The sequence below is a fragment of the Rosa chinensis genome, chromosome 5 (assembly GCF_002994745.2).
Source record: "Rosa chinensis cultivar Old Blush chromosome 5, RchiOBHm-V2, whole genome shotgun sequence".
Lineage (NCBI taxonomy): Eukaryota > Viridiplantae > Streptophyta > Magnoliopsida > Rosales > Rosaceae > Rosa > Rosa chinensis.
In genome coordinates this window covers 9,268,191-9,384,185 of record NC_037092.1, presented here as the reverse complement: position 1 = coordinate 9,384,185, position 115,995 = coordinate 9,268,191, and the positions used below count along the sequence as shown (strand labels likewise).

The 115,995-nt window shown below is 37.8% G+C and overlaps 9 protein-coding genes, 1 long non-coding RNA gene, 1 other non-coding gene and 1 pseudogene across 13 annotated transcripts; 11 read left to right on the top strand and 1 right to left on the bottom strand.

The window, feature by feature from the left end:
• Nucleotides 1-29,300: 29,300 nt before the first annotated feature.
• On the top strand, nucleotides 29,301-31,612 carry LOC112165632 (60S ribosomal protein L18a-like protein). The gene is made up of 4 exons (XM_024302216.2): nucleotides 29,301-29,650; nucleotides 29,735-29,810; nucleotides 30,302-30,416; nucleotides 31,239-31,612. The coding sequence occupies exons 1-4, from the start codon at nucleotides 29,410-29,412 to the stop codon at nucleotides 31,296-31,298; spliced, it is 492 nt and encodes a 163-aa protein (XP_024157984.1). The 5' UTR covers nucleotides 29,301-29,409; the 3' UTR covers nucleotides 31,299-31,612.
• A 995-nt stretch (nucleotides 31,613-32,607) lies between these two features.
• On the top strand, nucleotides 32,608-34,208 carry LOC112165630 (60S ribosomal protein L18a). Its single transcript, XM_024302215.2, has 4 exons — nucleotides 32,608-32,766; nucleotides 32,871-32,986; nucleotides 33,079-33,142; nucleotides 33,654-34,208. The coding sequence occupies exons 1-4, from the start codon at nucleotides 32,752-32,754 to the stop codon at nucleotides 33,993-33,995; spliced, it is 537 nt and encodes a 178-aa protein (XP_024157983.1). The 5' UTR covers nucleotides 32,608-32,751; the 3' UTR covers nucleotides 33,996-34,208.
• Nucleotides 34,209-35,694: 1,486 nt separating this feature from the next.
• LOC112203082 lies at nucleotides 35,695-36,285 on the bottom strand (annotated as a pseudogene).
• A 2,306-nt stretch (nucleotides 36,286-38,591) lies between these two features.
• Nucleotides 38,592-40,886, top strand: LOC112166726 (cytochrome b561 domain-containing protein At4g18260). Of its 3 annotated transcripts, none has more exons than XM_024303618.2 (5): nucleotides 38,592-39,005; nucleotides 39,092-39,256; nucleotides 39,819-39,967; nucleotides 40,142-40,524; nucleotides 40,629-40,886. In XM_024303618.2, exons 1-4 carry the CDS (start codon nucleotides 38,853-38,855, stop codon nucleotides 40,494-40,496), a joined length of 822 nt encoding a protein of 273 aa, XP_024159386.1. In that variant the 5' UTR covers nucleotides 38,592-38,852; the 3' UTR covers nucleotides 40,497-40,524; nucleotides 40,629-40,886. The 3 variants fall into 3 exon arrangements, with proteins under 3 accessions (XP_024159386.1, XP_040363004.1, XP_040363005.1); XM_040507071.1 differs by having other exon boundaries at nucleotides 38,595-38,803; nucleotides 38,929-39,005; nucleotides 40,142-40,886; XM_040507070.1 differs by having other exon boundaries at nucleotides 38,594-39,005; nucleotides 40,142-40,886.
• Nucleotides 40,887-41,422: 536 nt separating this feature from the next.
• On the top strand, nucleotides 41,423-44,048 carry LOC112166438 (urease accessory protein G). Its single transcript, XM_024303285.2, has 6 exons — nucleotides 41,423-41,747; nucleotides 42,218-42,278; nucleotides 42,541-42,742; nucleotides 43,084-43,205; nucleotides 43,341-43,445; nucleotides 43,762-44,048. Exons 1-6 carry the CDS (start codon nucleotides 41,485-41,487, stop codon nucleotides 43,843-43,845), a joined length of 837 nt encoding a protein of 278 aa, XP_024159053.1. The 5' UTR covers nucleotides 41,423-41,484; the 3' UTR covers nucleotides 43,846-44,048.
• Nucleotides 44,049-47,406: 3,358 nt separating this feature from the next.
• LOC112203081 lies at nucleotides 47,407-49,758 on the top strand. The gene is made up of 5 exons (XM_024344103.1): nucleotides 47,407-47,839; nucleotides 47,921-48,472; nucleotides 48,698-48,928; nucleotides 49,031-49,364; nucleotides 49,452-49,758. Exons 1-5 carry the CDS (start codon nucleotides 47,407-47,409, stop codon nucleotides 49,756-49,758), a joined length of 1,857 nt encoding a protein of 618 aa, XP_024199871.1.
• A 10,894-nt stretch (nucleotides 49,759-60,652) lies between these two features.
• On the top strand, nucleotides 60,653-61,981 carry LOC112166439 (urease accessory protein G; the record flags this gene model as incomplete). Its single annotated transcript, XM_024303286.2, has 4 exons — nucleotides 60,653-60,863; nucleotides 61,205-61,326; nucleotides 61,462-61,566; nucleotides 61,883-61,981. Coding segments are annotated over 4 exons (522 nt in total), but the record flags the coding sequence as incomplete, so codon positions are not given.
• Nucleotides 61,982-69,630: 7,649 nt separating this feature from the next.
• LOC112203080 lies at nucleotides 69,631-70,662 on the top strand. Its single transcript, XM_024344102.1, has one exon. It carries the CDS (start codon nucleotides 69,631-69,633, stop codon nucleotides 70,660-70,662), a length of 1,032 nt encoding a protein of 343 aa, XP_024199870.1.
• Nucleotides 70,663-83,226: 12,564 nt separating this feature from the next.
• On the top strand, nucleotides 83,227-83,872 carry LOC112166440. Its single transcript, XR_005800226.1, has 2 exons — nucleotides 83,227-83,269; nucleotides 83,490-83,872. It is a non-coding gene; the product is annotated as an uncharacterized LOC112166440 (long non-coding RNA).
• A 6,702-nt stretch (nucleotides 83,873-90,574) lies between these two features.
• Nucleotides 90,575-91,693, top strand: LOC112203079. The gene is made up of 2 exons (XM_024344100.1): nucleotides 90,575-91,286; nucleotides 91,680-91,693. The coding sequence occupies exons 1-2, from the start codon at nucleotides 90,575-90,577 to the stop codon at nucleotides 91,691-91,693; spliced, it is 726 nt and encodes a 241-aa protein (XP_024199868.1).
• A 7,410-nt stretch (nucleotides 91,694-99,103) lies between these two features.
• LOC112203078 lies at nucleotides 99,104-99,941 on the top strand. Its single transcript, XR_005810909.1, has 3 exons — nucleotides 99,104-99,304; nucleotides 99,647-99,768; nucleotides 99,904-99,941. It is a non-coding gene; the product is annotated as an uncharacterized LOC112203078 (transcript).
• A 6,399-nt stretch (nucleotides 99,942-106,340) lies between these two features.
• On the top strand, nucleotides 106,341-107,372 carry LOC112203077. The gene has a single exon (XM_024344098.1). The coding sequence runs from the start codon at nucleotides 106,341-106,343 to the stop codon at nucleotides 107,370-107,372; it is 1,032 nt and encodes a 343-aa protein (XP_024199866.1).
• Nucleotides 107,373-115,995: the final 8,623 nt, after the last annotated feature.

The window sequence follows — 115,995 nt, the reverse complement described above, 5'->3', positions numbered from 1 at the left end:
TTATATACCAAAGAAGGATGTAGACTAAATTTTAAGGCAAATATACCCCAGAGTTCTCACACGATATGGTCATTTAACAATCTATTTGCATAAACTGAGGGGAAGATGATTTCTCTCGGCAACCCAGCTCGCTTCACCGAAATCCAAAGAAAAAAGATAGAGCAAAAATAGAAGAAGCTCTGCGTCATGACAAATAGAGAAAAGGCCGATATGCGTCGTCAAAGACAAATCAGATTTTCCACAGTTGGTTTCTTAAAATTATATTATGCTATTCTGAATTAAGCAGCATCATCAATCAATCAATAACAAGTAAAACGGATAAGATTCACATGAGCTGGTACACTCCACATCAGGATCAAACAAGCTAAGATACTTCTACTTGTACCCAGAAGAACTTAATGTCTACATTATATTAATTGAGAACAATAGTCTTTATCATGTATAAAACAGCTATAGACTTTCTGGAAAAGAAAAACCAGAAACTCCTTTCTATAAAGAGCAGTGCTCTTTACTAAAAATATATCAAAGAAACAGCTTAAGCAACTTCAGGAAGGAAATAGAAAATGACTACATATTAGATAATCTCCTCCATACTCTAGTAATTGCATTAAATGTATATCAACTTGCACATAACACAATGAACATCCTGACATGACATGTTTGGTTCGGTGCTGTTTCCTGTTTGTTCGAGCTTTTGTTTCCAAGTTGGTAACTGGAAAATAGTTATTGGTCAATTTTTTATCCTAGACTACTGTTCTATAACTACAAGTAGCAATGCCCTCAAACTGCAGCTGGTGCATGAAACATTTGCAAACTATCCCAGTTATTGAGCAAACACATGACTTAGTGATCAAATAAATTGTCAAAACAAGTAATCAAAATCTCTTTCTCTCAATTCTCTAAGAGACATCTACTCGAAAAGACCGAAAATTAATCAAAATCTGAAGCAAATTTTTAAAAGGATCTCAAATCAAGAGCGAGGAGGAGGATATCAGATACCTTGACTTCTTCCCTCTTCCTATTTCTTCTTCTTTTCTTCTCTATCTTTCTTAACATCCATATCCTCTTCTTTCTCCTCTCTTTCCCGACCCCTTCTTATTTTTTTCTTTTCTTTCTTCTGCTCCGCCACCAAAAGCTGCAACAAGTACATAAAATTTCAAGCTTGCAGATCAAATCAAGCTATTTTTAGAGAAAAGTAAATCAAACCGAATTATCAAGCAATCTTTTAACAAAAAGGTAAATCAGATCGAATCTGAGAGAGGGACAGATTGAGACTGACAGAGTGATGTCGCGAGAACGAGACGAGGTCGTCGTGCCGCTGCCGTCGACCGTCGCAGAGACTGGGTTGAAGGTTTTGAGGAGGTTTGGGTTTTCAGAAGTTAGTTGAGACAATCAGACTTGAGAGAATGAAGACGAAGTCATTGGACTGTACCTCCGTCTTCCACCTAGCCTCCGTCTTCGCCTAGGCAAAGTGAGCTGAACAGTTAATCGAAAAAACCCTAAATTCCCAATACAACAAAAACCCTAAATCTATAAACACTTAATCGAATGGCTAACCAGCAGTATAGTGAACGAATAGAAGAGATTGATGTTGGATTTGGCGCTGGATTTTTCAGTTCAGTGGTTTTGGTTTGAGAGATGTGCTGTGAAGAAGAGAGAAGTTTGAAAGAGGGGCGTTTTCAGTGTTTGAGAAATCCATCGGGCCAGATTTGATTAAGTTGTTTGATCTAATTTCATTTATGTGTTACCAAAAACCCAAACAGTCATTTCCAAAAAAAAAAAAAAACAAACTTTCAAAACTAAGCAACTCTCCATTACACACACGACAGAAAACTGTTGTCTAAAACAAAACATTGTTCTCAAAATCAATTTACCATGGTATATCACTATATTCAGACAACAGAATTTTTTCATTCTGTCGTTAAAGTTATTCAGACAACAGAAAGCAACCATTCTGTCGTCTGAGCCCTGTTGTCTAATGGGTTTATTGACATAGTGATCCAGACCTTCAGTAAGAATTTTAGCAAGGTGTTGAAGTGATTACACTTGAAGAGACCTAGTCTTTTATGCCACAGAGATGGAGCTATCTTGGAACCAAAGAAAAAACTGTAGGTGAAGCTGTATAAGGATTGAAAAGATGTTTGGAAGTGAATCGGAAAATGGCATGGGATGAAGGTGATTATCACTGAGACCTAGGAACAGCACCCTTCCAGTCACCTTGTCCTGCACCATTGCCAATATTGACTTGGTCAGCATCAGAATAAGTAGTCACATTGTTGAGCTGAAAAATATCTGATGTCAAGTGTGAAGAGGCTCCAGAATCAGTGATCCAGACTTCATGTGTGGGAGTAGCAGGAGTGTGTTGGATAGAAGCTGTCATGGCTGTCTGTTGACCTTGAAGGCTAGCAAATGACTGTCTCTGTGGTTGCAATCAGCTGCAGAATGACCAGTGAGACCACATAGTTGGCACTCAAGAACAAAAGAAGAAGAGCCAGAGCCTTGGACCTTTCCAAGATGCCAACAAGTTTGAGCAGAATGTCCTGCCTTGTCACAGATCTAACAGATGATTCTAGGCCTAAAACCACCATTGTACCCATTGTAGCCACCATTATAGCCATTATTAAAAGCAGCAAATCCATTATATCCACTTTGACATCCAGTTCCAACAGGTGTAGGCAAAAGACCTTTAGACTCAGAGGACTCAGATAAAAATTGATTCTTGGCAACCATAGCATTCATAGAACCCAAAGAAAGTGATTGTAACTTTGACTCACATTCAATTTCAGATTCAGCAGCAAGAAGCAAGGATCTAAGCTCAGACATAGAAATCGGAGCATGCTTGGCCTTAATCATCATTCTCACAATACTAAACTCAGATGGTAACCCCTTAAGTATGAGTATCATAATATCTTCATCTGCAATCTTAACACCTATAGCTGAAAGCTGATCCCTAGCATTCTTGACCCTAAGTAGATACTTGTCAACACTATCTGAACCTTTCTCAATAGATTGCAAATTGGATTTCAATTGGAGCACATTAGATCTAGACACAGTTGCATATCTATCTTTCAGAGTAGTCCATACCTCCAAGGCCGAGTTGCAGCCAGCAACATGAGAAAGGGCTTCAGGGGATAGAGTGGCAGTAATCAAAGAGATGAGATTGCAATCTTGTTCAAGCCATTCTTCAAAATCCTCAGGCGCATTTTGTGTGAGATGACCTGTTAGCGTGAGTCATGGCTTGATGTTAGGAATAGAATATATTGTAATGATTGCGTAGTTAGTACTTACCTGTTGTATTCTTGTAATCTTCTTTATATACTTCCACTGTGAGATGAATGAAATATCAGAAAATTCATTCTCTATATCTCGTCTTATTTGACTTGGTATCAGAGCAAAGATCCGAAAAGGACTTTGTCTCTTTCTTTCAGTTTTTTCTCAATCCGAGGAAAACAATTGGGTTAAAAGCCAGTTTTTTGGTCAGGCTCTGAAAACGATGTCGTTCAGATGTCCTCTTCCTCTTGTTCGCTCGGCTTCGTCTTCAGCCAAAGACAGATCGGTCCATCCCAGTTCGGTCCGTCTCAGATCGTCGGCGCTCGTCTCCCAGATCTTCAGTCCAGACCGGCCACGTCTCGTGTCCAAGACTGCCTTCGTCTGCCTCTGACACCAGATCGATATCTCTTCGTCTGCCTCCATTTGCCTTGGATCGCCGAATCTCTTCTGCCTTCGTTTGCCTCAGATCGTCGAATCTTTTCAGTCGACGTCCACAATTGTGACCTCGACTCAGTCCGGCGTCGCCCCACTTCCGGTCGTCCCTCTCCCTCAGTCAGACTAGCTAAACTCGATCAACTCGGTCAACTAGGTAACCAGGTCAACTCGGTAACTCGGTCAACCTAACAGGTCTAAAAAAATAAAAGAATATCGTTGCAATTGTTGGAATTTCCTCTTTTTTCCACTGCATACTCTGTGATTTTTGCTACTGTATTGTTGTGATGGGTGGTGATAAAAGTGAAGGTCAGGGTTCTAAGGCCAATGAGGTTCAGAAAGTTGAGGTCTCTGTTAAGAGCTCAAAAGGTGGTTCTTTTGGAGGTACCAAACTCACTGGTACCAATTTCCGAACATGGAAGAAGATTATGTCCGTTTATCTTCGTGGGATACACAAGATGGGACATGTGACAGGAACAATCAAGGTTCCTAGTGAAGATGACATGGAGGCCTATGCTAAGTGGGAAGATGATGATGGGTTTGTAATGTCTATTTTATTTAGATCCATGACTGATGATGTGCTACAGATGGTAGAGGAATGTGAAATTGTTGAGGCAATATGGAAGACGTTGGGAGATCTCTATACAAATGAGTCTGATTTTATACAGGTTCATGAACTGATGTGCAAAGCGGCAGGAATGCAACAGAATGGGCAACCAGTGTCAGTGTTTTTTACCAAGCTGAAGAATGTATCGGCTGAGATTGATCAGAAGCGTCCTTGCAAGATCAAGAATCAGGAGGATATTACATGGTACCAGAAAGAGAAGGAACTTGAGCGGGTTCATGCATTCTTGAGATGACTTGATGCTAAGCATAATAGTGCCAAGGGAGAGTTACTCAGAATGCCAGACCCTCCTAGCTTGACCATAACTTTTATATATATTCGTAAGGATGAATCCCAGCAGGAAAGTCTCAAACAGGTACAAGTTGAAGTTTCTAGCCTAGCCATTCAAGCACCAGCACCTTTACTCCAGCAGCAGCATTCAGTTCCACTTCATCAACAAGGACCTCCACCAGGTTTTGCCCACCGCCCTCGTCCTCAGTGTTCTTATTGTAATGATATTGGGCATGTTCAAGAGACTTGTTGGAAACTGCACCCGCATCTTAAACCTAAAAAACAAGGTTATCGTTCTAAGGCTAAAGCAGCTGCTGTTCAATTGGTTCAAGAACCGGATTTCTATAGAATGGCTGGACAGGATCATCATACAGCAGGTGGGGCTACTCCTACAGCCTCTATAGCTGGTCGTGGTAAGATTGGTATGGCTTTAAAAGTTTCTAACTTTGTTGGTTCTGATACATGGATTATTGATTCTGGTGCCTCTGACCATATGACTTATGATAAATCATATTTTACTGAATTGTCTTCCCCACCAGTGTCCTATGTCACCAATCCCAATGGTGAGGCTTTTCCTGTGTTAGGGTCAGGGTCAGTGTGTATTACTCTCACTTTAGAACTTCATAATGTGTTATATGTGCCTGACTTGTCTCATCACTTGATATATGTTCCACAGTTGAATACTGAGTCTAAATGCTCCGTAACCTTTTATCCTATGTATGTGATTTTTCAGGATCTTCTCACCAGGGAGTTAATTGGTCGGGGGTATCTGAGGGGCAGGTTGTTCCATCTGGATCAGACATACGCAGGGGAGAAACCAACAGCACAGTCCCGCGTCGCTTTGACTTCGAATTCTGATAAGCTAAGTGAAATTTGGTTGTGGCATCGCCGTTTAGGGCATCCATCCTTTAATCTTATGAGAAAAACCATGCCTACTCTGTTTATTGGTGTGGATGAGTCTGCTTTACATTGTGAAACATGTGTCTTGGCCAAAAGCCATCGTGCTACTTATTCTCCTAGTATTTCAAATAAAAGTGTTATTCCTTTTGAGTTGATTCATTCTTATGTTTGGGGACCTTCTAGAGAACCCACTGTGTCCAGTATGAGATATTTTGTGTTGTTTATTGATGATTGTACGAGGTTGTCATGGGTTGCTCTGCTTCAAACCAAAGATGAAGTCTTTCCAGCTTTTCAGACTTTTCATACTCTTGTTCAAACACAATACCATAGCACCATTAAAGTCCTTCGTTCTGACAATGGGGGAGAATATGTTAATCCTGTTTTCCAAGAGTTTTTCAAAACCCATGGGATTGTTCACCAAACCACATGTCCATACACACAAGAGCAAAATGGAGTGTCTGAAAGAAAAAACTGTCATTTACTTGATATGGCTCGTGCCCTTCTCTTTAGTGCTCATATGCCTAAGTATCTTTGGGGCGATGCTATTCATGCTTCCTCCCATCTTATCAATCGTCTTCCATCTAGTGTCCTTTAGGGAAAAATTCCCTTCGAGGTTTTTGCATCTCATGTTTCCTTACCTTCATTTCATAATCTTCCAGCTCGTGTCTTTGGTTGTGTTGTTTTTGTCCATATTCCTAAAAACCAGCGGTCTAAGTTGAATGCCCGAGCACTTAAGTGTGTGTTTGTGGGCTACGACGGTTATCAGAAAGGGTACAAGTGCTATCATCCACCAACCAGAAAGTACTATGTCACTATGGATGTTACTTTCTTTGAGGATATGAGTTATTTTTCCTCCTCCGATACAGCTCTTCAGGGGGAGAATTCATATTTTGAAGAGCTGTCTCATGGAGAGGGGGAGGAATCAGAAAGTAGAGAAGAAGTTGCACAGGCAGGAGGTATTTTGACGGATCCAGTTGAGAGCATTGGCTCATCACCTCCAGAAGCAGAAGCTTCAGACATCCAGACACCAGTTTCAATCATTATCATTGAACGTGAGTCTTCAACTGCCCCTCTTGCCATCACTTCTACCCCAAACCCACAACTTCCTGGTACTGAACATCACTCATTTGAGGTATGTTTCCCCACTGGTATTGGCAATAGTGAGTCCAATGTTGAGCAATATGTGTTACCAAATAGGACCACTCGAGGTCAATCAGCCAAAAGATATGAACCTACTCTTACTGCCAAATCAAAATACCCAGTAGCCAATTATATGTCCACTAGGAGGTTGTCTAAGTCATATGAATCATTTGTGAATCAAATATCTGTTGTATCAGTACCTAACAGAGTGCAGGATGCATTGGGGGATCCAAAGTGGAGGAAGGCAATGGAGGAAGAGATGGAGGCGTTGCAGAAGTACAATACTTGGCAACTTGTGTCTCCACCACAAGGCAAGAAGGTTGTAGGTTGTCGTTGGGTGTTTACTGTGAAACATAATGCAGATGGATCAGTGAATCAGTACAAAGCACGCCTTGTAGTAAAGAGGTTCACTCAGACATATGGTATAGACTATGATGAAACATTCGCTCATGTTGCCAAGATGAACACTATTCGGGTTCTGCTCTCATTTGCTCTGCTAGTTTAAACTGGCCACTCTGACAGTTTGATGTCAAGAATGCATTTCTTTATGGAGAGTTAGCCGAGGAAGTGTACATGAGCCTTCCACATGGGTATGTAGTTGCTTCTCCTGGTGATTTTGTATGCAAATTGAGAAAGTCTCTGTATGGTCTCAAACAGTCGCCTCGTGCTTGGTTTGGGAGATTTTCACAGTTCATGTGAAAGGTTGGTTACAAACAGAGCAACTCAGATCATACCTTGTTTCTCAAGCATCAACAAGGGAAGGTAACAGCTCTAATTATTTATGTGGATGATATGGTAATCACCGGCAGTGATACTGTTGAGATGGATAGACTACAGAGACAGCTAGCCTCTGAGTTCGAGATGAAAGACTTGGGTGAACTTAAGTACTTCTTAGGAATTGAGGTAGCCACGGGGAGAGAAGGGATCTACCTGTGCCAGAGGAAGTACGTTCTTGACTTGCTAACAGAGACAAGTTTGTTGGATTGCAGACCTACTGATACTCCTATTGAGCAAAATCATTGTTTAGCTGAGTATCCAGATTAGGTACCTACTGATCGAACTCGCTATCAGAGGTTAGTTGGGCGCTTGATTGATTTGGCTCATACTAGAGCAGATGTTGCATATGCAGTGAGTGTGGTGAGTCAGTTCATGCATAACCAGAGTGAAAGTCATATGGATGCTGTTATGAGAATTTTAAAGTACCTGAAGTCAGCTCCAGGAAGGGGAGTACTGTTTTCTAAACACAACAATGTCCTTGAGGTTTGTGGCTTTACAGATGCAGATTGGGCTGGAAATATTACCGACAGGAGGTCAGTATCAGGTTACTTTACTTTTGTGGGAGGTAATTTGGTTACATGGAAGAGTAAGAAACATAAAGTTGTGGCACGATCTAGTGCTGAGGCCGAATATAGAGGTATGGCTCACGGAGTGTGTGAATTGTTGTGGCTAAGAAATCTGTTACGTGATCTGGGTTTCACACTCAAAAGTACTATGCAGTTGTATTGTGACAACAAGGCAGCCATTGATATATCACAGAACCCAGTACAACATGATCGTACTAAGCATGTGGAGGTTGATCGTCACTTTATAAAGGAGAAGCTAGATGCCAAAATTATTAGCTTTCCTTTTGTTCCGACTGAAGAGCAACTTGCAGATATACTTACCAAAGGAGTTTCCAGAAAGGCGTTTTATGACTCATTAAGCAAGTTGGGCATGGTTGATGTGTATGCGCCAACTTGAGGGGGAGTGTTAGCGTGAGTCATGGCTTGACGTTAGGAATAGAATATATTGTAATTATTGCGTAGTTAGTACTTACCTGTTGTATTCTTGTAATCTTCTTTATATATCTCCACTGTGAGATGAATGAAATATCAGAAAATTCATTCTCTATATCTCGTCTTATTTGACTTGACCATCATCAGAAATGGAGAACTGAGATGGGCAAGAGTGAGAGCCATCCACAAACTTGAGGAGACCATGGCCACGAAGCAGAGAATTCATCTGAAAGTGCCATGTAGGGTAGTTGTTGTCATCGACCTTCACATATATTATACTAGACAGAGTAGCAAGAAGAGAAATCGTTGTAGCCACCATTGTTGCAGAAAGAAAGCTTGAATCTTGAAGATGAAATTGGAGGGATCGAAGAAGACAAGACTGAGAGATCGAAAAAGAAGATTTGAAGAATCAGAAAAGAAATTCCATTGCTCTTGAATTTTGAGGAAGAACACTTGAATCTTGAAGAAACCGGAGAGATCGAAGAAGAAAGGATTGGAGTAATTGCAGAGATGCTAGAAGAGAAATTCCATGGCTCTTGATACCATGCTGAAAACTAGGGCTTGAAAGAAACGAGAAGGAAGAAGAAGAAGTAGCAGAGGAAGAGAGATGAAGACGATGCTATTATTTCTTTTTGATTAGGCCTGAGATAATGCTCAGTTAATTACATCCATACATTTATATAGAAGGGACTGTAGCTAATTGTAACTAATTGAACTAATTTCCTGTTAGGGCAATGATATAGGGCCTCAATGAGGCCTAAGATTTGTGGCCTTAATCCTAGGTATCAAACCATGTCACCTATACACCTCACTAATTTGTCAAATTATGTCATGTCATTTTTGAATAAAAAGACTATCTTATCATTTCAAAATCTAATGGATCTAAATTATTTTAGCTTTCTTCTAGAAAAGATACATTATTTTATTTTTTTTCTTTTTATTATATATATATAATTCGTCTAAAAAAATTTATATTTATATATTTTTGTGCATATATATATATATATATATTTATCTATAATTCGTCAATATATATATATATATGTTGTTGAATATATAACGGCTCTAAATTATTTTGACTTTCTTCTAAAAAAAAATATTATTTGGTTTTTTTTCCTTTCTTTCTTTTTCATTATTTTGGATTTTTTTTTCATTATACATATTAAAAAAAAGTATGGGTGTATATATATATATATATATATATATATATATATATATATATATATACAGATCCTATCCAGAGCGGAGCTCCGCTTTGAAATTAACTTGTGAAGTTCGAGTTTTTGGTCACTTTTCGGTCGCATATCCACATCTCGACCGTTCAGTTTTTAGGCACTAGTGTATAGATCATCTCTGCAAATTTTCAACCAAATTGATGATCGTTAAGGTATCTAACTCGCTTATACCAATGGACGGACTGAATCTGTCAACCTGAACCGTACTAGTTTTAAGGCAGTTAACAATGCCTTAACGATCATCATTTTGGCTGAAAATTTGCAGAGACGATCTATACACTAGTACGTAAAAACTGAACGGTCGAGATGTGGATATGCTACCGAAAAATGACCAAAAACTCGAACTTCACACGTTAATTTTCAAAGCGGAGCTCCGCTCTGGATAGGATCTGTATATATATATATATATATATATATATATATATATATAAAATTCGTCCAAAAATTTATATATTTTGGATGGAGAATTAATGTGGTGTGTATATATATATATTAATATCGTAATTATAATCCATGAAATCTGGTAAATTGAAGTAATATTTAAAGCTTTTAATAAATAAATTTAATAAAATTAATGGAATATTAGTTACCTTACATTAACAACTTAATTTGAAAAGTCAAAAATTAAATTGGATTCATAGAAATGGAAAGAAAATGTATTTAAATCGTATCCAGAGCGGAGCTCCGCTTTGAAAATTAACGTGTGAAGTTCGAGTTTTTGGTCATTTTTCGGTAGCATATCCACATCTCGACCGTTCAGTTTTTACGTACTAGTGTATAGATCGTCTCTGCAAATTTTCAGCCAAAATGATGATCGTTAAGGCATTGTTAACTGCCTTAAAACTAGTACGGTTCAGGTTGACAGATTCAGTCCGTCCATTGGTATAAGCGAGTTAGATACCTTAACGATCATCAATTTGGTTGAAAATTTGCAGAGACGATCTATACACTAGTACCTAAAAACTGAACGGTCGAGATGTGGATATGCGACCGAAAAGTGACCCAAAACTCGAACTTCACACGTTAATTTCAAAGCGGAACTCCGCTCTGGATCGGATCTGTATATATATATATATATATATATATATATATATATATAAAATTCGTCCAAAAAATTTATATATTTTGGATGGAGAATTAATGTGGTGTGTATATATATATATTAATATCGTAATTATAATCCATGAAATCTGGTAAATTGAAGTAATATTTAAAGCTTTTAATAAATAAATTTAATAAAATTAATGGAATATTAGTTACCTTACATTAACAACTTAATTTGAAAAGTCAAAAATTAAATTGGATTCATAGAAATGGAAAGAAAATGTATTTAAATCGTAATTTTAACTCATAAAATCTGGTGATTGAAAACCTAGATATCTAAATTGATTGGGAAGTTGATATCTGAAAAGAAATTGCTTAATATGGAATACAATATATTGCACATGAGGAAATTAATTTTTGAAAGTATACTTATTTTGTTGATCCCAAATTTTTCAATAGACAATAATGATTTTTAAATGTGAATGATAGCTTCTATTTTAGTGTAAATATGTCAGTAGAAAAAAGTTCCCAGTGAACTCTACTTGTTCATTATTAGCTACTTAGTACTTTTTTGTTCGTATAAGATATGTTAGTACTTAGCTGACTTTCAATTTCAACATGAATGATATATGGCTTCAATTTTAGTGTGAATATGTTATCAGGGAAAGATTCCCCGTTGAACTTTACTATTGGTTACTTAGTACTTACTTGTTCGTGCAAGACACACTAGCTTATTTTAAGTTTTAATGGATGATGACTTCTATTTTAGTGTGAATATGCCATTCGGGAAAGGTCTCCAATAAACTTTACTGGCTCATTGTTAGCTACTTAGTACTTATTATTCGTGTAAGACATGCTAGCTAACTTTAGATTTCAGTATGGATGATGACTTCTATTTTAGTGTAATTATGTCATTAGGAAAAGGTCCCCAATGAACTTTACTAGCTCATTATTGGCTACTTAGTACTTATTTATTACTGTAAGACAATGTGGATGATGATTTCTATTTTAGTGTAATTATGCCATTAGAAAAAGATCCTCAGTAAACTTGACCAGCTCATCATTGGCTTCTTAATACTTACTTGTTTGTGCAAGACATGTTATCTCTTTCAGTTTCAGTAGATGATGGCTTCTATTTAAGTGTGAATATGCAATTAGGTAAAAGTCTCTAGTGAACTCTACTAGTTCATCATTGGTTACTTAATACTTACTTGTTCGTGCAAGACATGTTAGTTCTTTCAGTTTTAGTAGATGATGGCTTCTATTTAAGTGTGAATATGCCATTAGGTAAAGGTCTCCAGTGAACTCTACTGGCTCGTCATTGGATACTTAGTACTTATTTGTTACTGTAAGACATTTTAGCTGACTTTAAATTTCAATGTGGATGATGATTTTTATTTCAGTGTAAATATGCCATTAGGGAAAAATCCCCAATAAACTTTACTGGCTCATTATTAGCTACTTATCACTTATTTGTTAGTGTAAGACATGTTAGCTGACTTTAATGTTAATGTGGACGATGACTTCTATTTTACACCTTCCTTAATTGCACTTTTTCTTTGATTATTGCTGTGTTATACACCTATTGTTCATTGAGTTTCTACATAGTATTAATAACATTATGATTGTTTTTTCATGTAAAAATAAACGAACAGTTGTATTAATGAAGTCTCACTTGACCTTTGAGGAACACTTCCTAATGTTGAGTTTGGATACAACAATATTAAATTATCGAGAAATTTTGAAATGATGGAATCTAGAATTTTATCAATTCAATTTATTAATGATATTTTCTTACGTCTTCAATTACCAGATTTCATAGGTTTTAATTACGATTTCAATACATTTTCTTTCCATTTTTGTGGATCCAATTTAATTTTTGACTTTTCTAATTAACTTGTTAGTGTAAGGTAAACTAATCTTCCATTAATTTTATTAAATTCTTTTATTAAAAGAGTTGAATATTACTTCAATTTACCAAATTTGATGGGTTATAATTAAGATATTAATATATTTTCTTTCCATTTGTGTGGAATCAATTTTAAATTTGACTTTTTTTTTAATCAATTTTTTTTTAAAAAAATTTGTGGGTTAGAATTATGACATTAATATATATATATATTTATACCATATTAATTCTACATCGAATATACATATATAAATTTCTGTACGAATTATATATATACATATATAATATAATTATATATATACATATACATATATAATATAATTATACACACACACACACACAAACACATATTTGTATATAATTTTTTTTTGACGAATTATAAATATATATATATATATATATTCACAAACATATACATATATATATTTATATATATAACGAAAAAAAAAGAAAAAGAAAAAAAACCAAAATAATATATTTTATTTTTAGATGAAAACCAAAATAATTTTGAGCCATTAGATTTTGGAAGGATAAGTTAATCTTTTTACTCAAGAATTACATGACATGATTTGACAAATAGGTGATGTGTGTAGGTGACATGACATGACACATAGAATTGAGGCCACAAATCATTTTCCTTTCCGGTTAAGCTCAGCTAACTTCTCTAACATACTGAACAATCTCAACACTACACGTGGACTCATCTGAGATAGCCTTGACTTGATCATTGACCTTGACTTCAACGATTAGATCTAGGCTTCCATAAATGAATATATAATCTCATCCAGGAATTACTGGAACCAACACAGTAACCCTAGCTAGACCATATATGCATGGGTCAAACTTAGATTTTCTCCCCCTTTGAAATTTCCATGCCTATAGAATCGCATGGACAATCGAACCATTTCTGTTTATTTTGGTATGTGTGTGTGGCAAGTGTTCGAAGCTTTCACAAGCTTGGTTGGTAGTACTCGATCACTGCTCGGACTCGGAAGCTGTTGTGGTTTTCGTTCCTAGATTCTTCATAGTTTGCAGCAACGAGATGATCTCATTGGTTTGGTAGTTGCATATAGACAGTGGTCCTCTGTTGATTGATCGAGGGTTAATTACTTAATTAGCTTGTCAGGATTTCCAGCAATATATACATGGTGGTTTAAGTAAATTGCCGCACTTTATTCTTACAGGCAGCAGCTTTTAGCTTTTCTACCGGCTAGCTGGAACCCTATTTAGACACAAATTTTGAGGGTCCAATATATATATATATATTCAAGCTCTTAAAATTCTCGACCCTTCAAAAATGTGTTTATAAACAACTTTTAACATTTTTGTGTGAATTCATCAATGTCATCCTTACGACCTTGCTAATTAGCACCAAGCCGGCCAAGTCAGTTTAGTCCATCCATATTATTTGTAAAGTAATTATATATACACATCTGACATCTCATTTTTCTTAACAGATACAACTTTCATCTACACACGCTCTGGATGATGTGTGGTATTTTTTTAATTTTTTTTTGAAGAAAATAAAAAAAAATGTTATTTCAGAGAGATCATAATGAGAAAGAAAAATGAATTGTGGGATTTTTTTTTTTTTAGATAGAAAAGAAATGTAATGGAATAAAATAGTTATTGCATAGAGAAGATATATAGTTAGAGAAAAAATGGGTCGTGAGATTTTTTTAATATATTTTTCTTAATAAAAATATATTTTGTAATTGTCATAATCGTCTTTATAATTTAATTACCTTTCGAATTTCTTAAACTTCTAGAGTCTTTTCTGTCAAATTTATAATTTTGGCTAAACTTCGATCTCTTAATACTAATATAGACATCTAAGCCTCTCCCCTTATTTGGAAAAATTATATCCCCAAAACACCCTTTCCAGTGAATGAAAAAGAAACATATCCTGGATCGTAGATCTAGGTTGACGGATAAGGGAGTTGGCAAACCACTGGAAATCTGGACCAAGGGGGGTGCGGCAGCGAATTTGGTTATGCAGGGAGGTTCCAAGGCCATATGTAGAAACCCAATTATGTGATTACTTTTAGGACAACAGCTGATCGATAGGAAGCTCATCATTCTTTGTTTCTGCATTATGCGCATTAGGTTATCTGAATGCATTAAGTCAAAGAATGACTCGTGGATACACCCCACTACCATTCATTTCTCACATTAAAGGATTCCTCCTTTGCAAAATGATGAGGAGAAAATAGACAGTATTATTGATAGGAGGAAAGTGGCCATGGACTACCACGTGGCGTTGCCATGTGGTGGTCCAAATCAATAATATCACTCGAATTTGTTGGAGACTATGCAAGGGGGTAAAAACAAATTAAATTTGCTGGATACTCTCAGTGCCTTGTTTGTCCTAGAGAGGAGGCGAATCTTTATCAAATGGATGCATCCTCCTAGTGGCAGGATGAATCAAAGTGTCGTCGGTTGTCCTCGTCAACAACATAGTGGGAAAGCAGGTTTTAATGTTTTATGGCTTTATATGAGCTTTGTCTTTTCGGTATGTCACTATTGTGAAGCAAATAGAGTTACTCAGATATCTAGTATGTCAATCCTTGCTAGTTGGTGCATGCTTGAATACATAGAATTAGTGGGAGCTTTTGTTATTATTCAAGATGTTCTCTCATTAATAATTGGTTGGGGTTTAGGCTTTACGTTCCCTCATTTGTATTTGGCAGTTTCATTAATGAAGGCTTGAGGACAGCTGCACTAGTTTTTATTTCAAAAAAAAAAGAAAAAAGGATAATACAAAAGTATATAATAGCTATACAGGCATGGCTCATGAATAGGAATGAGCAAACAGGGGTGGGGGGCGGGGTACCCGCGGGTTTTCCCCGCATTTGTCAAGCGGGGGCGGGGTGGGGTTCCCCATCACAGGTGCGGGGGCGGGGATGGGGGGACTTATTTCCCCCGCGGGGGTGCGGGGGCGGGGGCGGGGTTCCCCATTACCCATGCGGGTTCCCCACTTTACCCTTTTTTTTTTTTTTAATTAAAAACTATTATTTTTCAATCTCAAAAAACAGAAAACCTAGACCTCCGTCTCATTCTTTCCCACCTTCAACGAGAAGAGCCGCCTCATTCTTGCCTATACCTCCGTCTCATTCTTCTGGGTTTTCCATTCTTTCTGGGCTTAAGGGTTCTTCTTCACTTGAACTGGTTTAGAGTATCTTCTTCACTTGAAAGCATGGATGTTTTGGATTCTGAGAAATCGAGGAGTAAAGAAGTTAATCTGGGCTTAAGGGTTTAGAGCTCTGTTCGTGTTTTGACTGAAGAGGGATCTAAGTGAGAGGTCAAAGGTAGCTATTTCGATTCTGAGGTATGCTCTCTGTTTTGGGTTTCTGATTACTGGAACTTGGGTGTATGATTCTTATCTCTGTTATTGTTTATTTATGATTGCAATATGGATAAGTCGATATTCTTTTTATATGTGCAGATGAATTTCAAATTTTTCAAGATTTCGTTTAGGTGTCAAATTTGACAAGTAAATGCATAATAGTATTGGCAATTACATATGATTCAACCGGTTGAGGTAGGAAGAGCAACTAGGTCCAGGTTTTTCAACCAATTATTGATCTTAGTGACAGAACACCAAAAGCTTCCAAAAATATGATAGAAGTTAAATGACTCTGATGCATGGTCGTATGAGCTACTATACATTAGAATCATGACTGCTCATAATTTGTACTATAGCTCTTTATGTAGTTTAGTTTGTATTGCACAGTATAATCTCTATTTTGTAAGCTCTATATCTACTGATTTTTCAGTGAGCGGCTCAGAATTTGGTCTGGATGTTGAAGACTATCTTGTTGGTGAGTATTGTAAGAAACCTGTTGAGTTAACATTTTCATTTAAGCTGATTGTATTAATGCTTTGTTTTATTTTTCAATAATGCTTTGTCATTTTGTATGATTGACAGGTGTATAAATATGGAACTGACATACACAGAGGCTAGTGGAGCAGAACCAATTGAAATCTCAAATGAAAATGAGATAGAGTCAACGCTTCAAGGTGATGCAGATAGTAAGAAAAGGAGACAGATTTCAGCTATTTGGAATCATTTTACAAAACAAGCAGATGGAAAGTGTATTTGCAAGTATTGTAGTAAAGTCATAGCTAGTAGGGCAGAATAGGGACACATGGTTTACATGGACATCATAAAGCATGCCCCGAGTTGAAAAATAAAAGAAAAAAGGGTCATGGGTCTGCATCTGTCAAGATTGGAGGGTATGATTTCGATGAATTTGAGTCAAGAAAATTGCTTGCACACATGATTATAAAACATGAGTATCCTTTGCGCATGGTTGAGCATGATGGATTCAGGGAGTTTTGTTACTCTTTACAACCATTGTTTAGAGTTATTTCTCGATTCACGATCAAGAGAGATATCATAAAGATCTATGAGTATGAGAAAGAGAGGACAATGCAATTGTTGAGTACGAATAGTAGTAGAATTGCAATCACAACAGACATGTGGACTTCAAACAACCAAAAGAGGGGTTTCATGACCGTGACCTCACATTTCATAGATGATGCTTGGGTCTTGAATAGTCGGCTTGTGAGGTTAGTTATATTAATCGTACCCTTTTTTTTTAAAACTTCAACTTGTTTTAATTTGTCTTACATGGCCAACCATACCTACTCAAATGTATTTGTTTCTTTAATAGGTTTATATATGTGTCGTGTCCGCATACAGCTGAAGTACTTGCTAATGCTTTGATGGATTGCTTGACTGAGTGGGGGATTGATGCTAAGCTGTCCGCTTTAACAGTGGATAATTGTTCTACAAATGATGCAATGCTGGATGATCTTTTAGGAAGAATTTCCTTTAGTTCACAGTTGGTAGATGGAGAGCTATTTCACATGAGGTGTTGTGCCCATATATTGAATCTAATTGTGAGAGATGGTCTGGAGGTGATTAGTGGCTCTATTGAGAGGATTCGAGGGTGTGTGGCCTATTGGACGGCAACTCCAAAAAGAGAAGAGAAGTTTTTAGACATGGTGAAAACAATGAATTTCAAGAGCATAACTAAGTTGATTTTGGATTGCCGAACCAGATGGAATTCAACTTATCTTATGCTACACACAACATTGAAGTATAAGGATGTCTTCCCCCGATTGAAGCGTGAGTACAAGGCTATACCAAGTGAAGAAGATTGGGCACTGACAAAGGTAATTGCTGATAAGTTGAATTTGTTTTATAAGGTTACCTTGTTGTTTTCTGGGACTAAATATCCAACTGCAAATCTCTATTTCCCGAATGTGTGCCATATCAAAATTGGGATCAATGATTGGTTGAAGTCCGAACACATTCAAGTGAGGTTGATGGTGGAGAAAATGTCATTGAAGTTTGACAAGTATTGGAATTCCATTCATGGCATGATGGCTATTGCAACCATATTAGATCCAAGGTACAAGATGGAGTTGATTGAGTACTTCTTTCCTCTGATTTATCAAGAGCGGCACTCATCGGAAGTTGAGAGAATCACAGAGTTGACAAATAACCTGACAAAGCATTATCAGTTAAGCCTACAAGCCGGCCAAGTATCATCTCAGTCTTCTGCTTCTCCATCTTCATTACCTTTTGATTTGGATGACGACTCTTTGGCATCTTTCGATTTATATGTTTCTAGTAAGAAAAAGAAGGATAGCCTAAAGTCTGAATTAGAGGATTACTTGGGAGAGAAGCTGATACCAAGAACTAGAACTTCCCCTGAGTTTGATATTTTGGAATGGTGGAAGGTTAATGGAATATGGTATCCCACCTTGCAAGCCATGGCGAGAGACATCTTGGCTATACTGGTATCCACTGTTGCTTCAGAGTCAACATTCAGCACTAGTGGGAGAGTTGTGAGCTCCCATCGGAGCTGTCTACATGCAAACACCTTGGAGGCTCTTATGTGCGCCCGAGACTGGATGTGGAATGAAATGAAAGGTATACAATAATAATAATTTTATTATATATATGCATACTCATACTCTTTTTACACAAATTATTTTTTTCTTTTATCAGCTGCAGGAATTACTTCAAAGGGCGATAGCACATTTGATGATGATTTTGACTTAGCTGAGACCATGAAGGATAACATCACTCTTTATGATTGACATAGGAAGAAGAGGGAATTATTGATGAATGTAGGATTTTGGGGATTAGAATGATTAATGTACGATTATTGAGTAGAATTTCAATGGATCACCAATTTTTGTATTCAGTCGAATTATTAATTGTCTATTAATATGATTAAGTAGTTTTTTATAACATTTATTCAGTCGGATTTTGAAGTACTCATTCGACGAAAGAAGGATGCAAATAAAAAGAATAAATTTTTTTATTTTTTGTCAAAAAAGGAAAGAAAAAATCTGAAAAGATAGAAAATAGAATTTTAAAATAGGAAGAAGAAGAAGAAGAAGAAGGAAAAAAAAAAAAAAACCTCATATAGAGAAATTGACCAATGCGGGGGGTGGGGGCGGGGAACCCGTTACCTGGGGGGGCGGGGGCGGGGTATCCCCATTTGAAAATATCCCCAGATGGGGGCGGGGGGCGCGGGGGAAACTTGAGGCGGGGGCGGGGGAATCCCCCGTTTGCTCAATCTTACTCATGAATCGTTCATGCAGTCCTCATGATCTATATTATCATGTCCCAGAAAGTTTGTTGGCTTGTGTGGATTATATACATTTCGGGCATGTGGATCATATTGCATCGACAGTTTTGGCAATACACTTGATACGCCCATAAAATAAAGTTACATAGCTCCACTTCACGCTACTCATGCTTGGCGTAAGTCGCAAGCAAGGAAACAACACCACCAAATATGCAGTCTTCTAGATAACGAGAATGATATAATCTTATAAAAGTTACATAATGCATTTGTATGGAATTTTTATTATTATTTTACAACGGTATGTGCCACTGTGTTATCAGTTTTCTATTTAATCGTTAATATTTGTATACACCAGAATTATCATGTATTTATGATTCTTGATTAATTTGACAACGTCACCTTCACTCTAGGATGAAAAAAAAAAACATTAATTTCTCCACTGCCTGACTTATCTCTACTACTATAAAGGGAAGCCAAAATTTGGTATCAAAGGCTTCACCAAATTTTGATTTGCCATAAATGCCATTTACAATATAAAAAAAGGGTTTTTGTCTATTTACCCCACTTATAGAGATTTTTTTCCCACTAACCCCATTAAGTTTTTTTAATTCCTTCTTACCCAATACACTCTAAGGAAGTCTTCTCTAATACCCCATTAAGAGTTTTTTTTTTTTTTTTTTAATTTTTTCTAATACCATTTTACCCCTCACCCTTTGTTTACTTAGAGAGAGAGAGAGAGAGAGAGAGAGAGAGAGAGAGAATGGAAGAAAGAGAAACCATAGGAGACTTCGTCGGAGCCGGTCACCGGTCGCCGGATTCCGGTCACCGGCCGCCGCCCACCGGAATTTGCTGAAAATCTCACTGGAAAGTTTTTTGCCCCCAATAGACATCTATTCCCCCTAGTAATAGAGGTCTTTTGCCCCAATAGTCTATTGCCCCCTAATAGAGGGCTATCAGCCATGTATTGCCCCCCAATAGGACTTTCAGTTTCCAGAATGGGAACTAATCTTCCTAAATTTAGACAAATAAAACTTTTATTACAGAAAAAAATAAGGAGATTACATCAATTCAAAACGTCTATTGCCTCCCAATAGAACTTTCGATAGCCAGAATGAGAACTAATCTTCCTAAAATTTGATAAATAAAACTTTGATTAAGCAAAAAAAACTAAAAGATTACATCAATTCAAAACGTGTATTGCCCCCAAATAGACGTGTATTGCCCCCCAATAACCCTTTATTGCCTCTCAATAGAACATTTATTTTTTTCTTTTTTCTTTTCTTATAGGCTTTCTGCCCCATTTTACCCAAAAAATTACAGATAATCATACTCGCAAAGAAACAAAAGATAAAGAGGTAAAAAAACATCCTCCCCACTCATATATTAGCCATGATTAAAATACATAAAATAGCAAGATTAGATTATAGATTGATGAACTGTACCAGGAAACAAAAAGTAGTGGGGAAGAGGAAAAAAACAGAGAAATTATTAAAGAGGACTGTGCAAGTCATTGAGATGATAACTGTGCATGTCAACAGGACGAAAAGCATCAATTAGAAGTTAGCTAGCTCATTATTGCACATACTTTGGTGTTTTGATTTGTTTGGCTGATTAAGCTAGGCAACCCACTACTCCGTAGTAGTCTCCGCCTCCTCACCCGGCGCCTCGTTCAAGTCGAGAACTCCATTATTGTCATCTAGTTCAGCAACCAAGTGCTCACGATGATCATCAGAAGTCGCACTCTTTACATGATTGTCAGCATCATCATCATCATCATCGGCGACGGGAACCACCGGTGGAGTAGACTCCAGCGCCACTCTCCACCACAATCAGTTGTGGTCCCTGAACCAGTTTTCGGCTAAATCGTGTCGGAGAAGATCCATCTCCTCCGTCAAACCTCCCATCAACGAGCCTTCATCTTCTGAGATCAGATCGCCAGTGCTTCGGAGCTCCTTCTGATTCCTCGTCGTGCCAGACTCGAGAAAGATGACCTGAAGCGCTGTCGCTAGCTCACCGGAGCCTCCGTCGTGGAGCTAGCCGGGGTCGGAGACGTCGAGTTCGGAATCCGGCGGGGGGAAAGGGGGAGAGAGAGAGAGAGAGAGAGAGAGAGAGAGAGAGAGAGAGAGAGAGAGAGAGAGAGAGAGAGAGAGAGAGAGAGAGAGAGAGAGAGAGAGAGAGAGAGAGAGAGAGAGAGAGAGAGAAGAGAAGAGAGTTGTGCATCGTGACTGGAGAGAGAGGAGAGAAAATCGCATGGCAATATTGTAGTTTAGTAATTAGGCTGAGGGAATATTTGTCATTTCTCTATAAATTGTGTTAGTGGGAATAAAAATCTCTTGCTGGGGTAAGTGGGATAATTTTCCCTCATTTTGGTGTTTTGGGTTAAGGACCCTAAAAAAAACTCATAACAAATTAATTTAAGGGTTATTATGGTAATCTACAAAAACACAAAAAATATAAAATTAAGGAAGTGGGTGAGAAGAAAACTTTTACGTTCTCGTTCTTTCAACAAGAACACATGCAGTAGTTTTGATATTTTTATAAGAAATATAGTATTGTTTAAGGATATCTCTATTTGTGTTTAATCCAAACTCTAGGTTACTTGACCTAGTGGTAATAGGGTTCAATTAGAAGAATCTAGACATTCTCTTTCCTTGTATGATTCTATCTCTATGCATTGTAATCCTCTATATAAAGAGACCCCTATTATCAATGAGAATACACAGCGATTATTTCTCAATTTCTGATTCCCTAAAACACGTTATCAGCACGAGCCCTAACCCTGAAACCCTAAATTCGTAACCTTCAAATATCAGAAACCACCGCCGCCTACCTTGAAGCTCTCAATCCCAGGAACTCAGAACCGGCGGCACCATCCCCAAAATCGGCCGGAATAAACCTGAACCGGCCACCTGAAGTGTTCAAACCGGCCTCCTAAGAAAAATCCAAAGATCTCCTGTGCGGTTCGCCATCTTCCGGTCCACCCTTCACAGCCACCTTTTGACAATAGCTGCACCTCGTCCCCAGAATCCGGAATCTGAAAAATCACCACCGGAACCGGCCAAAATTCAACCGAACCGGCCACCGGCGTCAACCATATCTGAACCGGCAGAAAGAAAAAAAAAAAAAAGGAAAACTGTGCAGCCCAAGTTCAACTTCTGAAGCCCACAGCCGAGCCCAAGAGCAGTAGGCCCCAGCGGAGCCCAAGTGAATCAGCCGAGCCGCCAAGCCTCAGAATCCCCTGCCACGTCAGCATACACGCAGGCGTCCAGTCAGCCTGCCATGTCATCATCCGGACTGCCACATCAGCACCAGCAGCCACGTCAGCACCCCGGTCAACCGTCAGTCAGCGCCGGTCAACACTTTTTCGGCCATTTTCCTGCGACTTTTTCGGGCCACTTTTCCGGCGACATTTTTCCGGCCAACTTTTCCGGTCAAGATTTCTGGCAACTTTTCAAGGTAAACTTTTCTAAAAGTTCCCGTTTTTGAAGTTTTTTCAATTTCTTCTTCTTTTCTCGGGGACTTCCATCATCCCTTCTCCTACTCCCCTTTCTTCTTTATAGGGGAGACCAAAAGACGAACTGTGGGGGTTCGTACTCACTCCAAGCTTGGAGCTTGTAGAGTCCTCCAAACTTAGAGTTTGTTGAGAAGAAAACGATCGACCACATACATCGTTGTTTCGATCTAATCCAAAACCCCTCTTGGAATCGGATTTTCTTGGAAGCGACTACGCTAAAAAAATCCCTAATTTCTTGGAAGCGACTACGCTAAGAAATTTAATAGTTTTTCGTGGTAGCCTTTTCGCTCCGAAACTAACCCTAATCTTGTGTTGTTTTTCAGGATGAGTAACCTGAACAAGTTGAACTTTATTCCGCTGGAGACAACTGGCGCAGGATACCATAGATGGGTCCGAGATGTGCGCCAACATCTTAAGGCTGATGGACTTCTGGGAGCCATCCAAGAGCCTGGTCAGAACGTGCTCTCCATTGAGCAAGCTACTGCTTTCGAAGCAAAACAAGCTAAAGCCATAATTCTCATGACAAGGCATATGAATGACGCGCTCCAAAATGAATACCTCAATGAGGAAGACCCAAGAAAGCTATGGGTAGAACTTGAGCAGCGATTTGGCAACGTTTGTGACTCCCTGCTTCCTGATTTAGAAGTGCGATGGCATAGCCTCTGCTTTTGTGATTTCAAGTCTGTGCTTGATTATAACTCGGACGCCCTTCGTATCAAGTCTCTGATGGAGTTTTGTGGCCAAGCCATAACTGATACGATGTTGATCGAGAAGACTCTCTCTACCTTCCCCGTCTCTGCATTGATGATTTCAAAGAATTATCGGATTGATGTAAATGCAGGACGTATCACAAGGTTTCATGAGCTCATTGGCGCCATTAACGTAGCTGAAAAGCACGACAATATTCTTGTGAAGAACTATAATGCTAGACCCGTGGGAACTTAGTCTATTCCGGAGTCTAACTATAGTCGCACCCCCAAGGGAGGCCGCAAGGAGCGAAACCCTAAGAGTAGGGACAATTCTGGACATTCTGGTCCATATGTTTGCCCTAAAGAGGAAGGAAATCGCCAACAGAGGCATGCACGGAACCGTAGAGGTCAACGTGTGAAGAGAGAGAGAGAGGAGGAGCTTCCGACCATGGTGGTAACGCACCAAGAGCATTGGTCGTCCAAATCGCGCCCCAATGGCGCCTCGATCAAGGGAGCCTGACCATAATGATGTTTGTTTTCGATGTGGATGAACTGAACATTGAGCCAAAGCATGTACAGCACCCCAGAATGTTGCAAACGCATACAAGACGTATCGTGAAGCAAGGGAAGCAAATTACATGGAACAAGAAGATCAAGATGGCGATCTCGATCTAAGGGTGGAAGACTATAAGGATCAAGACCCAGAAACTGGCGATTTTAATTAAGTCTTTTTATTTTTCAAGAGATGTAGGCGATTGCCATGTTTATTGGATTAGATTTTCTTTGATCAAAGAAACAATGATGTACTCCATTGACTTATGAATAAAATTTCGAGTTCTTTTCATTATGACTCAATTTTGATTCTGAGCATATTACTTTGTGACTACGATGGGTGGGCCATCAATATTAATTCAAGGACATGGAATAGCCCAAGTTTCACTTGCCAAATGACACATTAATTACTGTCACAGAAACTCTCTACGCTCTTAGGGCAAATTACCCTATGAATAGCCAATGAATTCCATGCGAAAACGCATGTAGAGAATGAAGATGAGTTCCTTTGCAAATACCTCTAACAATTGCGAACAAAGGCGCATCTTAGAGAAGTTTATGTGTCTCTCTAGTAGACTCTATGTCACTATTCGAGCTATTAAATCCAATAAAGTTATGAGAGAAGATCTCTTGGATTTAGACACATATTGGCTTTGTCACGACAGGATAGGTCATCCTGGTCATGATATGATGACCTATCCATCCTTTTGAGCAAAACGAAGCAAGAATCTGATGACGCCATAAAAGGCGCCAACCATGAGCATAACGCCATGGTTGTTCCCCCTTATGGCCATGATGCCATACATGCTAATTTCCATGGCTCCAATGCCATGATGGGAGATGTAGTCACACATTTTGCTTCTAATAGCGCTACAGACGCTCAGGCCCAACCAAAATCCTCATTGGTCGCTTCTAAGGCCTCTCGCTCATTTTGCAAAGCCAGTTCATTCGGGAAATTAGGACTGAGACCGTCCTACGCAAAGGATATGAAAATACTCATTCTGTTCTTACATCAAATCCATGGGGATTCTATGGACTGATTCAACCAACTTGCGGACGTTTAAATATCTCATGATGTTGGTTGACACGCAAACACGTTGGTCACGTGTCGTGCCATTGTCCACTTGTAATGCTGCTTATGCTACACTCCTAGCACATATCACATGACAACGGGCTCACTCCCCAAATCATCATATTCAGTCAATTGGATTTGACTATGCTGGAGAGTTTACATCGAAGACTTTCGATGGTTATTGCATTGGGATTGATGTTGGACATCATATTCCCATGTACACACCCAATTGGTCTCGCGGAAACGACTACGATGATAGTCTGGACATTGGTAATGCGCACCACTCTCCTTATATCCGCTTGAGGTGATGCAATATCGCATGCAGCTATGCTAATTCGTCTACGACCTACCGCCACTCAATGTAGCCCTGCGTTCCAGCTAGTGACTGGGTACAACTATTTTGTACTTACGCACATTTGAGTAAGCCATTTATGTGCCCATTGCGCCGCCACAGCGCACTATGATAGGTCCTTATAGACGAATGGGCAACTCAGTTGGATATGAGACTCCAACAATCGTCCGCCACTTAATGCCCTTGCACGGCGATCTCCTTACCGCTAGATTTGCGGATGTCACTTTGATGAAACAGTCTTCCCGTCGTTTGGGGGAGACAAGAACACAGATGTTCAACAAGAACGACAGGAATTGTCGTGGTCTGTCCCCACTATGTCTCATCTTGATCCCTATTAAAGTGATGAGATCACACAAATATGCTGCAAACATGCCTGCAAGGAAGGACGTCCCTACGAGAAGACGTAGCGCCACCCTACACGGAGGTAGGCATAGCGCCAATGCCAAAGAGAGTGGCACTCTGGCGTTATAGGCCATGGCCCCAGCTAGGATGCGTGGGAGGCCCGTGAGTTTGAAGGATACTTTGGCACATTTCAATCCTTTGATCATCAAGACTCAAAATCCATTTTATGAGAATTTTCCGGGTTATGGTTATCGTTGGGGGACGCCTCAACTTCAGAACCTATTCCTGAGAATATAGAGCTCTATGAAACTTACACTAGTGTACATGAGACGTGGGATAGAAACTCCATCATAATTGGTGATGTAGTTGCGTATTTCGTTGCGCATGAGTTTGTTGAGTCAGATGATATCAAACACGCTCTGTTGATGAATGAATGCCAACGTAGAGAGATTTGGCCTAAATGGAAAGATGCGATCCAGTTTAAGATGGATTCTCTAACGAAGAGGAAGGTTTTCGAGCTAGAGATGCTAACACCTCCTGACATAAAACCTATTGACTAATGGGTCTTCGTTAGAAAGCGTGATGAGAAAAAGAGATGGTAATCTCGCCTTATGGTGCAAGGCTTCTCACAAAACGCCCTGAAATCGACTACGATGAGACATATTCTCTCGTAATGGATGTCATTGCACTCCACTACCTTGTCAGTTTGGTAGTTTCTGAATAACTGAACATGCAGCTTACAAATGTGGTCACTACGTATCTCTATGGGGATCTAGATACGGAATATACATGAAGGTTCATGGTGAACTTCATTTACCCAAGTCAAGAGGCTCTAGACCATGGAGCGCGTTTACAATAAGATTGAAACGCTCACTAAAGTGACTACTTGATTGGGAAGGGATATGCCCACGCGTTTCTATAACAAGTTTCGGATTCTATCGCAGTTCATGTTGGACATGATCTTCATTAGAAGCCCTTAAAGAGTTAAGGGAAACCGCTGAACACTTGAAATCCGAGTTTGAGATGAAGGATTTTGGGAGAACACGATTATGTCTCGGTTTAGAACTTGAGCCTCGTGTCGATAGATGCTTAGGCATTTTGACAAGGTCAAGCCTTCAAGCACCCCCATGATCGTCCATAGTCTTGATCCTGAAAAGGATCCTCTTCGTCGAAAGGATGATGACGAAGATGTGCTAGAGGCAGAAGTGCTTTACTTAGTACAATAAGCGCATTATTGTACTTATCCCAATGCACAAGACCGGACATCTCATATGTTGTAAACTTGTTAGCTAGATATAGCTCTGCGCCAAAGCGACGCCATTGGATTGGTGTAAAAGATATCTTTCGATATTTGAGATGTATGATTGATATGGGCTTGTTCAATCCCTACAAAGAGATGATGGATTCGGATCCATCACACACCAGGTACGCTGCCAACGATGGCCTGCGTCCACTATCCCCATCCCAAAACGACATGTGTTTTGGAAGGTTTTGCTGATGTTGGGTATCTCTCTGATCCACACAAAGGTCATTCCCAACCCGGTCAAGTGTTCACCATGGGAAAAGACCGTGACATCTTAGAGGTCTACAGAATAGACCCTAGTCGCTATATCTTCGAACAATGCAGAGATCATTGCTCTTCACGAAGTGGTTCGTGAATGTATATGGATTGGATCCATAATTACGCATGTTCGAACAATTGTGGTTTGAAGTCTACTACAGATGAGCTCACGAGCATTTAGGATAATGCTACTTGTTTTGAACAAATGAGGCAAGGCTACATCAAAAGCGATAACACCAAGCATAATCAGCAACAACTGACTCTCCTCGAGATCAAAGTGAACTAGGTTCAATCTAAGGACAATGAGGCAGACTTGTTTACTAAGTCATTGCCCAAATCCACGTTCGAGAAACATGTGGCAAGAATTGGCTTGCGGAAATTATCTAAACTCCCATGATCGTAGTCATTAGGGGGAGATGTCTACATGTTCACCTAGAAATGTGAAGGGTGTGTTGTGTTCTTTTTCCCATTCGACCGATGTTATTTTTGTCCCATTGAGTTTTTGTTACTCGGCAAGGTTTTTAACGAGGCAACGAGAGAAGCACCGCTTGGACAACACAAGGGGGAGTGTTTAAGGATATCTCTATTTGTGTTTAATCCAAACTCTAGGTTACTTGACCTAGTGGTAATAGGGTTCAATTAGAAGAATCTAGAGATTCTCTTTCCTTGTATGATTCTATCTCTATGCATTGTAATCCTCTATATAAAGAGGCTCCTATTATCAATGAGAATACACAGCGATTATCTCTCAATTTCTGATTCCCTAAAACAAGTATCTTTTTAACTATAATTCAAAATTTATGGGGACTTTTGCTCTGCTTGAATTTGGCCTAACCGCCAATATGTTTGAGCTTCACTTGGGGATTGCAGGCTTCATGGGTCATCGGTTCCGGCATCATCCCCTACTGGGGTCATGGGTTAGACTCGGCCTCCTCCTCTTCTCCGTCCTCTTCTTGAAGGGGGGTTTGGTTCTGTTGACAAAAGAAAGAGCAGTGTGGCTGACTCTTTGAGGCGATCTTTCAAGTTGCTCCAGTGGAGCGGATGCTGGCTGGGAACTAGGTGACAGGCCAGGAGCTGACTGGCGTGGGTATGATGGGTTGAACGCTGAAGCTGTGCGCGACTTCAAGCTGGGTGCGGCGGTGACATAGGCTTTGGATTTCACAACGACGGTTGTTGGGCGTGCCGATTTGAGCGCTGCCAGCCAAGCTACGACTCTGCTGATGGAGGATTCTGGCAGCAACTGTTTTCCGGCGTGGATGGTCTTAGGGCTGCAAGTGTCGAGTAGGCTTGGTGGGACTACATCTAGGGTTTAGAGTTTGGGTCTCCTGCCTTTGGGCTTTGGACTCTGGCTTTGGGCCTATGTTGTAGTTATGGTTTTTTCTCTTTTTACTTGGCTTGCAGCTAGTTAGGCTGGTAGGCCGACACTTTTTATTTTTTATCTCTTCATTGAGCCAGAGGAAGCCCTCTTTGTGTAGGGTGTTTCTCTGGGTCTCTGAATAATATTGAGGAAGACTCTTGGCTGCTTTCGAAGGCTTCTCTAGTAATGTCAGGTTCCTGTGGTACTTGGAGCCTTATTTCTAAGGTTACATTACGTTTGACTAGTCTAGGGCTCTGTTTTAGGTTTGTCATTCATGGCTCAATATTGTCGTTGCCCGACTGTTTGGGTGATTCATTTTGTAATTTCCTTACCTTACATCTAATGGATTGACACCTCATTTGATAAAAAAGAAAAAAAATAATAATAACACGTGCATCGTACATGACTACAGGGTTATTATGGTAATTTGTAAAAACACAAAAAATATAAAAATTATGAAGTTAGTGAGAATAACTTTAATGTTTTATCTTCATTTCAATAATAACACGTGCATCGTAAGGATATGAGAATAAGAGGGAAAAAAAGTAAAAGTTGGGCTAAGATATATGGGCGGCCCAAAATAGACGAACCAAACGCGAAACGCGGTTACTTAGTTGCTAATCCAAGCCAGCTCAGCTATCCAAGAATTGAAATCACCGCCATAGATGATGATTCAAGACTGAACAAAACAACCTTCGCCGTCCCAACGCATCAATTCCGATCCAAGCAAAAAAAAATAAATAATAATAAAAAAAAAAAATGAGCGACGACGCGAATTCCAAGGCCCGAGGGCTTGCCGCCGACCACCAGAGCCAGCAGTACTACGGCACCTTCCAAGGCGTCGCTAACTACCCCCCTCCGCAGCCACCGTCCGAGCCGGTAGTCGGTTTCCCTACGCCGGTCCCTCCTCTCGGCGCCTCCGGCCGGCCTCCTCTACCTCCCCAGCGCCACCATCATCACCACCACCACCATCACCACCAGGGATACCAAACCGTCACCGGTAAAGATCTCAATCGATGATCCGTGGCTTGTTTGTTTTCCAATTTCAATTTCGAGCTTAAGATTTTGATTTGGTTTTGTTCAGGTTATGCTGTTGTTGAGGGAAGACCTGTGAGGGAACGAAGGCTTCCGTGCTGTGGTCTTGGAAGCGGCTGGTTATTGTGAGTTGATTCACTTTCACTCTTATTTCTCAGTTTTTAACTTTTTATTGTTTGTTTGTGCCATTCTGTGTTTTAGAGCACTGAAATTTGTGTATAAATAAACCCTAAAGAATGAAGATTGATGGTTTTGGGGATCAAACTAAGCGAAAATGTTTTCTGGTATGAATTGTGTTGTTTGTGCAAATCGTAGTGATCACTTTCGAGCTGAAAGAGTTTAATCGAATGGATAACTCTGTGCTTACAGAGTTACAGGAGCAGAGTTATTTGTTCAAACAAGTTCGTTGCAATTTAAAGAGTTGTGCTAGTTTTTAAATCAGATAGTATGATATCTTCGGACCAAGAAAAAAGAAGGGAACATGATATCTAATATGAAAGACATCGTAGATTATTCATTATGAACTTCGATTGTATATTTGACTTTGAATGCATATTTCAATTAGCATATTCTGGCTGGCTGTAACTGACAGAATACAATTTCACTGTCTCTGAAGGTTTATAATGGGGTTCTTTCTTGGTGGCATCCCCTGGTATATTGGAACTTTTATTTTACTTTGTGTGAGGGTGGACTACAGAGAAAAACCTGGATATGTTGCATGCACATTAGCTGTAAGTTTTCCTTCATTTCATTTTTCGTGCTAAGTAATGTTTTCTAATCAAATATATCCCTGTATCTTTATAACTGTGATTATTTTGTAATGATGGATTTCCAGAAGCAGTTTTCTTTTCTCTTTTCATTTCCTCATAAGTACAGTTCCATGTTCATGAATTGGCAAATAGCTTCGATCTTCACGTTTTTGCCACCAAGGTTACAGAGTGGCTGTATGCGTATCTAGTTTATGTTGATGTTCTATTCAAACTCAGGATAAGCTTAATGATATAAGGGAATTTTGCATATATTATAGAAACTGGCATTTTGGATTAGAGCATAGCGTTGATTGTGAATGTTTGGAAAGTTTGTGTTCCAGTCAAGTTTGTTGTAGCGTGCAATTTGCCTGAACTTCTGATAGTCCTTTAAAATTTGTGTGCTTGCAATATATATTGCAGCTGTATCTGTTCTGCCTGTTTGAAGCTACATACCATTTTAGGGATTTGTTTAATTAGTTCATGGCACCATATTCATATAATAGGACTGTTTAAACCTATCACGCAATGTGCACATCTTGCTACTTATGAGCCTTGTTAGTCGTAAGGGTAATTCTAGGTGCATGTCTGAGGTTTCCTGTTCTCCTCATGTCTGTTTATGAAAGTAGAAAATGCGGTTGGAGGCTTGCAGCCCGTTTTTCTTTAGCTTATCCTGTATTCATCCCTTATCCAGTACTTAATGTTTTCGTTTGTGAAAGTTGAGTGTATTCGTCTTTCTTGGTTTCTCAAAAGTTAGGTTTTTATACACTACATGCCCTAACATGGAACTATATACTTCATTTTCAGTCAATTCTTGCGGTGCTAGCTATCACTCTTGGCCTTACAAAGCGAACTCACAACTGGTGAGGATGATATGGACAACAAGCTTGATTCTCTGTTTGTACCTAGAATAGAAGCAGTTGGATGGCTATTGTTAAATTATACATATTGGATTTTCTGTTGCAAATTCTTGACAGAGTATTGGGTGTTTTGTATCTATAAATATGGTTTTCTGTTTCTCCAAACTTGAAAGCAACATTCACAGTATACTAACTTGGATAGGAAAATTAATACAAAAGGAAGGGAAGGAAGGAATGTGTATATATGCAACAATGCGGTGTTTCGCAAATTACTTGTGAATAATCCGGACCAGATTTGAAATATGTTTCCACCTATTAAAACAGGGATTGATCTGATCATAGTATCATACAAGACTTCTAGTTGTTTAGATGGTGCATTGTTCCTTTGGATCAGTTTATTATTCTGAAGAATTTATGCTGCATATTGCAGGTAAGCTAGCCACTTTATTGTAGTTCACAACTTCCATTCATTTTATCTACAGTCTCATCATTCTTGTTTGATATATTTCTAGTGTTTGCTTTACTTTAGGTACATTTAGTGGCTAATATGTTTTCCAAGCTTTCTTTCCTTTTCTCCATCAGATTTTCGAAGCCTTTTGAGCAACGAAAAAATAGTGTTTTCAGACATTCTCTTTTAAGTATTTCGGTTTGGCAGTCGTATGTCTTTACAGAAAAGAACTTGAGCTTCTGGTGTTACGATAGTTTGTTTTATTGGGTATCCGCGACTACTAATTAAAAGAAGCCGAGTCTTTTCTGTTTTTTTTTTTTGGTTACAAAAAGAAGCCGAGTCTTTGCTCCATTGATAATCACTCCCAAGTCCTACCTACATCTAAGTGTAGAATTTAATTTGGGGGATCAAACGTGCTCTGTTTTGACCTATAAATTAATATCACTTCAGAATCCGCCTCAATGAACTCCACTGGGAATTTTTTGTTTCGCCTTTGGAGTTTGTCATGTGTATGTTTTGCTTTGATTTGTTTTCCAGAGCATGATTTGGTTTCCCTCTTCAGTATTTCCCAACTAATCCACGTTGAGGGAAGCAAGAAATTGATGTTACACAAGTAAAATAACATAAACTACATCAAATTGAATGATGGTAAGAAAATAACATAAACTAACTTCATCAAATGGAATCATGAAATCATAAAGGCATGTTAAAACAAATAACATCTCTAAATGGTCGCCGGACTTAGCTGAACGATGCGGTGGGGATAACAACATTAACCCAAAAAAAATAAAAATAAAAGACCAATTTTTCCAATCTGCCCAATGGACCCGTACTTTCACAAGCCCAGTATCTAAAAAGCCCAAAGTTCACCCCGTTCAATTACATAGGGTTTCCACCTCATATATAAACAAGACCAAAAACCCTAGGTCGCGCTTCTTAAATCAGAGAGCGAAAGCTAGAGAGAGAGAGAGAGGCGTCAGAGATCGTAGCCGTCTTCTCTAAATTGGCAGACATGGTCGCTCTCAAGGTAAGCCTCCACAACTCACTCTCCGATCCCTCTCGTTCTGTAATCGCCGATGAAGCTAAAACCCCTTCTGAGCTGCAACTAACGGCGTCGTTTTTGTGCTGCAGTTTCACCAGTACCAGGTGGTGGGTAGGGCTCTCCCCAAGGATGCCGAGGACACCCCCAAGATCTACCGCATGAAGCTTTGGCACACCAATGAGGTTCGCGCCAAGTCCAAGTTCTGGTAAAGCTCTTGATCTTGGCCTCTTGGCGATTATTGATCCCAAAATGTAATTTATTTTATTGTATTTTAATTTGATGATTTGTGTGGATTAGGTATTTCCTGAAGAAGCTGAAGAAGGTCAAGAAGAGCAATGGCCAAATGCTTGCCATCAATGAGGTTATTTCCTTTTCCATTTTGTTGTTCGAATTCTCATTAGGCTCTGTTTACGCAGTTTTAGGTTTTAGCATCTCCTGTTTTGTTTGTTCACATTTTTTTTTTTTGGTGTGAATCAAATCAAATTATGTTTATTCGCTCTGTTGTTGTAAAATTCAGTTCGGTTCATTAGGTGTGAAATGGAATTTATGGCACTCCATTTCCTTGTTTTTGTTTAGTGCTGTTAGCTCATTTTGCATTTTGCCCATGTTGGTTATATACATGTTTCATTTAAACCATAAAGAATCAGGTTCTCTTTGTATATGAATCTACATTGAACTTAGGTGCTCGTTATTCTTCCCAGAGTTTATGCGGAATTGCACTATTTTGTAATTGTTGGTTGTTTTTTAAAATGACTTGTGATGATCTCTTTTGTATTGCATTGTAGTTGTTGAAATGAGTTCTTTAGGTATAATTTTGAGGATTCTTTCTTTTCCTCCCCTGGTCTTGAGTATTTGATTGGAATTGGGTGCAGATTTTTGAGAAGAAACCTACTGTTGTTGAGAACTATGGTATTTGGTTGAGGTATCAAAGCAGGACAGGGTATCACAACATGTACAAGGAGTACCGTGACACCACTCTGAATGGGGCTGTGGATCAGATGTACACTGAGATGGCTTCTCGCCACAGGGTCAGGTTTCCTTGCATCCAAATCATCAAGACGGCCACTATCCCAGCTAAGCTTTGCAAGAGGGAAAGTACCAAGCAATTCCACAATTCCAAGATCAAGTTTCCATTGATTTCCAGGAAGGTCAGGCCACCAACCAGGAAGTTGAAGACCACATACAAGGCATCAAGGCCCAACTTGTTTGTCTAACTTGGTCATGACTCATTTGATGAACAAGAAAGAGGGATTAGGGTTGGATTTGTTTCTGAATCTTTCTGGTAGAGAATTGAACTCTGAGTTACTTTCTTTTGGTCACTTTATTTTATTAGACTATGTTAGAACTACAGATGGTCAGAGTGCCTCCCTATTTTGTTCCATTTCAAAATTTTCTATTAAATATGCTTGTTTCTTTGCTCGGCTGAATTGTCTGCCCCGACATGTTTGATTTATTTTTTGTTGCTTACTAATTATGTCTTGCTGAGTGATACACTGCTTGGAGGGTGAACTTAATACCAGGCGGTTGCATTTTGGACTGCCAAAGCCAGCAGTCAGTGATGATGAAACGTCATCTTACTTTCTCAGTTGAAACATATTTCAATTGAAGTTAGGAGTTTGTTGTTTTTATACTTAGCGTAATGGGTTTAGTTTAGTTTTTGCTCTCAATGAGAGGAGTCTGTATGGTAGGGGTTGTGATAAGATTTGCATTTCCTTTTCAACTTTTAACAAAATACTGCAATGGTGTCCTTGATGTATGAAACTAGAAAATTGGGATAGGAAACTCTACTATTTTGGCATTGGTCTTCCTCATTGTTGAAATCTTTAGTCTCCAAAGTTGGCATTGATGCTTTTTCTTAATCGTCGCTTGGTCTTATCAGTATAATGCCATCCATGGATTCTGCGGTCTGTTTGTGAAAATTTGCAGTTGTGTATGCTGACGGATAAAAACATTAAGCCAAATGGGACGCATACATGACAATATCAAAAGGATGACACGCTCATAAATTTCTGTAACGCAAGGTTGGATTTGTGACATTTAAGTCAAATGGGACACATACATGACTATATCAAAAGGATGACACGCTCATAAATTTCTGTAAATCCAACCTTGCATTGTGACATCTTAAGCCAAATGGGACACATACATGACTATATCAAAAGGATGACACACTCATAAATTTCTGCAATGCAAGGTTGGATTTGTGACATCTTAAGCCAAATGGGACACATACATGACTATATCAAAAAAATGATACCAGATCGGTAAAAAAAATGGCCTGCCGACCAAAATAGCCATCATTCGTCTTCTTTTTATGAGGATGAAAAAGTCATAGTAATGATCAAATACTGATCACTTGATTGCTATAAGGTTAAGCTTTCAAGCCCCAATTGATTGCAGAATGAATTGTAATGTTTCGTTCCAATCTGAGCATTCTAATTGGCAAGTAGGCAAAAAAGGGTCTCTGATTGCTATCCACATTTTGAAATTGGGTTAAATGATATGTTGCTGTTAGTAACTTGCTGAGCATGGAGTCTAGATTTTCCGAACAAACAATATATTATTCATGTAAATGATTTCCTCATGGATCCAACCCGCGATTTGTGGTCATCGTCTTGATCGAATCCTACATATGTGTATGAGAAGACACTTTCCTCCCTTGATTTCAGATAACATTTCATAAGTGCGACGCTCAATTTCGTATCAATCGATTAAAATTTGCAGTGCTGCCATCAATCCAATGTGAAACAGAGATTGATTTGACAGGTCAAATCCACATTTTTAGATTGCTTAGTCTGAATAAGGCAAATGTCATTAACTCCACGAAAAGATAATGCAAAATTAGAGCAACAAACTAAATAGTAAAGTACGCAGCAGCTACCATGCAGACTAGTTTACAGTGTTTACTACTACCTAAAAATACCCCAACGATGCTCCAAGTTCACGATAAGCATAGACATTGATAGTAGCGCGGTTGACCTGGTTTTCGTTGAGATATCTATTACCCCAGTCGTCAAAAACCGCACTCTTGGGTTTATCAACCTAACCCGTCTTACCAGCATAACAAAGATCTTCAGCCATTTTAGCAGACCCCCAGAAAGCAACATAGGGCTACTCGTCGTCAAACTTTGCAGCCATAGTCCTCAAATTAGCACTGTTCTTGCAACCGAAACCGTACTCTTTCTCCAGCCTCTCCATGCTTCTCGCAATGTCAAATACCACAAATGTGTAATCCGGTAGTTGAAGAAAGTTGCAGAGTGACGTTGGTGCTGAATCTAAGTGAGGAAGCTGAACAATAAGGCAATGATCCCCATCACAGAGTGTCAAAATAGGTATTTTGCTTCTTGTTACACCTTCTGAATCTCGGCTTAAACTCCACTCTATGTCCAGGCCCATAACATAGTTCTTATTTGACAAAAACTTCTCTATGGAATCATCAACGTCTTTGTTTCTCTTTGCGACGGTTGCAGATATCCTCCGGGACCCAATAACTATAATAGACATAATTGAGGAAGAAGATGCCCCTTTCGAAAAAACAGAAAAATTGAGGAAGAAGTATATTTCTTTTCAACCTTTAAGTAAGGTGATGAAAATGTTCTTCTCATTAATATATACAAGTTACGGGCTAGTTACGGAGAGATTTTGAGAAATTATTCCGACGCGAACTGGTTTCAAAATGTAGAAAATTTAAAGGACTCTGGGAATTCTTCTGGGAAATCATAGGCTATTTAATTTGCTAGCAGTTGAACTTGAACATTGGAAAAAGGGTATGCAAACCATAAATGCATAATTTGACTGATTAATTAACCAGGTTTTCGATCTGTAGTAGTCAAGTCTATCTAAAGCCGACTGAAAAAAAAAGAAAAAAAAAGAAGGTCTATCTAAAGCCGTAACACATGCTCCGAAGTTTTGTTGGAGGAATTATTACTAAATTATGGGAGAATCATGCTTAATTAGCTATAACTAGTTAGAAAAAAGTACGTGAACATGCATGCTGCACCATGTCTTAGATTTTGGGGTCAAATTGTTTCGTAGTTGATAGTATGTAGTAATCATCCATTTGTTCGTTTAACGTGGAGTGAAAAAGATGATCAACAATTAATTGGAACAAATCCAAACCCACCAGAGGGTGCCTCCAGTCTCTGAAGATGAGATTGATATTTGTTTTAAAGTCGCTGCTAGTTACTAGTTGTAGATCATCTTGTTATATATTCAGGGTGAAATTGGATTGCCATCTGTGGTCTGTAGTCCTTTGCAGTTGTGTTGTTACTTTTAAGAGTTGTGTTTGTGTGATCATCAAATTAACTAAATTTGAATAGGCTCCAAGCATGATAAATTTCATTTCTTGATCATGCACAGAAAATCTTTTGTTTGTTTGAATACAGTCATTATCACGCTGCAGTGAATTAAATTTAAGCGAAATGCAACGCATACATGTTATCTACGACTCAATTGAAAAGAGGATACCAGATCTGAAAAAGATGATCTGCACTGCCCAGTGCCCATCCAACCAAACCCGTCATCATGATTCTTTTCCTTTTATAATGATAAAAAGGTAATAGTAAAGATTAAATACTTTGCAATGTGTCTGTAATTGGACTTTATGTGATAGGAGTATATTGTTGCATGTTTGTCGTTATGACCTCTTAGGATTCTTGATCGAGTCCATGGATGTATATGAGAAGACACTGGATTTCAGATAATAGTATTCATCATGTGATATCAAGATAACTACATTAGTTTCTGACCAGAACTTTTGGGTGGGTCGAAGAAGCTCACACTTTGAATTTGGTTTGCTCAACAAGCTGTCCTTAAGGCAACTCGTCAAACATGATTACTTTTTCACATTTTTTCACTCATCGAACACTATAAAATTGTGTCTACTTAAAAAAAAATTAAAAAAAATAACACTTTAAAATTGTGAAACATTCTAACAAACATTTTGCTACGCGCTTTCAAAAATCGCCTTTAATCATGTCTAGATTAATTTTTTTTTTTGATAGGTCTCTGGATTAAATTACGAGGGAAGATTCGAATACAGTAAGCTGTTTGATTTCCTCACCCCCAAAAGCTGCATTGTGCTTGTCTGCTTATACACATTGACAACCACATGTCCTTATACTGCTCATCATATTTTGAACTTATTACTCAAAAAAACCCGTGAAGTAAAGATCAAATTGTAACAACACCTAGATAGAGGCCCAGAATAATCTTGAATCTGGGTGCAGCTACAAGATTGAAGGCCTTTATCCTTTGTTAGTTTCATCATTTCTTTCTGAGACTAATTTTAAGTAAAACCATGATTAGCCAACTCATCATTCTTCACCGTTTCTGGCGCAGGCAGTTATAGAACAGAACACGGCACAGTTAACCCAACATTACAAACAAAAGTAAGAAGGCAACAGAACTAAAACAGATAAACCCCATTATTTATGATCGAGTTAGCTAGATTGTCATATATAAATCATTAATAACATATGCTTAGCTGTTTTCTTTTTTATGTAGAACTCAGAAGCAGAATTTTTTTCATTACTTGGAGAGAGTTTTTCCCTTCTGCGAAATCCGTCCACTCCATTAAAACTTTGTTCCCAAAAAATCCTTACCCTTTTGTGTCAACCCCACTTTCACTATGATTTGATAAAAGAAAATTGAAACGAAAACTAGCTACCTAACATTCATTCATTCCCTCCAAGACTACCTTTATAATTCTGCCTTCTCCTTTTATATAATCTATATCTTCTCTCTCACACCAACTACCGTCCCTAAAGCCACAAATCTAAAGCTATTACAGAATATACGGTAATTAACAATTAATCACTTGTTTTAATTGGTATTCATTCACTAATCTTACCACATTGTCTCTCCTATAAAGCAAATGCAGTCTTGAAAGTTATACATGCATGTAACCTTTTTCTCTTTTCATATTAGCTCCACAACCATCCAAGTTAGAACCATATCTTAAAAAGTGCTTTGTTAAAGATCATAATGAAAAGCTGAAAGTGTAGGGAGAATAGCAACTCAGGTCCTTGATCTTATTTCTTGGCTTTGCTTCACTCTGATATTGATCAAGAATGCAAATCACTTATCTCAAACAAGCATTTTTAACTATTTCTGCATATTATCTTCTTCTTCTTCTTCTGCCATTAGTTGTTTGCTCCTCTTATGAAGATCATCAAATCAACCCCAGCAGCAGTCACAAAAGCATTAAAGACAACTTTCACAAGGTACCTCTTTTTTCTGTATAAACTTTTCTTTTTCCCTGGTAAATGCTTGACTTCTTCTCCTTGATGGGTTGTTTTGTATTTTGTAGTTGAGTCCTCAGATGACATTTAATGTTACAGTTCATGGAATCCTCTTATGGTTTTCAATGGGGTTCTTAATGCCTGCTGGAATACTTGTTATCAGAATGTCTGTTAGAGAAGAACAAGGGACAACAAGGGCCAAAGTTCTCTTCTATTTCCATGTAATTTTCCAGGCAAGATTTCTGCAACTCATCTAAGAACACTTATTAATGAGAACGATTATCCATTAATTAACAATGGATCAATGCTAATTTTGAGTTGAAAGATATGCTTTCAAGTTTAATCTTTGTTTTCAATCATGATCACTGGTTAATCACCCACTTCAGCTTTAATGATGTCGTCCACAATTCTTTTCTTTGTTTACAGAATGATCTGACCCATCTGATTATTTAAAAGCTCTAACATAACTTTACCATATCATGCATTATTTCTTGAACATCAAGATCAGAAGCAAATTTTGTTTTTCTTGTTATTTATAGTATCCTCTAACTTAGAAAAATCCTTTACTAATCATATTTTACATATCAATACTTCTCTTAGGTTAAGTTTACAAATCCAGCACTAGCTTTCTATCATTTCGTTTTATGTAAAACTATAAAGCAGATTATGATCACTATATATCTGGCACACGATGCCTTCATAATTTCTATGCATGTTGTCACTACATAATTTAGCCATGTTGGTCCGTCACTTATTATATGTCATGCTTCTGATAATTTTTTCAGTCTATAACAGATACTGTCGGCGCTTCTTGCCACAGCTGGAGCTGTGATGTCCATCAAAAACTTTGAGAACTCATTCAATAACAACCACCAAAGATTAGGCCTAGCACTTTATGTTGTCATCTGGGTTCAAGCCTTGATTGGTTTGTTCAGGCCTCACAGGTGATAATTATTCATTCAAATGGGTTCTCTGCTTGTTTTACTTGCTTTAATATTAGCAGTGTATTATAAATTAATGGTTTACAATCACCCGCTTTTTGCTCGGTACTCTCTTGAATTTATAATACGTGACTAAGAGTAGAATTCACATCCAACAATTTATGTCTTCATCTTCAGGGGAAAGAAGGAAAGAAGTGTGTGGTACCTAGTGCATTGGATGCTTGGAACAGTGATATCATTAGCGGGGATTATTAACATATACACGGGCTTAAATGCATACCACAAGAGAACAAAGAGAAGCTCAGCGCTTTGGACTATCCTTTTCACAGCAGAGTTGTCTGTCATTGCTGTTTACTATCTATTCCAAGATAAAAGAGATTACATACAAAAGCAAGGAGCGGTTTCAGGCAATGATCTTAGTGAAGCAGTCAGGCAGTTGGATCAAGAACTTGCTCAAAGGCAGAACCAAAAGGAGTTGTTGCCTCCGCAACCATGTGGCAAACAAAATGCACTCAAGAACTTGTTTGACTAGAATGGGATTCTTTTTTGACTTTTTTAGAGTCTGTCTGCCCATCTTTCTCTCTTTTCTTTTCTTTTGATTTTTGACTTCTGAGTGCTCATTTGCTTTGTTTTTTTGTGCATGCTCTCTATTATGCAACTGTAGCTGGTTTTTGACGTACAGTGATGGAGCGCATGCATAAAAAATGGAATATGGACTTGCCTTTAGTTTGGATAGTTAGTTACGCTTGTATGGGAAATGGGCCTCAGTGTACTTATGGAATTGGATTAGTAACGTACTTACATATAGGATTATAGGTGATTCATATAGTAGTGTTGTGTGAGAATATCATATGCTTTGTACACAGATTTACAGTACTCTATTATACTAATATGAACAGTTTGTACACCGTTTTGGGCAATATATCAGTTCTCTTATTTTACCAAGCATACTTGTAAGTAGCAACTAGAGTTGGCTGGTTAAATTCGGTACCAAGTATCTCTTTAATCAATTGGGCTGTGTCAATTTCCTTGCCAACCTCTTTTTAATTAGGGTAGTGATCAAGTTAAAATACAAATTATATATGACGTGCAAATTAACAAACCGTCAAATCTTTAAAAGTGTAGAAAAAGATACATGATCTAATTTTTAACTAACTTTTCTATCGATAAAGTAATTTTTATGTAAAATTACTCATCATTCTAGTTGCATAGTACACAATCCCAACTTTTATACGCATCAATCATCCCTCAGACTAGCCATTCCAATGATGCAGTATCACACTATGAAAAGTGATCGTAGTTCTGTGAGGTGGCACACCACTAATGACCTAATTAATCAAAGGTTCTAGCAACACATTGCTCTAATCCCCAAAGTCTAACCTAACCCTTTATAAACTAACCAAGGGCGTTTTGGTAAATTAAACAACTGCATACTCTAATAATGTAGCAGCTTTATCTAAACTACCAGATGCACCTCCTCTTCGCTTGACCCAAGTTCAACTTCAGCAGAGTGTAGTCAAATGGCAGATCACCATCATCATGACCATGATCATCATCACCATCATGATCATGATCATGATCACAGCCATGGGGATTCAGCAGCAACAAAGTCATGGACAGGAGCAGATGGGAAGGTGTACCATAGCCATGATGGGCTGGCACCACACTCACATGAACCCATCTACTCTCCTGGTTACTTCAGCAGAAGAGCTCCACCACTCCTCTCCAGGGATTTCAAGGAAAGGGCTTTCACTATTGGCATTGGAGGACCGGTTGGTACTGGGTAAGTGGGCTTATTGTATTTCTGCCTTTAATCTATTTGTGATCTAATTTTTGCATTACTGGTATGACAATTATCCATTGAATTGTATCATTAGCTCAAGTGGAATAAGAAATATGGATGATTTTGCCACTTTAGGGTTATTCAAGCATGGATATTCTATCACTTTTAGGTTTTTACTATTTAACTGTGGAATTTCAGTTTAGTGGGTAGCTCAGATTTGGGCTTTGTTATGGAGGAGTGTGTGGGTTGAGCTTTTGTACCCAGGTTATCCTGTATATTGAGTCGCTTGGATAGTGTGGCAATCACAAGTTGTTAAAAAGCTGTTCTTAGTTTATTAGCATAAGCTTTTAATATCTTGGTTTGGGTCATTTTAAGTGAATTAGTCTAAAACTTGAAAATTTTGATGATAAGTAGATAGCACCAATCAAACTATAATGATAGTTGATGGAATCCTGCTTCATGTTATACAGGAAAACTGCTTTGATGTTGGCTCTGTGTAAACTTTTGCGCGACAAGTACAGTCTTGCTGCAGTAAGTCACTATGGTGTTTGAAGAATTCCAAAGATTCAAGTTTATATGTTTACATGTTCTAAATACTTCAAAATCCGTCACTTTTTGTAAAATCATATTGTGACCTTTTGCGTAGAATTTGTTAATATCTGCACTGCCTAGCAGTGTTTCTAGTTGATTGAGATTGAGGCAGCCACAGAGAAATACCCAAGTCATAGCTTGATGTGGCGATGTGGGATATAAAGATTGCACTGATGAAGAAGAACAAGTGTGATTATTGCAGGTGACAAATGATATATTCACCAAAGAGGATGGTGAGTTCTTGGTGAAGCATGGAGCACTTCCTGAAGAGAGAATACGTGCTGTGGAAACTGGGGGATGCCCTCATGCTGCAATTCGCGAAGACATCAGCATTAATCTAGGCCCTCTTGAGGAGCTTTCTAACTTGTACAAGGCAGACATACTTCTTTGTGAATCAGGCGGAGGTACTTCCAGAGGCAATTAGATGAGGAACCCTAGATATGAACTGACTTGAATACTTAGGTTGAATTGTTGCAAATGACTAATGGTGATGCATGATGATAGTAGTACTAGAATTTCATTATTGAACTTGAAACTGAAAGGCTTTATGTAGTTTATCTTTAAAGAGATTAATATGTGAGAAAACCTTCACACAACAACTTGGGATGGAACTACTTACTGTGAAGTTGCAAAAATTGGGATATTTTGTATGTGAATGACCAACCAATTGTTGGATCAAGCTTTTTCATAGTCATATTTTATTGTTTGATTGAAACAATTCCCAATTTGATTTGTTTGGGTGCAGATAATTTAGCTGCGAACTTCAGCAGGGAGCTGGCTGACTATATTATTTACATCATAGATGTATCTGGTGGTGATAAAATTCCACGAAAAGGTGGCCCTGGAATCACTCAAGCTGACCTTCTGGTATGTGGTTTTCTGATATTCACTGCTGCTGCCTTTGTTGTGGATGCTATATCCTATACTGTTAGTTGTTTGATTGTGACTTGATAACCTTTGATGAGGAATTCATATGTGTGACTCGGCAACATTTGATTGTAGGTGATAAACAAGACTGACCTTGCACAAGCAGTTGGAGCTGACTTGGCAGTGATGGAGCGTGACGCACTTCGAATGCGAGATGGAGGGCCATTTGTCTTTGCTCAGGTTGGTTGATTGAATGGTTAAATTAGTTAGCTAGCATTTTTGCATTGTAGAAGTATATTGAAAGGTCTATACTATTATGATTATAATATGTGTTAGTTATATCTAGCTGTATTTTCCCATGATATCACTTATTCTTGGCAGAAAAGAGACACTACAACCCTGTCTCCATTCGCAAATCTGTCATGTTACCGTGACAAATTTCAAATTTTTATCTGTATAGGTCTTATTTGATGTCTATGGCTTTCGGAATTGCTTCAAATGTTAAATTTCAGTTTCCATGATTCATATCCTTGTGAACCTATATGTCTTTGCTCAGGTGAAGCACGGGCAAGGAGTTGAGGAAATCGTGAACCACATAATACAGGCTTGGGAACTAGCAACAGGAAATAAGCGCCACTGAGCCACCGACGCTTTTTCACTGAATTTGGTTTCTGCATCTTTTTTCCAAATCTCTGTCTACCTCTTAGAATAAATGTGTAAATGTTTAACACTACTCCGCCCCTGCGGGAGTGGAGCGGCGAATGACGGGGAACGCATTGTTGCTATGCTATTACTGTTTAGTGTCACAATTTTTATATCTAATTGAGTTGTCATTCATTTTTTTCTCTATGCTTATAAAGATGAATCATCAAATCCAAAAAATTGTTTTGAACTTGTTCTGAGATGAAGAAGATAAAGCGAAAGAAGTCTTTGGTTTCTGAAAAGGGTCTATCCCCTCCACGCACAAAAATATTGAGGATTTGAAAATTCATAAATATATCAACAAAATTTTTACGATGACGCAAATTGTAATGAAATTTTAGGTAAACTCAATTGAGATTGGCAAAAATGAAATTGAAAGCTATAAATTTTTAGGGATCGGAATTTATAATTGAGTTCACCCATCATCTTTCCTTTTTAATAATTTAAAATTTATCTTTTTGTATGGATTTCAAATATAGAAGGAAGTGAGGAGTGCGCATTTCATAACAGCTCTCGGTTGACAATAATCTTTTATAAAAGAAAAATGCATTATTTTTACTGATGTGTCATCAACAGAAATCTCCCATAAAATTAAAATAAAGTGGCAAGACAAAGACTATATATGAATGCATTTCTTTAATCGATCATTATGAATATATATTAAAGAATTTGAAGCTACCTCTTAGGGTTAGCTTTCTAGGTTTGCTCAAAAGATAAAAAAACCATTTCTAGGCCATCCGGAAGGTTCGTAGCAAAAACATTCCTTTTGAACCCACCCGGTAGAGGTGCATTCAGCTTCGGGGTACCCTTTCTTTTTGCACTCTGCTTTACAATATTTATTTGCTTCACCACTTAATAACCAATATTGGCACTTTGGCCCTATTTCCTTGCACATATAAGCTTGACCATTAAATCTTTGGTATGTCTTACCATCTTCATTTACAGGTGGAAAAATAATTCCCCAAGGCTCTGATGTTGAGAAGATTGGGAAGAGTGTTAGAAACATGAAACAAAATACCTTTGAATCCATGGCTAGCTACTACACTAATGCATATATTTTTGTGATATGTATTATCAACAACAATCCATTATTTATACCTATTTTGCAATTGTGAGTGTGAACGTACAAACGTAATTTAACATTCGCAAGTTGACGATAACTCCTTTAGTGATATAAATATTATCCTACCTAATTGAATACCAAAACCAAAACTTCAATGCAAGTTACTGAAAATGACTGATTTGACAAAACCGTTAGACTGTGAACTTGTAGAGGATCTTACATCACCTGATGAGGAAATAATGTTTCACATTGCTATTTGTACCAAATAAACATCTTAATATACGGAGCAATAAATAATTGCTTCTTATTTTCAATAATAACTCATATTTTAATAATTTCATAAAAAAGAAGAAAAAAAAATCCAGCAAGTACTAGAGACCTTTGAGTTCGTGCGCCTACGGAGGGGAGTCCGGGGATTAGTATGCATTTACTGATATATCTTCCAAAATTCTTGTCTAAATACTGATTGAATGAGTGTGTTACTAACTTGTTTACATACCACCTCACCCCCAATCAAAAACCAAAAAAATTCACCAACTACTCTTATATAACACTTACAATCCATTTAAATCCATATATAAGTCCAAAAACCATAACTTGTTTTGATTGTAATCTGGAAGACAAATTTTGTTAATTGCGGTCTAGTGACTAAGCATCCACATCAGCTTACTTTCCTATATTAGCATGATGGGTCAACTTCTAATTTTTCACATACCAAATTTACCCATAACAATATTACTCAAAACAATCAGTAATTTATGCATCAATAAATTGAGAGTTAATGTTATTTTTCAATCAATTTGGTATTCATAAAAACCATATCAGTTATAATATGTCATCAGCACAACAAAACCCTTAATTGATGCATCGTCATTAAAAAAATTATAACTTATATAAAATGATCATACCTTACCATCATTTTTTTACACCCTATATCTTGTCTCTTTTCTTCTCCTTTATTCTGATCACTTTCTTCTTATTTCTACACCTGTATTATAGAATTGTCAAGTTGTTCAACTTCATTATCCAATCAAATAGATATTCTAGATGGGTATTCATACGAAGGTTTTGATCCATCTAAAGAGGTAAGAGTTTTTCTTTTGGAACCTCCAAATTTACTCACTTGACCTCTATGCTTTTTACACCTCTTATCAATTTTTCAAATACTAAATTTACTCACTAAACCTCACTAAACTTCCTCAAATAACCTCACTCATATAATTTGCAAACAAATTATTATCTTTAAAATAAAAAATTTAGTCATTTAAATGATTTAATCACTCTATAAATCTTAACTAAATATACATTTCTTAATCAAACTTGAGTTTCAAAAATTAATGTCTATTCAATAAAAAAATGCCTCGAACTATTTTGTATTTTTTTTTCTATTTTAGCTGTGCAAAAAAAAAGAAAAAGAAATCATTTGTTTTTATTCTCAAAAAAAAAAAATTGTTTTTTAATGTTTTTTTTTGCTGTATTTTTTGTACCACATTTTTTTTGTCTGAATATTTTTTTTTATACCACATGATTAATTATTTGGGGAAATGATCATTTACCCAATTTTGGCGACATTTAAACCCACTTAACCAAACACTCTAAGAGATTGCCCACTTAATCAACAGTTTTCATTTTTAAACCCCAATTACCCAACCTTTTCAACACGTGCCTGTTTTATTCAATTTTCTTGACGCTTTTGCCCCTCTATAACTGAAACGCTTTCAAATCGTAACAGAAACGTGATTTAGGGAGCAAAGCTCTCCGATTTTAGAGAGAGAGGATCGGCTGGATTTGTAGAGAGAGAAGCTCCCTGTTTTTTTAGAGTGGAGCTCTATCATTTTAGAGAGAGAGAGGAGCTGTGGGATTTCTATAGACAGGAGAGAGAAGCTCCCTAGTTCCGGTTTGTGAAGCTTTCCGGCGATTTCGGTGTGTGAAGCTCTTGCGATTTGTATTTAGAGTTGGTGGTAGAAGATTTACGATTCATAGAGAGAGAAAATCTGCTGCGATTGTCACATGGATCGAGATCGAGATGCTCTTTGTGTTCCTCCACTGCGGTTTGCTTTTGTTTCTTTGGCTCTATCTAATCTGTTTGGCTTTTAGCTTGATTTAATCTGTTTGATTTTAGGAATTTTTTTGTACGAATTGTTGCTTACTGATGCTTTATTTGAATGCATTGCTATTTATTACATCTTCCAAATTGTTTTTTCTGTTTTGACTATATTATTGGGGACCAGTAGTGTGTGTATTGTTGGGCAGTAATGTTTTTATGTGTTATTAAGTCGCTGTAATTGTTGTCTAGTTATCCTTTTCATTATTTTAAAAGTAATTTGGTACTGCTTCTATTTCGTTTTGGTAGTTTTGATTAAATCATTGGGGGGCAGTAATATGTGTTTTAGGTTTAATAATAGATTCGTTCCCCTGTGTTTTCTTCTCAAGTCTATGGCTGATCCTCTGGTTGCTAGGTGCCTTTACTCTGGCAAAGGTTATATGATTCCTTTGAATCAATGCATGAGCTACTCTGAGTTGTATGAAGACATTTTCCGTACATTCCAGTTTTTCCCAAGTGATATTATTGAGCTTCAGTATTCAGTTCCAGGTTGTGAAGTTTGTTTTCTTCGTAACGATCGTGATTTCCAGATGCTGTTTTGCTCTGCTAGAATACATCGGTTAGAGTGTATCGATATTTTAGTTTTAAAGATTGGGGAAGGTTGTAGGACAACTTGTTCGATGGATAGTGGTTCGGAAGTTATTGATGAAGATGATTATTTGGGTGAGGCATTCAGGACTGAAGTTCACAAGACGTATTTGTCTGATGAGTGGAGTTCTTATATTCATCATGTCGGGGATAAGTTTCATGGTGCTGTTGAGCTCCGTGAGAAGCTCAGAAAGTAAGCAATTGCAGTTGGCTTCGAGTTTGTATTCCTGAGAAATGATTTGGACCGTATTCATGCAGTCTGTGCAAATGTTGGAACCGAAGGTTGTGATTGGCATCTTCGTGCTTTTTCATCATCTGCCAATGGTTGCCTTTATATAATAGAGTTGAATAATATTCACACTTGCAAGGGTGTAGTTAGGACTCAAAAGCACAAGCTTTTGGGATCCAAGGTTGTCAAGACTTGCATTGCTGCTGATGTTAGCTATAATCTTTCATTGAAGCCAAGGGAGATTATGAGCAAGTTCAAATCAACATATGGGTTTGATATTTCCTACAAGGTTGCCTTGAAAGCAAAGCATCGGGCCAAGGAAGCGATTTATGGTTCTGATGCTGACACGTTCAGCAAGTTATCTTGGTATAAGAAAGCTGTTTTGCAGAGTAACCCCAGCTCTTCTTTTGTGTTGGAAGTTGAACCATCAACAAATCGTTTTCAGAGGCTATTCGTAGCTTACGGAGGTTGTGTAGAAGGCTTCCAATTATGTTTGCCTGTGTTGTATGTTGATGGAACGTTTGGTAAAAGCATTTACAAGGGGCAGATTCTGTCTACAACTGGAAGGAATGGGAATCAAGGTAACTGTATTGTTTATTGCCCCCCCTAATTTATTTTTGGCCCCCAGTAATATTGGCTTTTTTTATAGTTTCATCTGTGTGCTTAATATTTCTTGTTTTAGTTTCTTTCATTGTGATAGATATCATTTTTACATTGCTGTGCGATGTTGTGATAGTTTCCTGTCGTGCAATAACAACATTATTGGCCCCCAGTAGACTGATTTTCCTGTGATCTGGTTTATGCAGGTTTCTACCCTCTAGCCATATGTTTTTGTGATTCTGAGACAGATGCAAACTGGACATTCTTTTTCAAGCATTTGAAGAGTCTGCTTGAACCTCAAGGAAGAGTTATCACATTTATTAGTGATCGGGGTGTTGGATTGTTGAGTGCTTTCGATAAGGTATTTGCTGGTAATCCTCATCTGTTTTGTTACAAGCACTTGGTGGCGAACCTTGCCGGTAAATATAGGGGTAAAGGTAATTCAAAATTGATAGAAGATGTTAAGTAGAAGTTTTTTAAGGTTGCATATTCCTCTACACAAAAGGAATACCGTTTCAATTTGCGGTTGCTTAGAGCAGTTGGTGGTGCCGATATTATTGACCCTTTTCTTGCTAAATTGCCTGTGGAAAATTGGTGCTGTGCATTTTATACTAGCTGCCGATATGGAATTATGGCTAATGGGATTGCTGAATCATTTAATTCTTGGATTGCAATTGAGCGTTTAATGCCAGTCTATTGTATGCTGGACCAGACAAGAATTAAACAAATGGAGATGGCGGGTAAAAGGAGGGAAGAGGCAGAACGTTGGACCACAGAACTAACTCTCAAAATGGAGGAAAGGTTGAAGGTGCAGATGGAGAAATCTCGTCATTTCAGTGACCATTATTCAAGCCCTGGAGTTTATGAGGTTCGGTCTGACTTTTCATATATAGTCAACATTTCCGATCATGCATGTTCATGTGTTAAATGGTAGATCAATTGTTTTCCTTGTCCTCACAGCCCTGCTGCATTACAAACTGCTTCTGAAAATGTATATGATTATATTGATAAGTACTTTCATGTTGATATGTTCAAGAAGAGCTACAGTTCTCCTATCCGTCCGATAACCAATGTTGATATGTCTTCTTCGGAATCTGCTTCTGAATGTATATTACCTCCCCTTGCGAAGAGGCCCCCCGGGAGGCCTAGGGTGAAGCGGTTCAAGTCGGTTGGAGAGGTTGAAAAGAAGCTGATTCGTTGTGGTCGTTGTGGCAAAATGGGCACTCATAACAAGTTGAGCTGCACTGAACCTCTCGTTCAGCAGTAGTATATGTTTCTTTAAAGAGTTTTTAGGTTTTGAATTTGTCTATTGGGGGGCAGTAATTGGTTTATTGGGGGCCAGTAATTGTTTATATTAAGGCTCAAATAATCATTTTTCTTTTCAGATGTCAGATTCTTACTGTTGGGATGATTAAAATTGCATTTACATAGCTGAAGTTCAATTTTCCAACAAGTTTAATGCTTACAGGTGGTTTCTGGGGGGCAATAAACATATTAGTGGCCCCCAATAATGTCATCAATTCAAGGACTCCTTGTATATTCAGGCTCAAACAATCATTATTCTTTTCAGAATACATAATTATACTTTTGGGTTTATTGCAGTTGCTTTTATATAGTTGAAGTCAATTTTCGAATAGGTTTGAGCTGTTTTTGAGTGCATACAGTTGGTTTTTGGGAGGCCAATAAACAAATTCCTGCCCCCCAGAAATGTCATCTTTTCAAGGACACCTAGTAATTTGAAACCCTTTACAAATGTTGCCAACAAATTTAAATACCAACTGAGATACTTCTGGCCATCTTCTTAAATATTAATGGGGCCCAATAGTATTCTGACCTAAACAACAAAAATTATTGGGAGGTAGTAACATGTCTACTTTGGAGCATTTGTGTAAAGTGCCTGCTTCGAATTGAAGTCAGCAACAGTATATTATATCATCCAATAATGCGATTCATTTCACCATAGTTTGAAGATTAGGCTAGTACGAGAACTTTACAATCCCTACTCTTCAGATACGAAAACTACATGTCTAAATATGTTATATCTAATCTCATGCCTCACTTTCTTCCCAATAGTAGGTGCATGAACCTCTCAAGCAATCTTTTCCTCATGTTGTCCCCACTTTCCTTGGTTGGTTCTATGCCATTTATAATGCTCTCCATGTAATAGAGCATAAAGGGCCCGCAATCACCACTGTAAAGAAGTAAAAATAATTTATGTTTAGGAATGTAGGCAGCAACGACAAATGTTACACAACTATTAGGACAAATAGTTTGCTTTAATGTACTTAGGATGATGGGTTCTATTGCGGGCAGTCAAAGTCTTCATAGAGTTCATAGTCTGTCTCCATAACGTTATTCTGTAAGATCCAGTTCCTGGTTTGTTTTTCCTCCTCGGTCATTGCTTCTTCAACAATAATCAGGTTTTCCTTAACATCTTTGCCTTTGCATTTTTCTCGAGTGACATCTGGATTTGGCTTTCTCCACATCATGTATGAATTTCTTTATGTGCTTTACCTGTTTTTTGCAGATATAGAATTTTAGTTCAACAAAAGCATGCTAACAGTATTGAAAACATAAGACTACACTTGTGGAATTACTACATACCACTCTTGCTGCATTCAGGTGGTACTTCTCCTTATTGGTGAATTCATCTATTGGTGGCCTCAATGAATTCATATGACTGAAGCTCCTTTTTTCATTGTCAATTACCAGCAAGGTGTAGTGCATGCTTGTGGTGTGGTGAATTGGTACTAGCACCTTTTTGAAACGGAAGACTGACCACAGGGGTTCATAAATCATTGTCTCGACACCACATTCAAAAGGTCTAGTGTCCTCATCTTGTTCTTTGGACTGTTCATACTTTATAGCATAGTACCGTATAAAGAACGTAACCAAGTTAATTCAAGTTAAAACTAAAAATTATCCTTGAAACTGGTGCAAGTTTCAATTGTTTAGTGGGGGGGGGGGGGCAATAATATGCCTACTGGCCACCAATAGACCGACATAGAACAATTGATTTTCATTCAATATGAAAGAAATAAACAGAACATCTTCAAAACACAAAATGATATATATTCAGTACCAAAAATTGGGCAATAATCGCTTTACTGCCCCCAGTAGAATGATTACTGCCCCCAATAAACACAAAGAGTACTCCATAATTCAGCCTTTTACACAGTGTTGCTTTCCAATAAACACATAACTCAATGTATTTGGTTTAGGCTACTTACCCCTGCGTCTACTGTGAGGAATCCCACTTGCGCATTTTGCTTTTCTGCATCAAACTTCAACAGCTCAATATAAACGCGGATCACCTGCAAATTGGGTAAGTGGATTTTTCATCAGAACATTATAAGTGAACAAGAGAAAGGAAAATTGCATGAATTGATGATTTTACTGGGGGGCAGTAATCATTATATTGGGACCCGATAAATCATTAAATGGAGCCTTTCATTGAAAGACTTACGTCAGTTTCGATGTCCCCCACTTGGATGATTACTCTTAGGTCGTGCTTGGTGATCCGGCGTAGAAGATCACTGCTGATCCAGTACTCGGTCCTATTCAAACAGAAACATTTGATTCCAATACAGATTTTATCAGTATGAAAAACGGAAATTGAATTGTTACACCAATTTTAAACTAGGCTGTGTACTTAAGTGTCTTTCACAACAACGTTGAAGAAGTCTTGATAGTGCCTTGCCATTGCTGGGTCCAGTGTCCTCCATGTTTGTTTATCGCATTTGACTCCCTTAACCTTAATCTTGTTTTGAAATTTTCCCTGGGCTTGCGGCATGATTCCTGCTTTCTTAGGTGCAGCTCGCTTCGTCATTTTTGCTTCTTCCGGAGTGTCGTACTCCCACTCCTTCTCTCTAGCCTTCTTGGCAGCCCTCTGGTATGTCTTCACGTTCTTCACTATAGAATGTATCTCCGGAGTTTTCTTCTGTTGTTCCTGTTCGGCATGGGTCCCTTCCTTATGTTTTTCCTTTCCAACTAATGCCATCACTTCTTTCTCAGCAATAATCCTTATGATGTTATCGAGCTTCCTCTTCATTCCCATGTTCTTGTTGCCCCGGTTGAAAACGGCTTTCATCTTCTTGTTCAGGTACTTCCTGTGCAATAGGAAACGCTGACGTCACCATGTCCGTCGACTTTCCCACACTGGTTGCATAATGGGTTTCCTCTCCGACGCTTGGTCCAAAGTTTGGATTTTCATCCTCAACTTCATCTTGGGGGACCACTTTCGGCATGAAAGGAACTATCTCAAGTTGTCTTTGTGGTGGGGGGACCTCTCCTTTCTCCTTTTCAAGCCGGATGTACAACGCCCTGATGAGGTTATTTTTTGCCCTCTTTTCAATTTCCAGCTCTTTAATCCTTTCATCGGTAACCTTCAGCTTGCCCCATAGATCTTTATTCTGCGCATTCAGTTCCTCATTTGCTTTGGCAAGCCTTCCTAGCTTTGCGTCCATTTCTTTTGTGGGCTTTGTCTCACCAATGGCTGTCTCCATCTCCCTGATTAGTTCCTTGATATTCCCCGTCATCCTTTCATTTTGTTCCTCTTCCGCTTGGCTTGCCTGGGGTACCTGCAAAAAATAGAACCAAAACCATCAAGTTATTGGTCCCCAATAATGTGTTCTCTGGGGGCCAGTAATAATATTATTGCCCCCCAGTAGACTACCATAAAAGCTCATATCTCCATGTAAACAATTCAATGTTTTAAAATCTAACCAACAAACATCAGTTATTCACTTCATAGGCTTTGTTTAAGGTATCTATTACTGGCCCATTACTGGGTCAACACATTACTGGGTCTCAATAATGTATCTATTGCCCCCCAATTATTGGCAGCAGACAAGCTTAGTTGAGCCACTCACCCAGTTGTCAAAGCTTGGTGTGTCCTGCACCTCATCACCCAGCTCGAGGTCTTCCAGTCTAATTTTCGCAGACCATGGTCCAGCTTTTATCAGATCCTGTTACATTTAACCAGTCAATAATGTGTAGTAAACATTGAAAAGAACATAGATGTAATGTTTTTGTAATTTTCTTACCATGGCTAAGTTCTCGTTCATGTACATCTGCTCCAGGCTAAATATTTCCTTTATCGACCATCGGATGAATCGTGGAGTTTCATTCTGCTTTCCAGGTATCCAGGTCTTTGTCTTGGTCTTCTCAAGGAACCAGTAATAGATAAGAAGAAGGCATCCATTCAAAACAGATGGACTGTTCCTCCTATACTTTTGTAACCCTTCCATCAAGAAGTTCAGAATTAATCTTGGCCAGTTGTACATGTTTATGTTCTCAATCCGTTCACATACGGTGACCATATCCCATGTGATCTGAGCACCGGTTTGGGTGAAGAAGAATGTGCTGAATAGATATGTGATCATTAGCACGGCTATCTTCCTGGCATCTTTCTCTTTTGCAGGCTTTGTCAACTCAGTTACCAGCTTCGATTCCACCTTGTTCTGAGGACAGCCTGCTTCTTTAAAGGGCTACCAAATATTGGGGAGTCTTCCGTCTCTTCCCTTACCACCCTCCTGTTCACATTGAACACTTCTCCTTCAGCCGGAAGGTGAAATAAAGCCATGACATCCTCCTCCGTTATTTCCATAACAACATCCCCAAACTTCCACTTGTTGTTTGTGCGGTCGAAGTGCCTCATGAGTATCTCCAGGTCCGCTTCATGCTTGTGGAGCTGGATCTCGGTTATCTTGTCCTGCCAGAACGGTTCCATCATTTCACCAAAGTCGGTACCCCTCAAAATCTCTTTTGTTTTGTCTGGTATTCTATCCTTGTGTGCGTTGACCATTCTCCATAATGCACTGAGCGTGCACTTCTATTGCTTCCACTCAATCTTTTCTTTCTGCTCTTTTTTCATTGCCCCTTTCTTTTGCTTCTTGGCTTTCTTCCTCTTTGTTTTTTCTTCTTCTGAATCCTCTTCCTCTTGAACTGGTTTCCTTTTTGGTTGTTGTCTTGTTTTGATTACAAACCTCTTCGTTATCTGTTCACCTTCTGATTCTGATTCATCTTCAGTCTATCGTCCTGAATCTTCATTGACTTCTTCTTCAGCAGATTCTTCATCAGAAATCTGTTCTGCTTGTTGTCGCTTCCTTTTTCTGATTTCGACAATATTTTTTTGCAGGGGTTGGTTAAACATTGTCTCAGTACAATTATCTGAACTCCGGTCATCTTCTTCTGAGTCACTTATCAAGGTGAATTTTGGTCTACCCATTCTACACCAAAACAAAACCAAAATGATCATTCTAAAATAGCTAAGAGAAGGGTTCTGATTCCGTATGAAGACATTATTGGGGGGGCAGTAATGTGTCTACTGCCGCCCACTAAACCATCAAAACTTAGACCAATTTCAAGGATTCACAGTGCATTGCACTTTATCACAAAGAAAACCAAAATGATCATTTTATAATCAACAAGAGATGATGATTGTCTCCTAAGAAAGACATTATTGGGTGACACTAATGTGTCTACTGCCCCCTAATAGACCATCAATCATTACACCGCTTCCTATGTTTCACAGACTATAGAAGTTATTCACACTCTAAACAACAGTTAATGTCTAAAAACCCCCATTATGAGGGTCAATAATATGTCTACTGCCCCCCACTAGACTGACACAAACCTCACAATTTGCATCAAACATTACACCGCTTCCTATGTTTCATAGTTTATAGAAGTTATTCACACTCAAAACAACAATTAATGTCTAAAATCCCACATTATGATGGTCAATAATATGTCTGCTACCCCCCACTAAACTGACACAAACCACACAATTTGATTCATTTATCGACTACTGCAATTTAACACTACATTTACTTTGGAATAGCAGTTTTCAGTCCGTCAATGAATAAAGCAGTGATCATTGGCCCCCAATACGAAGTCTACTAGGGGGCACTAATTTTACAACTTTTATGGTTAGGACTCCACAATAGGCTTTCAATCACACCTCATTTTATCTAAATTAACAGTTTAGAATCGACAAACAACATTCGTATCAGATTTTCTCAATTATGAACCAGAAACCCTATATTTCACCGATTTCGGAACATGCAAAGTCGTTCCGGAAATTTCACAGATATGTAACCAAAATGAAACTTAAAACTACTTTAAACGGAAGATTTTGTAATAGGTCCCTCAGAAAACATGAAAAAAACTGGAAAAGGGAGTCGGAAATTGAGTTTTTACCTGTTTCAATATCTTCGAAGCCGAAAAAGGGAAAACAATTGCCGGACCTTGAAGCGTCGTCGCCGTAGAACGGTGAGAATCCAGGTGAGAGAGAGAGAGAGAGAGAGAGAGAGAGAGAGAGAGAGAGAGAGAGAGAGAGAGAGAGAGAGAGAGAGAGAGAGAGAGAGAGAGAGAGAGAGGGAGTAAGGCAGAGAGAGAGAGAGAATCGGGTATGGAGGGAGGAAGAGATTTGAATTAGTTTGACGTTTGATAGAGATGGGTAACTAACGAGTCGTGCAGTTTTAGTGTAGTGGCACTACCGTAATAACATTTTATTCTGGAGCCTAGATGAGTCTTGACACTGTCGAATTGGTTAAGTGGGCACAAACAGTTGAAGGTGGAGTGATTGGGCAAATATTGGGCTAAAAATGGGTAACTGGTCACATCCCCTAATTATTTTGATGTTTTTAGTTTTTTTTTAACCGATAGTTTTTTTTTTTTACTAATATAATGGATTGACTTAGATTTTGGTCATAAATCATAACAGGATTTATTTTATTTTCCCTCACCAATATGCGTTCAACATATATAACATATATTTTTATGTCACATGATCTTAATCATATTTTTAGTTCTTGTTAAAGATATATGAATGCTTTAATGAGTATGTAGTGAAATTGGAAAATGAAAATAGATAAGGAAAATAATAAGAAATACAATATAATATTATTGAATTGGAAAGTCCACATAAAATAAATATATTATTTTTGGATATAATTATTGTCCTTAATTGTCATTTTATAGTAGGTTATATATGTCATTTAATAATTCATAATAGAGTGAGGTCAAGTGAGCAGATTTGGAGGTCCCAATAGAAACTCTCAAGAGGTAATATTCTACATTGTATCTCTACCTTTGCACCTTAGGATAAATCGTACAAAGGAAAGTGATTCTAGACAGGGAGATACATTTTTCATATCTTAAGAGAAAGGCAAGTTGCTATGGTTCTTTTTTTCCGTACCTTTAGATTAGGAACAATGTCAAAAACTAAGTTGCTCTTTTTTCATTACCTTGTGCATGGATATGTTTGCAATTTTGATACCTAGTACAAAGGTAATTTCTTAAGTGGAAAGGCAAGCTGCAATGATTCTTCTTCTTCTTTTTTTTTTTTTTTTCTTTCCAACCTTTTTATTAGTAACCATGTTTAAACTACCTTAGTCTTTTTTCATTACCTTGTGCATAAAAATTTGCACTTTTCATATCTATTACAAAGGTAGAGTAGTGTTGGTTTCTTTTTCTCTACCTATTAAATAGGAATAATATTAGAACTCGATCATGGACTAGTCTGTTACTATTTTTTTTTTTTTTGAATCAATCCATCAATGATTGTATTACTAAAACTCAAGCCAAAATGGCCATTACATACCCCTCAGCTACCATTCAAAGATAGGCAAGAGGTTGTGGAGGTAACACACGGTACATAGAACTAGACCACTCATTAGACATTCAGTGCTCACTTTTTAAAGCAAGCCTATTAACTATGAAAACTCTAGGACATAGTAATAGGCATAGTTCAAAACGAAAACTAAATTTTCTCCTTGCCCTTTGTGCTAGGGCTAGGAGATTTCTTTGAATACAAGACACTTAAAACTTCTTCAGCTGGGACTTTCCTTGCTTCAGACGGGTTCTTGTTTCTAGAGCCTAGAGGTCGGCCCTTCTTCTTCTTGCAACACCCCCCCGCCGTGTGCTCTATTTTTGCAACCTCAGTTGGCATTGAAGCGAAAGTCATCATCACTTCATTTGGGACAAACACACCTCCTGGGTCTCAATGAGTCCCACCGACTTGGCACCAAACTTGGAAGAAAACTCAGGCATTTTGACCTTCTTTGCAGCAGCCTCAGTTTCTCTTTTCTCTTGCAGCCTGAAATCTAAAAAAGCACTTGAGCTTCTTTGGGGAGGGGAAAGGGGATGAAGGTCTGCCTCTTTTTATGGTTTGCTGCTTATTTTCCTGCTGTTTGGCGTGATCCTCATTTTCATCCTCATGCTGTATCCCCGAGCTCAACAGAGTATGCTTGATGACAATAAGCTTGCGGCTTTTAGAGGCATCCATGCTACCAAACAGATTCCTTGCAACCGGAAGCATAGGGATTTGTGTTCCCTGAAATCTAAACATGCCATTAGTAAACCGATGGTCCTTGAATCCAGTGTAAGAGCTTACCACATCCAAACGTGGATGAGCTGCTGTGTTGCAGTCAGCTTTGGGTGGAGTGGCAACAAGGCAGGAGTCATTGTCATGGACAATGACATTACACTTGCGACATCTGCTAATTAGGTTTTCAAAGAAGAACTCTATTTCTTCAATCACTCCCTGGGCTAGCTTAAGAGTCTTCTTGAGAATGAAGGGCTTGGTGATATCATGCTCCACATGGACGCGAACTTTTCCGGTTGCATCGAAAAGCTTCTGATCCATTACCAGAACACGACCCACAATGGAGGCGACATTGACAATGGTTTCCTTGACTTCCAGTGCCGGTGGGATATTCATGATCTTCACCCAGAAGAATAATGTGTTCAGTTTGATTATCTGAAGTAAGGACATCCCATCATAATCATGCAGGATCACCGGGGTTTTGTTGAAGTACCACGGCCCCCCTGAAGTACTTTGTTCTTGTCCTTCCTGAGATCGAAAGAGAATACAAAACGGTTTTGAGATCGAGTCTGGACCTTGAAACTCTTCTCCAGAACCCAGATGCGATGGAAATGCCGTTGCAGATCTGCTCCACCATAGGACTTTGCGGTCAGAGGACGTGCTAAAAGGTAGGCTTGAGATCCCCGTCTCACATTGGCCCCTGCCATGCGAGAGAGATCCACCACATCGTTACCTGCAAGAGCTATGGATGCAGCAAAACTTGCGGTGACGTCGTTGATGCCAGCCATGATCGAAAGAAGGGACTCGGGTTGCGGCAGCGGTGCCTTAGGGTTTTTAGTTTGATCTACTATGTGACTAGTCTATTACTGTATCTCTAAGTATTATTGTGTTAATTACCCTACTTAGTTTGTTTCATTTTTTCTTTTTTGACTCTGATATAGATACACTACATTGTTTAAGAATTTATTGACCTTTCATGTAGGTACACATGATATGTTTACATAGATTTAAAAGCCATATTATTTATTATAATTAATTTAAATATTTAATTAATTTGAGAAGATAAAACAAAAACTGGTTGTATTTTTTGGGTGGCACCGATTAGAGGAACATGTACCTGTGATGATGGCCGTGATGGAGCGGAGATTGGGGCAGCTATCGGTGACTTGGTCAGCGGTGCTTTTGGAGCCTTAACCGCTGGGGCCGACGGAGAGAAGGAAGGACTACTCGCCTCTGGCTTCCTCTAGATCTGCGGCAGCTGCAGCTGTCTCTTCAAGAGATGAAGAGAATCAACGGGGAATCTCTTGGATTCACGACATAATCTGTTTTTTTTTTTTTTGGTGGGTGGATTCACGGCATAATCAGATTGAGATGATCCAAGATAATCCAATAAAAAATAAAAGATAAATAAGCTTTCTTTATTATTTATTTTCTGTTATTTGTTAATTTACTTATTTATCCTCTTTAAGTACAGTGCTTCTCATAGTATATTAATAAGGGATATTTAGGTAAAATAAAAGTCCATTATTTATGGTATGGTTATTTATTTTAACAAATTACATTCTATAATTATTAATTATTTTTCCATAATTTTATTTAATATATGTAATTTATTTTGATTAAAATTAACTAATGTATCTTAGCGTACCACGTACCCTAAAGACTGACGTACTGCGTACCTGTACCACGTATCCGTACCGCAACGTTCCGCGTTTCATGTGACTTATTAGCACCAAGCCGGCCAAGTCAGTTTAGTCCATCCATATTATTTGTAAAGTAATTATATATACACATCTGACATCTCATTTTTCTTAACACATACAACTTTCATCTACACATGCTCTGGATGATGTGTGGTATTTTTTTTTTTTTTGAAGAAAATAAAAAAATGTTATTTCAGAGAGATCATAATGAGAAAGAAAAATGAATTGTGGGATTTTTTTTTTTTTTTGAGATAGAAAAGAAATGTAATGGAATAAAATAGTTATTGCATAGAGAAGATATATAGTTAGAGAAAAAATGGGTCGTGAGATTTTTTTTTATATATTTTTCTTAATAAAAATCTATTTTGTAATTGTCATAATCGTCTTTGTAATTTAATTAACTTTCGAATTTCTTAAACTTCTAGAGTCTTTTCTGTCAAATTTTTGATTTTGGCTAAACTTCGATCTCTTAATACTAATATAGACATCTAAGCGTCTCCCCTTATTTGGAAAAATTATATCTCCAAAACACCCTTTCCAGCGAATGAAAAAGAAACATATTCTGGATCGTAGATCTAGGTTGACGGATAAGGGAGTTGGCAAACCACCGACAATCTGGACCAAGGGGGGTGCGGCAGCGAATTTGGTTATGCAGGGAGGTTCCGAGGCCATATGTAGAAACCCAATTATGTGATTACTTTTAGGACAATAGCTGATCGATAGGAAGCTCATCATTCTTTGTTTTTGCATTATGCGCATTAGGTTATCTAAATGCATTAAGTCAAAGAAGACTCGTGGATACACCCCACTAAATGCATTGTGCGCATTAGGTTATCTAAATGCATTAAGTCAAAGAAGACTCGAATTTGCTAGAGACTATGCAAGGGGGTAAAAACAAATTAAATTTTTGGATACTCTCAGTGCCTTATTTGTTGGATACTTCAAAATCCGTCACTTTTTGTAAAATCATATTGTGACCTTTTGCGTAGAATTTGTTAATATCTGCACTGCCTAGCAATGTTTCTAGTTGATTGAGATTGAGGCAGCCACAGAGAAATACCCAAGTCATAGCTTGATGTGGCGATGTGGGATATAAAGATTGCACTGATGAAGAAGAACAAGTGTGATTATTGCAGGTGACAAATGATATATTCACCAAAGAGGATGGTGAGTTCTTGGTGAAGCATGGAGCACTTCCTGAAGAGAGAATACGTGCTGTGGAAACTGGGGGATGCCCTCATGCTGCAATTCGCGAAGACATCAGCATTAATCTAGGCCCTCTTGAGGAGCTTTCTAACTTGTACAAGGCAGACATACTTCTTTGTGAATCAGGCGGAGGTACTTCCAGAGGCAATTAGATGAGGAACCCTAGATATGAACTGACTTGAATACTTAGGTTGAATTGTTGCAAATGACTAATGGTGATGCATGATGATAGTAGTACTAGAATTTCATTATTGAACTTGAAACTGAAAGGCTTTATGTAGTTTATCTTTAAAGAGATTAATATGTGAGAAAACCTTCACACAACAACTTGGGATGGAACTACTTACTGTGAAGTTGCAAAAATTGGGATATTTTGTATGTGAATGACCAACCAATTGTTGGATCAAGCTTTTTCATAGTCATATTTTATTGTTTGATTGAAACAATTCCCAATTTGATTTGTTTGGGAGCAGATAATTTAGCTGCGAACTTCAGCAGGGAGCTGGCTGACTATATTATTTACATCATAGATGTATCTGGTGGTGATAAAATTCCACGAAAAGGTGGCCCTGGAATCACTCAAGCTGACCTTCTGGTATGTGGTTTTCTAATATTCACTGCTGCTGCCTTTGTTGTGGATGCTATATCCTATACTGTTAGTTGTTTGATTGTGACTTGATAACCTTTGATGAGGAATTCATATGTGTGACTCGACAACATTTGATTGTAGGTGATAAACAAGACTGACCTTGCACAAGCAGTTGGAGCTGACTTGGCAGTGATGGAGCGTGACGCACTTCGAATGCGAGATGGAGGGCCATTTGTCTTTGCTCAGGTTGGTTGATTGAATGGTTAAATTAGTTAGCTAGCATTTTTGTATTGTAGAAGTATATTGAAAGGTCTATACTATTATGATTATAATCTGTGTTAGTTATATCTAGCTGTATTTTCCCATGATATCAATTATTCTTGGCAGAAAAGAGACACTACAACCCTGTCTCCATTCGCAAATCTGTCATGTTACCGTGACAAATTTCAAATTTTTATCTGTATAGGTCTTATTTGATGTCTATGGCTTTCGGAATTGCTTCAAATGTTAAATTTCAGTTTCCATGATTCATATCCTTGTGAACCTATATGTCTTTGCTCAGGTGAAGCACGGGCAAGGAGTTGAGGAAATCTTGAACCACATAATACAGGCTTGGGAACTAGCAACAGGAAATAAGCGCCACTGAGCCACCGACGCTTTTTCATTGAATTTGGTTTCTGCATCTTTTTTCCAAATCTCTGTCTACCTCTTAGAATAAATGTGTAAATGTTTAACACTACTCCGCCCCTGCGGGAGTGGAGTGGCGAATGACGGGGAACGCATTGTTGCTATGCTATTATTGTTTAGTGTCACAATTTTTATATCTAATTGAGTTGTCATTCATTTTTTTCTCTATGCTTATAAAGATGAATCATCAAATCCAAAAAATTGTTTTGAACTTGTTCTGAGATGAAGAAGATAAAGCGAAAGAAGTCTTTGGTTTCTGAAAAGGGTCTATCCCCTCCACGCACAAAAATATTGAGGATTTGAAAATTCATAAATATATCAACAAAATTTTTACGATGACGCAAATTGTAATGAAATTTTAGGTAAACTCAATTGAGATTGGCAAAAATGAAATTGAAAGCTATAAATTTTTAGGGATAGGAATTTATAATTGAGTTCACCCATCATCTTTCCTTTTTAATAATTTAAAATTTATCTTTTTGTATGGATTTCAAATATAGAAGGAAGTGAGGAGTGCGCATTTCATAACAGCTCTCGGTTGACAATAATCTTTTATAAAAGAAAAATGCATTATTTTTACTGATGTGTCATCAACAGAAATCTCCCATAAAATTAAAATAAAGTGGCAAGACAAAGACTATATATGAATGCATTTCTTTAATCGATCATTATGAATATATATTAAAGAATCTGAAGCTACCTCTTAGGGTTAGCTTTCTAAGTTTGCTCAAAAGATAAAAAAAACCATTTCTAGGCCATCCGGAAGGTTCGTAGCAAAAACATTCCTTTTGAACCCACCCGGTAGAGGTGCATTCAGCTTCGGGGTACCCTTTCTTTTTGCACTCTGCTTTACAATATTTATTTGCTTCACCACTTAATAACCAATATTGACACTTTGGCCCTATTTCCTTGCACATATAAGCTTGACCATTAAACCTTTGGTATGTCTTACCATCTTCATTTACAGGTGGAAAAATAATTGCCCAAGGCTCTGATGTTGAGAAGACTGGGAAGAGTGCTAGAAACATGAAACAAAATACCTTTGAATCCATGGCTAGCTACTACACTAATGCATATATTTTTGTGATATGTATTATCAACAACAATCCATTATTTATACCTATTTTGCAATTGTGAGTGTGAACGTACAAACGTAATTTAACATTCGCAAGTTGACGATAACTCCTTTAGTGATATAAATATTATCCTACCTAATTGAATACCAAAACCAAAACTTCAATGCAAGTTACTGAAAATGACTGATTTGACAAAACCGTTAGACTGTGAACTTGTAGAGGATCTTATATCACCTGATGAGGAAATAATGTTTCACGTTGCTATTTGTACCAAATAAACATCTTAATATACGGAGCAATAAGTAATTGCTTCTTATTTTCAATAATAACTCATATTTTAATAATTTCATAAAAAAGAAGAAAAAAAAATCCAGCAAGTACTAGAGACCTTTGAGTTTGTGCGCCTACGGAGGGGAGTCCGGGGATTAGTATGCATTTACTGAGATACCTTCCAAAATTCTAGTCTAAATACTGATTGAATGGGTGTGTTACTAACTTGTTAACATAACCACCTCACCCCCAATCAAAAACCAAAAAAATTCACCAATTACTCTTATATAACACTTACAATCCATTTAAATCCATATATAAGTCCAAAAACCATAACCTGTTTTGATTGTAATCTGGAAGACAAATTTTGTTAATTGCGGTCCAGTGACTAAGCATCCACATCAGCTTACTTTCCTATATTAGCATGATGGGTCAACTTCTAATTTTTCACATAACAAATTTACCCATAACAATATTACTCAAAACAATCAATAATTTATGCATCAATAAATTGAGAGTTAATGTTATTTTTCAATCAATTTGGTATTCATAAAAACCATATCAGTTATAATATGTCATTAGCACAACAAAACCCTTAATTGATGCATCGTTATTAAAAAAAATTATAACTTATATAAAATGATCATACCTTACCATCATTTTTTTACACCCTATATCTTGTCTCTTTTCTTCTCCTTTATTCTGATCACTTTCTTCTTATTTCTACACCTGTATTATAGAAGGATGCAGCTATTGCCACCCTATCATTTTCTTTGTTCACCCTACTTGCTCATTACACCCTACATTTTAATTTCAATTATTAAATTTACCTATTTAACTCATTTCTCTTTCCAAGAATATCCTTATATGACATATCCAATTAGAAAATAAATATTTTTAACGAAAATCTCTCATTTAATTTATACTCATAAAAAATTAAAATTTATTAAAATTTCCTAATAAAATCATAATCTAATTTTACTCCCATTTTTTAAAATTTTTTCTTTCAATTTCAATTTTTTTTATCAGGAATTTCAATGTTCTCTATTTCAATCTATGTAAAAAAATTAGTAATTTGACAACTATGATCAATGAAGAAGAGATTGATTTTTTTTTTCTTTGTGTTGTAAATTTGTACTTTCCGTGTTCACAAAGAATTTTGCAAAAATTTTGATGAAGTTAAAGGTAATGGTTTTGTGAATTGAATAACGAATTAATGATGAGAAGGCAACAAAAAGACAAAAAAATAGTAATAAATTCAAATTTGGGTCGAGAAGATAAAGATTAACGTTATCCAATGAGAAATTAAGTAGTCTTTGTATTTAATTAATGGGGACGTGACCACTTACCCAATTTTAGACAAAAAATTGCCCACTTACTCCACCAAGAGTTATTTAACCCCATTTACCCAATCTAACATCTATGGACAATATTGCCCTCATACTCTCTCTCTCTCTCTCTCGACTCCCATCAACCTCTCTCCTCCCTTGCTTCTGGAAAGCCCTCGCCGGAATTCGAATCGGACCCACCGGCCACTGTCGTCGGCGATCTCTGAGTCTGCGACCTCCGCTTCTTCTTCCTCGCCTTCCTCCTACTCCAACTCACTGCTTCTTCCTCTTCACCAACTCGTTCTCCCCAGCCAGATTCCGATTCACCATCTCCGTCCTCCGATTCACCTTCACCATCCAAGATCCGCGACCTCACTCGCCACGTCAGCGCCAAGGTCTTAGAAGCTAGATCAAAGGCTGGGAGGCTCCGGTGAGGAGGCTGGATCGGAAGCCGGAATGCAGGCGGTTGGGATCGGTGCTGCAGATGACTCCGGTGAAGGGGAGGCGGTGCTGCAGTTACTTATGGGCTGGCGGAGACGAAGGACGATCTGGTGGGTAGGACGTCGGGATTTTTTTTTTTTTTTTTTTTTTTTTAATTTTGATGGTCTACTGGGGGCAGTAGACACATTATTGGCCCCCAGTAGACTTTGATACGAGGGACAGGGATCACTATAGTGTAGTATTTTGATAAGTTACATGTTGTTTTCTGTGTATTAAGGTCAAATTATCAGTGAATCCTACAAAATGGTGCATTTTTGGTGGTCTATTGGGAGGCAGTAGAGACATTGGACTTTGTATTGGGGGGCAATAATATGATTACTGGGGGCAGTAATATGATTATAAATTGATCAATTGTTCCTTTAGTGTATTCATTTTGGTTTTGGGAGTTCATACAATTCACTGGACGTCAATAATATGATTTTTGGGAGGCAATAATATAATTACTGGGGGGCAGTAATATGATTACTGGGGGGCAATAATAGCCGGATTCTGGAATCCGGTCACCGGTAGTCGGAATCCGGTCACCGTTCGCCGGAGTCCGGTCACCGGTCACCGGAGTCTGGTCGCCGGAGACCGCGCCGGCCACTGGTCACCGTAGCACAGCAAGGTGGAATGTGACTTCTCTCTCTAAGTGAGAAAGAAGGAGAGGGCCAAAAAGTCTCAAAAAAAAAGAAAAAAGAATTAATTGGGTAAAGGGGAAATAATCCCTTAGAGTGTTTTGGGTAAATGGGGTTAAAAAACAGTTGGTGGAGCAAGTGGGCAATTTTTAGCCTAAAATCGGGTAAATGATCATTTCCCCTTAATTAATTACTGTTGAAGGAAAACCGAATTTGTGTTTAGCCCAAACTCTAGGTTACTTGACCTAGTGGTAATAGGATTTAATTAGAAGGATCTAGAATACTAATCAATGTAGAATTACTTTCTTTGTATGATTGAGATTCTATGCATTGTAATCCTCTATATAACAAGGCCCCTATTATCAATGAGAATACACAGCAAATTCCTCTCAAATTCAGTTTCTCTAAAACACGTTATCAGCACGAAGCCCTAACCCTGAAGCCCTAAATTCGTAGCCTTCAAATCCCAGAAACCACCGCCGCCCACCTTGAAGATCTCAACTCCAGGAGTCCAGAACCGGCGGCCCCGCCCACAGAACCGGCCTGAAAATATCCGAACCGGCCACCAGAAGTAGCAAAAATCCCCCTGCCTGGTTCAAAGCTTTCCTCACCACCTCCTACCGCCATACTCGGCCACCTGCAGCATCCCCACCCCAGAAATCTGGAACCAGAAGTTTCACCACCGGAACCGGCCTAAATTCAGCTGAACCGGCCGCCGGAATCTTCCTAACTTGAACCGGCAGAAAGAAAAAAAAAAAAAAAAAAAAGAGAGGAGGAGATCCTCTGCAGCCCAAGCCCAATTGCTGCAGCCCAAGCCCACGTGCAGCAGGCCCCAGCCAAGCCGCCAAGCCACAAACGCTCTTCCACGTCAGCACCACGCAGGCATCCAGTCACACCAGTCAGCCAGCCACGTCAACCACCAGTGCCACGTCAGCAAGCCGGTCAACCACAGTCAACACCGGTCAACCCTCCGGTCAACGACCGCAGGTGACTTTTCCGGCCATTTTTCGGCACTTTTCCAGCAACTTTTCCGGTAAGCTACAGTAACTTTCCGCGCGACCACTTTTCTGGCCATCTTTTAAGGTAAACTTTTCTAAAAGTTCCCGTTTTTGAAGTTTTTTTTTCATTTTCTTCTTCTTTTCTCGGGGACTTCCAAAATCCCTTCTTCTACCCCCCTTTCTCTACATAGGGGAGACCAAAGGCCGAACTGTGGGGGTTCGTGCTCACTCCAAGCTTGGAGCTTGTAGAGTCCTCCAAACTTAGAGTTTGTTGAGAAGAAAACGATCGACCACATACATCGTTGTTTCGATCTAATCCAAAACCCCACTTGGAATCGGATTTTCTTGGAAGCGACTACGCTCAGAAATTTAATAGTTTTTCGTGGTAGCCTTTCCGCTCCGAAACTAACCCTAATCTTGTGTTGTTTTTCAGGATGAGTTACCTGAACAAGTTGAACTTTGTTCCACTCGAGACAACTGGCGCAGGATACCAGAGGTGGGTCCGAGATGTGCGCCAACATCTTAAGGCCGATGGACTTCTGGAAACCATCCAAGAGCCTAGTCAGAACGTGCTCTCCATTGAGCAAGCTACTGCTTTTGAAGCAAAACAAGCTAAAGCCATAATTCTCATGAATAGGCACATGAATGACGCGCTCCAAAATGAATACCTCAACGAGGAAGACCCAAGAAAGCTATGGGTAGAACTTGAGCAGTGATTTGGCAACGTTCGTGACTCCCTGCTTCCTGATTTAGAAGTGCGATGGCATAGCCTCCGCTTTTGTGATTTCAAGTCTGTGCTTGATTATAACTCGGAAGCTCTTCGTATCAAGTCTCTGATGGAGTATTGTGGCCAAGCCATAACTGATACGATGTTAACATAACCACCTCACCCCCAATCAAAAACCAAAAAAATTCACCAATTACTCTTATATAACACTTACAATCCATTTAAATCCATATATAAGTCCAAAAACCATAACCTGTTTTGATTGTAATCTGGAAGACAAATTTTGTTAATTGCAGTCCAGTGACTAAGCATCCACATCAGCTTACTTTCCTATATTAGCATGATGGGTCAACTTCTAATTTTTCACATACCAAATTTACCCATAACAATATTACTCAAAACAATCAATAATTAATGCATCAATAAATTGAGAGTTAATGTTATTTTTCAATCAATTTGGTATTCATAAAAACCATATCAGTTATAATATGTCATTAGCACAACAAAACCCTTAATTGATGCATCGTTATTAAAAAAAATTATAACTTATATAAAATGATCGTACCTTACCATCATTTTTTTACACCCTATATCTTGTCTCTTTTCTTCTTTATTCTGATCACTTTCTTCTTATTTCTACACCTGTATTATAGAATTGTCAAGTTGTTCAACTTCATTATCCAATCAAATAGATATTCTAGATGGGTATTCATACGAAGGTTTTGATCCATCTAAAGAGGTAAGAGTTTTTCTTTTGGAACCTCCAAATTTACTCACTTGACCTCTATGCTTTTTACACCTCTTATCAATTTTTCAAATACTAAATTTACTCACTAAACCTCACTAAACTTCCTCAAATAACCTCACTCATATAATTTGCAAACAAATTATTATATTTAAAATAAAAAATTTAGTCATTTAAATGATTTAATCACTCTATAAATCTTAACTAAATATACATTTCTTAATCAAACTTGAGTTTCAAAAATTAATGTCTAATCAATAAAAAAATGCCACGAACTATTCTGTATTTTTTTTTTTCTATTTTAGCTGTACAAAAAAAAAATGAAGAAATCATTTGTTTTTATTCTCAAAAAAAAAAAAAAAAAAATTTGGCTGTATTTTTTGTACCACATTTTTTTGTCTGAATATTTTTTTTGTACCACATGATTAATTATTTGGGAAAATGACCATTTACCCAATTTTGGGGACATTTAACCCCACTTACCCAAACACTCTAAGAGATTGCCCACTTAATCAACAGTTTTCATTTTAAAACCCCAAACCCCAATTACCCAACCTTTTCAACACGTGCCTGTTTTATTCAATTTTCCTGACGCTTTTGCCCTTCTATAACTGAAACGCTTTCAAATCATAACAGAAACGTGATTTAGGGAGCAAAGCTCTCCGATTTTAGAGAGAGAGGATCGGCTGGATTTGTAGAGAGAGAAGCTCCCTGGTTTTTTAGAGTGGAGCTCTATCATTTTAGAGAGAGGGAGGAGCTGTGCGATTTCTATAGACAGGAGAGAGAAGCTCCTTGGTTCCGGTTTGTGAAGCTTTCCGGTAATTTCGGTGTGTGAAGCTCTTGCGATTTGTATTTAGAGCTGGTGGTAGAAGATTTGCAATTCATAGAGAGAGAAAATCTGCTGCGATTGTCACATGGATCGAGATCGAGATGCTCTTTGTGTGCCTCCAGTGCAGTTTGCTTTTTTTCTTTGGCTCTATCTAATCTGTTTGGCGTTTAGCTCGATTTAATCTGTTTGATTTTAGGAATTTTTTTGTACGAATTGTTGCTTACTGATGCTTTATTTGAATGCATTGCTATTTATTACATCTTCCAAATTGTTTTTGCTGTTTTGACTATATTATTGGGGACCAGTAGTGTGTGTATTGTTGGGCAGTAATGTTTTTATGTGTTATTAAGTCGTTGTAATTGTTGTCTAGTTATCCTTTTCATTATTTTAAAAGTAATTTGGTACTGCTTCTATTTCATTTTGGTAGTTTTGATTAAATCTTTGGGGGGCACTGCTCAGTTTATTGGGGGGCAGTAATATGTGTTTTAGGTTTAATAATAGATTCGTTCGCCTGTGTTTTCTTCGCAGGTCTATGGCTGATCCTCTGGTTGCTAGGTGCCTTTACTGTGGCAAAGGTTATATGATTCATTTGAATCAATGCATGAGCTGCTCTGAGTTGTATGAAGACATATTCCGTACATTCCAGTTTTTCCCAAGTGATATTAGTGAGCTTCAGTATTCAGTTCCAGGTTGTGAAGTTTGTTTTCTTCGTAACGATCGTGATATCCAGATGCTATTTTGCTCTGCTAGAATACATCGGCTAGAGTGTATCGATATTTCAGTTTTAAAGATTGGGGGAGGTTGTAGGACAACTTGTTCGATGGATAGTGGTTCGGAAGTTATTGATGAAGATGATTATTTGGGTGAAACATTCAGGACTGAAGTTCACAAGACGTATTTGTCTGATGAGTGGAGTTCTTATATTCATCATGTCGGGGATAAGTTTCATGGTGCTGCTGAGCTCCGTGAGAAGCTCAAAAAGTATGCAATTGCAGTTGGCTTCGAGTTTGTATTCCTGAGAAATGATTTGGACCGTATTCATGCAGTCTGGGCAAATGTTGGAACCGAAGGTTGTGATTGGCATCTTCGTGCTTTTTCATCATCTGCCAATGGTTGCCTTTATATAATAGAGTTGAATAATATTCACACTTGCAAGGGTGTAGTTAGGACTCAAAAGCACAAGCTTTTGGGATCCAAGGTTGTCAAGACTTGCATTGCTGCTGATGTTAGCTATAATCTTTCATTGAAGCCAAGGGAGATTATGAGCAAGTTCAAATCAACATACGGGTTTGATATTTCCTACAAGGTTGCATTGAAAGCAAAGCATCGGGCCAAGGAAGCGATTTCTGGTTCCGATGCAGACACATTCAGCAAGTTTTCTTGGTATAAGGAAGCTGTTTTGCAGAGTAACCCCGGCTCTTCTTTTGTGTTGGAAGTTGAACCATCTACAAATCATTTTCAGAGGCTATTCGTAGCTTACGGAGGTTGTGTAAAAGGCTTCCAATTCTGTTTGCCTGTGTTGTATGTTGATGGAACGTTTGATAAAAGCATTTACAAGGGGTAGATTCTGTCTGCAACTGGAAGGAATGGGAATCAAGGTAACTGTATTGTTTATTGCCCCCCCCCCAATAAATTTATTTTTTGCCCCCAGTAATATTGGCTTTTTTTTTTTTATAGTTTCATCTGTGTGCTTAATATTTCTTGTTTTAGTTTCTTTCATTGTGATAGATATCATTTTTACATTGCTGTGCAACGTTGTGATAGTTTCCTGCCGTGCAATAACAACATTATTGGCCCCCAGTAGACTGATTTTCCTGTGATCTGGTTTATGCAGGTTTCTATCCTCTAGCCATATGTTTTTGTGATTCTGAGACAGATGCAAACTAGACATTCTTTTTCAAGCATTTGAAGAGTCTGCTTGAACCTCAAGGAAGAGTTATCATATTTATTAGTGATCGGGGTGTTGGATTGTTGAGTGCTTTCGATAAGGTATTTGCTGGTAATCCTCATCGGTTTTGTTACAAGCAGTTGGTGGTGAACCTTGCCGGTAAATATAGGGGTAAAGGTAATTCAAAATTGATAGAAGATGTTAAGCAGAAGTTTTTTAAGGTTGCATATTCCTCTACACAGAAGGAATACCGTTTCAATTTGCGGTTGCTTAGAGCAGTTGGTGGTGCCGATATTATTGACCCTTTTCTTGCTGAATTGCCTGTGGAAAATTGGTGCCGTGCATTTTATACTAGCTGCCGATATGGAATTATGGCTAATGGGATTGCTGAATTATTTAACTCTTGGATTGCAATTGAGCGTTTGATGCCAGTCTATTGTATGCTTGACCAGACAAGAGTTTAACAAATGGAGATGGCGGGTAAAAGGAGGGAAGAGGCAGAACGTTGGACCACAGAACTAACTCCCATAATGGAGGAAAGGTTGAAGGTGCAGATGGAGAAATCTCGTCGTTTCAGTGACCATTATTCAAGCCCTGGAGTTTATGAGGTTCGGTCTGACTTTTCATATGTAGTCAACATTTCCGATCATGCATGTTCATGTGTTAAATGGCAGATCAATTGTTTTCCTTGTCCTCACGGCCTTGCTGCATTACAAGCTGCTTCTGAAAATGTATATGATTATATTGATAAGTACTTTCATGTTGATATGTTCAAGAAAAGCTACAGTTCTCCTATCCGTCCGATAACCAATGTTGATGTGGCGACCCGAATGAGTATACCACAGCGCCGTAATATTAAGCCAATAGGAGCTCGATACGTCGTAGACATACCGTAGACCTACCAACTTAATACTACAAGGCCTTTTGAAAATACAAATTTTAGAAAATAGGAGACCAAGAAAAAACTAAATTTAGAAAGGATTTTAAATCAACAACCCAACACTCAAAAGAACAAGTCTGGAAATGCTTAAAAATAAAGTGGTCAAGTGCTTTGTGGCGCCTTAGGGCTTACATCATAACCAAAATGAAAGGAAAGTTCAACAACAACAATAAAACAAAGGGGTGAGGCGCGCTCCCAGGTAGGCGGACCTCACAGAGTTCAACATGGAATGAAAAACGAGTAAAACGATGGAATACCACAAGGGAAGAACTTCAAGCAACAGGAACAGCAACACACGAACTTGGCCAACGACCCACTTCTAATCCAAATCGTCCGGAATGACCTCGTTATAACCTGAAATGTAGGGGGTGAGCATTTCGTCCTCGCTAGCCCAATAGGGGCCGACCCAACCTTAGTTAGGTTTGAAATCTAATAGGTAAAACATAGCTACTAGAATATAGGTTGCGCGCATTTGTAAAATCAAGTAAAACAAATGCAAACAAAAACAATCACAGTTGTTTCGTTTCAGGAAATCATATGCAGCATGCTTCACACAATTTGGAGCTCCGAGATACTTACCTGCCGACTAAACCAAAATAAATCGGTGACCGACCTGATTCGTCCTGAATTCGAGAACCAGCCAACTACTCTGTAGTCCTTGTGACTACAAGTAGCGAAAGTGTCCATTTCCTGACTCTGAGTCTCCTATGACTGGTTCACTGTCTGTATTTACCTTTCCTTGACAAACATATGAGCACAGCCCCCTCCGGAGGTTCACGGTTATCGACACCGTGAGATCCCTATGAATCTACGCGTCTAGGTCCCATTCACTTTCAGGTCACAAACACAAACATACCAAAGGGTACAGTATCTCAACATGCAAGTCTAGCCTCGGTTTTCGCAATCAACAATTATCGGTTCTGAAAACACATGTATCACGAGGCACCGACTAATGAACAACCAAAAACATACTTGCAGGCAACATAATATTATACTAGAGCATTCCACATATATCGAAAAGCCTCTAACAAGGAAGGGACAGCTCACCCTACCTGGAAAATGTTGGCGTACTCCACACTCTACTACAACAAAAAGACTTTTTAGCGACCAAGTTTTTGCGAGGAATTTATTTTCCTCAGTAAATGTCACTTTTTACTAGGAATATGTTGATTCCTCACTAAATGTCATTAGGTTTTCTGCGAGAAACATAATTTCCTCACTATACACCACTTTCTACGACGAATATTTCAGTTCATCACTAAAGGTGACCATAATTTGGTCTCCTAAATCATCATGTTATTGGCGAGGAAATAGGAGACTTCAGTGAGGAATTTTTTCATCGCTAAAAAGACATTCAATGAGAAAATAACGATTTCGTCGTTATTAGTTTGGCGGAAAATTATGTAAAACCCGCCAAGTTCAACGACGACAAAACCATGGTTTCCTCACTAACAGTCTGTGTTTTGCGAGGAACTATTTCCTCGTCAAAAGAAGCATTTAGCAAGGGAAATACATTTTCCTCGCTATTTGTTTGGCATAAAATTATGTAAAACCCGCCAAATCTAGTAGCGACAAAACTATAGGTTCCTTGCTAAATGTCAATGTTCTACGAGGAAACATTTGGTCGCCAAAAGATGCAGTTTGCGAGGAAATAATTAAGTCGTCGCTATAGTTTTGGTGGGAAGTTTTCTCGAACCCGCCAAATTGTACGATGACGGAAGTATGATTTCCTCGCTAAAAGCGGGCTTTTATCGATGAATGATATCCTCGCTAAAATAGAAATTTTAGAGATGAATGATTTTCTCGCTATTTATACATTTAGTGAGAAATTGATAATTTCGACGTAATAGTTTTGGCAGAAGGTTTTTTGAACCTACCAAATTTAATAGTGATGAAATAAGTCTTCCTCGCTAAAGTTATTATTTTATCGAGGAAATAATTAAGTCATCGCTATAGTTTTGGTAGGAAGTTTTTTTGAACCTGCGAAATTATATGGTGACAAAAGTATGATTTCCTCGCTAAAAGTTCTTTTTTAGTGATGATTGATTTTCTTGCCTTTGATACATTTAGCGAGATATTAATAATTTCAACTCAATGACTGGAAGTTTTTTGAACCGCCAAATTTAATAGCAGTGAAACCAAGTCTTCTTCACTAATAAAGATATTATATAATTGAAGAAAGACATGTTCCTGCCGTTAGTACATTAGATGACCAACTAATTATTTTGTCGTCGTGTCATATATTAGATCCTATCTAGAGCAAGGTTAGGGTTTAGGGTCACTTTTCGGTAGCATATCCACATCTCAACCGTTCAGTTTTTAGGTACAATGTATAGATCATCTCTACAAAATTTCAGCCAAATTGATGGTCGTTAAGGCATTGATAACTGCCTTAAAGCTAGTACGGTTCAGATTGGACAGATTCAGTTCGTGCATTCGTTTAAGCGAGTTATATATATATATAGCCCTTCTAGGTTGCGGACGTTCGTTCCTAAGCTAAGGAACGGATTTCCAGTTTTGACCCACTTTTCGATCACATTTTCACATCTTAACCGTTCAGTTTTTAGGTATATATGAGTAGATCACTTCTGCAAATTTTCATCCAAATTGATGATCGTTAAGGCATCCAAAACTGTAATTTACCAGTATAAACACGAACGGTTCCCGTTCGACAGATTTGGTTTGTTCGTGTAAATTGCAGTTTTAGATGCCTTAACAATCATCAATTTGGCTGAAAATTTGTAGAGATGATCTATACATTAGGACCTAAAAACTGAATGGTTAAGATGTGAAAATATGATCGAAAAGTTGGTCAAATATGGAAATCCGTACCTTTTGCTTAGGTACGGATATCCGCACATGAGCAAGGTTCTATATATATATATGATCCTTTCATTAAGGGATCCATTTTTTATCGCATTTCAACATCTCTACCGTTCAGTTTTTAGGTTCTAATATATAGATCACTTTTACAAATTTTCAGCTAAACTGATGATCGTTAAGGTATCAAACTATATTAAATCAATTGACGAACCGAATCTATCCAACTTGAACCGTTGATTTTTATAACTGTAAATCGCAGTTATGAATGCCTTAATGATTATCAATTTGGCTAAAAATTTACAGAAGTGATCTACTCATATAGACATAAAAATTGACCGGTTGAGATGTGAATATGTGATCAAAAAGTAGGTCTAATAAGCAATCCCTTAAAATGACTAAAAAAGGGGATCCCTCGCAAGAATGGCCCTGTGTGTGTGTGTGTGTAACTTATTATCCCTCCCTAATTCCTTCCCATTGATCTTGCGCTCACTTTGCATACATGACGTTTCCACTAAGGGACTCTTCTTTATGCATATTATTGTATTATACATGACTTACTATGTCATTCCAATTGAACTGCTCTGGTTTTATAACACTCTTTTAAGATGTAGAACTTCGAAGAAAAGTACTAAAGTAGACAATCGATCACACTGTGTTCAATATGATCATCCTGATAATTCATGATAATTAATGACTAAATGGTACTCAATTTAACTTAAAATTTACAAAGATGATCTAGGAGTGATGTCTTAAGATTGAACTATTCAGATCATCGAAATAAAATTTCCATAGAAAATCTCACACCAAACACTAAATTGTTGATAATATAATACCTTCTTCAAATTGAAAATCATTTAGTTAGCCATTATCATGACTTAAGCCATCAACCCCTAAACCACAAACCTTGAATTAAAGCGGGCTTTCAAAAACCTGAATAAAATTAAAAGCGAAACAATTAAAAGTTCTAAGCGCCAATCAAAACAGAAACGCGCCCGTTTGCAAAAGTGAAAAATCAAATAAAATGAGACACTGCCAAAAAGCCCCAATTTCTCTCTCAAATCTCTCCCTCTCTCTCTCTCTCCCTCCTTCTCCCCTCTCTACCGCTCTCACTATCGCCATCGTCTTTAGAAGCTTTGGGAATTGGATCCCCTAATTGAAAAGATGATCTGCCTACCTCCCATCGTGAATAGAGGCTCTGCACTGTCGGAAGGTCGACCCGCCGTTAATTTTGGTGAGATCCAAGCACGGTAATTGTACGAGAAGTTCTAACTAGGTGGAGGTCCTAGCCCCTGATGGGTATCCTTCCCACTTCTTCAAAAGTGCTTGGACCCTTTAGAATTTGGGTCGTGCAATCAAATTAGGGCTTGAATTCTATACTCTGCTTGTTGTGAATTTCGTACTTTAGGGTCTTGGGACAAGGTAAATTCTAATAATTCACCTTCCTCTCGTCAATTTCTTCTGGGTAAATTAGGGTTTTGTTTTCACGAGACTCCGTAGAAATTAACCTACAACGGATTACTCCGAATTTTAGATCAGTCTAGATCTGACGAAATTTGTTTCATAGGTTTTCTTTTCCCCCAATTCGAATTGAATTGTTAATTGATGATGGTTCTATTTTGATTTTGTTCCAATGAGTGCGAGTCCAAGACCAGGAGCTTTTGAGAGCAGGTCAATCCAAGGAACAGATAGACAAGGATGGAGCTAATCTAGAACGAGTCATGCAAGAGCTTTCTTCAATTGGTCTAATGCCGGAGGTCGCGGTGGTGATGTCCCAATAGTGCAGGTTGTTATTTCTTGAGTGGAGGAACTTTACATACATATATCGTTTATGCCTTATACTTTTCTTCTGAGCCAATCTTTTGTGTCTTTAAACAGATTAGTGCTCTTAAAGGGAATAATATAGACAACCTTTTCGAAATTGTAATGCTAGTAGGTAAGTCAAATGCGTAATGATGTTGAAACATTAGCTTTGATATGCTTATTGCAAAATAGATGTGCAATCCTAATGTCATCATAATAATTTGTATTGGTTTGCCTGAGCAGTTAGTGTGGAACCTAGAACTGGTGAGAAACCATTCTTTCAAACCTAAAATTGTTGAGCATCGCACCGCTACACCAATTTATGCTTTAAATATACCACCGATTCATGAACAATGTGAGGAAACTGCAAAGCTTTGCTACTCTTATTATTCTTTAGGCATGATTGTCTCTTGGTTTCTTTGGTCTTTAGCTTCCATTCATAAACAAAGCTACAACACACCATATTTGATAATTATGTTTTAATTGCATATGAGATTTTGTCTTCATGTATATTTATCACTTCATGTATATTGATCAGTTTTCCACCACCAAACAAAAGACATAAACTTATCACTTTGGCATGGCCTCTGTTTGGTCTTCTTGTATTATTGAACCACCATTTTGCATTATCAAACCACCGCCTTATGATCAAAGTGAGAGGGAAGATAAAAGCTTAATTAAACTTATTATTCTTCAAAGCACCTGGACATTGTTTCTTGGTCTTTGTTGTCTAACTCGTATTCAAAGCAAGCTTGCAGCACATTTTGACAATCATAGTTCAAATATATACGTTTTAAATCTCTTTGTCCTTATGTGCAGGTCTTGAACATTCCTCCACCTCCAAGTTTAACGTGGCTACTTGAAAGGTGATTTTGCTGCCATGTATGTTTTAAGATTGACTTGCCAAAGTTCAATTTTTTTTTTCTTTCTTTTATTCATGCGCTGTACGGTACCACAATTTGAACAGAGAATAGAAAAGCCAAAAGACGTTCATCATTGATCTTCTTGCCGCTTACTTCAATTTTGGGGAAAATCAAAACATGAGACCAATTATAGACTTGCAGATGCTTTACTTTCTTTGCTTCGATTCTAATGTTGCCTTGCAGACACCATGCAAGCAGTGATTGGTTAAGCTGTGGCCTTAATGATTAAGGTAATTCTCAGAGTCTCTCCCTGTATGTTTCTTGTGCACCACTGTATGTTTCTTGTAATATTCTATGAAACTACTGATGTGGTTTTAGTAAGTGCACCATACTTGAACTTTGATTAGGAGTAAGTATGGTAATATTCCATAAATCCCCAGTCTCTAAAATTATATTCATGAGTTGTTCGTCGAATGTTGTTTTCCAATATCCTGGTCATTGAACTCTTGTGAAGGTTGAGGGTTCCAGCAGTCCTTATCATTTAAAATACATGTGACTTCGATTATAAGAATCCTCTTGGTGAAATTGTGAACTTTGTGTATTTTCATTGACTCGTATCAATTTGGCTGCAATCGTTATTTTTTATTTCTATGTTTTTAGCATGTGTGTAAATGATTGTGATGCCCCGGAAATTCATAATTATTTTCTGAGGATTTTTCCAGAATTAATTTTATAACTATTGGACGGTTTCGTGGCTCGTGGATGGAGCGGAAGTGTTTCGGGCGAATAATTAATTGAAGAATATGGTTTTAGGGGGGTTGCCAAAGGTTGACTTTTTATTCGTTGGGATTCTCCGAAAACTTCCTTCACGAAAGTTGTAGAGCGCGTCGATACGAGTTCGTGGACATGTGGAACGCGAGAATCGGAGTTCGTATGAGGAAGTTATGGCTATTGGAAAAAGTTTCCATTTTAGTATATATAGGAAAAATCAGAAATATATTTTCATTTCCTCATTTCCTTTTCCGGAAGCTTTTTCTCTCTCTCTCTTCTCTCTCGTCCGCTCCCTCAGTATCGAAGAAAACCGCCTGACCCGACCCGAACCCTGCCGATCCGACCCGACTTTTCCGGCCAACTGCGGCGGTCTCCGGCCTTGAAACTTGGCCAGCAGGGTCGTCTCCTCCGTCTGGTCGTCCCTCTGGTGTTCTCTTACGGCGATTCTCCGTCTCGGTGGCAGTTCAAGGCGGTGCAGACTGGAGAAATCGGACCCGACCGGAAAACACAGTTCCGACGTCGGCACGGCTTCGATTTTCTTGGGTTGAGTTCAGAACAAGCTCGCCGATCGATCCTTGGTGGTTGTTTGGATCGATTCACGTGAAACTTCGATCAACTCAGTTGGGATTACTGTTCACGGCTTGTGAGGTAGTTTTCGATCCCTTAAGCTTGTTTTCTGACTTCGAGCTAGTTATGAGAATTCACAAGCATGCTTAGATGAAGAACTTTGATGTTGGGAGTTTTGTGAAATAATGTGTTTTGGCCGGTGGCGGTGCACCACCGTCTGTGGTGGCGTTCCGGCGGTGTTCCGGCCACTTAAGGAACTGTTTTTGGTATTATATATGTTCTACTCGTTGATACGAGCGTTTCGATATATAATATGCAAATTTTGGAGTTCGTATGGAATTGTTATGATTTTTGCAATTTCATACCGATCGATTATTCTATCCGTGAGGATTTGAGCGTCCGATCGACTTGTGGTTTGGTCACATCGATCGTGGACGTATTCCAGAGACTTTGGAAGGTCTCGGATGTGGTTTTGCCTCGATTGGCGCCACTTTGGGGGATTTTAGTTCAAAACAAGGGTTTCGGACTTAAATCAAATGTGAATCGTTACTGATTGTGATCATTGGTGATTAGGTGCTTCTAAAGGTGAATTGGACGAGTTGTTGGTGATAGTGTTAGTTCGGTTCTGTATAGAAGACGCAGCGGGATTCTGAGGTGAGTAATCTCACGAAGTTCATTTCACGAACGGGAATACCCTTATTATTTTGAGAGTTATTTAGTTAACTGCAAACTATAGATGGTATTAGTGGCACTTTTGAGTAGATGATTACGTGTGTATATATGTATATTATGGGATGTATATATATACATACGTATTCATGTATTAGTAAATATATATGTTTTGGTGGTTTGTGGATTTATGAAAACAATATGCATGAAATGATGCTTTTTATTGTTTTGGGGTGTGGCTTTAGGAAAACAAATGATTTGTGGAAATGATTGATTTCGATTTGTTTTGAAAAGCGTTGAGATTTGAGAAAAGTGTTGAGATTTGGGTATGAAAACAATAGGCATGAATTGATGCTTTTTATTGTTTTGTGTTATGGCTTTTTCGGAAAACAATAATTATGGAAATGTTGATTTCGATTGTTTTCAAAATCGTTGTGATTTGTGTAACATTTTGGGTCCAATGCGACTCCTTTAATGTTTTGCTCCAAGGGACATTGCGGCCCGAGGATCGAAGGTCTGAGACCTTGGGCAGAATATCAGGTGACCACGTCTTTGGCCGGACGAGTGGTTACGTTTTCAGTTAGAGCTCTAATCTGTCTGCCATATAGGTAATTCATGGGGTAACGGGAATTGGTTATTTACAACTCATGACATTACGTATTTTTAGGGAACAAGGTGTGAGTTGCTTCCTTATTAATGGTTTTTAAGGGGACAAGGTGCAAGTTGATTTCCTTATTAACGATTTGATAGAAATCAAGGTGTGAGTTGCTTTCTATGGTACGCTTATGGTACAACTGATAGAATTCAAGGTGTGAGTTGTTTTCTATGTTTTATTGATAGAATTCAAGGTGTGAGTTGTTTTCTATGTTTTATTGATAGAAATCAAGGTGTGAGTTGCTTTCTATGTTTTATTGATAGAATTCAAGGTGTGAGTTGTTTTCTATGTTTTATTGATAGAAATCAAGGTGTGAGTTGCTTTCTATGTTTTATTGATAGAATTCAAGGTGTGAGTTGTTTTCTATGTTTTATTGATAGAAATCAAGGTGTGAGTTGCTTTCTATGTTTTATTGATAGAAATCAAGTGTGGGTTGTTTTCTATGTTTCGTTTTAAAAGGAAACAAGGTGTGAGTTGCTTTCTTTTATTTCGATTTGAAAGGAAATTAAAGTGTGAGTTATTCTCCTTTATTTCGTGTTTTAAGGAATTAAAGCGTGAGTTGTTTTCCTTATTTTTGGCGTGAGTTGTGTGTGGTTTGAGTTACTCATACGGGCTTGCAAAAGCTTACCGGGTTTGTTGTGTGGCAACCCGGTACACTATTCAAACGGTGTAGGGGTTAATCCTGCAGGTTAGGATAATCGGGGCTGAAGCGGAGGTAGCGCCTTTGCGGCTTTACGGTAGGATGCCATTTTGTAACTTTACCGTTGATTAAGGACTTCCGTTGTATAGTTACTCTGAGCTGCATTTACGTTTTATTTTGTTGTTGACAATCTATTTCGTAAGCATTGTAATATATAACTCTATGGAGCGAGTTTATATTAACTTTGAGGGTTCAGGGCATCAATATCTGTGTAAGTTAAAGGGAAAAAGATTCCAGGTATTTTGTATTGATGACTGGACGTTCACGCATATATAATTATGGGGTTATATATATCGATTTTCATGTGTGTAAAATCAGGGGCGTGACAATGATTGACTTGTTTGTTATGTTATTTGAAGCACTTCACACTGATTGTAGGAACAAGAATCACATATTAGGATGTGATTTATTGCTTGTAGTCATGTAGATAAGAGGAGCTTGCACTGGAAGGAGCTCATTATTTGACAACAGCGGAGCTCGTGAGTCTCAGTGAGCAGCAGCTTGTGGACTGTGATCGTGAGGAAGTGAGAGGCTTGTCTTGTTAAGCTTTCATGAACAAGAGCTAAAGCTGCTAGTATATGATTTTGCCTTTGAAATATAGGTTTGGATCTTTTCCTTCAAGTCTAAGAATAATGAACTACCCGGAGAGTTTTGTCCTGTAAACCATGTTTGCTGCAATATAAGTTTCTTCTGTTCCAAAATCCTTGCTATGTTCTTTTATTTCCTTCATTATTTTATTGATTGTTTGACTAGTTTTGAATAAGAATCCTCTTTGTAGAATGAAATAATATGTACCTGCAGTAGGTCATATCGTAATAAACAGACAAGTGTAACAAAAAGAATATTTCCTCGCTATAGATTAAAATTTAATAACGACAAAAGATAATTTTCTCTCTATAGACTTTAGTTCCTACACCGATGGAAAAAACATTCCTCGTTGTTGATTATTTTTAGGGAGATAACTTTTTCTCGCTAAAAGTATACATATTACGATGAAACAAAATTTCCTCGCCGAAAACAGTTTAGAGCGAGGAAAAACTTCTTTGCCGAAAGCTATTTATAACGACGAAAATATTTTTGTCACAAAAGCAGTAGTTTAAATTTTTTATTATTTAAAACTTTTTTAATTACTAATTATCATCAGCGAGAAAATACATAATTTAGCGACGAAATCAAATTTGTCAAAAAATATATTTAACTACTATTTTCTAATCCTTGAAATTTTTTAACGAGGTAAAATTATGAGTTTGGGTGAGGAAAAATATTGTCGCCAAAGATTAACAGCAAGAAAAAAAAAAATTTCTCGCAAAAAAGGTCTGGCGAGGAAATAGGTTTTTCGTCGTTGAAACTTTTCTTGACGAGCTTTCTCCGACGAATTGAAGACGAAAAAAATTTCCTCGCGGAATTACTACAGCGAGGAAACGTTGGTTTTCAACGAGGAACAAGTTCCTCGCTAATGAGGTTTTCTGTTGTAGTGATATATCTGATGCTTTCCGCTTAAGCTTCCTTAACGATCGTGTTTCCTGAACCATTACTTAATTTGTAAGTAATTATCCAGGTAAACATCATGATCAACCTTAAGTAACCGTGTACACTAAACCCTTTTTATTTCAATGAGGCCATTAATTATTTCTTTCAACCTTTACCAATTTGGGAAACTAAATTCTTTCTTAAAAAGGAAAACGTCCTTATCGCTCCGCTAAACTTTCGCCAATCCGAGCGACCAAAGTTGAGTCGATCCTCAGTTGTACGAGGTCGGTCAACCATGGTCAACTCTTGGAGTTGACTTTTGACTATTTGACTTTGACTTCTGACTGTTGACCAAGTAAACCTTTATTTACCATTATTTATTATTTATTAAAAATAAATAAGTAAATAATTCTTATTTATTAAAACCAATAAATAAATAATTATAAATAAAGTTTTACTTTTACTTCTACCGATTTACTTCTCCTTTTTCACTTTTTCACTTTTACCATTACTTTTACCTCCACACTTTCACTTTTACTTTTTACCTCCTTTTTACCGAATTTACCTTTACTTTCACCTTCTTCACTTTTTACCACTTTACCACAGTAAAACCTCCTTTAATCCAATTTTTACCATTTTCTTTATTTTCCTTTTCTTCCAAAAACAAATCCATTTCTTTTCTTCTTCCTTTTTTTTTTCTTTTGGCCAAAACTACACCACAATAATCACCAAATCTTCCACAACAAAATTCCAACACTAAGAAAATCAGGCTAATAAAATCCTACTAATTAAACCATCCTCAAATCTCTATTTTTCACAATTTTTCCAACAACAACAATAGCTCAACATAAACAATATCCTATACTTTAGTTGTTTGATTGTGACTTGATAACCTCTGATGAGGAATTCATATGTGTGACTCGACAACATTTGATTGTAGGTGATAAACAAGACTGACCTTGCACAAGCAGTTGGAGCGTGACGCACTTCGAATGCGAGATGGAGGGCCATTTGTCTTTGCTCAGGTTGGTTGATTGAATGGTTAAATTAGTTAGCTAGCATTTTTGCATTGTAGAAGTATCTTGAAAGGTCTATACTATTATGATTATAATCTGTGTTAGTTATATCTAGCAGTATTTTCCCATGATATCACTTATTCTTAGCAGAAAAGAGACACTACAACCCTGTCTCCATTCGCAAATCTGTCATGTTACCGTGACAAATTTCAAATTTTTATCTGTATAGGTCTTATTTGATGTCTATGGCTTTCGGAATTGCTTCAAATGTTAAATTTCAGTTTCCATGATTCATATCCTTGTGAACCTATATGTCTTTGCTCAGGTGAAGCACGGGCAAGGAGTTGAGGAAATCGTGAACCACATAATACAGGCTTGGGAACTAGCAACAGGAAATAAGCGCCAATGAGCCACCGACGCTTTTTCACTGAATTTGGTTTCTGCATCTTTTTTCCAAATCTCTGTCTACCTCTTAGAATAAATGTGTAAATGTTTAACACTACTCCGCCCCTGCGGGAGTGGAGCGGTGAATGATGAGGAACGCATTGTTGCTATGCTATTACTGTTTAGTGTCACAATTTTTATATCTAATTGAGTTGTCATTCTTTTTTTTCTCTATGCTTATAAAGATGAATCATCAAATCCAAAAAATTGTTTTGAACTTGTTCTGAGATGAAGAAGATAAAGCGATAGAAGTCTTTGGTTTCTGAAAAGGGTCTATCCCCTCCACGCACAAAAATATTGAGGATTTGAAAATTCATAAATATATCAACAAAATTTTTACGATGACGCAAATTGTAATGAAATTTTAGGTAAACTCAATTGAGATTGGCAAAAATGAAATTGAAAGCTATAAATTTTTAGGGATCGGAATAGCTCTCGGTTGACAATAATCTTTTATAAAAGAAAAATGCATTATTTTTACTGATGTGTCATCAACAGAAATCTCCCATAAAATTAAAATAAAGTGGCAAGACAAAGACCATATATGAATGTATTTCTTTAATCGATCATTATGAATATATATTAAAGAATCTGAAGCTACCTCTTAGGGTTAGCTTTCTAGGTTTGCTCAAAAGATAAAAAAACCATTTCTAGGCCATCCGGAAGGTTCGTAGCAAAAACATTCCTTTTGAACCCACCCGGTAGAGGTGCATTCAGCTTCGGGGTACCCTTTCTTTTTGCACTCTGCTTTACAATATTTATTTGCTTCACCACTTAATAACCAATATTGGCACTTTGGCCCTATTTCCTTGCACATATAAGCTTGACCATTAAACCTTTGGTATGTCTTACCATCTTCATTTACAGGTGGAAAAAGAATTGCCCAAGGCTCTGATGTTGAGAAGACTGGGAAGAGTGCTAGAAACATGAAACAAAATACCTTTGAATCCATGGCTAGCTACTACACTAATGCTTATATTTTTGTGATATGTATTATCAACAACAATCCATTATTTATACCTATTTTGCAATTGTGAGTGTGAACGTACAAACGTAATTTAACATTCGCAAGTTGACGATAACTCCTTTAGTGATATAAATATTATCCTACCTAATTGAATACCAAAACCAAAACTTCAATGCAAGTTATTGAAAATGACTGATTTGACAAAACCGTTAGACTGTGAACTTGTAGAGGATCTTACATCACCTGATGAGGAAATAATGTTTCACGTTGCTATTTGTACCAAATAAACATCTTAATATACGGAGCAATAAATAATTTCTTCTTATTTTCAATAATAACTCATATTTTAATAATTTCATAAAAAAGAAGAAGAAAAAATCCAGCAAGCACTAGAGACCTTTGAGTTCGGTGCGCCTACGGAGGGGAGTCCGGGGATTAGTATGCATTTACTGAGGTATCTTCCAAAATTCTGGTCTAAATACTGATTGAATGAGTGTGTTACTAACTTGTTAACATAATCACCTCACCCCCAATCAAAAACCAAAAAAATTCACCAATTACTCTTATATAACACTTACAATCCATTTAAATCCATATATAAGTCCAAAAACCATAACCTGTTTTGATTGTAATCTGGAAGATAAATTTTGTTAATTGCGGTCCAGTGACTAAGCATCCACATCAGCTTACTTTCCTATATTAGCATGATGGGTCTACTTCTAATTTTTCACATACCAAATTTACCCATAACAATATTACTCAAAACAATCAATAATTTATGCATCAATAAATTGAGAGTTAATGTTATTTTTCAATCAATTTGGTATTCATAAAAACCATATCAGTTATAATATGTCATTAGCACAACAAAACCCTTAATTGATGCATCGTTATTAAAAAAAATTATAACTTATATAAAATGATCGTACCTTACCATCATTTTTTTACACCCTATATCTTGTCTCTTTTCTTCTCCTTTATTCTGATCACTTTCTTCTTATTTCTACACCTGTATTATAGAATTGTCAAGTTGTTCAACTTCATGATCCAATCAAATAGATATTCTAGATGGGTATTCATACGAAGGTTTTGATCCATCTAAAGAGGTAAGAGTTTTTCTTTTGGAACCTCCAAATTTATTCACTTGACCTCTATGCTTTTTACACCTCTTATCAATTTTTCAAATACTAAATTTACTCACTAAACCTCACTAAACTTCCTCAAATAACCTCACTCATATAATTTGCAAATAAATTATTATATTTAAAATAAAAAATTTAGTCATTTAAATGATTTAATCACTCTATAAATCTTAACTAAATATACATTTCTTAATCAAACTTGAGTTTCAAAAATTAATGTCTAATCAATAAAAAAAATGCCACGAACTATTCTGTATTTTTTTTTTCTATTTTAGCTGTACAAAAAAAAAATGCTCGACAAACAACATTCGTATCAGATTTTCTAATTTATGAACCAGAAACCCTATATTTCACCGATTTCGGAACATGCAAAGTCGTTCCGGAAATTTCACAGATATGTAACCAAAATGAAACTTAAAACTACTTTAAACGGAAGATTTTGTAATAGGTCCCTCAGAAAACATGAAAAAAACTGGAAAAGGGAGTCGGAAATTGAGTTTTTACCTGTTTTGATATCTTCGAAGCCGAAAAAGGGAAAACAATTGCCGGACCTTGAAGCGTCATCGCCGTAGAACGGTGAGAATCCAGGTGAGAGAGAGAGAGAGAGAGAGAGAGAGAGAGAGAGAGTGAGGCAGAGAGAGAGAGAATCGGGTATGGAGGGACGAAGAGATTTGAATCAGTTTGACGTTTGATAGAGATGGGTTACTGACGAGTCGTGCAGTTTTAGTGTAGTGGCACTACCGTAATAACATTTTATTCTGGAGCCTAGATGAGTCTTGACACTGTCGAATTGGGTAAGTGGGCACAAACAGTTGAAGGTGGAGTGATTGGGCAAATATTGGGCTAAAAATGGGTAACTGGTCACATCCCCTAATTATTTTGATGTTTTTAGTTTTTTTTTAACCGATAGTTTTTTTTTTTTTTTACTAATATAATGGATTGACTTAGATTTTGGTCATAAATCATAACATGATTTATTTTATTTTCCCTCACCAATATGCGTTCAACATATATAACATATATTTTTATGTCACATGATCTTAATCATATTTTTAGTTCTTGTTAAAGATATATGAATGCTTTAATGAGTATGTAGTGAAATTGGAAAATGAAAATAGATAAGGAAAATAATAAGAAATACAATATAATATTATTGAATTGGAAAGTCCACATAAAATAAATATATTATTTTTGGATATAATTATTGTGATGCCCCGGGAAATTCACAATTTTTTTCTGAGGATTTTTCCAGAATTAATTTTATAACTATTGGACGGTTTCGTGGCTCGTGGATGGAGCGGAAGTGTTTCGGGCGAATAATTAATTGAAGAATATGGTTTTAGGGGGGTTGCCAAAGGTTGACTTTTTATTCGTTGGGATTCTCCGAAAACTTCCTTCACGAAAGTTGTAGAGCGCGTCGATACGAGTTCGTGGACATGTGGAACGCGAGAATCGGAGTTCGTATGAGGAAGTTATGGCTATTGGAAAAAGTTTCCATTTTAGTATATAAAGGAAAAATCAGAAAATATATTCATTCCTCATTTTCCTTTTCCGGAAGCCACTCCCTCTCTCTCTCTTCTCTCTCGTCCGCTCCCTCAGTATCGAAGAAAACCGCCTGACCCGACCCGAACCCGGCCGATCCGACCCGACTTTTCCGGCCAACTGCGGCGGTCTCCGGCCTTGAAACTTGGCCAGCAGGGTCGTCTCCTCCGTCTGGTCGTCCCTCTGGTGTTCTCTTACAGCGATTCTCCGTCTCGGTGGCAGTTCAAGGCGGTGCAGACTGGAGAAATCGGACCCGACCGGAAAACACAGTTCCGACGTCGGCACGGCTTCGATTTTCTTGGGTTGAGTTCAGAACAAGCTCGCTGATCGATCCATGGTGGTTGTTTGGATCGATTCACGTGAAAATTCGATCAACTCAGTTGGGATTACTGTTCACGGCTTGTGAGGTAGTTTTCGATCCCTTAAGCTTGTTTTCTGACTTCGAGCTAGTTATGAGAATTCACAAGCATGCTTAGATGAAGAACTTTGATGTTGGGAGTTTTGTGAAATAATGTGTTTTGGCCGGTGGCGGTGCACCACCGTCTATGGTGGCGTTCCGGCGGTGTTCCGGCCACTTAAAGAACTGTTTTTGGTATTATATATGTTCTACTCGTTGATACGAGCGTTTCGATATATAATATGCAAATTTTGGAGTTCGTATGGAATTGTTATGATTTTTGCAATTTCATACCGATCGATTATTCTATCCGTGAGGATTTGAGCGTCCGATCGACTTGTGGTTTGGTCACATCGATCGTGGACGTATTCCAGAGACTTCGGGAGGTCTCGGATGTGGTTTTGCCTCGATTGGCGCCACTTTGGGGGATTTTAGTTCAAAACAGGGGTTTCGGACTTAAAATTGGTTATGAATCGTTACTGATTTGAGATCATTGGTGAATAGGTGCTTCTAGAAGGTGAATTGGACGAGTTGTTGGTGATAGTGTACTAGTTCGGTTCTGTATAGAAGACGCAGCGGGATTCTGAGGTGAGTAATCTCACGAAGTTCATTTCACGAACGGGAATACCCTTATTGTTTTGAGAGTTATTTAGTTAACTGCAAACTATAGATGGTATTAGTGGCACTTTTGAGTAGATGATTACGTGTGTATATATGTATATTATGGGATGTATATATATACATACGTATTCATGTATTAGTAGATATATGTTTACGTGAAATATATATGTTTTGGGTGGTTTGTGGATTTGTGAAAACAATATGCATGAAATGATGCTTTTTATTGTTTTGGGGTGTGGCTTTTGGAAAACAAATGATTTGTGGAAATGATTGATTTCGATTTGTTTTGAAAAGCGTTGAGATTTGAGAAAAGTGTTGAGATTTGGGTATGAAAACAATGGGCATGAATTGATGCTTTTTATTGTTTTGTGTTATGGCTTTTTCGGAAAACAATGATTATGGAAATGTTGATTTCGATTGTTTTCAAAAGCGTTGCGATTTGTGTAACATTTTGGGTCAGATGCGACTCCTTTAATGTTTTGCTCCAAGGGACATTGCGGCCCGAGGATCGAAGGTCTAAGACCTTGGGCAGAATCTCAGGTGACCACGTCTTTGGCCGGACGAGTGGTTACGTTTTTCAGTTAGAGCTCTAATCTGTCTGCCATATAGGTAATTCATGGGGTAACGGGAATTGGTTATTTACAACTCATGACATTACGTATTTTTAGGGAACAAGGTGTGAGTTGCTTCCTTATTAATGGTTTTTAAGGGGACAAGGTGTGAGTTGTTTTCCTTATTAACGTTTTGATAGAAATCAAGGTGTGAGTTGCTTTCTATGGTACGATTATGGTACATTTGATAGGAAACAAGGTGTGAGTTGTTTTCTATGTTTTACTGATAGAAATCAAGGAGTGAGTTGCTTTCTATGTTTTACTGATAGAAATCAAGGAGTGAGTTGCTTTCTATGTTTTACTGATAGAAATCAAGGAGTGAGTTGCTTTCTATGTTTTATTGATAGAATTCAAGTGTGGGTTGTTTTCTATGTTTCGTTTTAAAAGGAAACAAGGTGTGAGTTGCTTTCTTTTATTTCGATTTGAAAGGAAATTAAAGTGTGAGTTATTCTCCTTTATTTCGTGTTTTAAGGAATCAAAGCGTGAGTTGTTTTCCTTATTTTTGGCGTGAGTTGTGTGTGGTTTGAGTTACTCATACGGGCTTGCAAAAGCTTACCGGGGTGTTGTGTGGCAACCCGGTGCACCATTCCAACGGTGTAGGGGTTAATCCTGCAGGTTAGGATAATCGAGGTTGAGGCAGCGAGCTAGCAGCTTTACGGTAGGAAGCCAATTTTGTGACTTTACCGTTATTTGGACTTCCGTTGTAGTGAGCTCTGAGGAGCATTACGTTTATCTTGTTGTTGACAATTTAATTCGTAAGCTTGTGTAATATATAACTCTTTGGAGCGAGTGTATATTAACTTTGAGGGTTCAGGGCATCAATAAGTGTGTAAGTTAAAGGGAAAAAGATTCCAGGTATTTTGTATTGATGACTGGACGTTCACGCATATATAATTATGGGGTTTATATATCGATTTTCATGTGTGTAAAATCAGGGGCGTGACAGATTGGTATCAGAGCGTAAGGTGCATATTTGGTGACAATCAATACTCCTCGAGTGATTGCCCGTCTGCAGCGGATCCCCATCTGATGCTCTTCGGTATTGATATAGTCATTGGGTATGCAATGAGTGTTGGATTGCGAGTCATCAGGGTAGTGTTAGCTCAGTGAACCAAGTGTAGGAGCTTAAGGTAGCTTCTAGGAGTTATAATCTTTTGAGGAATGAGGACCTTTAGATTTGACTCAAGATTTACGTAGGGGATAGAATTGTATCTTCTGACGTAGTAAGGTGGTTGATTTAGTCATGTTGTTGACTTATACTTGTAGTTGGAAGTTGTACAAGTATTAATCACAGGTTGTTATGCTTCTTAGGTGATGGATTCACAAGGAGGCCGAGCTAGGGGTCGAGGTAGACCCAGAGGCAGGGGTGGAGCCAGAGGTAGGGGCAGGATTCCTCCTCCTGTTGAGGAGATGTTTGAGAATGATATCGAGGCATCGAATGTTGAGCTGCCTGTTCCACCGGTTGTGGAGGTTGCGAATGTTGTAGATCCCACTCGTTTGTCGAAGTTGGCAAAGGAGATTTCGAGGTTGGGAGGAGTTCCATTCCAGGGAGGTACGGATCACATGTTGGCAGATCAATGGATCGAGAACATGGAGACCTATTTTAAGATGATTATCTGTACTGACGTTGAGAGGTGGATAGTAGCTACATTTCTCCTCCAGGATGAGGCAAAGCAGTGGTGGGATTTTGTACTGAAGACAAAGGATGTGGCCACCTTGACCTGGAGATGTTTTGTTGGACTCTTTCGAGATAAGTATTTTCCGGCTTCTGCTAGAGAGCAATTGGGGATCGACTTTATCTCACTAGTTCAAGGAACTATGAGTGTCAGAGACTATGAGGCTCGATTTTCACAACTGTATCGGTTTGTCTGGCCGATGGATGCAGAAAAGTTGGCTCGTAGGTTCGAACAAGGATTGAACTATGAGATCAGGGAGAGGATGATTATCCTTCGACTGCCTACTGTGGCAATGATATTGGATAGGGCTATAGCAATCGAGCGGGAACTCCAGGCTTCTCGTGGGGAGTCATCAATCGTAGGAGATTTCCGAGGAAAGGGAAAGGCAATTGCGGAAGGTAGTAATGCACCAGGTACTCAGGATGGGTCTCGGAAAAGACAGAAGACTTGTCAGCAGGCTCCTGTTGGTGTAGCCACTGAACCTACTTGGATTGCACCTGTTGGGCAAGCTGTGCCTTTGAGATGTTTTAACTGCAACGAGTTGGGGCATGTGGCTAGGAGTTGTGTGAAGCCGAAGTGCAGGAAATGTTACAAGTGTGGACTGAAGGGACATGTTGTTCGGGAGTGTACCCAACCTAAAGTTATGAGAGAGAGGACTCATCAGCAGGCGCCAGCTAGGGCTGCAGCTGCACCTGTTAGGGTTGCACCTGTGGGGCAGGTGGCAAACCATAAGTGTTTCAATTGCAATGAGATGGGCCATGTTGCTCGAGTTTGCACGAAACCGAAGAATTTGGTATGTTTCACATGTGGCCAGACAGGGCATTTCTCAAGGGATTGTACCCAGCAGCAGGGTAGGGGACAAGGGAACCAGCAGAGGCAACTGCCTCAGGGGCAGACTAGGGTGTTTGCTATTGATCAACAGAATACCGAGGAAGAAGGTACTTTATCTATTTCTACTTGGGTTGTTAGAACGATGTGTGATAGTTGCATACTTCTTTCCGTATGTTGTGTTGTGATAGGTTTTACTTGTTGATTTTAGTTTGACCTATGAGTGTGGCATGTTGTGATGCATAGGCTTTGGTCGAATTGAATTGAATTGACGGTTTCATTTTCAATTCTTGTAACGTAAGGGTTACATCATCGTTGAGTGGTGCAGATACTGTTGTGATAACAGGATTCTGGACTTTTGTGTGATCTGTGTGTAGTGTTGCAGTCACAAGAGTTTTAGTGGGTAGGGTACGAGGACGGGAATTCATGAAATTATTGGGTTACCACCAAGTGGTGTGGTAACGATTCCTATTGTTGTGATATTAGGTGAGGTACCTGTATCCACTATTGATCGAGGAAGTTGTACTTTGAAATGAAGGAATTCTTGCTGAGAATGAAAATTGGATTTGAGCTTGGTTTATGCGTACTTGTGGGATTGGTGCGTGTAAATTTCGAGACGAAATTTCTTTAAGGGGGGTAAAATGTGATGCCCCGGGAAATTCACAATTTTTTTCTGAGGATTTTTCCAGAATTAATTTTATAACTATTGGACGGTTTCGTGGCTCGTGGATGGAGCGGAAGTGTTTCGGGCGAATAATTAATTGAAGAATATGGTTTTAGGGGGATTGCCAAAGGTTGACTTTTTATTCGTTGGGATTCTCCGAAAACTTCCTTCACGAAAGTTGTAGAGCGCGTCGATACGAGTTCGTGGACATGTGGAACGCGAGAATCGGAGTTCGTATGAGGAAGTTATGGCTATTGGAAAAAGTTTCCATTTTAGTATATAAAGGAAAAATCAGAAAATATATTCATTCCTCATTTTCCTTTTCCGGAAGCCACTCCCTCTCTCTCTCTTCTCTCTCGTCCGCTCCCTCAGTATCGAAGAAAACCGCCTGACCCGACCCGAACCCGGCCGATCCGACCCGACTTTTCCGGCCAACTGCGGCGGTCTCCGGCCTTGAAACTTGGCCAGCAGGGTCGTCTCCTCCGTCTGGTCGTCCCTCTGGTGTTCTCTTACAGCGATTCTCCGTCTCGGTGGCAGTTCAAGGCGGTGCAGACTGGAGAAATCGGACCCGACCGGAAAACACAGTTCCGACGTCGGCACGGCTTCGATTTTCTTGGGTTGAGTTCAGAACAAGCTCGCTGATCGATCCATGGTGGTTGTTTGGATCGATTCACGTGAAAATTCGATCAACTCAGTTGGGATTACTGTTCACGGCTTGTGAGGTAGTTTTCGATCCCTTAAGCTTGTTTTCTGACTTCGAGCTAGTTATGAGAATTCACAAGCATGCTTAGATGAAGAACTTTGATGTTGGGAGTTTTGTGAAATAATGTGTTTTGGCCGGTGGCGGTGCACCACCGTCTATGGTGGCGTTCCGGCGGTGTTCCGGCCACTTAAAGAACTGTTTTTGGTATTATATATGTTCTACTCGTTGATACGAGCGTTTCGATATATAATATGCAAATTTTGGAGTTCGTATGGAATTGTTATGATTTTTGCAATTTCATACCGATCGATTATTCTATCCGTGAGGATTTGAGCGTCCGATCGACTTGTGGTTTGGTCACATCGATCGTGGACGTATTCCAGAGACTTCGGGAGGTCTCGGATGTGGTTTTGCCTCGATTGGCGCCACTTTGGGGGATTTTAGTTCAAAACAGGGGTTTCGGACTTAAAATTGGTTATGAATCGTTACTGATTTGAGATCATTGGTGAATAGGTGCTTCTAGAAGGTGAATTGGACGAGTTGTTGGTGATAGTGTACTAGTTCGGTTCTGTATAGAAGACGCAGCGGGATTCTGAGGTGAGTAATCTCACGAAGTTCATTTCACGAACGGGAATACCCTTATTGTTTTGAGAGTTATTTAGTTAACTGCAAACTATAGATGGTATTAGTGGCACTTTTGAGTAGATGATTACGTGTGTATATATGTATATTATGGGATGTATATATATACATACGTATTCATGTATTAGTAGATATATGTTTACGTGAAATATATATGTTTTGGGTGGTTTGTGGATTTGTGAAAACAATATGCATGAAATGATGCTTTTTATTGTTTTGGGGTGTGGCTTTTGGAAAACAAATGATTTGTGGAAATGATTGATTTCGATTTGTTTTGAAAAGCGTTGAGATTTGAGAAAAGTGTTGAGATTTGGGTATGAAAACAATGGGCATGAATTGATGCTTTTTATTGTTTTGTGTTATGGCTTTTTCGGAAAACAATGATTATGGAAATGTTGATTTCGATTGTTTTCAAAAGCGTTGCGATTTGTGTAACATTTTGGGTCAGATGCGACTCCTTTAATGTTTTGCTCCAAGGGACATTGCGGCCCGAGGATCGAAGGTCTAAGACCTTGGGCAGAATCTCAGGTGACCACGTCTTTGGCCGGACGAGTGGTTACGTTTTTCAGTTAGAGCTCTAATCTGTCTGCCATATAGGTAATTCATGGGGTAACGGGAATTGGTTATTTACAACTCATGACATTACGTATTTTTAGGGAACAAGGTGTGAGTTGCTTCCTTATTAATGGTTTTTAAGGGGACAAGGTGTGAGTTGTTTTCCTTATTAACGTTTTGATAGAAATCAAGGTGTGAGTTGCTTTCTATGGTACGATTATGGTACATTTGATAGGAAACAAGGTGTGAGTTGTTTTCTATGTTTTACTGATAGAAATCAAGGAGTGAGTTGCTTTCTATGTTTTACTGATAGAAATCAAGGAGTGAGTTGCTTTCTATGTTTTATTGATAGAATTCAAGTGTGGGTTGTTTTCTATGTTTCGTTTTAAAAGGAAACAAGGTGTGAGTTGCTTTCTTTTATTTCGATTTGAAAGGAAATTAAAGTGTGAGTTATTCTCCTTTATTTCGTGTTTTAAGGAATCAAAGCTGAGTTGTTTTCCTTATTTTTGGCGTGAGTTGTGTGTGGTTTGAGTTACTCATACGGGCTTGCAAAAGCTTACCGGGGTGTTGTGTGGCAACCCGGTGCACCATTCCAACGGTGTAGGGGTTAATCCTGCAGGTTAGGATAATCGAGGTTGAGGCAGCGAGCTAGCAGCTTTACGGTAGGAAGCCAATTTTGTGACTTTACCGTTATTTGGACTTCCGTTGTAGTGAGCTCTGAGGAGCATTACGTTTATCTTGTTGTTGACAATTTAATTCGTAAGCTTGTGTAATATATAACTCTTTGGAGCGAGTGTATATTAACTTTGAGAGTTCAGGGCATCAATAAGTGTGTAAGTTAAAGGGAAAAAGATTCCAGGTATTTTGTATTGATGACTGGACGTTCACGCATATATAATTATGGGGTTATATATATCGATTTTCATGTGTGTAAAATAAGGGGCGTGACAATTATTGTCCTTAATTGTCATTTTATAGTAGGTTATATATGTCATTTAATAATTCATAATAGAGTGAGGTCAAGTGAGCAGATATGGAGGTCCCAATAGAAACTCTCAAGAGGTAATATTCTACATTGTATCTCTACCTTTGCACCTTAGGATAAATCGTACAAAGGAAAGTGATTTTAGACAGGGAGATACATTTTTCATATCTTAAGAGAAAGGCAAGTTGCTATGGTTCTTTTTTTCCGTACCTTTAGATTAGGAACAATGTCAAAAACTAAGTTGCTCTTTTTTCATTACCTTGTGCATAGATATGTTTGCAATTTTGATACCTAGTACAAAGGTAATTTCTTAAGTGGAAAGGCAAGCTGCAATGATTCTTCTTCTTCTTTTTTTTTTTTTCTTTCCAACCTTTTTATTAGTAACCATGTTTAAACTACCTTAGTCTTTTTCATTACCTTGTGCATAAAAATTTGCACTTTTCATATCTATTACAAAGGTAGAGTAGTGTTGGTTTCTTTTTCTCTACCTATTAAATAGGAATAATATTAGAACTCGATCATGGACTAGTCTGTTACTATTTTTTTTTTTTTTTTGAATCAATCCATCAATGATTGTATTACTAAAACTCAAGCCACAATGGCCATTACATACCCCTCAGCTACCATTCAAAGATAGGCAAGAGGTTGTGGAGGTAACACACGGTACATAGAACTAGACCACTCATTAGACATTCAGTGCTCACTTTTTAAAGCAAGCCTATTAACTATGAAAACTCTAGGACATAGTAATAGGCATAGTTCAAAACGAAAACTAAATTTTCTCCTTGCCCTTTGTGCTAGGGCTAGGAGATTTCTTTGAAGGTCGGCCCTTCTTCTTCTTGCAACACCCACCCCCCCCGCCGTGTGCTCTATTTTTGCAACCTCAGTTGGCATTGAAGCGAAAGTCATCATCACTTCATTTGGGACAAACACACCTCCTGGGGTCTCAATGAGTCCCAGCAACTTGGCACCAAACTTGGAAGAAAACTCAGGAATTTTGACCTTCTTTGCAGCAGCCTCAGTTTCTCTTTTCTCTTGCAGCCTAAAATCTAAAAAAGCACTTGAGCTTCTTGCTGCTTATTTTCCTGCTGTTTGGCGTGATCCTCATTTTCATCCTCATGCTGTATCCCCGAGCGCAACATAGTATGCTTGATGACAATAAGCTTGCGGCTTTTAGAGGCATCCATGCTACCAAACAGATTCCTTGCAACCGGAAGCATAGGGATTTGTGTTCCCTGAAATCTAAACATGCCATTAGTAAACCGATGGTCCTTGAATCCAGTGTAAGAGCTTACCACATCCAAACGTGGAGGAGCTGCTGTGTTGCAGTCAGCTTTGGGTGGAGTGGCAACAAGGCAGGAGTCATTGTCATGGACAATGAGATTACACTTGCGACATCTGCTAATTAGGTTTTCAAAGAAGAACTCTATTTCTTCAATCACTCCCTGGGCTAGCTTAAGAGTCTTCTTGAGAATGAAGGGCTTGGTGATATCATGCTCCACATGGACGCGAACTTTTCCGGTTGCATCGAAAAGCTTCTGATCCATTACCAGAACACGACCCACAATGGAGGCGACATTGACAATGGTTTCCTTGACTTCCAGTGCCGGTGGGATATTCATGATCTTCACCCAGAAGAATAATGTGTTCAGTTTGATTATCTGAAGTAAGGACATCCCATCATAATCATGCAGGATCACCGGGGTTTTGTTGAAGTACCATGGCCCCCCCTTAAGTACTTTGTTCTTGCCCTTCCTGAGATCGAAAGAGAATACAAAATGGTTTTGAGATCGATTCTGGACCTTGAAACTCTTCTCCAGAACCCAGATGCGACGGAAATGCCTTTGCATATCTGCTCTACCATAGGGCTTTGCGGTCAGAGGACGTGCTAAAAGGTAGGCTTGAGATCCCCGTCTCACATTGGCCCCTGCCATGCGAGAGAGATCCACCACATCGTTACCTGCAAGAGCTATGGATGTAGCAAAACTTGCGGTGACGTCATCGATGCCAGCCATGATCGAAAGAATGGACTCGGGTTGCGGCAACGGTGCCTTAGGGTTTTTAGTTTGATCTACTATGTGACTAGTCTATTACTGTATCTCTAAGTATTATTGTGTTAATAACCCTACTTAGTTTGTTTCATTTTTTTCTTTTTTGACTCTGATATAGATACACTACATTGTTTAAGAATTTATTGACCTTTCATGTAGGTACACATGATATGTTTCCATAGATTTAAAAGCCATATTATTTATTATAATTAATTTAAATATTTAATTAATTTGAGAAGAGTAAACAAAAACTGGTTGTATTTTTTGGGTGGCACCGATTAGAGGAACATGTAACTGTGATGATGGCCGTGATGGAGCGGAGATTGGGGCAGCTATCGGTGACTTGGTCAGCGGTGCTTTTGGAGCCGTAACCGCTGGGGCCGACGGAGAGAAGTAAGGACTACTCGCCTCTGGCTTCCTCTAGATCTGCGGCAGCTGCAGCTGTCTCTTCAAGAGATGAAGAGAATCAACAGGGAATCTCTTGGATTCACGGCATAATCTGTTTTTTTTTTTGGTGGGTGGATTCACGGCATAATCAGATTGAGATGATCCAAGATAATCCAATAAAAAATAAAAGATAAATAAGCTTTCTTTATTATTTATTTTCTGTTATTTGTTAATTTACTTATTTATCCTCTTTAAGTACAGTGCTTCTCATAGTATATTAATCAGGGATATTTAGGTAAAATAAAAGTCCATTATTTATGGTATGGTTATTTATTTTAACAAATTACATTTTATAATTATTAATTATTTTTCCATAATTTTATTTAATATATGTAATTTATTTTAATTAAAATTAACTAATGTATCTTAGCGTACCACATACCCTAAAGACTGACGTACCGCGTACCTGTACCACGTATCCGTACCGCAACGTTCCGCGTTTCATGTGACTTATTAGCACCAAGCCGGCCAAGTCAGTTTAGTCCATCCATATTATTTGTAAAGTAATTATATATACACATCTAACATCTCATTTTTCTTAACACATACAACTTTCATCTACACATGCTCTGGATGATGTGTGGTATTTTTTTTTTTTTTGAAGAAAATAAAAAAAAATTTTATTTCAGAGAGATCATAATGAGAAAGAAAAATGAATTGTGGGATTTTTTTTTTTTTTGAGATAGAAAAGAAATGCAATGGAATAAAATAGTTATTGCATAGAGAAGATATATAGTTAGAGAAAAAATGGGTCGTGAGATTTTTTTTATATATTTTTCTTAATAAAAATCTATTTTGTAATTGTCATAATCGTCTTTGTAATTTAATTAACTTTCGAATTTCTTAAACTTCTAGAGTCTTTTCTGTCAAATTTTTGATTTTGGCTAAACTTCGATCTCTTAATACTAATATAGACATCTAAGCGTCTCCCCTTATTTGGAAAAATTATATCTCCAAAACACCCTTTCCAGCGAATGAAAAAGAAACATATCCTGGATCGTAGATCTAGGTTGACGGATAAGGGAGTTGGCAAACCACCGGCAATCTGGACCAAGGGGGGTGCGGCAGCGAATTTGGTTATGCAGGGAGGTTCCAAGGCCATATGTAGAAACCCAATTATGTGATTACTTTTAGGACAATAGCTGATCGATAGGAAGCTCATCATTCTTTGTTTCTGCATTATGCGCATTAGGTTATCTAAATGCATTAAGTCAAAGAAGACTCGTGGATACACCCCACTAAATGCATTGTGCGCATTAGGTTATCTAAATGCATTAAGTCAAAGAAGACTCGAATTTGCTAGAGACTATGCAAGGGGGTAAAAACAAATTAAATCTGTTGGATACTCTCAGTGCCTTATTTGTTGGATACTTCAAAATCTGTCACTTTTTGTAAAATCATATTGTGACCTTTTGCGTAGAATTTGTTAACATCTGCACTGCCTAGCAGTGTTTCTAGTTGATTGAGATTGAGGCAGCCACAGAGAAATACCCAAGTCATAGCTTGATGCGGCGATGTGGGATATAAAGATTGCACTGATGAAGAAGAACAAGTGTGATTATTGCAGGTGACAAATGATATATTCACCAAAGAGGATGGTGATTTCTTGGTGAAGCATGGAGCACTTCCTGAAGAGAGAATACGTGCTGTGGAAACTGGGGGATGCCCTCATGCTGCAATTCGCGAAGACATCAGCATTAATCTAGGCCCTATTGAGGAGCTTTCTAACTTGTACAAGGCAGACATACTTCTTTGTGAATCAGGCGGAGGTACTTTCCAGAGGCAATTAGATGAGGAACCCTAGATATGAACTGACTTGAATACTTAGGTTGAATTGTTGCAAATGACTAATGGTGATGCATGATGATAGTAGTACTAGAATTTCATTATTGAACTTGAAACTGAAAGGCTTTATGTAGTTTATCTTTAAAGAGATTAATATGTGAGAAAACCTTTACACAACAACTTGGGATGGAACTACTTACTGTGAAGTTGCAAAAATTGGGATATTTTGTATGTGAATGACCAACCAATTGTTGGATCAAGCTTTTTCATAGTCATATTTTATTGTTTGATTGAAACAATTCCCAATTTGATTTGTTTGGGTGCAGATAATTTAGCTGCGAACTTCAGCAGGGAGCTGGCTGTCTATATTATTTACATCATAGATGTATCTGGTGGTGATAAAATTCCACGAAAAGGTGGCCCTGGAATCACTCAAGCTGACCTTCTGGTATGTGGTTTTCTGATATTCACTGCTGCTGACTTTGTTGTGGATGCTATATCCTATACTGTTAGTTGTTTGATTGTGACTTGATAACCTTTGATGAGGAATTCATATGTGTGACTCGACAACATTTGATTGTAGGTGATAAACAAGACTGACCTTGCACAAGCAGTTGGAGCGTGACGCACTTCGAATGCGAGATAGAGGGCCATTTGTCTTTGCTCAGGTTGGTTGATTGAATGGTTAAATTAGTTAGCTAGCATTTTTGCATTGTAGAAGTATATTGAAAGGTCTATACTATTATTATTATAATCTATGTTAGTTATATCTAGCTATATTTTCCCATGATATCACTTATTCTTGGCAGAAAAGAGACACTACAACCCTGTCTCCATTCGCAAATCTTTCATGTTACCGTGACAAATTTCAAATTTTTATCTGTATAGGTCTTATTTGATGTCTATGGCTTTCGGAATTGCTTCAAATGTTAAATTTCAGTTTCCATGATTCATATCCTTGTGAACCTATATGTCTTTGCTCAGGTGAAACACGGGCAAGGAGTTGAGGAAATCGTGAACCACATAATACAGGCTTGGGAACTAGCAACAGGAAATAAGCGCCACTGAGCCACCGACGCTTTTTCACTGAATTTGGTTTCTGCATCTTTTTTCCAAATCTCTGTCTACCTCTTAGAATAAATGTGTAAATGTTTAACACTACTCCGCCCCTGCGGGAGTGGAGCGGCGATTGACGAGGAACGCATTGTTGCTATGCTATTACTGTTTAGTGTCACAATTTTTATATCTAATTGAGTTGTCATTCATTTTTTTCTCTATGCTTATAAAGATGAATCATCAAATCCAAAAAATTGTTTTGAACTTGTTCTGAGATGAAGAAGATAAAGCGATAGAAGTCTTTGGTTTCTGAAAAGGGTCTATCCCTCCACGCACAAAAATATTGAGGATTTGAAAATTCATAAATATATCAACAAAATTTTTACGATGACGCAAATTGTAATGAAATTTTAGGTAAACTCAATTGAGATTGGAAAAAATGAAATTGAAAGCTATAAATTTTTAGGGATCGGAATTTATAATTGAGTTCACCCATCATCTTTCCTTTTTAATAATTTAAAATTTATCTTTTTGTATGGATTTCAAATATAAAAGGAAGTGAGGAGTGCGAATTTCATAACAGCTCTCGGTTGACAATAATCTTTTATAAAAGAAAAATGCATTATTTTTACTGATGTGTCATCAACAGAAATCTCCCATAAAATTAAAATAAAGTGGCAAGACAAAGACCATATATGAATGCATTTCTTTAATCGATCATTATGAATATATATTAAAGAATCTGAAGCTACCTCTTAGGGTTAGCTTTCTAGGTTTGCTCAAAAGATAAAAAAACCATTTCTAGGCCATCCGGAAGGTTCATAGCAAAAACATTCCTTTTGAACCCACCCGGTAGAGGTGCATTCAGCTTCGGGGTACCCTTTCTTTTGCACTCTGCTTTACAATATTTATTTGCTTCACCACTTAATAACCAATATTGGCACTTTGGCCCTATTTCCTTGCACATATAAGCTTGACCATTAAACCTTTGGTATGTCTTACCATCTTCATTTACAGGTGGAAAAAGAATTGCCCAAGGCTCTGATGTTGAGAAGACTGGGAAGAGTGCTAGAAACATGAAACAAAATACCTTTGAATCCATGGCTAGCTACTACACTAATGCTTATATTTTTGTGATATGTATTATCAACAACAATCCATTATTTATACCTATTTTGCAATTGTGAGTGTGAACGTACAAACGTAATTTAACATTCGCAAGTTGACGATAACTCCTTTAGTGATATAAATATTATCCTACCTAATTGAATACCAAAACCAAAACTTCAATGCAAGTTATTGAAAATGACTGATTTGACAAAACCGTTAGACTGTGAACTTGTAGAGGATCTTACATCACCTGATGAGGAAATAATGTTTCACGTTGCTATTTGTACCAAATAAACATCTTAATATACGGAGCAATAAATAATTTCTTCTTATTTTCAATAATAACTCATATTTTAATAATTTCATAAAAAAGAAGAAGAAAAAATCCAGCAAGCACTAGAGACCTTTGAGTTCGTGCGCCTACGGAGGGGAGTCCGGGGATTAGTATGCATTTACTGAGATATCTTCCAAAATTCTAGTCTAAATACTGATTGAATGAGTGTGTTACTAACTTGTTAACATAACCACCTCACCCCCAATCAAAATTGATGTCACTTTTGTTGAGCGACCAATTTAACCCTGAAATGTCATTAGTAGTATAAAGTAAATAGGGATCGTTCTATTCCGGGGATTGAGGGTACACCTGTCATTGTCAAACAATTAAACAATTAAAATTAAAACAAAGTATAATATTTACAAAAATATAACAAAATATATACATATTTACGAAAAAAGGGGGGAAATATTTTTGATCTTGGTTTTCGAAAATTTAAACTAAGTTAAGAAAATAATTAAAATGCAAAAACATAAAAAATACAAATGGGATGCAAGAACAAAGATCAAATTCGAAACTCATGATTAAAATTGATTCAAGTTCATCATTGTTCATCATAGTCATGCAAGAGGAGTTGATCATGTGAAACGTTCAAAAGCAAACAATTTCCCATATTTTACTTTCAATGCTAATTAACCTAAGCGAAAGCACCTAGATTAATTCTATCAAACATGCAATCAAACCCTAGAAAGCTAGTCAATCATGTCATGTTTAATGCATTAAGCACCTAGAAAGGCTATCAACTCAAATGTGCAACTTAGTATGAAAAAGTCCACCTAATTGCAATCTTCTTTGATTAAACTCGGTTTTTGTACAAAACCTTTACTACTTATCGATTCAAGAACACAAAACCAAAAAGTTGATCCATGTTCTCGAATTCGTAGCAACATTCACATAAAAACCCTAAATGTTTCGAACCATTCAAGATTATCATACAAAAGATTTCTATCATGCAAATTTAATCAAACACTCACACAAAAGCAACCATAAATCGCAATATATGAATCTGAAAATTAACAATTAATCATAAAATTTCAGAAAACAATACTTGTTCAAACAATTGTGTCAACTAAGGCATAACCAACGAAAATTACAAAGCAAAGGTTACAAGGAGAATCGGATTACACCGTGATGAAGATGAGATGAATGAAGTGATGAATGGACTCTTGAATTTCGAAAGCAATCTCCAAGGGTGGTGATGGATGGTGTGCACGGCTTGTCTTCTTCTTCCTTGGCCTTGCTTGAACTTCGTGGTTGCCCTAGAGGATGGAGATGAACACGGCTAGGCTAGGGAGAGTTTCTGATTTTTTTCTCAAAGTGTAAATGCAAAAGTGTGGAACTAGGAACTCCTTGACGTTGAGAGAAGAGAGGAATATATAGGGGACGGCCCCTAGGTCTCCATGCCGTGTAAAACCCTAGAGAAACTCACGGCAATAGCTTGCTTCCTCCACATAATTTCCTCCAATGATTTCGTGCCACATAAGCCCTATGAGGTGGTGCAACCAATCACAAAATTCCAGTATTAATTCCCTAAATAATTCTTGCCGAAATATGTAGATAATTTCTGATTTTATACACCAATTTCGGCAACAATATATTTAGAGAATAAAGGGGGATGAACCTAGACTCCTTTGAGAGCTTTTTGTGTTCAACACATATTCTCTTTCCTTTAAAAGCTCCCTAAGAAATCTCCACGAAATCTCTCTTGAATTTCTGATTTTCCACACGGCAAAACCCTAGTTTCTCTCTTCATTATCCCTTGGCCGAATTCTCTAGGGTTTCTCTTTTATTTTGCACGGCAATTCCTTGTTTCTCTCTTGCTTGGACGGCTAGGAGTCTCTAGGGTTTATCTCTTGATTTATTTCCATAAAAATAACCCTAGAAAATCTCCTTTTAATTTCTGATTTTCTTGGACGCCACCTCCTTGTTTCTCTCTTGCAAATTCACGGCAATAACAACTTTAGTGCTAGGGTTTGCGTCACAAACCCTAGTTCCATGGGCTTTGGTGGGCTTTTATCCAATTAGCCGAAAATCCAACAAGTCTTGAGAGTTTTTGGGCCTCCATGCGTCACTTCTATGCCATGTCATCTTCCAACGTCACAACACTTTATTTTTCCATTTCTTTTTCATAGTAACGTTGGAAACTTCATTGGTGGGCTTTCCTCATTTTCGCAGGGTTTCCTGGTTGGACCAGGAAAACTTCTTTTCTTCAATTCTGCTCATTTCTGTGGCTCATTGTTCTTCATCTTTGCTCCCCTTGGTGATCGCAAGCTCCTCTTTCCATTTGTGAGTTCATTTCCACTTTCTAGCTCGGAGGTCCTGAAAATAGAAACTAGTAAGAAAAATAGAAACTTTCCTAAAATGAAAAATGGCAACTTTCCTAAACTGAAAATGGAAACTTTCTAAAAAATGAAAAATAGAAATTACTGAAAATGGAAACTTACTAAAAATGATAAATAGAAACTACAAAAATAGAAACTTTCTACAAATAGGAACTTTCCCAATCAAAGAATGGAAACTTTCCTAAACAGGGTTTTATTAAGGAAATAACGCAGAAAATGCAGGGAAAAGCGAGTAAAACGTCGCATTAAAATGCTCCTATCAAAAAACCAAAAAAATTCACCAATTACTCTTATATAACACTTACAATCCATTTAAATCCATATATAAGTCCAAAAACCATAACCTGTTTTGATTGTAATCTGGAAGACAAATTTTGTTAATTGCAGTCCAGCGACTAAGCATCCACATCAGCTTACTTTCCTATATTAGCATGATGGGTCAACTTCTAATTTTTCACATACCAAATTTACCCATAACATTATTACTCAAAACAATCAATAATTAATGCATCAATAAATTGAGAGTTAATGTTATTTTTCAATCAATTTGGTATTCATAAGAACCATATCAGTTATAATATGTCATTAGCACAACAAAACCCTTAATTGATGCATCGTTATTAAAAAAATTATAACTTATATAAAATGATCGTACCTTACCATCATTTTTTTACACCCTATATCTTGTCTCTTTTCTTCTTTATTCTGATCACTTTCTTCTTATTTCTACACCTGTATTATAGAATTGTCAAGTTGTTCAACTTCATTATCCAATCAAATAGATATTCTAGATGGGTATTCATACGAAGGTTTTGATCCATCTAAAGAGGTAAGAGTTTTTCTTTTGGAACCTCCAAATTTACTCACTTGACCTCTATGCTTTTTACACCTCTTATCAATTTTTCAAATACTAAATTTACTCACTAAACTTCCTCAAATAACCTCACTCATATAATTTGCAAACAAATTATTATATTTAAAATAAAAAATTTAGTCATTTAAATGATTTAATCACTCTATAAATCTTAACTAAATATACATTTCTTAATCAAACTTGAGTTTCAAAAATTAATGTCTAATCAATAAAAAAATGCCACGAACTATTCTGTATTTTTTTTTTCTATTTTAGCTGTACAAAAAAAAAATGAAGAAATCATTTGTTTTTATTCTAAAAAAAAAAAAAAAAAATTTGGCTGTATTTTTTGTACCACATTTTTTTGTCTGAATATTTTTTTTGTACCACATGATTAATTATTTGGGGAAATGACCATTTACCCAATTTTGGGGACATTTAACCCCACTTACCCAAACACTCTAAGAGATTGCCCACTTAATCAACAGTTTTCATTTTTAAACCCCAATTACCCAACCTTTTCAACACGTGCCTGTTTTATTCAATTTTCCTGACGCTTTTGCCCTTCTATAACTGAAACGCTTTCAAATCGTAACAGAAACGTGATTTAGGGAGCAAAGCTCTCCGACATTAGAGAGAGAGGATCGGCTGGATTTGTAGAGAGAGAAGCTCCCTGGTTTTTTAGAGTGGAGCTCTATCATTTTAGAGAGAGGGAGGAGCTGTGCGATTTCTATAGACAGGGAGAGAAGCTCCTTGGTTCCGGTTTGTGAAGCTTTCCGGCGATTTCTGTGTGTGAAGCTCTTGCGATTTGTATTTAGAGCTGGTGGTAGAAGATTTGCAATTCATAGAGAGAGAGAAAATCTATTGAGATTGTCACATGGATCGAGATCGAGATGCTCTTTGTGTGCCTCCAGTGCAGTTTGCTTTTTTTCCTTTGGCTCTATCTAATCTGTTTGGCTTTTAGCTCGATTTAATATGTTTGATTTTAGGAATTTTTTTGTACGAATTGTTGCTTACTGATGCTTTATTTGAATGCATTGCTATTTATTACATCTTCCAAATTGTTTTTGCTGTTTTGACTATATTATTGGGGACCAGTAGTGTGTGTATTGTTGGGCAGTAATGTTTTTATGTGTTATTAAGTCGCTGTAATTGTTGTCTACTTATCCTTTTCATTATTTTAAAAGTAATTTGGTACTGCTTCTATTTCATTTTGGTACTTTTGATTAAATCTTTGGGGGGCACTGCTCAGTTTATTGGGGGGCAGTAATATGTGTTTTAGGTTTAATAATAGATTCGTTCGCCTGTGTTTTCTTCGCAGGTCTATGGCTGATCCTCTGGTTGCTAGGTGCCTTTACTCTGGCAAAGGTTATATGATTCATTTGAATCAATGCATGAGCTACTCTGAGTTGTATGAAGACATATTCCGTACATTCCAGTTTTTCCCAAGTGATATTAGTGAGCTTCAGTATTCAGTTCCAGGTTGTGAAGTTTGTTTTCTTCGTAACGATCGTGATTTCCAGATGCTGTTTTGCTCTGCTAGAATACATCGGCTAGAGTGTATTGATATTTCAGTTTTAAAGATTGGGGGAGGTTGTAGGACAACTTGTTCGATGGATAGTGGTTCGGAAGTTATTGATGAAGATGATTATTTGGGTGAGGCATTCAAGACTGAAGTTCACAAGACGTATTTGTCTGATGAGTGGAGTTCTTATATTCATCATGTCGGGGATAAGTTTCATGGTGCTGCTGAGCTCCGTGAGAAGCTCAAAAAGTATGCAATTGCAGTTGGCTTCGAGTTTGTATTCCTGAGAAATGATTTGGACCGTATTCATGCAGTCTGGGCAAATGTTGGAACCGAAGGTTGTGATTGGCATCTTCGTGCTTTTTCATCATCTGCCAATGGTTGCCTTTATATAATAGAGTTGAATAATATTCACACTTGCAAGGGTGTAGTTAGGACTCAAAAGCACAAGCTTTTGGGATCCAAGGTTGTCAAGACTTGCATTGCTGCTGATGTTAGCTATAATCTTTCATTGAAGCCAAGGGAGATTATGAGCAAGTTCAAATCAACATACGGGTTTGATATTTCCTACAAGGTTGCATTGAAAGCAAAGCATCGGACCAAGGAAGCGATTTCTGGTTCCGATGCAGACACATTCAGCAAGTTTTCTTGGTATAAGGAAGCTGTTTTGCAGAGTAACCCCGGCTCTTCTTTTGTGTTGGAAGTTGAACCATCTACAAATCATTTTCAGAGGCTATTCGTAGCTTACGGAGGTTGTGTAAAATGCTTCCAATTCAGTTTGCCTGTGTTGTATGTTGATGGAACGTTTGATAAAAGCATTTACAAGGGGTAGATTCTGTCTGCAACTGGAAGGAATGGGAATCAAGGTAACTGTATTGTTTATTGCCCCCCCCCCCCCCAATAAATTTATTTTTTGCCCCCAGTAATATTGGCTTTTTTTTTTTTATAGTTTCATCTGTGTGCTTAATATTTCTTGTTTTAGTTTCTTTCATTGTGATAGATATCATTTTTACATTGCTGTGCAACGTTGTGATAGTTTCCTGCCGTGCAATAACAACATTATTGGCCCCCAGTAGACTGATTTTCCTGTGATCTGGTTTATGCAGGTTTCTATCCTCTAGCCATATGTTTTTGTGATTCTGAGACAGATGCAAACTAGACATTCTTTTTCAAGCATTTGAAGAGTCTGCTTGAACCTCAAGGAAGAGTTATCATATTTATTAGTGATCGGGGTGTTGGATTGTTGAGTGCTTTCGATAAGGTATTTGCTGGTAATCCTCATCGGTTTTGTTACAAGCAGTTGGTGGTGAACCTTGCCGGTAAATATAGGGGTAAAGGTAATTCAAAATTGATAGAAGATGTTAAGCAGAAGTTTTTTAAGGTTGCATATTCCTCTACACAGAAGGAATACCGTTTCAATTTGCGGTTGCTTAGAGCAGTTGGTGGTGCCGATATTATTGACCCTTTTCTTGCTGAATTGCCTGTGGAAAATTGGTGCCGTGCATTTTATACTAGCTGCCGATATGGAATTATGGCTAATGGGATTGCTGAATTATTTAACTCTTGGATTGCAATTGAGCGTTTGATGCCAGTCTATTGTATGCTTGACCAGACAAGAGTTTAACAAATGGAGATGGCGGGTAAAAGGAGGGAAGAGGCAGAACGTTGGACCACAGAACTAACTCCCATAATGGAGGAAAGGTTGAAGGTGCAGATGGAGAAATCTCGTCGTTTCAGTGACCATTATTCAAGCCCTGGAGTTTATGAGGTTCGGTCTGACTTTTCATATGTAGTCAACATTTCCGATCATGCATGTTCATGTGTTAAATGGCAGATCAATTGTTTTCCTTGTCCTCAAGGCCTTGCTGCATTACAAGCTGCTTCTGAAAATGTATATGATTATATTGATAAGTACTTTCATGTTGATATGTTCAAAAAAAGCTACAGTTCTCCTATCCGTCCGATAACCAATGTTGATGTGGCGACCCGAATGAGTATACCACAGCACCGTAATATTAAGCCAATAGGAGCTCGATACGTCGTAGACATACCGTAGACCTACCAACTTAATACTACAAGGCCTTTTGAAAATACAAATTTTAGAAAATAGGAGACCAAGAAAAAACTAAATTTAGAAAGGATTTTAAATCAACAACCCAACACTCAAAAGAACAAGTCTGGAAATGCTTAAAAATAAAGTGGTCAAGTGCTTTGTGGCGCCTTAGGGCTTACATCATAACCAAAATGAAAGGAAAGTTCAACAACAACAATAAAACAAAGGGGTGAGGCGCGCTCCCAGGTAGGCGGACCTCACAGAGTTCAACATGGAATGAAAAACGAGTAAAATGATGGAATACCACAAGGGAAGAACTTCAAGCAACAGGAACAGCAACACACGAACTTGGCCAACAACCCACTTCTAATCCAAATCGTCCGGAATGACCTCGTTATAACCTGAAATGTAGGGGGTGAGCATTTCGTCCTCGCTAGCCCAATAGGGGCCGACCCAACCTTAGTTAGGTTTGAAATCTAATAGGTAAAACATAGCTACTAGAATATAGGTTGCGCGCATTTGTAAAATCAAGTAAAACAAATGCAAACAAAAACAATCACAGTTGTTTCGTTTCAGGAAATCATATGCAGCATGCTTCACACAATTTGGAGCTCCGAGATACTTACCTGCCGACTAAACCAAAATAAATCGGTGACCGACCTGGTTCGTCCTGAATTCGAGAACCAGCCAACTACTCTGTAGTCCTTGTGACTACAAGTAGCGAAAGTGTCCATTTCCTGACTCTGAGTCTCCTATGACTGGTTCACTGTCTGTATTTACCTTTCCTTGACAAACATATGAGCACAGCCCCCTCCGGAGGTTCACGGTTATCGACACCGTGGGATCCCTATGAATCTACGCGTCTAGGTCCCATTCACTTTCAGGTCACAAACACAAACATACCAAAGGGTACAGTATCTCAACATGCAAGTCTAGCCTCGGTTTTCGCAATCAACAATTATCGGTTCTGAAAACACATGTATCACGAGGCACCGACTAATGAACAACCAAAAACATACTTGCAGGCAACATAATATTATACTAGAGCATTCCACATATATCGAAAAGCCTCTAACAAGGAAGGGACAGCTCACCCTACCTGGAAAATGTTGGCGTACTCCACACTCTACTACAACAAAAAGACTTTTTAGCGACCAAGTTTTTTGCGAGGAATTTATTTTCCTCAGTAAATGTCACTTTTTACTAGGAATATGTTGATTCCTCACTAAATGTCATTAGGTTTTCTGCGAGAAACATAATTTCCTCACTATACACCACTTTCTACGACGAATATTTCAGTTCATCACTAAAGGTGACCATAATTTGGTCTCCTAAATCATCATGTTATTGGCGAGGAAATAGGAGACTTCAGTGAGGAATTTTTTCATCGCTAAAAAGACATTCAATGAGAAAATAACGATTTCGTCGTTATTAGTTTGGCTGAAAATTATGTAAAACCCGCCAAGTTCAACGACGACAAAACCATGGTTTCCTCACTAACAGTCTGTGTTTTGCGAGGAACTATTTCCTCGTCAAAAGAAGCATTTAGCAAGGGAAATACATTTTCCCCGCTATTTGTTTGGCATAAAATTATGTAAAACCCGCCAAATCTAGTAGTGACAAAACTATAGGTTCCTTGCTAAATGTCAATGTTCTGCGAGGAAACATTTGGTCGCCAAAAGATGCAGTTTGCGAGGAAATAATTAAGTCGTCGCTATAGTTTTGGTGGGAAGTTTTCTCGAACCCGCCAAATTGTACGACGACGGAAGTATGATTTCCTCGCTAAAAGCGGGCTTTTATCGATGAATGATATCCTCGCTAAAATAGAAATTTTAGAGATGAATGATTTTCTCGCTATTTATACATTTAGTGAGAAATTGATAATTTCGACGTAATAGTTTTGGCAGAAGGTTTTTTGAACCTACCAAATTTAATAGTGATGAAATAAGTCTTCCTCACTAAAGTTATTATTTTATCGAGGAAATAATTAAGTCATCGCTATAGTTTTGGTAGGAAGTTTTTTTGAACCTGCGAAATTATATGGTGACAAAAGTATGATTTCCTCGCTAAAAGTTCTTTTTTAGTGATGATTGATTTTCTTGCCTTTGATACATTTAGCGAGATATTAATAATTTCAACTCAATGACTGGAAGTTTTTTGAACCGCCAAATTTAATAGCAGTGAAACCAAGTCTTCTTCACTAATAAAGATATTATATAATTGAAGAAAGACATGTTCCTGCCGTTAGTACATTAGATGACCAACTAATTATTTTGTCGTCGTGTCATATATTAGATCCTATCTAGAGCAAGGTTAGGGTTTAGGGTCACTTTTCGGTAGCATATCCACATCTCAACCGTTCAGTTTTTAGGTACAATGTATAGATCATCTCTACAAAATTTCAGCCAAATTGATGGTCGTTAAGGCATTGATAACTGCCTTAAAGATAGTACGGTTCAGATTGGACAGATTCAGTTCGTGCATTCGTTTAAGCGAGTTATATATATATAGCCCTTCTAGGTTGCGGACGTTCGTTCCTAAGCTAAGGAACGGATTTCCAGTTTTGACCCACTTTTCGATCACATTTTCACATCTTAACCGTTCAGTTTTTAGGTATATATGAGTAGATCACTTCTGCAAATTTTCATCCAAATTGATGATCGTTAAGGCATCCAAAACTGTAATTTACCATTATAAACACGAACGGTTCCCGTTCGACAGATTCGGTTTGTTCGTGTAAATTGCAGTTTTAGATGCCTTAACAATCATCAATTTGGCTGAAAATTTGTAGAGATGATCTATACATTAGGACCTAAAAACTGAATGGTTAAGATGTGAAAATATGATCGAAAAGTTGGTCAAATATGGAAATCCGTACCTTTTGCTTAGGTACGGATATCCGCACATGAGCAAGGTTCTATATATATATATGATCCTTTCATTAAGGGATCCATTTTTTATCGCATTTCAACATCTCTACCGTTCAGTTTTTAGGTTCTAATATATAGATCACTTTTACAAATTTTCAGCTAAACTGATGATCGTTAAGGTATCAAACTATATTAAATCAATTGACGAACCGAATCTATCCAACTTGAACCGTTGATTTTTATAACTGTAAATCGCAGTTATGAATGCCTTAATGATTATCAATTTGGCTAAAAATTTACAGAAGTGATCTACTCATATAGACATAAAAATTGACCGGTTGAGATGTGAATATGTGATCAAAAAGTAGATCTAATAAGCAATCCCTTAAAATGACTAAAAAAGGGAATCCCTCGCAAGAATGGCCCTGTGTGTGTGTGTGTGTAACTTATTATCCCTCCCTAATTCCTTCCCATTGATCTTGCGCTCACTTTGCATACATGACGTTTCCACTAAGGGACTCTTCTTTATGCATATTATTGTATTATACATGACTTACTATGTCATTCCAATTGAACTGCTCTGGTTTTATAACACTCTTTTAAGATGTAGAACTTCAAAGAAAAGTACTAAAGTAGACAATCGATCACACTGTGTTCAATATGATCATCCTGATAATTCATGATAATTAATGACTAAATGGTACTCAATTTAACTTAAAATTTACAAAGATGATCTAGGAGTGATGTCTTAAGATTGAACTATTCAGATCATCGAAATAAAATTTCCATAGAAAATCTCACACCAAACACTAAATTGTTGATAATATAATACCTTCTTCAAATTGAAAATCATTTAGTTAGCCATTATCATGACTTAAGCCATCAACCCCTAAACCCTAAACCCTAAACCACAAACCCTGAATTAAAGCGGGCTTTCAAAAACCTGAATAAAATTAAAAGCGAAACAATTAAAAGTTCTAAGCGCCAATCAAAACAGAAACGCGCCCGTTTGCAAAAGTGAAAAATCAAATAAAATGAGACACTGCCAAAAAGCCCCAATTTCTCTCTCAAATCTCTCCCTCTCTCTCTCTCCCTCCTTCTCCCCTCTCTACCGCTCTCACTGTCGCCATCGTCTTTAGAAGCTTTGGGAATTGGATCCCCTAATTGAAAAGATGATCTGCCTACCTCCCATCGTGAATAGAGGCTCTGCACTGTCGGAAGGTCGACCCGCCGTTAATTTTGGTGAGATCCAAGCACGGTAATTGTACGAGAAGTTCTAACTAGGTGGAGGTCCTAGCCCCTGATGGGTATCCTTCCCACTTCTTCAAAAGTGCTTGGACCCTTTAGAATTTGGGTCGTGCAATCAAATTAGGGCTTGAATTCTATACTCTGCTTGTTGTGAATTTCGTACTTTAGGGTCTTGGGACAAGGTAAATTCTAATAATTCACCTTCCTCTCGTCAATTTCTTCTGGGTAAATTAGGGTTTTGTTTTCACGAGACTCCGTAGAAATTAACCTACAACGGATTACTCCGAATTTTAGATCAGTCTAGATCTGACGAAATTTGTTTCATAGGTTTTCTTTTCCCCCAATTCGAATTGAATTGTTAATTGATGATGGTTCTATTTTGATTTTGTTCCAGTGAGTGCGAGTCCAAGACCAGGAGCTTTTGAGAGCAGGTCAATCCAAGGAACAAATAGACAAGGATGGAGCTAATCTAGAACGAGTCATGCAAGAGCTTTCTTCAATTGGTCTAATGCCGGAGGTCGCGGTGGTGATGTCCCAATAGTGCAGGTTGTTATTTCTTGAGTGGAGGAACTTTACATACATATATCGTTTATGCCTTATACTTTTCTTCTGAGCCAATCTTTTGTGTCTTTAAACAGATTAGTGCTCTTAAAGGGAATAATATAGACAACCTTTTAGAAATTGTAATGCTAGTAGGTAAGTCAAATGCGTAATGATGTTGAAACATTAGCTTTGATATGCTTATTGCAAAATAGATGTGCAATCCTAATGTCATCATAATAATTTGTATTGGTTTGCCTGAGCAGTTAGTGTGGAACCTAGAACTGGTGAGAAACCATTCTTTCAAACCTAAAATTGTTGAGCATCGCACCGCTACACCAATTTATGCTTTAAATATACCACCGATTCATGAACAATGTGAGGAAACTCCAAAGCTTTGCTACTCTTATTATTCTTTAGGCATGATTGTCTCTTGGTTTCTTTGGTCTTTAGCTTCCATTCATAAACAAAGCTACAACACACCATATTTGATAATTATGTTTTAATTGCATATGAGATTTTGTCTTCATGTATATTTATCACTTCATGTATATTGATCAGTTTTCCACCACCAAACAAAAGACATAAACTTATCACTTTGGCATGGCCTCTGTTTGGTCTTCTTGTATTATTGAACCACCATTTTGCATTATCAAACCACCGCCTTATGATCAAAGTGAGAGGGAAGATAAAAGCTTAATTAAACTTATTATTCTTCAAAGCACCTGGACATTGTTTCTTGGTCTTTGTTGTCTAACTCGTATTCAAAGCAAGCTTGCAGCACATTTTGACAATCATAGTTCAAATATATACGTTTTAAATCTCTTTGTCCTTATGTGCAGGTCTTGAACATTCCTCCACCTCCAAGTTTAACGTGGCTACTTGAAAGGTGATTTTGCTGCCATGTATGTTTTAAGATTGACTTGCCAAAGTTCAATTTTTTTTTTCTTTCTTTTATTCATGCGCTGTACGGTACCACAATTTGAACAGAGAATAGAAAAGCCAAAAGACGTTCATCATTGATCTTCTTGCCGCTTACTTCAATTTTGGGGAAAATCAAAACATGAGACCAATTATAGACTTGCAGATGCTTTACTTTCTTTGCTTCGATTCTAATGTTGCCTTGCAGACACCATGCAAGCAGTGATTGGTTAAGCTGTGGCCTTAATGATTAAGGTAATTCTCAGAGTCTCTCCCTGTATGTTTCTTGTGCACCACTGTATGTTTCTTGTAATATTCTATGAAACTACTGATGTGGTTTTAGTAAGTGCACCATACTTGAACTTTGATTAGGAGTAAGTATGGTAATATTCCATAAATCCCCAGTCTCTAAAATTATATTCATGAGTTGTTCGTGGAATGTTGTTTTCCAATATCCTGGTCATTGAACTCTTGTGAAGGTTGAGGGTTCCAGCAGTCCTTATCATTTAAAATACATGTGACTTCGATTATAAGAATCCTCTTGGTGAAATTGTGAACTTTGTGTATTTTCATTGACTCGTATCAATTTGGCTGCAATCGTTATTTTTTATTTCTATGTTTTTAGCATGTGTGTAAATGATTGACTTGTTTGTTATGTTATTTGAAGCACTTCACACTGATTGTAGGAACAAGAATCACATATTAGGATGTGATTTATTGCTTGTAGTCGTGTAGATAAGAGGAGCTTGCACTGGAAGGAGCTCATTATTTGACAACAGCGGAGCTCGTGAGTCTCAGTGAGCAGCAGCTTGTGGACTGTGATCGTGAGGAAGTGAGAGGCTTGTCTTGTTAAGCTTTCATGAACAAGAGCTAAAGCTCCTACTATATGATTTTGCCTTTGAAATATAGGTTTGGATCTTTTCCTTCAAGTCTAAGAATAATGAACTACCAGGAGAGTTTTGTCCTGTAAACCATGTTTGCTGCAATATAAGTTTCTTCTGTTCCAAAATCCTCGCTAAAAGTATACATATTACGATGAAACAAAATTTCCTCGCCGAAAACAGTTTAGAGCGAGGAAAAACTTCTTTGCCGAAAGCTATTTATAACGACGAAAATATTTTTGTCACAAAAGCAGTAGTTTAAATTTTTTATTATTTAAAACTTTTTTAATTACTAATTATCATCAGCGAGAAAATACATAATTTAGCGACGAAATCAAATTTGTCAAAAAATATATTTAACGACTATTTTCTAATCCTTGAAATTTTTTAACGAGGTAAAATTATGAGTTTGGGTGAGGAAAAATATTGTCGCCAAAGATTAACAGCAAGAAAAAAAAAATTTCTCGCAAAAAAGGTCTGGCGAGGAAATAGGTTTTTCGTCGTTGAAACTATTCTTGACGAGCTTTCTCCGACGAATTGAAGACGAAAAAAATTTCCTCGCGGAATTACTACAGCGAGGAAACGTTGGTTTTCAACGAGGAACAAGTTCCTCGCTAATGAGGTTTTCTATTGTAGTGATATATCTGATGCTTTCCGCTTAAGCTTCCTTAACGATCGTGTTTCCTGAACCATTACTTAATTTGTAAGTAATTATCCAGGTAAACATCATGATCAACCTTAAGTAACCGTGTACACTAAACCCTTTTTATTTCAATGAGGCCATTAATTATTTCTTTCAACCTTTACCAATTTGGGAAACTAACTTCTTTCTTAAAAATGAAAACGTCCTTATCGCTCCGCTAAACTTTCGCCAATCCGAGCGACCAAAGTTGAGTCGATCCTCACGTTGTACGAGGTCGGTCAACCATGGTCAACTCTCGG

What these genes read in the sequence shown, in the direction of transcription:
- LOC112165632 (XM_024302216.2), top strand. Translation starts at nt 29,410, where the DNA reads ATGAGCGACGACGCGAATTCCAAGGCCCGAGGGCTTGCCGCCGACCAC. An exon ending in GGGATACCAAACCGTCACCG is followed by an intron (nt 29,651 to 29,734) that starts GTAAAGATCTCA and finishes GGTTTTGTTCAG; the next exon opens with GTTATGCTGTTGTTGAGGGA. An exon ending in ATGTTGCATGCACATTAGCT is followed by an intron (nt 30,417 to 31,238) that starts GTAAGTTTTCCT and finishes CTTCATTTTCAG; the next exon opens with TCAATTCTTGCGGTGCTAGC.
- LOC112165630 (XM_024302215.2), top strand. An exon ending in CGCGCCAAGTCCAAGTTCTG is followed by an intron (nt 32,987 to 33,078) that starts GTAAAGCTCTTG and finishes TGTGTGGATTAG; the next exon opens with GTATTTCCTGAAGAAGCTGA. An exon ending in AAATGCTTGCCATCAATGAG is followed by an intron (nt 33,143 to 33,653) that starts GTTATTTCCTTT and finishes AATTGGGTGCAG; the next exon opens with ATTTTTGAGAAGAAACCTAC.
- LOC112166726 (XM_024303618.2), top strand. Translation starts at nt 38,853, where the DNA reads ATGCAAATCACTTATCTCAAACAAGCATTTTTAACTATTTCTGCATAT. An exon ending in TTAAAGACAACTTTCACAAG is followed by an intron (nt 39,006 to 39,091) that starts GTACCTCTTTTT and finishes TGTATTTTGTAG; the next exon opens with TTGAGTCCTCAGATGACATT. An exon ending in ATTTCCATGTAATTTTCCAG is followed by an intron (nt 39,257 to 39,818) that starts GCAAGATTTCTG and finishes AGTCTATAACAG; the next exon opens with ATACTGTCGGCGCTTCTTGC.
- LOC112166438 (XM_024303285.2), top strand. Translation starts at nt 41,485, where the DNA reads ATGGCAGATCACCATCATCATGACCATGATCATCATCACCATCATGAT. An exon ending in TCACTCAAGCTGACCTTCTG is followed by an intron (nt 43,206 to 43,340) that starts GTATGTGGTTTT and finishes ATTTGATTGTAG; the next exon opens with GTGATAAACAAGACTGACCT. An exon ending in GGCCATTTGTCTTTGCTCAG is followed by an intron (nt 43,446 to 43,761) that starts GTTGGTTGATTG and finishes GTCTTTGCTCAG; the next exon opens with GTGAAGCACGGGCAAGGAGT.
- LOC112203081 (XM_024344103.1), top strand. Translation starts at nt 47,407, where the DNA reads ATGGCTGATCCTCTGGTTGCTAGGTGCCTTTACTCTGGCAAAGGTTAT. An exon ending in TCATGGTGCTGTTGAGCTCC is followed by an intron (nt 47,840 to 47,920) that starts GTGAGAAGCTCA and finishes GTATTCATGCAG; the next exon opens with TCTGTGCAAATGTTGGAACC. An exon ending in TGGAAGGAATGGGAATCAAG is followed by an intron (nt 48,473 to 48,697) that starts GTAACTGTATTG and finishes TGGTTTATGCAG; the next exon opens with GTTTCTACCCTCTAGCCATA.
- LOC112203080 (XM_024344102.1), top strand. Translation starts at nt 69,631, where the DNA reads ATGGCTGATCCTCTGGTTGCTAGGTGCCTTTACTGTGGCAAAGGTTAT.
- LOC112203079 (XM_024344100.1), top strand. Translation starts at nt 90,575, where the DNA reads ATGGAGACCTATTTTAAGATGATTATCTGTACTGACGTTGAGAGGTGG.
- LOC112203077 (XM_024344098.1), top strand. Translation starts at nt 106,341, where the DNA reads ATGGCTGATCCTCTGGTTGCTAGGTGCCTTTACTCTGGCAAAGGTTAT.